Source organism: Pteropus vampyrus, unplaced genomic scaffold, assembly GCF_000151845.1.
Source record: "Pteropus vampyrus isolate Shadow unplaced genomic scaffold, Pvam_2.0 Scaffold57, whole genome shotgun sequence".
Taxonomy (NCBI): Eukaryota; Metazoa; Chordata; class Mammalia; order Chiroptera; family Pteropodidae; genus Pteropus; species Pteropus vampyrus.
In genome coordinates this window covers 6,596,758-6,732,715 of record NW_011888838.1, presented here as the reverse complement: position 1 = coordinate 6,732,715, position 135,958 = coordinate 6,596,758, and the positions used below count along the sequence as shown (strand labels likewise).

At 33.3% G+C, this 135,958-nt stretch overlaps 3 protein-coding genes, 1 non-coding gene and 2 pseudogenes across 8 annotated transcripts in view; 4 read left to right on the top strand and 2 right to left on the bottom strand.

Moving 5' to 3' along the window:
• Positions 1–6,233, top strand: part of GNRHR (gonadotropin releasing hormone receptor) — a 17,733-nt gene extending 11,500 nt beyond the window's left edge. Inside the window, exons 2-3 of one of the 2 annotated variants that reach the window (XM_011360654.1) lie at positions 4,699–4,918; positions 5,858–6,233. In XM_011360654.1, the coding sequence (XP_011358956.1) occupies positions 4,699–4,918; positions 5,858–6,102 (465 nt within the window). In that variant the 3' untranslated portion in view covers positions 6,103–6,233. The remainder of the gene's footprint in view (positions 1–4,698; positions 4,919–5,857) is intronic. The other variant, XM_011360655.1, reaches the window with a different exon arrangement.
• An 8,171-nt stretch (positions 6,234–14,404) lies between these two features.
• On the top strand, positions 14,405–91,546 carry UBA6 (ubiquitin like modifier activating enzyme 6). Of its 4 annotated transcripts, none has more exons than XM_023530917.1 (33): positions 14,405–14,560; positions 17,846–17,908; positions 32,142–32,150; positions 32,730–32,758; positions 35,808–35,902; positions 36,426–36,537; positions 41,100–41,180; positions 44,248–44,370; positions 46,220–46,343; positions 49,389–49,492; positions 51,253–51,315; positions 52,069–52,145; positions 52,673–52,739; positions 61,916–62,059; positions 63,887–63,954; positions 64,433–64,511; positions 65,383–65,463; positions 70,741–70,818; positions 72,178–72,359; positions 73,598–73,703; positions 75,086–75,175; positions 75,283–75,363; positions 76,094–76,222; positions 78,037–78,088; positions 78,177–78,240; positions 79,218–79,287; positions 80,597–80,668; positions 83,182–83,299; positions 84,423–84,616; positions 85,387–85,514; positions 86,411–86,498; positions 86,680–86,774; positions 89,211–91,546. In XM_023530917.1, the coding sequence occupies exons 2-33, from the start codon at positions 17,893–17,895 to the stop codon at positions 89,344–89,346; spliced, it is 2,955 nt and encodes a 984-aa protein (XP_023386685.1). In that variant the 5' UTR covers positions 14,405–14,560; positions 17,846–17,892; the 3' UTR covers positions 89,347–91,546. The 4 variants fall into 4 exon arrangements, with proteins under 4 accessions (XP_023386685.1, XP_011358953.1, XP_023386686.1 ...); XM_011360651.2 differs by having other exon boundaries at positions 14,444–14,560; positions 32,142–32,236; XM_011360653.2 differs by lacking the exons at positions 14,405–14,560; positions 17,846–17,908 and adding an exon at positions 28,165–28,282 and having other exon boundaries at positions 32,142–32,236.
• Positions 35,283–35,401, bottom strand: LOC111740071 (annotated as a pseudogene).
• An 8,813-nt stretch (positions 91,547–100,359) lies between the features above and the next one.
• LOC111740067 lies at positions 100,360–100,460 on the top strand. The gene has a single exon (XR_002780455.1). It is a non-coding gene; the product is annotated as a small nucleolar RNA U13 (small nucleolar RNA).
• Positions 100,461–102,062: 1,602 nt separating this feature from the next.
• On the bottom strand, positions 102,063–129,987 carry STAP1 (signal transducing adaptor family member 1). The gene is made up of 9 exons (XM_011360650.2): positions 129,782–129,987; positions 122,796–122,867; positions 118,306–118,416; positions 116,204–116,260; positions 113,427–113,599; positions 111,908–112,036; positions 106,081–106,150; positions 104,115–104,211; positions 102,063–102,615 (listed from the first exon to the last, which is right to left on the bottom strand). Exons 1-8 carry the CDS (start codon positions 129,899–129,901, stop codon positions 104,122–104,124), a joined length of 822 nt encoding a protein of 273 aa, XP_011358952.1. The 5' UTR covers positions 129,902–129,987; the 3' UTR covers positions 102,063–102,615; positions 104,115–104,121.
• A 2,645-nt stretch (positions 129,988–132,632) lies between these two features.
• On the top strand, positions 132,633–132,751 carry LOC111740073 (annotated as a pseudogene).
• The last annotated feature ends 3,207 nt before the right edge of the window (positions 132,752–135,958 follow it).

Sequence of the window (135,958 nt, the reverse complement as noted above, 5' to 3'; positions counted from 1 at the left end):
GAGAGAGAGAGAGAGAGAGAGAGAGAGAGAGAAACAGAAACATAGCCTTGTTGTCTCTTCCCAGGGCACTCAGTTTCCCTCTTTTTCTTACCCATATGGTGTTTCCAGAACTGTCATAGCATTAGGTACAGGATGGGACCTGCAGTATTTGCAATGCAGATGAGATTATAACGATATTATAATTAGTCAAAGATCATGCCCTAACCAAAGATGGCATTTAGACTGGAAAAATCAGTTTTGGTTTATCACCCCTGCTGAGGCTAAAACAAGGGGAGTTCTGAAAAAAGGAAAAATTTCCAAAGTCAAATCTTGGGTGTGTGTAGGAGGGGCGGGAGGTAGGGGTTCCCTGCACTATCTGTCCTGCCTCAGTAACATGCTGTATAGGTTTGTAGCCAAGGAGCTTAATTTTCCTCCAAAATATATCATTTTGGCATAAGGATTATTTTAGGCTGATTAACTTTGAAAAACAGAAGATATGGGAGAAGCTCTGAAAAAAAAAAAAGTAGAAGTTACCCTTTATAAAAAACATTTACATTTGTAAGAAAAATCTCCATTTGTAAGGATGTCTCCCTCTGTGTAGAGGTGATGACCTTGTCTATAGAAACTCTTATCAGTGTAATAGACATTAAATCTACATAACAATCTTACCCTTGTCCACTGTGCTTTTCCTGGTTACTTTCTAAAAGTGCCTCTCCCCACCCCCAATACCTTCTTTCCTCTTCAGCTGAAGATGGCATTTAAGGTGGTGGCTTCTGCCATTTTGGCAAGTTATTCTGTTTTCATGGGTGTCTGCCACACAGACATGAAGTATACATGTTATTAAACTTTTGTTTGTCTTCCTCTTAATCTGTTGTTCATTACTTAGGGTCTCAGCTAAGAAGCCAGAAGGATAGAGGGAAAATTATTCTTCCTCCCCTCCAGAGCAATAAGCTATACTATCCAGGTTTGTGTAAATAGACTCTATGATGTGCGCACAATGACAAAACAATGCATTTCTCAGGCCAGATCCCCATTGTTAAGTGGCACATGCCAGTATACAAAAACTCTTCAACTCAATAGCAAAAAAATAAAAATAAAAATAAAATTCAATTAAGACATGGGCAGAGGATCTAAATAGACATTTTTCCAAAGAGGACAAATGATCAACAGGTATATGAAAAGGTGCTCGACATCACTAATGATCAAATAAATGCAAATGAAAGCCACAATGAGATATGACCTCACAAGTGTTAGATGGCTATTATCAAAAAGATATGAAATAACAAGTGTTGGTGAGGATGTGGGAAAAAGGACACCCTAGTGCACTGTTAGTAGGAATGTAAATTGGTACAACCACTATAGAAAATAGTATGAAGATTCTCGAAGAAGTTAAAAATAGAAGTACCTTATGATCCTGCAAGTCCGCTTCAGAATATTTATGCAAAGGAAACAAAATCACTGTCTTGGAAAGATATCAGCATCCCCATGTTTACTGCAGTATTATTTACATTAGCCAAGGCATGGAAAAAACCTAAGTGTCCACTGATGGATGGATGGATAAAGAAAATGTGAAATATGAACACACACACATATGAATATTATTCAGTCATAAAAAAAGAAGGAAATCTTGCCATTTGCAACACCATGGATGGACCATGAGGACATTATGTGAAGTAAAACAAGTCATACAGAGAAAACCAAATATTGTATGATATCACTTATATGTAAAATATTTTTTAAAAAAAAAACAGAAAAAGACAGACAGGACAGGGAAGGAAGGAAGGAAGGAAGGAAGGAAGGAAGGAAGGAAGGAAGGAAGGAAGGAAGGAAGGAAGGAAGGAAGGAAGGAAGGAAGGAAGGAAGGAAGGAAACAAGCTCATAGATACAGAGAACAGATTGGTGGTTGCCAGAGATGGTGAGGGGTGGGGAGAGAACGGGTGAAGGGAATCAAACCATATAAACTTCCAGTTATAAATATCATGGGGATGTAATATATAGCATGGAGACTATTCTGTATTTAAAACATTGCTAAGAAAGTTGCTGAGAGTTCTCACAAGAAAAAGAAAATTTGTAACTATATATGGTGACAGATATTAACTAGACTTATTGTGGTGATCATTTCCCAATATATATATTTTTGTATACATATATCATTTTGTATATTTTTTTGAATCATTGTGTTGTACACCCGAAACTAATATAGTGTTATATGTCAATTATACCTCAATTTTTAAAAAAGAAGAAATAAAAGTATACAGGGAGAAGAAAGAAATTCTATAATATTTTTGTTCAAATTCACTTGCTATTAGTTTTAAAATGCGTGGACATTCTTATCTTTTCATTTTAATAATGTTCCATAGTAAAATGAAGTTTCTCAATGGAAAAGTTTGGAAATAACTAGGTAAGGAATGTTTGATGAATGGAGAAAGAATAAACGTTCACTGGAACTTGTTTTTGAAAACTACTTGCAAAATTTCCTTGATTTGATTTGTGCTTTTTTAAAAAAACATAATTTCATATCTAAGAGAAAGTTTACAAGAATGATATGATACAAAGATTTCTGGAATACACTTCCCTCAGATTCCCCAAATATTAATATTTTATTACATTTGCTTATTTGCTTTAATCTCTCTCATATACATTTTTTTCTGAATTGTTTAAAAGTTTAGTCATGATGTCCCTGTCAGCACCTCAATACTTCGCACATAACCACAGTACAAGTATCAGAATCAGAAAATTAGTACAGATACAATTCTATTATTTAATCTATATGCCTTATCCAATTGCCCCAATAATGTCCCTTTTAACAAAAGAAAATCCAAGAGTATGTGGTGAACTCAGTTTGCTATCTCTTTGTCTCCTTTAAATTACAACCTTCCCTCAGTCTTTTTTTGTTTCATGGCATTGACATTTTAAGGGTGTAGGCCAATTATGTAGAACGCCACTCAATTTGAGTTTGGAGTTTTTTCATGGTTGGATTCAGGTTATATAACTTTAGCAGAAATACAAAAGAAGTGATGCTGAGTTCTCAATATATTACATAAGGAAGCAGAAGCTATCAATTGGACCCATTATCGGCACTATCAACTTTAATTATTTGGCTATTTCCCTATTGTAAAGTTATTTTACTCTTTATAATGAATACATAATGAATATACTGCAGGTAGATGTTTTAAGATAATGTAAATCACTGTTCTCCACAAGCTTTCACCAATATTTTTTATAATCCATTGATGATTCGTACCTGAATCACTTATTATTGCAGTTATACAACTATTTCCATTATTCCCTTTACATTTATTAGTTGGCTTCCTACAGTAACAAAGAGCTTTCCCCCCTCTCCATTTGTTTGTTATTGTTTTGTAATTTATATCAGCATGAAATCATGGATTCTTACTTTATTCAATAGTTTATCATTTTTTATCAGTTTTTAAGTTTATTTTCATCCTTAAACTCTCCTGGATTTTGCCAATGAGAGTGCTTTCAAGGTGGCTCCTGAGCTCTTTTGACATGCTCCATCATTCTCTGAGCACTTCTTGACTTTTTGGCACAAGGTGTTCTAAGCACGTATTGTATTTTGCTTGCCCGGCCTTGGCATCATCCACTTCTCTAATGAGCTCTGGTTCCTTCAGTAACAAATGGCAGTTAGAAACCAAGATTTGGGCATTAAAGTATCATTGTTCCTAAGGTCTCTCAACAGACAGAACTGGAAAATAAATATATGTATGCATGCACATGCACACATATATTATATATATCCATATACATAGAAATTTTCCTTACTTTTTTTTTAGAGACATATAGTGCTCCATTATTTGGTCCACAAGTTTATTAAGTTACTGTTCTGTGAATTGGTACTTGGATTGTTTTAAATGATTTTCAATTACAAACAATGCATCAATGAATAACCTTGTGCATGTGTATTTTCATATAACGGAGGCAGGGGTGTGTCCTCAGAGTAAATTCCTGGATCAAAGGTAGATGCGTATGTAGTTATGATAGTTACTGCCAAATATCCCTCAATAATGGTTGTACCAATTTGCATTCTCACTAGCAATGTATGAGAGTTCTTGTTTCCCCACGGCCTTGCCATGAGAGTGTGTTGCTCTTCTTTTTAAGTTTTGCCAATCTTGATAGTGAGGAATAGCATTTCAATGTACCCTTAATTGGCATTTCTCTTTTCATGAATGGGGGTGAACATCTCTTCATAAGCTAAGGGCCACGTCGTATCTTTTTTTTTTTTTTTTGAACTGTCTGTTCATGTCTTTTGACAACTTTACTGAGGGTTTCTGTCTCAAAAATGAAATTTAAATGTGTATTTTGGGGGCACATTCAAAATGCTAGACACAGTTTTAGGTAGTGCAGATAGAATGGTGAACAAAACTATCTGCAATATGTTTATTCAGCAGAATTGAACCTGAAATTAGAACATATACAAGGTTTAAATCCTTGTTTGAGGGTTGCTCTGCAAGGTTGAAATGATTCCCAAAACTTCACAATCTTATAGATCCATTCTCATTCTCCAAACTTATTTTATGTAAAGATGCACTTATAACTTTTTGTAGAAATGCCAAAAGGATAATATCGAGGAATTCAGCAATTGCTTTGGGCAACATCACATTAGATGGTCAACAGAATACAGAAAACTTTCAAGAAAACATGCAGATACTGTTTGAAAAAAAGTAACATGACTTTTAATTTTTTAATTTTTTTATACAGTTATATATCTTCAGAATGATTCATTTAGCAGATGATTCTGGACAGACAGGAGGTTTCTCTCAATGTGTAACACACTGCAGTTTTCCACAATGGTGGCATCAAGCCTTTTATAACTTTTTCACCTTTAGCTGCCTCTTCACCATCCCTCTTCTTATCATGTTGATCTGCAATGCAAAAATCATCTTCGCACTGACGCGAGTCCTTCATCAGGATCCCCACCGTATGTATTCCTTAGATTTGGTGTTAATTGTGGGTAACCAGTTTTAAAACAGCAATACTCAAAGCAGAGAGGCACTTACTATGTGCCTGTTACTGTTCTAAGCAGTTTATATATATTTATTCATTTCACATTCACTCTATCACCCCAGGCGGTAGTAGTATGATCATCTCCAATTTACAGATGTAATTTTATGTCTCCTCATGTTCTAAATTTGCACCATAGAATTAAAGATGAAATGACAATCACCCCTTTTATCCAGTATAAGCATTGGGAAATTGTTCTTGCTGGGCCATCACAGCAATAATCAAACACCCGATTTCTAGAATATAGTAAAGTACAACTCATTAAATGATAGCCAATATACTTGCTAAAGTTAAGCTGTTCTGTTTCACATCAAATCTCCTACATCCACACAACACAACTATACACATTTGTGTGTGTGTCTGTGTTGGATGTGCAAAATATTATTATGTAATTGACTATTTCATCTGAAATTTCACAAATGTGGTTGTGCCTTTTTCTTTTTGCTTCAGTAACCTGGTGCATTCTCAAAAACTAAAATTTATAAATTTATAAACATGGTTATGTTGGCATGACAACCAAGATGCAGAGAATTCAACTCAGCTCAACCTCAGTCTACTCTTTTAAATTTATATTTCAAGAATTTGAGAACCCCCATATTTTAGATTAGTTTGGTGGAAACTTAATTTTTAAGAGCACTATCCTTTTATCTTTAATATTTTCTATTATGTGACACAGTGGAAAACTTGAAATACGATCATTGTTTTCAAAAAAAAATTATCATTATTAGAAACATTGGAAATTTGCTTCCATTATTTTCCTTAAGTTAAATTAGTGATTCTCTCTTCCTTTTTTTGTTCATTTTGGTTATGTAATAAAACCGGTCTTTAAACATCTACTCTTTTCTCTTACCAATAGAACTACAACTGAATCAATCCAAGAACAATATACCAAGAGCTCGGCTGAGGACCCTAAGGATGACGGTTGCATTTGCCACTTCATTTACTGTCTGCTGGACTCCCTACTATGTACTAGGGATTTGGTATTGGTTTGATCCTGAAATGTTAAACAGGGTTTCAGATCCAGTAAATCACTTCTTTTTTCTCTTTGCTTTCTTAAATCCATGCTTCGATCCACTTATATACGGCTATTTCTCTCTGTAATTTTTAGACTACATAGAAAGTCTTGCAAAGAAGAGCAAGGTAATGAATTTCCCCATTTCAGAATAGTAAACACAAAAGTCACAGTGTATTTACTTATAAACAAAAGGTTAAGGTTATGTTATTATTCTTATTCTTTTTTTAATCACATGGACAGAGACTCAATTACAAGGAAAAAAACTCAAGAAAAATAGTGAATTATTTCCCCTTAATCACAAACTCTTGAATCAGGATCTCTCTGCCCTGAGCTCCTGTAACACATTATAGAAGTTTCTTATCACCTTCTTCTTTAATAAAAATGTATAAGTATCGAAAACAGCCATGGCCTAAGGCAAAGAGATGCCAAAAAGCAAGGATGAGAAACCACAACAGACTTAATCTCAGCTAACCTTGAGGGCTTTTCTTTTTTTCTCCAAAAGGGCTTAGCAGCAATTACAATCTTATACCACTATAGTACATAGAGCATAACAAAAATATTTCCCCTGCCCATAAAATCAGTGTTACCTCCTCTGGTTTAAAAAAAAAAAAAAAAAATGCAATGAATCTAATTTTTTTCTTTGGCCTCAAAAGCATTTTAATGTGTGGGAGGTATTTAGCAATCACTCACCATCTTTTCCATCAACCTGACAAGACTTATAAGTAGTTCTTCATCCCATTTTTATATGGTACAGGTTGTAAAGTGCTTCTATATAAAGGGAAATTTTAGAGGGGTTCAGATTTGGAAAGTAGTTAGAACATTTCTCTAGGTTGTACAGTCTATGGAATTTGTGGTTATTAAGTATAGTAATAATAACATTGTTCTAAAATACAATCAAGGAAAGACCTATACTGATTGTTTTATACATAATATACCCTGTGTTTTAATATGAGAGGTTTTTCTCTATCTTCTGATCTTACGAAATTCATAAACCATAAAGCCCTGAAAAAGTAAATAAGAAATCAAGCAAAAAGATAGATATTAGATATGTAAAAGAAATTCTGAAAATGAGTTTTAATATATACAGATCAAAAAGACAATAGAGAATTGTAAAAAGCAAAAAAAAAAAAAAAACCCCTGTAAATATGTAATATCTACTGATATTCACATTAAGTGGTATGGTTTCCAAAATAAGTCAACACAATACTGCTTTTAATTCAGGCCTGTTTTTACCCATTCCATGAAAAAGGGGACAGAATGAAAATAATGGGACTATAATATTCATTAAGTGAAAAAATCATACAAGACTTAAAAGAAATTCAACTATTTTTTAACTTCTTTAAAAAAAAAAATAAGTAAAATACCATTATATTCATCTGAGCTATGCAGTGCCACACAAAAGATGGACTGTAATTTCCAAATACTCCAGGGCATGTGGAATTGTGGAAAGTAAATTGTTAGTTAGACTAATGGTAGATCTTTCCTTATTTTTCTCTTATACTTCAGTTTTTCAGAGTTGTAGTGTGTGTGGTGTTTTTTTCCTACATCCTACTTATTTTCCAATTCTGTCTCCATTCATCCTATTTCTATCACCATTTAGCTCCTTCCTTCTACTCTGTTATATCTTCTTTTTTACTAAACACATACCTTTAATTAACCAATCCATGCTCCAACTCTATGGTTGAATTGGGCAAGGCTTATAATTTGAATGTACTAAAATGCTCAAAATTAACTTTAAAGACATATATATCGCTACCAAGATTGTATAGTTCTGCTAGATGACACAGAAATATAGATAAGTCACAACAAAACCAATCTTCTCCAAGTCTCTTTATCATATGCTTATTCCTAAACTGATAACAATTCTCACTTCCGAATTTAAAGGCAAAAAAATCATATACAAGATACAGTCTAAGGGCTTTATTAAAATATGTTTAATAAACATACGTCAATTTGGCTTTTTTTGTTCAAAAAACTGATTTACTTAGATATGTTCTCAGGCATTTTTTGATACATTAAGTAAAGGGCTATTCAAAATCTTGATGCAGGGGTCTTTTACCTATGGTCCATGCACATTACTATATTTCAATGCAACTGCTTTTCTTTCATTCCTATTTGTATTATTTTTTGCATTTAAAAACATTATCCTGAGAGGAGTTTGTAGGCCAAATCAGACTGCCAAAGGATTCCCATATCACACACAAAAAAGGTTAGGAATTCCTGATTTCTGTATACTTATAAGGAAGTTTATTACAATAAAAATGTATCAGAATGCATTCGTTTGTTTATATACATGCATAATAATGTTAATATTGAAATTATTGTTTCAATTTGATTACTCACCATTTGAAACTTAGGAAAATCTCTTAAGGCTCAATATGTAACAAAAAACTTTGCAGAAATAACTGTTATATGAATATTATGGTCCATAATTTATAATATGGATATGGATATAAACTAAAATTTATGACCCAAAAGGGAAATATGGCTTTTAAATTAAAGATATGTTAGGTATGTCAGGCATGAGTGACAGGAGTGACGATCGAGCTCTGTAACCATAGAAATCTCCTTTGAAGACCTTCCTTAAGGACCTCCCAGAAACACCTTCTTTTTAGGGTTATAAATTACCCCAAACCCTAGAGCACAAAAACCATAAAAGCTGCTGGCCACAGAAGCCTGTACGGAAAGTACTGCTCTAATCTGCTCACAATCTAATGTTCATTATACTGTCATTGAATACTATGTTTGTGCCCGGAAGTCCATGACTCTAATTATAAAAGACAATTCTGGTAAGAGCATGTGTGGTAGGCAAAGGGTTATATAGCAGCTAACTGTCAGTCAAGGTAACCTCATACACGGATCATTTAAGACCTCCCATCACAGCCCAAATATAAATACCTTTTCATTTCTCTGTGATTATAGCTCTCTTTGCTGAAAACCCGCTCCTACCCTTGGGGCATACTGTTATCTCTTTGCCTCCCAAATTCCACAGGGCTGCAGCCTTCCCTGGCATGGCCTATCTCCTTCTAAAATGTACTTTCAATAAATCTCACTTTCAAAATCTTGCCAACTTGTAATTCTTTGCTGTGTTGGTGGGGAAGAACTGAGGGACAACACACACCACCACTGTCCTCCTTCCCTATCCCGCTGGGGCTACGTGGATTTCACATCATCCCAGCAATAACAGATATACCACTCAACATAGAGTAATATTTGATATGACAGTCATTTACTCTATTTCTAATCATAATTAAAGATGAGGATTCCTCGTAAAAAAGAATATATTCTGCAGAGTGAATTCTAATATATCAGAAAATTAACATTCTATTTTTGTTATCTCTTCATTTAGCATATAAAACTGTTTTAAAATCAGATTTCTTCCTGCGACTCAATCAAATAAATAAATTAAATGGACCAATGGCAATGAATTGAACAAAGATTGTCTTAATTCAGTTTCAGCCTAAGAAACATATAATAGCCTTAACAAACACACTGTGGTAGAGTACTGCAACCCACACAAGTTGGTTTGGGCCAGATAATAGCATTGTGACTTACTTGCTTTTTCTACTCCCTATCTTTGTATGCTTCCTTCTTTAATCATTAAGCCTTAGGACATCAGATTTATTGAGCCTCAGGTCTGTAATCTTGGGGACAATAAGTTTCTGGTTACACTAAGGATGACAGCCTTAGATGTGTTTCAGCTCCAGGCCCACTGAGGCAGAACAACCCCACAAGCCATGAGACCTGAGGGGATGGCTCCAAACTGATTCCAGAATTGAACACAATGATGAATTACCCCAACTCCCTTAGTTTCCATGACTACTAATTTTTCCCTATGTAATTTGTATTCCCAAGACACCTGGGATCCAGGTTGTTGAGAGCATTAGCTTGCCTGAGTCTCCAGGACTTGCAACTCTGCAAACCTGCCCTTATCTCTTCTGATTCCAAGCTGGTAAACTGACTCCTTTTATTTCAGTAACAGTACCATAAACATTATCTTTCAGGGAGCATACATCAGTGTAAGTTAGAAATTTCTTTAAAGTGACCAGGTCTCAGAATTTATTTGGTAGTCACTCATCTATTTTACCTTTAGCCTACTTTCAAAACCCAACTCATTGAGCTTGTCTATAAGAAACTAAATGAAATAAGATTCAGTTCATTTTTAATTAAGGTTCATTTAAATGTTCAATTTAATTCTTATGGTTAAGTTTTTAAAAATCAAGTTTAAAGTAGTCTAATTTTAAAAGTTATGTAATATATAATGTGCATGCATAGGAATAATACACTATGCAAAAAAGTGTTGATAGTTCTCTCTGAATAATTTAAAAAAAATTTTTCTTGTGAATTCCTATAATTCCAAATTTCTAATGAACATATATTGCTTTTGTAATGAGAAAAAAATACAATAAATGTCACATGTTGGTGTTTGTATGACTTTTATTTTATGCATCACTGTTTCTGTTAAAATGTTTTCTGCTGTAATAGAAATGCCAGACTAGAAGTGGCATTTTTTCATTTCATGTTACAGGAAATCCAGAAGTAAGTAGGTAGAGTTGTTTAATTCAGAGCTTTTGCTTCCACTAAGCTTTCCTTCAATGACTAGAAGTTAGTTGTCTTCAACTGGAAGTCAAAGGCAGAAGGAAAGGGTGGCTTCTCATTGCGCATCTCTCTCAGAACTTCAGTACTTCCTCAATTGGCTAGAATTGGAACACATGATCACTCTGAGCACATGACCAACCCTAAATTAATAACTAGCAGAGGAGAAAGGGATTATGCTAAACACCTTAAGGGTATGCTTTATTTTGTAGAGGTAGCATTCAATTTCCCTAAACATTTAGCTACTCGATAACTGAAAAAAAAATTGTAATTCTTTTTTGTTATTTTGTGTGTATATGTGTGTGTGTATGCGCACATGCGCGTGCAAACGGGGAAAGTTTGGGGGGTCAGATGCCAGCAGTACTTGCCACAATCACCAATTAACTTCTCAAAATAAATCTAGACTATGTATACCACAAAATTTAAAACAGCACATAATTTTAATACAAAGCATATTAATTGCACAATAAATGTAGCCTTAGGGGGAAAAAAAACAGATTTTATTGTTTTTCATGATCTAAATTCAAACATTTTAAACTCTAGTAGTTGGAATCTTCATTCGATGCATAGAGGGTAGCTTCCACCCAATTATTGACATTTTTGGAAAAGGCTTTGTCCCTTTTGTTCTTTTTTTATGTGTGTCTGTATAATTAGGCCATTGGGTAAGAAGTTTGCATAACTTTTTAAAATTCTGGCTATCTCTTAAGATCCAGAGGATAATTGTCCAATAAACTAATTAAATTTGTGGTAACCTGAAGCAGATTCCCTACGAAACTAACGAAAATTAACTTCAAAGCTCCTCCACTTATTCAGCCCCCTCTGAGGCACTGGAAAAGAAGTTTTCACATGGTCATACGTTTTTATAAAATTCAAAAGAATAAAGTAGTATAATTGCAATTAGTTAAGACTATCTCTTCCCACTTTTACTTCCCCTCTGTTATACTTCAGGTGAGATGGTTTTGGAATGTCCATGGAGATCTTTGGAATCCAGGCAAAAGAAAGTTGAATTAGAGACATATTTATATTGAATCTAGAGGGATATTGTGTAGTTACTTACATGTATAGTTAAGTTACTGCTAGCCATCATAGTAAGGTTCTAGGCATAGTTCTAGATAAAATATTGTTACTCATGCTCTCCACCCGCCAACTGACTTAGGAAAGTACAGGGCCTAGTCATATCCTCAAATGGATATGTCTAGACATATAGCATCAGAACAATGTGTGTAGTGGAGGGAAAGTAGGGTATAAAATGTACAGAAGCTAGTCTATGGAAATTCTTCCACTTGTTAGCATGTACACCCTAAAATGATTCCCAATAAGTCATGCTCTTATATAATCCCCTAAGTGCTGTTTGTTCAAGCCAAAACTCAGGATTCATCCTTAATATCACTCCCTAGTGTCTTACATCTAATCCAACAAGCCCAGTTGATTCAATCTGCAAAATATTTTACAAATTTGTCATCTATTTCCATTGCCATTAATCTAGTATAATCCGTCATTGCCTCTCTCAACCTGATTAGAGCCACAAAAATTTCAGTAAATTTTTCTTGCTCTCCTATTCTCCAGGAAGCAATCACAATGCTCTCTTAAAAATATAATTAAAATGTCACTACTTTGCTTAATCCATAGTGACTCTCCACCACACTAGAAACAAAATCCAAATTTCTTCCTTTGGTCTTCTAAAAGAACCTGGCTTCAGGCTGAGAGGCTTTGGGACATTGCCAATGTAACATTTTTCCTTCTCTTGGGGAAAAAATGAAATTAATATAATATCATCATTGTTCCTAAAGAGTGACACAGCAGGACCTCTACTCCTATTCAAGGAAATATATATACATGTGTGAATACGTGTATAATACATATTTTATGTATTTACAATTTTATATAGTTACTTATATATGCTAAGAGAAATGAAATATGTACAGCCCTATAAAATTCTTTACATCTCTATGTGTAAATAAATAATACTCACAAGTTCTCTACCCAGGGCCTCTCTAGGTTGAAAACAAAGTATCAACTATGTTCTGATCTAGAGCTTCTTCCATGCTCATATAGGTTGTTGACCAAATTTAGTTCCTTGTAGCTGTAGGCCAAAGTCCTTATTTTCTTGTTGGCTGTTAGCTGGAGGTCACTCTCAGCTCCTAGAAGCCATTCCCATTTGTTGCCATGTGGTCCTTTCCTTCTTCAAAACCAGCAAGGGAGAATCTCTCTTACATCAAATTCCCCCTCACACTTCGAATCTTTCTCCAGGAAAAGCCCAGTCTTTTTTATAGGTAGAGTAGCAACATACAAACAAATATACACCAGAAAGTGAAATGCTAAAAAAGAAAATTAAGAAGTTCACACTTGCATTTCCTTGTCTAGACTACTCTTCTGCTAGAATATCTAGCAGGGCTCACATCATTTAGATTTTGACTCGAATGTCACTTCCCAAAGAGGCCGTCCGTGACTATCTAAAATTGTCTCCCTCCTCCTCGCCAAGTCTCTTTCTCTTTACCTTTTTTAAATTTTCTTCATTATATTTACTCTCTGAAATTATATAGTCATTTATTTTCCATTTTTTTTTTGTCTTCCCATAATGAGACTGATGAAATCAGGGACCACTGTACCTCTGTCGCCTGACCATTGTCTAGTGGTTATGTCCTAAAGTTTAATAGGCATTCAATATTTAGGAAGGAAATAAGGGAAACTGGAGGGAAATAGGGAAATTGGCAATATCTGTGGGGTAGGCCAAGATATTTATATATTGACTTTAGAATAAAAGACAGAGGATAAGCCTAATGCTAGAGCAGAACTTTGAAAGAATGGGTCATAGAACAATTTCATTTTAGTGGGTAAGTGGAAAAGGTACACAACTGTATTGAGAAATCTAAATGATGCTATAGATGAACAGCATGAAGTTTCTAGGTATTTGGAGATGGACAATTTTGAAAAGGGAATGGAGAGGCACAAAGGATAAAGCAGTTTTGTCTGGACCCTCTCTCTACATTAGAGAGAAGTTCTAATTAAGAAAAAATATCATACATAGCAAAAGATGATATAATATAAAGCATATGCCGATTTTTAAAATCCTACAGATGTTTCTTCAAGTATATACTGTTATTTAAAATGAAAGACAAATTATGTTATTGCGTCCCACTAATTTTTGTTTTCTAAGAAAGGTGAAAGGGGAGTCAATAGAAAGAATTAGATGAGGGGTCCTTAGACGTGTTCTGGTATCTAACTTGACAGTGACTAGCTCTGTAACCAGTTCTTTGACCCTGACCTAACATTGACTGGAAGTTCCTAACTGGAAGTCGCTAACATTGACTGGAAGTTCCTTTCCCTCATCCATAAAATGAAGTGGGCAAACTGGATAACAGATCATTTATAGCTCTAAAAATCATATAATTCTATTAAACATGTGACAGTGCCTGACATACAGTATATGCCCCAATTTATTTGTTAAACGTGTAACGTCTTAAAAATGGAATTCCAAACTGGAAATCTGGAGCTACCTATTACTAGCCTTCGGTTACTTATTGTGCTATGCAGAATTTTGCTATGCTGCCCCATCATTTTATTGGCCACTGTAATCCTCCGCGCTTGGCTGCAGAGCCAGAGGTGACGCGTAACTTTACCATTTTGGTTCCACTTAACGTCTGCCGGATCCATGTCAAAGCAGTGCCGCTCACTGCTGCCACCTGCTGCTAAGCCCTCCCCACGGCCACACCCAAACCGGAAATCAGGATGGCCCTGGGGTTGACGGGAAAGAGCGGCCGGGCTGCGCGCTTCTCAGGCCCGCCCCCTCCGGTGACGTCACTGCCCGCCCCTTGACCCCCGTGATCCCGCCCCCTTCCCTGCCTCCCTGTAGCCAGCGGCGGCTTCCCTGGACGCAATGGAGGGATCCGAGCCGGTGGTCGCACCTCGAGGGGAAGAGGCGTCCTGCTCTTCCTGGGGAGCCGGCAGGTGCGATGACGAGTGTGGGCGCGAAGAAGCGGGGGGTGACGGGCAGACCTGGGCACTGGCTTTCTGCTTCTCTCGGGCGAGTAGGGAGCGCAGGAGAGGCCGCGGGGTCGGACAGAACCTGTCCTGGGAGGCGGGTTTGGCGGCCTGGGTTCCGACCTCTGCGGCTCCCGGCTTCACTGAGAAAGTATACTTCTCACTCCTTTCGGCGCTTTCTCAGTTCCGGTTGGGGTCTGCCATTCTTCTTCCTCCCAGTCACTGAACGGGAAAGGTGGGAAGGGGAGGGGAGGGCTCTGGCGGAGAGTTCTGGCCGGGGGCCGCTTAGTGTGAGCTTCCCAGACCTCGTCTCTTAACACCTTCTACCCTCATTTCGGTAAAATGAAAGCTAAGAATTTCACTATGCGTGATCTTCCACTGAGATCCTCCTTTGAAAACTATTACCAGAGGGAACTTCGTAATACTGAATCAGTGGCAGGCAGGACACCCTGAGGAGCTCTGTTGACTTTTGTAAAAAAAAAAAAAAAAAAAGGAAAAAAAGCCACAAGTTACCCATTCTTATTTCCCAGTTGGTGTTGAGGCTCTTCACGTTTTTTCCATTCCTGCAAAATTGGGGTGGGGGTGGGGAATGTTTGTGTAGTTCCTGTTTCAGTCATCTCATACTTAGTGAAGTGGATTGTTATATCCTGTCCACTACCTGAATACAGTATTCCAAAGATAGAAGTGATGTATATATGGTTTTGAACTAAAGTGAGACTCATAAACCTGTAGTTTTTTCACCAGCTTCAGACTAAAGGGATGCTTTTGTCACCATGGTATTACCCTGCTGTTGGCAATACTGCTAGAGTCACTTGGGATATTATGCCATACAGAAACTCCCCTTATTTAAAGCATTTTTGATTACCATATAGACTTTATTACAAAAGTAATTTTTGAAACATTCTAGTAAGGCAGAACTTTCTGGAAAAAAATGCTAGTCACATCAAGTGACAGAGCTGATTAGAATGTAGCTTTTCTAATTTTTACTTAGCTTTACCCACTAGACTCTTGCCTTCCATGTAAGAAAGACAGCTAGTGAAAGTATACTAGAGATAAGAAAACTGTAATACGAGATTTTGTTCATTTTCACATTTTCATCTTACAATGCCAAAAAGGTATTATAGTGTATGTGTATGTTTTGTTAGATAGTTGATCTCTTAAACACAGCTATCTTCTGATTTGCTTTTGTAATTACAATCAGGAATATTTCCAGTAGTTATCCATTTAATTAGCTAGAAGCTTATATCATTTGATAGTACTAGTCAGTGTTTGGTAAGATAAATGATAACATTTTTATTAACTATATTTATAAATCCTTTGGCTTATGTATCAATACCAGGCCTAGAAATGGATTCTAAAACTGAATTTCATGCTATCATATTGTTTTTAGAATCCTGTAATTGGTAATTAGAGCTTCTCAGAACCTGGAATGGATTATACTTTTACTCAGATGATATTGATCTTAGCTGTCAGGATGGCTTAGGCCCAAATGCGTCAGGCTGGTTCCCTCTGCCAGGGAACCATCTCTGTTTCTCAGTGTTTATATTATTATCATTTTTCTTTGTATGCCATGCTGTGAAAAAATTGGGACAGGCTGCAGTAAGTGATATATCACTATAGGTATTTCTTGTCACTCAAGTGTATTTAACTTTTTAATTTTTAAAATTCAACAGATATTTTTCGAGTAATTTCATTGTGCCTACTATAAGAGGCAAAAGGCAGTATGGTGGCTGTCAAGAGCTAAATTGCTTAGGTTCAGATTCTGGCTCTCCATTTACCTGCTCGCTCTTTAGGCAGGTTGTTTAAAAGTTAACATATGTCAGCCTCATTTTTTTTCCTCCTTTGTTCAGTGGAGATGGTAATAGCACGTATTTCATGAAGTAGTAAGGGTTAACTGAGTACATCTAAAGCATTCAAAACAATGTGGGCACAGTGTTAACTCATTATTAAATGCTAGGTACTGTTTTAGGTATTTGGGATATAGTGCTGAGCTAATAACAGATCATACATTCTACAGGGGAAAGCAGACAGTAAACAATGGTAAGTGATTTAAAGAAAATACAGCAGGTTAAGGAGTTAGGTGGTGACCTAAGAAGAAGAGGAGCTATTTCATTGATAGGGTGATCAGGAATGGTCTATGTAATATTTGTGAGTGACTTTTAATAGAGGCTTAAGTGATAGGAGTCATCTATTCAGAGATTTGAAGGAAGAACAATCCAAGCAGAAGGAATAGCAAGTATAAAAACTAAAGTGATAGCAAGTTTGGCTTTTTGAGCAACAGCAAGTCGGCCATTGTGGCTGAAGATAGTGAGCAAGGGGGAAAGTGGTGGGAGTTGAGATTGGAGAGGTAATTGAGAGACAGAACACATAGGCCCTTTTAAGCATGGAAAGGTAGTTGAATTTTATTCATAGAACCGAAGGGTAATTCTAAGTCAGAGAGTAACGTCTGACTATATTCTAAAAGATTTAGGCTGTTATATGGAGAATAAACTGAAGGGGAAGGGCAATAATAGAAATGAAGAGGCTACTTAGGAGGCCTTTGAAGTAGTTAAGATGAAAACTGATGGTGGTGTGGCCTTAGATTATACTGATTAAAATAGTGATATGTGATCGGATTTTATATCTCTTTTGAAGGAAGAGCTAACAAGACTCACAGATGGAGAAAATGAGGGAATAAATTAAGAGGATTTCTAGATTTTTTTGGTCTGAGCAAGTAAATGGTAGTGACAGAAACAAAATTGGAAAAGTCTGGGAAAGAATAGATCATGCAGGGGGAATTAAATTCTGTTTTGAGCTTGCTATATTTGTGATACTAATGGTACAGAGGTACTGTGCTGGCAGATGTGTAAAATCTGGAGGTCAGAGGAGAGATCAAACATGGAGTAGTAAGTTTAGATATTATCGGTATATATGGTAAATTCCATAAACTGAAGATTATCTAGGAAGATATAAATCTTCCTAGATAAATGTAGATCCACCAGAATATATGTAGCAATGATAAAACAACACCTAAGAGTAAAACAACCATGGGCTATAATTTTATAGTACACAAAGAGTAGACAATCAGTGGATTTAATTTTGACCTATTTTTAAAATCCAAGCAAAGTGATGGATAATAAAATATATATCTGGTTTGTAAAACTTCTTTTAGTAACTAGTGAATCTGATCCCATGTATAATTGAATGTTCCATTGCAGGATGTGAATATTGAACAATCATACTTACTCTTTAAAATTATGTTTTATTTTTTAGTACAAATACAAATTTGCCCATCATGTCAACAGAGTACGTGGAGATCGATGATGCATTATACAGGTGAGAACCTTATGGAAACTGAAACTTATGTTCTCATTTTTTGTTTTCAAATAATGGTCTAGTCTCTTCGAAGAGATACCATTAGGTCCATGCAGAATTTTGTAAATATATCCTAAAAGTTTCTCTCGAGTTAAAATTAGGGTTTCTGTGTTTTTTAAAAACTGCATGTAGTCTGAAAGCTAAAATGATATTTAAATCTCAGTTGCTTTAGATGATACAACTAAGAATGATTTTGCTATCCACTACAAAATATACTTGGTTTTGGACAGGAGTACATATTTATGTTCTTGGTAGTACAGGGGTCTCATGAAAAACAATTCATTTCACTTTAGTTGTACAGTAGCATCTAGAGAATGTGTTTACTTCAGTGTAACCTCATTAACAACATTGCATGTTTGTACTAGAGAAGTATTGTGTGATAGAGCTGTGATTTGAATGGAATTTAGTAGGACATTGTTTACCATACTTTTTCATGAAATCAAAATACTTTTTTCAAAATTAAAGAAAAATTAAAAACACATATGTTGCTATCACTTCTAAGGAATTTTTTTAAATAGTTATTTGTATGTACAGCAGTATAACCTCAGTTTAAAAGTTGTTAGGTTTCCTTTCATACTTATGGAAAATAGATTTTATGTAGGTTAGAATTTGGAAATATAGGCTCATTATGTATTTTTGGATTCTCTTTATATTTTTTTATTGTGGGATGTAGAATCAATTTTGAGCACTTTGGAAGGAGCTGATAATGTTGATTTCAAATCTGTTTTGTGCCGTACACTTAGGAAAAGTGATAAAAGACTAAGTTAATTTTGCTTATGTGGAAATTATATTACCATATGGTCTCCTGATTATAAATATACTTCAGAAGTCACTTTGAGTTTGGTGTTCTTAATGACTTTTTAATCATATTCTTGGGATAACAAATGGCAACTCCTTGAGATAGTACTGCTAATTTTATTCATTGTTTAATTAAAATCCCTGTGAAACTTTTGTATCCCTCCAACTCTGTAATTGCTGATTAATGAACATTTTCATTAAACTAGAGATTAAATTTTCTATTTGCAATGCTGTAAATAGTCTGCAGTTTGCTTGACTGTAAATTACAGAATATAGCAGATTAGATATGGTATATATGGAAGTTCACATATAATCAGGTATTGTTGGATCATAAGGTAGTTCTGTTTTTAATTTTTTGAAGAGCATCCATATTGGTTTCCATTGCATTTGGACCATTTTACATTACCAGTAGTGCTTAAAGATTCCAATTTATCCAGATCCTCACAAGCACTTGTTATTTTCTGTGGTTTTTTGTTTTATAATGGCCATCTTAAGAGATGTGGTGATATCTCATTGTGGTTTTGTATTTCTCTGACGATTAGTCATGTTGAGCACCTTTTAATATTTCTTTTGGCTGTTTGTATGTCATCTTTAGAGAACTGTCTATTCTAGCCCTTGCTCATTTTTTAATCAGGTTATTTGGTTTTTTTTGGTTTTGGGAGAATTTATTGTTTGATTGTTTTTGCTATTGAATTGTAGTTCCTTATATATTTTGGATATTAACCCCTTATCAGATGTATGGTTTGCATATATTTTCTCCCATTATGTAGATTGCCTTTTTACTTCATCGATTGTTTCTTTTGCCACACAGAAGCTTTTTAGTTTAAAGTAGTCCCACTTGTCTGTTTTGGCTTTTATCGCCTGTGCTTTTGGTGTCATATCCAGGAAATCCTTGCCAAAACCAATATTAAGAAGCTTTCCCCCTATGTTTTCTTCTAGGAGTTTTATAGCTTCAGGTGTTACATTTAAGTCCTTAACCCATTTTGAATTGATTTTATGTGTGGTATAAGATAAAGGTCCCATTTCATCTTTTATTTTGCATGCAGCTATCCAGTTTTCCCACCAACATTTGTTAACCCCAACATACCTCTTCCTTTGAATACACTGGCCATACTAGACTGTTTCCATACCAAACGTAGTTTATACTTTTACACCTCAATTGTCTTGTCCTAGAGCTCCTTTTTGTACCTCAAAAGTACCTTCTACTTTTAAGATTCACTCGAATGTCTACTCTGATATCTCACTTCAGTTACTTCTAATCCTTCTCAGTCTAAAGCACATTATCCTTGTTGCTAGTAAACTACTCATCATGTAGTATTTTTTTATATATATCACTCTGTCAGAGTATGAGTTTCTCAGAGTTCAGGACCATGGCACATTGTCTAGTACTTAGAAGATTCTCATGAAATGATTATTGAATGACTAGAACAAGACAGTGGGTTCAGATTGACTTGTGGTCTTGAACCCTAGGTAGTAGGCAGTTAAGTGAGTTGGCAGGAACCAAAAGAAGAAGAATCAAAAGAGAGGACAGAAAAGTCTGAAAAAGGTGCATATGGTGCTTAAATTCAGAGATATTAATATTAAGGTACTTGCACATTACATCCTGAGGCAAAATCAGTATCAGGGCAAGGTGTAATATTCTCCTCTGCTGGAGTCTGATATGAGGAAATTGTAGTAAGACAGTCTTACATCTGGAAAATTCTGACAACTGGAAGAAGAGGAAAATAGAAAAGTTTCTCTTTTCTCTGGAATTAGAGCATCTTTTTAGCAGACCAGATATACATAAATTTATTTTTACCTGAAAGTTTAAGAGGAAGTGTGAGTTTCTGACATTTTTATATATTGATATTTGTAAAGTCGGTACTTTAAATGTTGTTTATTTCTTAGATACTATAATTGAAATCTGGTTACTATTTATTAGGTATACAGGTTTTTCTCAGATATGAATAACTGAGGTTGTAATTGTAAATAATTAGACTTTCCTACTAAACTAAAACTCTCTAAAATCTGCAAATCTGCATATTAACCAAGTTCTAATTTTTACATATATATTTAAGTAGGAAATATTTTTAGAGCAATTTCAATACCTAGTGGAACAAAGTATCTTTCTGAATGTATTCCACTTTTTCCTTATTACTGCTCAGTCTTAAGTCACCTCAAATTTACTGGTTAATAAATCTGAAATAGTTCTCAGAATCTAAAGATTTTTGTGTGTGAGGGGGCACTTCTAACAGCATTCTGTGCCACATATCTATTTTTATATTTTTATTACCTACAGATTGTTGAATCTGTTATACCTGAGCCATTTCCGTAGATCTGGCCATTTCTTTCTTTGCTTATTGATCCCAATTTTTATCTGAAGAAATGAGTAAATCTCAATTTAGGACTCCACCCTTGATTTTCTAACTCTCCTTTTAACAACTCTCCATTGGAAGTAATTAGGGCTGATTCAGATAATAATAAAATCGTAGTTTGTTATCTCTTTTTATGTATTCCTTGCATATAAGTTCCTGTGTAGACATCATTCTATAAAGAAAGGGAAAATATCAAAGCAGAATCAAAGCATTCTTAGGTCTCTGGATGTAATACAATCATTTTATAAAAACTTGGATTTATTTTAGTGGATACTAGAGGACATGCTTTTGGGATAACAGCCCCTTTTGGATTTGCTTCTGCTTTTTTGACGCTTCCTCCTCAGACTTTTTCTTAGGTTGTTCTTGATTTGCCTGCATAAATGCCAAATTCTAGCTTTAGTATTTTTCTCTTAGTTCAGATCATCCATTTCCATGACTTTAACTATTTCTATATGCTAGTGATACTAGTTTATTCCTTCAGCTTTTTCCTTAAAATCTCAAGACTTGTTTTTAAATGCATACAAGGTACATTTAATCCAGATGAGATGCTCAGTGAATATCTACTTCTTAGAGAAATATTGTAGTACAGTGGAATGAACATAGTCTCTAGAGATAGAGGAGAATGTTCACATCCCAATCCTGACATTTACATAAACTGAAACTAGTTATTAAATTTTTCTGCTCCTCATATTTCTCATGTATAAATGAGAATAATAATATCTGGTACCTTAAGAATACTAGTCTTAAAGATTTTATGAAAAAAAATATAAAATATTTTTTGGCACAAAGTAGCAGTCAGCAACGTTGGATCCTTTTTTCTTCCCATTCCCAAGCTTAATTAAATGCTATCACACCTTCTCAGTAACCTAAGCTAGAAATGTTGGTGTCATCTTAGATTTTTTTTCCGTGTCTGTCATCCTCAAAATTCAGTTAATTTTTTTTAATCCTAGCAGTTCTTTCTAAACAACTCTTAATTCCAACTTCATTTGGCATCTCTCGTTGAGCTAGGATAATATTCTCTTACATGATCACTTTAGGCTACTCTTATCTCTAATCCATATTCCATACTTTATTCAAAGTGTTATTTTTGAAATTTATCTCAGAGCCCATGGCTTCTCAGTTTAAAATTCTTAAATGGCTCCCTATCATCTACATTGGTGAGGCCAAACTATATAATATGCATTTAAACATTCTTTTGAATACAGTATAACATTATGACTCAGCATATAAACTTTGGTATAAATCATCCTTCACCATTTATGAGCGTGATTTAATCAGGTTGCTTAACCTCTTAAGTCTAATCTTTTTTTTATTTTTTTCATACGTTCATTCATTTAAGAAATATTTAATGAGAAAAATGTGAACAGATTGCAAATTAATCATAAAGAACAGTGCCTAAGAGCTTTATAGTTTCTAGGTATTATTTTTCATAAGTTATTGCCATATCTTTCTTTTTAGCCTCCCTGTTACTCCTCATCAGTTTACCATCAACCTCTTATTTTTCAGCCTTGTCAGACTTCACATATTGTCAAAGTTTTGATTTTGCCCTACTTATAAAATAAATGCTAGGCTATTGTTTAGTGGATACTGGCAGAAAAGGTGAGACTTAGGTTCAGAGACAAAGGATTTCATTATTATATAGCAGATGGCATGGGCATCAGCATAATGCTCCTACATCCAATGGGGGCGATGCCCTGGACCAAGATGGATCCTTTTACATAGTAGTTTTACATCACAACTGAGGAACATGGAATTCGGGGGACCTACCATTTATGTCAAGCAGTAATCATGCTTGCTCTTGTCTTGGAAAGAGACTCACCTCATCCTTCAAGATTATGTGGTACAAACACAACCCTGTGAAAAAATCTAGTGAAGAGCAGTCAGGACCTACCTCGCTAGACATATCTAAAGAGACATGTAGGTGTGTGAAAGACCCATGAAGGACTGTCTCCCAACATAAATACATATTTTTTCAATTTTATTGAAGTATAATTGATGTAAACTGTATGTATTTAATGTGTACAGTTGATGTGTTTTGATATATATGTATATATATGTACATACACACACACACACACACACACACACTCACACACTCACACACTCATGATATCATCACCACAATTTAGGTGATGAACATATCCATCACACCCAGACATTTTCTTTGTGCCTCCGATAATCCCTCCCTCCCTTCTCTCTCTAGCTAACATTTCCCCAGGCAACAAACGACTGATATGCTTTTTATCATTGTAGAATAGTTTTAATTTTCTAGAATTTTATATAGATGGAATCATATAGCATGTGCATTTTTGGAGGGATCTGGCTTCTTTCACTCAACATAATGATTTTGAGATTCATCTATGTTGTCATATTAGCAGTTTGTTCTTTTTTATTGGTGAGGTGTATTCTATCATATGGCTGTACTACAATTTATTTAACTGTTAACTGTTGATGGGCATTTGGGTTGTTTCTAGGTTTTAGCTATTACAAATAAGGCTTCCAGAGAATTTATATACATGTTTTAAGGTAGACAGATGCTTTACTTTTGTTTGGATAAATACCTAGACATGAATGCCTGGGTTGTATGATAGGTGTATTTTTAACTTTGTAAGGAATGCTAGTGTTTTTTCAGAGTGGTTGTACTATTTTACATTCCCACTGGTAGTGTATGAGCGTTCTAGAGTCCCATATGTTCACTTCATTATCTGGTATGGTCAGTCATTTTAAGTTTTGGCATTTCTAGTGAGTGTATAGTGGTATTACATTGTTGTTTTAATTTGCATTTCCCTAATGAATAATGATCATAAGCATTTTTTTCTCATGAGCCTATTTGCCATCTACCTTCTTTGGTAAAATATCTCTAGAAATCTTCTGCCTTTCTTTTTTCATTGGGTTGTTTTACTGAATTCTTCATGTACTCTATATACATGTTCTTTGTTATATATGGTTACAGATGTTTTCTCCTAGTTTGTGGCATGTCTTTTCATAACAATGTCTTTTGTAGAGAAAAAATTTTAACTCTGATGAGACATATTTTTTATATATATAATTCATATTTTTTTGTCCTATTTAAAAAAAATATTTGCAAAACTCCAGGACACTAACATTTTCTCTGATGTTATCTTCTTGAAATATCATAAGTATTAACTCTTAACTTAGATCTGTAATCCATTTCAAGTTAATTTTTGTATATGGTGTTCAGTGAAGGCCAAGGTTTATTTTTTTCCATATAGTTCTCCAGTGTTTTAGCACATTTGTTGAAGATTAGCCATCCCCACTGAATTCCTTGAGAGTATCTCTGACAGAATTCAATAGACTCAATATATGTGGCTTTATTTCTGGAAACTTCTATTTCAGTGATCTATCTATGTGTCTCTCTTTACGCTAATACTACACTGTAACTTTACACGAATCTTGGAGTTTGAGAGTATAATTCCTCCAACTCTGGTCTTCTTTTACAAAGGTGATTTAACCCTTTTAGGTCCTTTGAATTTCCACCAACATTTTAGAATCAGCTTGTTGATTCTTTAAAAAAAAAAACTTCCCAAAATTTTGTTTAAGATTGTGTTGAATATATAGTTCAATTTTAGGAGTATTGACATTTTAACAATATTGAATTTTAAGATCCATTAACATGGTGTATGTCTGTCAACTTATTTTTTTACTTTCTACTAGATCTTGCACAACTGTTATAAAATTTATCCCTAAGTAATTCATATTTTATAAATGGTAATTTTAAATTTTTAATTTCCAAGAATTCATTACTTTTAAATTGGAGCATAAGTGATTTTCGCATATTAGCTTCTTATCCTGCACTCTTGCTAAACTCACTTATTAGTTCTAGTAAATTTTTTTGTAAATTTCTTAGGATTTTCTACAAGCATATTGTTTGAAAATAAAGAAGTTTTACTTCCTCTTTTCCTGGATGCTTTTTGTTTCTTGACCTTTCTATACTGGCTGGAACCTCAATACAATATTGAATGGAAGTGGTGAATGTGGACAACCTCAATCACTTCCTCACTTTTAATGGAAAACATTTATTCTTCCATAGTAGGCTTTTCATAGATACCCTTTATTAGGTTGAAGAGGTGTACTTCTGTTACTAGTTTGCTTAAAGTTTTGTTTTGTTGGGTGTTTTTGTTTTTTTTGTTTTTGTTTTTTTTTTTTAATCAAAATGAACATCAGGTTGTCAGATACTTACTCTGCATTCATTGAGGTGATCATGTAGTTTTTCTTTAGTTTTGTAATGTAGTGAATTACAATGCTGGCTTTTAGAGTATTATACCACCCTTGCATTTTATGGGACAGAGTCCATTTGGTCCTGATATATTTTTACATATATATTTATATATAAATTCTGTTAAGAATTTTTGCATCTATGCGAGGCATATTGGTGTGGAGTATTTTTTAATTGATCTTGTCTGGTTTTGGTACTTGATATCGTCTGATTGCACAGAATGACCTGAGAAGTATTTCAGATTTCTAGAAAGTTTGCATAGAATTGGTATTATTTTTCTAAATTTTTGATAGAATTCATAATGACTCTGTTTCTGGAGTTTTCTTTGTTGGAAAGTTTTTTAACTACAAATTCAACATCTAATAGATACAGGGATATTCAGCTAATATATTTCTTCTTGAATGACCTTTGGTAGTTTGTGTCGTTCAAGAATATATTCATTTATTTTAGTGGTTGACTTTAATGGCATAAAGTTGTTTGTAATAGTCTCTGAATATTCTTTTTAATGTCTGTAAGATATAAAATGTTTCCTTGCTTATTCATGATATTGGTAATTTTTCTCTCTTCTTTCCTGATCATTCTGGCTATGGGCTTATCACACTTATTATCTTCTCAAAGAACCAGCTTCTAGTTTAATTGCTGGAAATGTCATTATGCAGCACATGACTATATACTTCTATTTCTCCTATCCCATGATCGGAGTTATTGTTCTTATGTTTTGCTTCCACATGTGTTATAAACCCACAATATATTGTTTTTTGGCTTAAATAGTTATCTTTAAAAGACATTTTTAAATAAAAAAAGCTTTGTATTTATCCATACTTTTGTCAGTTCTGGTATTCCCTATTTCTTTGTGTAAATTAAGATTTCTACCTGGGATCATTTTTCTTTTGCTTCAAGATTTACTTTAATAACATTTCTTATAATGAAAGTCTGCCAGTATGAGTATTTTTCAGCTTTTGTATGTCTAGAGAAGTCTTTACTTTCTTTTTTGAAATTGAATATAGAATTTTAGGTTGATAGTTTTTTCTTACAGTACTTTAAAAATGTGCCACTGTTTTCTGATTTGTACTGCTTCCTGGGGAAAAGTCAACTGTCATTCCTATCTTTCTTCTGTAAGTAATTTGCTCTATTTTCTCTCATTACTTTTAGTATCTTCTTTTCATCTCTAGTTTTAAACAATTGTGTTATGCTTTGGTGTTTCTTTTTTCATATTTTTTGTTCTTGGGTTTCTCTACATTGTGGTCTGTGAAGTTTTTGTATTCTTGGAAAAATTTTAGCCATTAGTTCTTCAAATATATTTTTCTTTCCCCCTTTCTCTAGTCTCTTCAACGGACTGTAATTCCAAGTTGTCTACCAAGTTGTCTCACAGCTCACTTATGCTCTTTTTTTTTCCAGTCTTTTTTTTTTCCATTTGTTTTCATTTTAGAAAGTGTCTATTGCTATATCTTCAAGTTCACTTCTGCAGTGTTGAACCTATTTTTAATTCCATCCAGTATATTTTTCATCTTAGATTTTGTAGTTTTCATCTCTAGGCATTTTGCTGCTCATGCTTTCTTCTACTTTCTTGAGCTTATGGATTATATTTATAATTGTTTTACTGTCTTTATCCAAAAATTCTATCTATCGCTTTTAATTCTGTTCTCTTGTTGATTTTTCTATTAATTATAGAATAATAAAATGAATTTTTGTAGTCATTATAGAATAATAATGAATTTCCTGCTCTTTTGAGTACCTGGTAATTTTTAATGTATGCCAGACATTGTGAATTTTACTTTTTTGGGTGCTGGATAATTTTGAATTTATTCTTGAATTTTGTTCAGAGACTAAATTAAGTTACTTGGAGACTTAAATGTAGGACTAATTTTTCCCCACTATTGATATAATACCTTTTTGAGTGGTATTATTCAGGTGGTTCTTTCCCCAGCTTGAGGTTGTTTCCTGAGTGTATGTGCTGATTTTATTTAACTGATGGATGACTCAAGGAGAACCTTCTCCAGGTCTCTGACACTCTGTGTATTCATCTCTGTGCTCGCAAATTCTAGCTTCCTTGAATTCACAGCCCTATTTTTTTAATTCAGGAGACCACCAGGCTTTCTTTGGGTTTCCCTTCTTGCACTGCAGCCTGGAACCTCTCCAAACAGCAGCTAAGGCAGTCATAAAGCTCACCTTACTTGTTTTTCTTCTCTGAGATTACTGTCCTGAGTTGCCTATTGTCTAGTGTCTGAAGTCTGTTTATGCATTTATATTTTCCAGTTTTCAGTTGCTTAAGGTAGGAGACATATAAACCTGGTCTCTGTTATTTCACCATGGTCAAAGGTGGAAGTCCTATGTATATACTATGTTTCTCTTATATGCCATTCTTTTTCATGCTTTTCTTTTTTCTAGCATAGTGTATTTTTCCTTTTTGGTTATTTTTTAATACCTTTCAAGTCTTCAGAATTTTATTTGGATGAACCTCATTTTTGAAGCTTTCCATGATCTCCACTGACAGAGATAATTATTTCCTCTTCTGTATTTCAGGTTCTCGTAGTTTCTGATTCTTCTGTATGTAGTACTTAATAATGAATTATTTATCTCTCTTTCCAATAACATGTCACAAAGATTCTGCTAAATATTTTATATATTTTATCTTATTTAATTTGAACCTCATGGTATCCACATGAGGTGTTGCTATTGTGATACCCACAGAGTGCTAGTGCCTGGCTTGAAATAGATATTTTAATACATTTATGAATGCATGACAAAGATAATTGAAATACATCCAGAAGAAAGTGATCAGAGTGTTGAGGGGGACTCAAAATGATGTCCTTTTGGAATTGTTTAAGGAACTGGAGATGTTTAGCCTGGAGAAAGAAGACTCTGGAACCTGAATACCATCTTCAAATGTTTGGAGGGCTGTCACATCGAAGAGGGATTAGACGAGTTCCCTCTGGCCCCAAGGAGGTAAAATTAGGACTAGTAGGTGAAAACTATAGGGAGATATTGAACCTTCATAAAAGAGAGCATCTTTAATAAATAGGGCTCTCTAAAAGTAGAGTAGGTGGCCTTGATAATTTTTTTTTTACTGGATACAATCACTGATATGTTGGTGTCCACTTAATAGAGTCAGTTTTAAAATAACATGCTGGACTTGAAGTTATATTTTAGGCTCTTTAATTTCCATCACTACTACTTACTAACAATATGGACTTCATAGGATCTAAGTGTCAGTTGCAGAATACCTGACATACCTAGTACAAAGTAGGCACTTAATTAGTACCCTTCCTCTTGGTGGCCAAATACTGAAAAGGCGTTTTCAATTTTGAAAGGTGATTTAGGTAACAAGAATTTGTCTGAGATTGTATGATTCTTTGGTAAACCTTGGTTCAAATATCTTAATTTTTATTCCTTTGTCTGTATGTTCTTCATTCATAACCACATTTATGCCATGGCTATTCATTATTTGCTTAAGTAATCTTAAAAATATTTCATGAGGACAAGTCTGAGATGAAAAACATATTTTTAAATGTAGTTCTTGTGACTGTGAACCTAGTAAGAATAATTCAGGTCCTCTGCTTAGTAGAGCATAAAAGTATTGTTCTTGTTCTTGTGTGCCAATTTATTTCTTTCATTAATTCAGCAAATTGTTTTTGTGTGTCCATAATATGCCAAGCCCTGTTAATCACTGGGATACAATAGTAAATAAGGCACTGGCCCTGCTGTAAAGAATCTACAGTCTCCTAGGAAAAAAATAGACAAATAGTGAAAATACACTGTAATAAGTGTTAATAGATTGAGTGCAGGGTATTATAGATGCCATAAAAATGATCCAACACTGTTTTGGGAAAGTTTAGGGGTATCAGGGGAAACATCATGGGGAGAAAGTAATTTATAAGCAGAGACCCGAGGACCAGTAGGAATTATTCAGGCATAATGTATTGGGGGAGAGGAATATGCCAGAAAAATATCTACCAGGCGAAGAGAACCTGACACATTTGGAGAACTAAAAACCTTTAGTATACCTGAAACATGGAGTTTAGTGCAGGGGTGACAAAAGGTGAGACTAGAGAACAAAGCAGAGATTAGATTATGAACAGCCTTGTGATTAATGTTAGAATGTAGACTTTATCATAAGGAAAATAGGAAACCATTGGAGTTTTTATAGCAGGAGAATGATTTGACCAGATTTGTACTGCAGAAAGATCATTCATCTTTCTTCGTAGGAAGTTAATAGGTAATATGTAAAGCTTAAAACCAAGAAATAAAAGTATAAACGTTATCTAGAAGTAAGAGAGTAAATAATAGAAGAAATAACTAGAAGAATTGAGAGTGGTTGTCCTTGGGGAGTGGAAATTGGGGTAGAAAAGAGTAAGGTCAGGGAACTGATTTTTTTTTTTTTTTCTTCCTCTGTAAATCAATGTAGAGTGACTTGATTTTCTTAATCTACAGCAGTATAGCATAGTGGTTGAGTATAGATGCTAAGACCAGACTGCCTGGGTTGAATATTGCCTCCACTATTTATGTTACTTTATTTCCCTGTGCTTAAGTTTTTCTCTCTGTAAAAATGGGAATAATGATAGAATTTATCTAATAGAATTTTTATGAGGATTAAATGAGTTAGTACAAGTAAAACACTAAAAGAACATGTGGTGCAAAATAAACATTCAATATGTTATTCTTACATATAAGCACTATTCAGGTAGTTATATACAAGAAGAATAGACAAACTTACAGTTATACTGGGAGATATTTTAAATGCTGCTTTTAGTAATCAGAACAAGCAGACAAAAAAAATCAGAATAGATATAGATCTCATCAACATGATTATTAAAATTAAAGCATATATAAAGAATGTTTTGTCTAAAACTATAGAGAATGCATTCTTTTCAAGAACACATAGAACATTTGTAAAATTGACCCAAAAAATCCTCAAATATGAAAGAGTGGAATCATATAGATTGCGTTGTCTATTCATAATGCATTTAAACTAGAAGTCAACACTAAAGATAACTACAAAATTTCTATACTTCACATTAACCTGTAAGTCAAAAAAGAATCATAATTAAAATCAGAAAATAATGAAGTTCAATATCAAAATTTAGGGTGCGGTTTAAAATCAGTTAAAGTTTTATATGGGTATTTTAGAAAATAAAACCTAAAAAATTAATGAGTTTTTATTTCAGGAAACTAGGAAAAAAGGAAATAGAAGAGTGGAATTTATTAGTATGGAAACATTTCAAAGGCCAAATTCACAGACGCCAGCGAAGGGCTAGCCCTGGAAGCAGGCTAAAGGTCCTGCTATGTTAACTTTTTCTTGCACATTAAGGATGTGAAACTATAAGGACTTTGATACATAGCCAGGATGGGAGAATAAATTGGTACATCCACTTTGGAAAACAGTTTGGCATTATCTAATAAAGTTAACCCTACATTCCCTCTCCTAAATAAATGCACCGTAGAAACTACTACATGTGTAGCAGATGTACATAAGAATGCTCATAGACTCATTATTGGCAACTGTTCAAAACTGTAGAATAGCTAAATTATGGTGTACTGTTACAATAGAGGACACCAGAAATGAAAATTATTGAACAGCTACATGCACTGATAATAATAAATCTCATAAATACAGTTTCATTCAAAAGAAGCAAGACACAGAAGACGTTCAAAATGATCCCCTTATATGAAGTTCCAAAATAGACAAAACTTATATTGCTCAGGGGTACACAAATAAGAGTGGTTATATGCAATTCCATACATACTATTGTAGGTGTTCAATAAATATTTGATATTTGAATAAATGGATAGTTTAATATCTGAAACAAATGGTGAAAATCAATTTAAAAAGAAAAGTTTGGATTTTATTATATTTTGCAGGGAATAGGAAGGAAAGATGGCTCGTGTTTATAAAATAGTTTCTTCTGACTAAACAAGAAACCTTTTCAGGCTTTTTTATTGAATATGAATAGCTAAAATATGGAAATTAAACATCTATATATTAAACAGAAAAATACATTAAACGTGTGTGTGTGTGTGTGTGTGTGTGTGTGTGTGTGTGTGAATTCCGAAAGATATATTTATAGCCCCAGGGGTTCTGGAATTATTTGTTGTTTATACTGAATTCATGTATCAAATGATTTTCATTAGAATCCACTGGAATCTTCGCATTAGCTTCAAAAACTGGTGTAGTATCAAGTGTATCACTGTTCTTTTCGAATGAACTTATTACTAGCTTTATTATTATATCTAACTTTTAAAAATTGCCAACGTGTATTTTTTGAAATTCCAATTCTGATACTACTTTATGGCTATTAGGCTGGAGTACTTAACAAGGTCCTTTAGAGACTTTAACAGGATTTATAGTTAAAATAATGTTTGAAAACTGCTTAATTTTAATTCATCTAAACTCTAAGAAGGGAACCAATTTTTTGCTTCAGATATCCTATTTACAGTGAAAGACTTAAAATAGAAATGGCAAACTCAAATGCTTATAGTGGCTACTGAAGTAATAAACGAGAGAAGCAGGATGTTAACTGTGGCAAGTCTAGAGCACATAGTCCTTCTTATATAATTAGGCAACACCTGCTCAGCTCCATTTATCTAGAGCCATGAGGGAATGTGGACCTTGGTGCCAAATCTTCTAATTTTTTAAAATACATTATATATTTGGCAATTAAGTCAGAAATTTGAAATACTATGCAAATGACCCAAAACAAGTCTTGGGCAGGATCTAGTTGCCAGGCTTTTAGTTTGCAAACAACTTTAAAGGGATATATAATTTTGATGAAATAATTTATTGTTTTTTATTGTGTTTTACATATAGTCGACAGAGGTATGTTCTTGGAGACACAGCAATGCAGAAGATGGCCAAGTCCCATGTTTTCTTAAGTGGTATGGGTGGTCTTGGTTTGGAAATTGGTAAGCAGTATTTTTATTCATAACTTTATAAGACACTGTTGAGCAACATAATTTAAAGATTCAGTTCTTTCCCCATGTAATATTTCTGTAAAATAAATTAGATCTAAAACCTTGAATAGATTTAGTTTTGATTCTTTTGGCAAGACTACTTCATGATACTGTTATATTCCTATAAGGAATCAGTAATAACTTTTTTTGTGATATCAGTAGCCATTAATGTTCATTTTCTGCATCCATTAATTCATTATGATAGAGCACACATACATATTCAAACAACAAATCTGGAAGAATACACTTAAATTTTAAGAATGATTATCTCAATATGGTGTGATTATGGGAAATTTTTATTTTTTCTTTTTTGTTCATCTATATTTTCTAAGGGACTTGTATTTCTTTAGAAAAGAAAGTTAAAATAGAGATGTGACTAAGATCCATGAAGACATATCTAATATACTTTCCTAATATTAAGCTATTCCTTTTTTTTCCTTTATAGCAAAGAATCTTGTTCTTGCAGGAATTAAGGTGAGGAAATGTCTTTGGTAAGAAGAATTTTTTGTTATGAACTCTTTTTTTTCTTTCTTTTGCTCATCAGTTGTGATAATATTGTTTACACTTTGGCCTGATTATTGCTTCTTCATTTAGTAGCAAAATTGTTTTAATGCTCTGCTTGCCTCTTTTTAAAATAGAAATTAATATAGAATTTAATATAGAAAATTTCAAAATTATACAAAGATAGAAGTTTTAACATCATGCAGCTGCAATTATCAACTCATACACACATTCGTTTCATATATCTCTTTCCCATTCCCCACTCCCCACTGCCACCCAACTGCCAAATTATTTTGACATGTCAGACATCCTGTTATATCATCCTTAAATATTTTAGTATATAGCTCTATAAGATAAAGGTGCTTCCCAATGTCACTCAGGAAGTTGTAGACAGGTTTTGGTGGCAAGTTTGTGCCACTTGACATTCCCACTTCAGTTTTTTGCTGGTTGTTGTTCAGAGGTCACCTTTAGTTTCTTAACCATATGGCCCTCTCCATAGGGCAGCTTGCTTCATCAGAATAAGATTGCAAGAAGACAAGAAACGGAATATGTTAGCAAGACAAATCACAGTCTTTTGTAACCTAATATCAGAAATGGCATTTCACCACCTATGCTGTATTCCTTAAAAGCACATCACTAGGTCCATTTTACGCTTAAGGGGAGAGGATTATACAAAGACTGGAATACCAGGAAGTGAGAATCATCAGGGCCATCTTAGAAGCCTGCCTACCACAATCATCAAATATGTAGTTAGAGTTCAAATTTTCCCAGTTATCTCATGTGTTTTTTTTTGTTTATTTTGTTCTAATCAGGATTCAAGTAAAATCCATTCACTAAACTTGGTTTCTTTTAATATATAGATTTCTCTTCTCTGATTTTTTTCTTTGAGATTTACTTATTAAAGAAACCAGGTCATTTATTACATATACCTCTACCTCTGTTTCCTATAAATTGGTAGTTATATACAGAGAATCAGATTCATATTTGATTTTTTTGGCACTACTTCACAGTCTCTCTTTTTGTGGTTATTAATGACTATTAATGATTATAGCTTAGATTCATTATTTTATGCAGGACAGTGATATTCTAATTCTGTCATTTCTTTGTCATTTATTACCCAGAATAATATTTTAGAAAGAAAATTTTCCATTTATTACCTATTTGATTCTACTAAAGTGTAGTTTGTACGTATATGAAGAGCAAGATAAATACTTGATTTAGCCTCCCCTTTATTTTCCAGTTTTCAGAATCAGTCGATTCTTATCATCCCCTAGCAGTAGCCAGTAAACGTGTGTGTGTGTGTGTGTGTGTGTGTGTGTGTGTGTGTGTGTGTGTATCATGATAAAGTCATGCATAGATTTAGATGTATTTGATATGTTTTGATCCATTGTAGCTGCTATTCTCATTGATGCTCAAATTGTTTTATCTTTGCTTGCTGGAATCTTCTGCAAGTTCTTGAGTTCTTTTGACATACCCCAGTAGTCTGTAAAGTTTTGTCAGTTGACAGAGCTAGAACATTCATCATAAGTAAACTGAAATTTCTGAGTCTCAAATTTAGAATTGTAGGGTATTTTTTGATTTTATATTTGTATCTCCTCCCCTACTAGATAAGGTTTAGATCATAATATCATGAACCTAATTATTTGCTTTATCTTATATTCTGTTCTACCTGTCTGGGGCATAGTTTCAGAGTAACAACTCTGCCTTGGATTTTTAGAGATTGCTTTTTAAATTTAGTTTTACTATTATGCGAGACATATAATTCAAAGTCAAATTTATAAAACAATATATTTAGGTAAGTCTAGCATCTCTGTACCCTATTGCCTCATTTATTAGGTCACCCCCTTTTTTCATCTGTTTTTAAATATAAATAAATGCATACGTATAAGCATGCAAATATGTATATGTGTGTGTACACATTTATCCCTACCTGCCTTTCTTAGATAAAGTGCCATACTTTCCTCCACCTTGCTATTTATCATTTAACAGTGTTTCCTGGGATTAACCCCGTATATTCTTTCTTATAGCTGCATTGATATACATTTTGTGATGTAGCGTTCATTATTACATGTAGTTCCTCATTGGTGGATGTTTTGATTATTTCTAGACTTTGCTATTACAAATAGTGCTGCAGTTAATACTCTTGTACATGTGTTTTTCATTTTTCCCAATGTGTCTTTGGGTTAGATTCTTAAAGGTGGGATTGCTGTGTCCACGGATAAATGCACACGTCATTTTGCTAGATAGCCAGATTCCTTTCCACTGAGGTGGTGCTGCTTCATATTCCCACCAGCAATGTATGGGAATGCCTGATTCACCTCATTTTCACCAGTAGAGTATATTTTTAAACTTTTGAATTTATGCCATTCTTGTAAATGAGGAACGTAAATATTTTACAGGGCCAAATGCATTTCTTTTTTGGTATAATCTTTGTTCATATACCTTGCCTGCTTCTTTCTTTCTTTATTTTTCAATTAATTTTTTTTTTTTTTTTTAACACCTATAGCACCTGGTATTCCTTGGTGGTCTGCCATCCAAGTACTAACCAGGCCCAACCCTGCTTAGTTTCCGAGATCAGACGAAGTCAGGCATATTCAGGGTGGCATGGCCGTAGACCCCGCTTCTTTAAATGAGATTTGTAGCCTGTAATATAGTTACAAATTTTTTTTTCCAGTTAATTATATTTCTTACTTGAACATGGAGCATTTGGAAATGTTTATGTGAATTTTTTAAATGTTTGTATGTTGGCTTAATATAACTTACCACTTTCCTAAATTTAAATTCTCTTACTGTTCAAAGTCATTTTTCCATTAATTTTTCTGGGTTTCCAGATGTATATATTCATTTCATCTGTAAATAGATCTAACTTTGCATCTTTTCCAGTTCTTAAGCTTTTAATTACTTTCTGTTGTCTGATTACACAGGATAACACTTTATTGCAATGTAAATAGTATTGGAGATAGTGAACATTTTTGTCTTATTCTTAAAAATGTCTTAACAGATATTTTCCTCTTTTTTAAAGGCACTTACCATTCATGATACAGAAAAATGCCAAGCATGGGACCTGGGAACCAACTTCTTTCTCTGTGAAGATGATGTTGTTAATATGAGAAACAGGTGAAGATAAGATATTTTGATGTATTTTCACAGGATTTTATTGTTGTTGTTCTTGCAATTACTCAGAATTTTATCTATATCCAGAACACTTGTTCAGTCATACTTGTTTAGCTCATCACCATAAAGTTACACTACCATTGATAAATATGTATTGACATATACTTATTTATATTTGTAATATTTTTAATACATTCACATTGCTCCCTGGAATAAAATTTTTAACATTGTTAAAAGAGGTCTTTATTTTTGCTGAGTCATCAAAAGACTTGAGCTTGGAGCTCGGAACTGTAAGGGTGCATTTTGCGATTGCATGTCTTTCTGTGGAATATAACAGTATGCTACATCTCAAGATTGTATAGTTATCTATAAATATTAAATAAATCTTAGTTTCTTTCTTCCTCTACAGTTTATTAAATTTCCATTGAAATTTTGTAGCATTCAGGTTCCTCTGATGTCAAAGTGTCCAAATTTGAGATATTAAGTATATTGAATGCATAGTAAAGGTCATTCTTTATTTTTTTAGGGCTGACGCTGTTCTTCAACATATTGCAGAACTAAATCCATATGTTCATGTCACATCATCTTCTATTCCTTTAAATGAAACCACAGATCTTTCCTTCTTAGATAAATACCAGGTTGGTACTCCATTTTATGTTAGATATTATTGACAGATTCCAAGGCAAATTGTTAAGTACTAACATGATATAACTAATTTAACCTAGTCTTTTGAGCAGACAAAAATTTTCAGATTAAAAGACTTTCTTTGGAATAATGTGTTTCAAATACTTTGTTTTAGAGAAAGGGCCTTCTGTACTTTTGACAAACAATTGTATCAGTCAGCTATTTTCACAGTGATGTGCATAAAAAACTATCCAAAACTCTGGTTTATAGCAACATACATTTTTTTTTTCTTATGCATTTGCTGTTCCAGGCTGAACTTAAATCCCAGATTCTGTGTTTTGCTCCTTATGCCTCTCTTCTAGGACATGGTTTCATGGCAATAGCAGAAATGCAAAGGTGTAAGTCCAACCATCCAAGTACATTTCACACTTCTGTTTTGTATTACTTTCATTAATATTTCATTGGCCAAAACAAGTCACATGGTTAAGCCCAAAGTCAAGGAGCAAAAAAGGATACTCTTCCTAAGGCCATTGGTAAAGGATGATGTATGATTGGATTATAGAAGAGTAAAAATGTGGGTCTACCTTAGGTAGCCTTAAATAACAACAAAAATTCTCAGCATCTGGGCTGTTCCGAAAGTGACTAGGTTGACCCTGATTTTTCCCTGTGATTAAACTATGTTACCCATTGTCTAGGAATATACACTCCTGTGTTTTTCTCCTCGCAATACTTCAGGCATTTGTAGAACCATACGTGTGTGGGTTTTTTTCCCCCACAACAAGTAATTCTCCGACTTCTAGCCACCTGGTTTGGTATCCTACAATTTAATTCAGTTCTGTTAAAAAACAAAATTTAACTGAGTAAATTTAAAGATCTTATTGACTTTATTGATTCATAAATTGGGCTGCACCCCATCTAGCAACTAGAAGAGTGTTCTTAGGGGTTATACAAAATGGAAAATTTTTATAGGAAAAAGCATGGGGCAAGAGAGCCAGGAACAAAAAAAAAAAATTGATTATTTTGGGGCTTGGGCATCTTTTCTTTGGGGGAAGAGAAGGAAGGGATTTTATTGTGCAGATTGCCTCTTTCTGTGGGGAATGGATAAGGTCCACGTGACAGATTATGTTATCGGTGCTTGACCAGAAAATTTCAGACTAGTTGATTAAGATTATGTTTCGGGGAGAAGTTGAAACTGCAGTTAGATCAAGTATTAAACCTAAGTTTGATATCATGGGCTCTTAGCATAATTGATGCCATTTTGGGCCTGTGGTTTTGTCTTTAACAGTTCTGAAACTACCTGGATAGCGTCAGATTCCACAGGTTAAGGATTCAGTCCCACAAGATCATCTTCTTTCTCTACTTTCTGACACCAGCCAAAAATCCAGGTTGTTACTTGTGCTTCTGAGGACAGGCCATGAATCAGAGGTTCCCTCCCTCTACCTGGTTCAATTAATTTGCCAGGGTTGCTCACAGAACTAAGGAAAACAGTTTACTTACTAAAGTACCAGTTCATTATAAAAAGCTGTAACTCAGGAACAGCCAGGTGGAAGAGATGCATAGGGCAAAGTATGGGGTAGGAGGCACAGAGCTTCCATGCCCTCTCCAGGTGTGCCACCTTTCCAGCACCTCAACATGTTCATGAACCCAGAAGCTCCCTGAGGCCTCTATTTCAGGGATTTTTATAGAGGCTTCATTATGTAGGCATGAATGATTAAATCATTGGCCATTAGTGATTAAGTCAATCTCGAGCCCTCCTCTCTCCCTAAAAGTGTGGAAGATAAGACTTAAATTTCTAACCCCCAAATCACAAGGTTATTCCCTGGTAACCAGCCCCCATCCTTAGGGGCTTTCCAAAATTTACCTCATAAAGATAACATAAAATGAATGTGGTAAAAGGGGCTTATTATGAATAATGAAAGACATTCTTTTCACCTTTACCACTCTGGAGTTATTTCAGAAACTGGGACAAACCTAATAACAAAATATGCCTCCAGCTCTTATATAGGAAATTATGAGTTTTAGGAGCTGTATGCCATGACCTTGGATGACCAAAATATGTATTTCTTGTTAAAATCACAATATTTCTTGTTATAATCATAAAATAAGTATTTCTTGTTATAATCACTCATTAAAAATCAGCATAGACTTCCATCCTTGACTGGATAACTTGAAATCTATCCTCTTTGAAGATGCTTAATAAATTTCCTGTAATAGAAGTGCTTAATAAACTTCCTTTTAAATGACTACCTGAGTGCAAAATAATGTAAAGAAAGTACTCAGAGACCAAAAATGAATAGATAGCTAAAAGAAGACCAGTGAATTGTTGGTTGTTGTGCTCACTTTCAGGGACAGGGTTTCCTGTCTCAGTAACCACATTTCTTAGGAATAAATGGTCATGCAGAAACAAAAAATACATAATAGGTCTATATGAGATAGAAAAATGGAATTAAGACCTACCTTCTCTGTGAAACTGGAACCTCAGAGAGCTACACCCTCAGTGAAAGGATGGATGAGAACAGTCTCTGCTCATCAGAACAAGAAACTTGTCTGTTTTCTTTTGAGCTCTGGATGAAAAAGGTCTTCCTGGGAATTCATAACCACAGGCATACCCTCACACAAGTTTAGAGATCAATTTTATAAACTTTTGTAATAAAATTGTCCAAGCTGAGAACTTAACATAAAAAGTAGTACTAAGCTAGTGATACCCTAGAATACCACACAGAAGCCAAAGTAAATATATATAAAGAAAAGTACCCTTGACTAGGCCACAGTTTTTCCAGTTTTTAAAGCCCCTTTGAAGATGAGTTCACAATACAAAATAACAAGGCAGGAGAAAGCTGTTCAGCATGATCAAGAGTCAGTGGATATAACAAACAATAGAATTAAACCTCCAAGAGTTTCAGATAATAGAGTTATTGGATAGGTACTATAAAATACAGATATTCAAGCTAACTGAATCTTTAAAAAAATAATTAAATATACAATATGAAAATAAGGCACTATTGAAGACAATCAGGCAAATGTGATTAAAGAATCAAATAGAACTTTTAGAAATGAAAATAGTCTTAAAAATTAAAACTTGATGAAAAGGTTAAATAGTGGATAGATACAGCTAGAATAGAAATTAATGAATCGAAAGATAGAGCTGAGGAAATTATTGAGACTACCACACCCAGAAATAAAAAAATATATATATATATGAAAGAAAATGTAAAAGGGATGAGAGCTTGAATGAAAAGGTCCATTTCATGAGATTGAATTTCTAGAAGGAGAGCATTAGAAAAGGCAATATTCAAATAAATTATGGCTGAGAATTTTGTAGCATTGATAAAATACAAATTAGATTCAGTATGTACCGGTTCTAGGATTTGATTGTACCCTATTTACAAGCTAAGTTAACCTGTTAGTGTTTGATGAATGCTGACAGAATGCGTGAGATTCCTGGGTTACAGACTTCAGGACTTTACTATTCAGAGCATGGTAAGAAGTATGAGCATATTTGCCTTATTTCCTCTTGCCCAGCCACAAATCCCACTAGTGAAGTGCAGAGGGCACATGTAGACATGTAGTGGGTCCTTTAGAGGAGAGGAACACTGAGCTTGGGGAACCTAATGTTTTACAACAAGCAGTGAACAGACTTGCTCTTTGTCCCATAGGGGGACATCACCTCATTCCTCAAGTTGCATGAGGCAAGTGCAATCCCGAGAAATGGCCCAAGTAAAAAATCGTCAGAGTCTTGCATTCATGACGTACCTAGTGAGGCACATAGAAGTGAGAGACCCATGAAAGAATATCTTCCTACAGAAAGCACACCATATTCTGAGCTAGATAAATAAAACTAAATTCACATCTGGATATTTGTAGTAAAACTGTTATACAAGTCATGGAAACCAGCAGCAGGGAAAGCTCTGGACTGAGAGTCAAGCTCTGCTTTTGCTGCTTGATAGATGACCCTAAGAAAGTATTTGACCATTATTAGTCTAACATACTTATGATAAATCTGATTGTAAAACCACCTCTATTTATCTCACAGGGTAATAATTTAAAAAATAGAATAATCATTGAAAATTATAACTTGCTATTTATTATAGAACTTGGTGGCTTCACTAATGAAACCGTCATTAAGTAAAGGTGGTTATATTGTGAATCTTGAATCTCTGAAGTAAAAGAAAGCTAAAGCGACTAACATATCTCTTTAAAAATGTAATTCTTACCCTTTTAAGCTAGCATTAAATTAATATTCTGATGATTATGTTAGTATTTTCATGGCAGTAACAGACAAAACAAAATCTCCAACCATTTGGAGTATATAAATACATAGAAAATTAAGGGTTGCTTCTAATTGTGAAGTCTATGATGGTACTTGAATTTAATGTGGGTAGGTTTTCCCCTGTTATTTTCACTTTTGTTATTCTGTACCTCCGAAGATAATAACCTCAGAATGGAATACAATAGAATAGTATTTTTTTCCAAGGAAAACAATATATTTTTAGCATAATATAAACTGAAATGCTTCTGATTAGAGGTTGTATATTTCCAAAAATAATTGTATATTCTCTTGTTTTCTCTTCAACAGTGTGTAGTATTGACTGAAATCAAACTTCCACTGCAAAAGAAAATTAATGACTTTTGCCGCTCTCAGTGTCCTCCAATTAAGGTAATAGTATTACTTAATAATAACATGCAATAATAACAAGGGAAGACCACTTTCACTATTAGAATGTCTAGCTTTTCAGGTCGTATAAAAAAGTCTTTTTCTATGAGGACAATCACAATAATATTTTTCTCTTTAATTTTGATATATTTTCTATTTTGAAAACTGACCAAAATTTTTATAGGCAAATTGTCCAAACTAAGAGAGAATGAAGATTAGGAATAGAAAGAATTCATCATCTAACTTTAAATATGGTATGATGATGGTACATTGGTTCTTTTAACAAATATTTATTGAGTGTCTACTATGCACCAGATAGAGTTCTAAGCACTAGGAATACATTAGTGAATAGGATATACAAATTTTTTTACTTATGAAAATTACCTTCCTAGTATAATTTTCCTAGTTGGAAATTTATACACTAAACAAATACATAGTTTCCATTTCTATTAAGAAAAAAGCTAGGTAAACAATAGAGTCTAATTTCTGCATGATGTTGAGGGTGGAGCAGTGCTGGTTCTCTTAGATTGAATGCCAGGAAAGTCTTCTTTGAGGAGATGACATTTGAGCCCTGAATAAGAAGAAAGAGCTAGCTATGTAAATATCTGGGGAAGAGCATTCAAAACAGTGAGAACTACAAGTGTAAAAACGTGCATGTTTAAAAATTCACTTGGTTTGGTTTGAGGAACAGCAAGAAACAAGCAGGACCAGAATAGAAGTTTGGGTAAAGAGGAGAGAGTAGTAGTAGTAAAAGTTACCAGATAAGGTTTGGAGAAGTAGTTAGTAGTAGTTGAGGATATCAGATTTTGAGCCTGTGAGTTTTGATTTATACTTTTAAAAGGTCACTCTGGTTGTGCTGCGTGGAGAATAGATTATAGCACTAGTTTTTAAAGTTTGGTCCAAGGACACTGAAGGTCTCCGAGACCCTTTCTGCAGGTGTCAAGCTGTTTTCATAATATTACTAAAATGTATTTGCCTTTGTCACTCTGATTCTCTTATGTGGTACAATGAAGCTTTCAGAGTGTTTGATGTGTGGTGATATCATTGCTCTGACAGCTAATGTAATGTGTGTGTATTCTTTCGTTTAAAATGTTTCTCGGTTTGTTTGTTTTTTTTTTTTTTTAATTCCCCCACTTTCACCCCTGACCTACAGATGTTTGGGGAGGGGGCGTGGTGTGGTTCGCATGCCCAGGGTACGGGCCTTGGCTCTGCTGGAAATGTTTCTCAGTTTTAATTCTAACACAGTAAATATCAATAGGTAAATATCAATCCACATAAACAACAGTTCTTCGAGTCCTCAATAATTTTTAAGAACATGAAGGGGTCATGAAACCAAAAAGAAAGACAGTTGTTGAATTATAAGAGTAGAGTAGAGGCACTTAGACCAGTAGGGGCTAAGGGAGTGATCCAGGTGAGATGTTCAAGAGAGGTGCTTTATTCAAGAGAGGTACGAATAGGGATTGTGAGAAGTTGTTGCATTTGAGGTATCCTGTAAAAAAGGCTAACAGAAATTGAGAGTAGATGAATATGAGTTGTGAAGGAAAGAATGACCAAGAATAATTCCTGGCTTTTGGTCCAGATTAATTCCGTAAATAGTAGTGACAATGAGAATACTGGAAAGAGAGATGAGAAAATTCATAATTCTTCCCCTGCAATTAAATGGATATTACTAACTTCACCTATTTTGTGGGGTCATTTGTTTCTTTGGCAAAAGCTATTTTTCCCTATGAGATGAGCACTGAGCTGTAATCATACTGTATAAAATAGGTGTGCTGAAAATTTTGGACTGTGGTATTTACATAGCATATTTACACTTTGTGTAGAACATTTGTGCTGTGGTTCACAACTTAAGCAGATTAATAAGACATAGAATGGTCAGTAAACTTGTAACAGGTCACAGAAGTTTTACAAAGTAATTACAGTAGGTTATAAACTAAAATTCTTGTTTATATATTTGATACATATGTTCATGCTTTAAAGTTGTTTTGAAAAGGAAAATATTGTCATCAAGTTCAAGCTTTTAAACTTAAAAAAAAGCTAAATTTCTGTGCAATTTTTATATCTCAAAAAATGCTGTTTTGATAGTAAAGGTGTAGTATATAGTCAAGAGGTAGTCTTCTATTAGCCATTTTACTACTTAATATAATAGGTGGTATAAATTATTTTAATGGCCTATGTTCTTATACCCAAGTATCAAGACTTTAATTTTTGTTAGAAAAATGTCACTTTATATAGAATCATTTATTAGAGTAAGATTTTTTCTTTACTATCAATAACTAAAAATAAATGAACACAAAAACAATTTCTTTACAGATTTAGAATGGAGAGAGTGTATTATAAAATTCAGTAAAACATTTATGATTCTGTTTAAGAATCTGATTTTTACTTTTCTTGATTTTGATATATACTGTCAATTCTTTAGCCTCTTTTCTGTTGACTTCATTCTCAGCTTTTAGCTCTGTTCTGTTTTCCATTAATTCTGCTGCTTTTAGTGAATGGACACTCTATTCTTTTCTAAAATGAAAAGTAAGAATTCACTGCTAGACCATTAAACCAAGATATTTGTTTCTTGCATACTGTGCTTGACTTTTAAGGCAAGGTGGGAATATTTGTTATTTAAAAATCATAGACTACTAGAGGGGAGAGGGGAAAGAGGGAAAGTAGACGGGGTAAAGGGGGTCAAATATGTGGTGACAGAAATCCAACTATGGGAGATGAACACACAGTAAACACATATATGTCTTACTGTTAAAGTGTACAGCTGAAACTTACTGGATCTCATTAGCCACTTATCACCATAAAAAATTTAAAAATTTAAAAATCATAGAGTATATAATAATGATGTATTGATATTGCCTCTAGTTTTGTAACACTAGATGTCTAGTCCCAAATACCAAAATTCTTGATTCCTAAACCAATTTACAGATGAATAATTTATCCGATTCATCATTTACCTTATATCCCAAGTGATATACTCAATTCTAAATGAAATTGTCATAAAGGGCCTAAGATAGTTGAGCTATTTTTTTTCTTTTTACAAATAGATGAACTTGTTTTTATCATTTTACAGTTCATCAGTGCAGATATGCATGGAATTTGGTCACGGTTGTTTTGTGATTTTGGTGATGAATTTGAAATTTCAGATACAACAGGAGAAGAGCCAAAAGAAATCTTTGTTTCAAATATAACGCAAGTACGATTGTATATGTATATTATAGTATATGTATATGATTGATTTAAGTTGATGTGAATACTATATTTTAGGTATTAGCAAAATATTGTATGTGCAATATTTTTCAGTTTTATGAGATTTTAAGTTAATTCATGAGGGAATGTTTTGTTACTTTCTTGATTGCATTTTATTAAAGCCAAATTGAAGTTAGACTATTAAGAGTATTTCGGATTACCTCTAACAATATTTAATAATTGATAGATCAGCATTTTGCTTATGCCATAAATTTAAATTTAAATTTTGCATTATGTCATGTTTCTATGGGACATGAATTGTGTTTCAGTATTTGCTGAATTATTTAGTGCATCAGATCAAAAATGTACTAAGTATAGGTAACCTTGCCCAGCACTGTGACTCTAGGAAGATGCACACCTAAGTTATCAAAGACAAAAGCTTTTCTAATTTGTTATATTTCTAAAACATTATTTGGAAGAGGAAAAAAGTTTAAGCATTAATTAATCTTCAAATTAAATAGTCTGATTTTCTAACCACATTCTTTTGATATCATGTAAGCTTAATTTTTTGTTTCTTAAAATAAATAGAAAAATAATAATGATCGATTTTTACTTTCTTTTTAGCCTAAATTATTAACTTTATTTGTATAATTATTAACTTTATTCTGTATAATCAATTTACATTAAAGCTCAAAAGAAGCCAATATAAGGAAATGATAATACATTTTGACCGAATAATATTTGTGCTTCTCTTTATGCTTTATTTTTAAACCTAATGTAATGTTGCCTTTCTTACTCCTTTTTAAGAAAAAATTCATTAAGAAATTCTGTGTATCTCTCTGCTTACTGAATGGTTTATTATTCAAATTTTTACCCTCTGTAGTTGTTTTTAATTTGTCCCTGAGAATATCATACTGTTAGAATTAGTTCCGAAGGAGAATATGGATCTTTGTATTACACTGGTATTTTCTTTTATTGAATAGTGCAGGAATTATGTAGGTTATCCGTAAAGAATTAGAAAATATCATAAATATTCCCATTTAACTTGTCCACAAGGAATTATTTCTCCTTCTTAATAAAGTCCTATGAATTCTAATTGAAATATTTGCAAACCACATTATATTAATTTTATCACCATGTTTGTGATTATAATTTTATTATTTTTATCATTAAGCATCAAGAGAATTTTTGGAATCAACACAATTATGAAAGAGAATGATAATTTCATTAGTTTTACATAAATTACTATCACAGTCAAGCAGTATATGGGATTATATGCAATTAGGAAATTTCTAGGCTTTTGACCTGTCTCATTCATCCTCTTTGGTGTGATAAGCCAATTAGTTTCTATTTTTATCCTAATAAGCTGGGCTACACAGTATTTCTTTGCTTTGAAGTGTTTGTTAGGCATGCTTTAAACTACTAATTTCCAGGTTTTAAATCTCCATCCTCCTTTCTTACCTTTCTTTAATTTTCAAAGTTAGACTCTCATCTTTTATGCATACAGAATTTCTTATAACATGACTTAAAACTTACACTCGATAACTTTGAGTGTTTTTATAAATTAAAAGAATCTTTGAATCTATGAAATATTTGACGCCTATGTGGAATCTCTTACCTATCTCCCCCAAACAATAGAAATTATATTTTAAGCATTTATAATAAAATAATAAGTTGATCACTATTTTGTGACAATTTTTAAAGGTTTGCTTTTACTAAGGAAGGAAAAGAATAGCTTGGAAATCTATTTGTTTTGAGAATTTTATGATTATATGGTATTTTTTGTGTGAGATTTGAAATTTGGACAAAAAAGGAATACATGAACTTGTTTGTTAGTAGATTACTCTTATTTTTAGGGTAATCCTGGCATTGTCACTTGCCTTGAAAATCATCCTCACAGACTTGAGACAGGACAGTTCCTAACATTTCGAGAAATTAATGGAATGACAGGCTTAAATGGATCTGTACAACAAATAACTGGTAAGTTGATGTGTTTTATTCATTTATATTCATGATTCAGCACCTTTATAGTTCAGACATACTCAGTGTTGAGAACACAACATCAACTCAGACAGACATGATCCAGTTCTTGGCCTCAAAACATTCAATCCAAGCGAAGAGATGGTAATATGAAGCAGTGATGGTATAACAGGAATTCTGGGAATTCTAAATGTAGCAGGGAAACCAACCCAGTTTGGTGCAGCAGCAGTACAGACAAGGTGTCTTGATTAAAATTTGAAGATTGCCTTGGCTTAAGAAGATAGTGTAAAGATTATTCTGTGCAGAGACAAATAGAGGCAAGACAGAATTCAAGGAACTAAAAGATATAACAAGGCCGGCAGTGGGCATTGAGATAGCAAGTGTTAAGACATTTAGGAGGAAACTATGATATATCTCACATGGTAAGTGAGTGAAGATTTGGACATGGACAATTTATGTATTTACTTAGGGAATGCAAGAAAGGGAACAGGTTTTGGAGAAAAGGTGATGAATATAGTTTAGGCTTCTGGAGTGAGGTGGCAATGAGGTATTCAAGTGAAGATGTATGTTTTTGTTACTTAGATAAAAGAAATGGATGGGTGTGACTGCAGGCAAGTTTGTGGGTATATTGGTAAGAAATAGAAGGAATCTGTTTTTTCAGAGGACTAAAATGAGATCATTGCCCAGAGGAGGGAAAAGGTGCCAAGGCCAGACATTTGAGGAGAATAAACATTTAAAAAATAAAAAGTAAAAAGACTATTCAGCATTATTTCTGGCGCATTTGAAGTTGAAGATAATTAATTTATAGCAGTGTTAATCTGCATAGTTGTGATTTTTCCTCCAGCCATGTGTGAGAGTTAAAGACATTGCTAGACATACTCTAACTCAAAGATGGCATGTTTATACCTGTTAAGCTGAGAGTGATTCAGTTTTATCTTTAGGGCATTGGAAAGTATAATTATGTGATTAGTGTATAGACTAGGAAATAGATTACTTTTTTTTTTCTTTCAATGACTACAAAAATGGGTCCTTACGAGAGGAAAAATCAGTTCCTTATACACACTGTAGAAAAATAACTTTGGGTCTGTATTTAAATATCTTTGGGGGAAAACAGTCTACATTTAAATATGTAAAATATAGGTTCAGATCCTTGATATTAAAGAATTTCTATCTGTTTTTGCAAAAAATTACTCATCTAATCATTTAGGCTTATTATTTGTTATTTTGGTGTCCATGCAATGGTGGATTGTGATGATGGATCAGATTTTTGAGAATAAATGTAAAAAGAGGAGTCACTGGATATCAAGGAATGAAAATAAACAAAATCCACATTTTGTCCCAAAAATTCTTTGGGGAGAGAGAGAATATTTAAATAGAGTTGGCTGTTGATGAAACTTTTTTTTTTTTGATCTTTATTATGTGGTACTTATTACTCTTAATTTTCTGTTACTTTAAAAACATTTTCAAGTAGCTAAAATATGTTTATTCAAGATATATATATATGTACATATATATGTTTAAATAGAGTTAAAAATGAGTACTATTTCAGACCTCCTCCCCTCTCCAGAGATAATAGCTAAGTTTGATGTTACTCTGCTGACCTTTTTCTCTCTACTTAATATATAAGATTTGTGGAGAGAAAGGACTTACTGTTTGTTTGTTTTTTTTAAATAAGCAAATGGTTCAAAGACAATAAAGACCAAATATTTATATTGAAAACTTTTCTACCTGTCTGTGGCTCCCACTCAGTTCTCACCATTCAGTGTTCTTAGTTTATTGTATGTCCTTCCAGGCTTTCCTTACACTTTTTTACATACAGTATAGGTAGCATATTATGCATCTACCCTTTGCCTTTTCATTAAGCAAAATATCTGGATAATCTTTTCACATCAGTAATTGGAGAACATTCTTTTTCTTTTTTCCTTTAAATTTTCTTTTATGGCTGCATAGCATTTCACGTATGAATGAATCTTATCACTGTATAATTTTAATTGAGATTAAGTATCTTAAATTTTAAGGTTATTTTTTCTTTAATGCGAATCGTTTATCCCTGGAACTCTTAAAGTATTGGGCATATTTGGCTGGTGAACATAAATTACAAGTGTTTTTTTCTAGTTTGGCATTTGACTTTGCTTATTATTGATATTGTATGTATATAATATCAATTTTTTAACCCTTTCCCGTTTAGAAAAAAAAGCAGCTCGCTGCCAGCATTCATTTAATGTCACACGTAGGAATGCTACGTTTTCTAGGATTTGACATTTTCAGCCATCAAACTACCAAAAACAGAATGCTATAAATAGAATGATGTCGTGTTTCCAAAGGTTATCAATATACTAGAATGATGTGAAAATAATAATAAATGTGAGCTATTTCATGGCAAACTTTGGGGGTAAGGTTAGGACTGTAATCTGCGAGTTATCTTGGGGTAAACACTGCAGCCTCAAGCGCCCCCAGTGAGTATTCTCAAGGCAAATGGGGAAAGGTTAATGTTTTCTTTTTATTTTGAGTCATAATTAGAAAAGCCTTCTTCATTACAAAGTTTTAAAGAATTTTTCTTCCATGCTTTCATCTTATGATATTTTTGGCATCTTTTTTGACATTTAAAACTTTTACCCATTTGGAATAGATTCCTTCCCAGATAGCATTTTCCCCCAAAGATTTATAAAATAATACTATCATTTCCTCACTGGTTTGAGGTGTCACCTTAATTGTATCCCTTGTGAGTCTGTTTCTGAATTCTTTATCTTAATTTATCGTTTGCCTATCTATTCAAGAGCCACACTATATTCAATATCTAATAAGCACCTCTTGTTACTTTTTTGCCCCCTCTAAGTTTTCTTGGCTATTTTTGTTTAAGTCCTTAAGTTCACATTGTAAAAATAATTTGGCTCCACACACTTTCTCCACCCCCCCACATCCCCAAAAAACAGATTTATACTGGGATTTTCTTAATTTCATAAATTAGAGGAAATTAATATCTTTATGATTTTAAATCTTAAATACCTGTATCAGTATATAACCATTTTCTTTTTTTTCTTTTAGTGCTATCACCATTTTCTTTTAGCATTGGTGATACTACAGAACTGGAACCTTATTTACATGGAGGCATAGCTGTCCAAGTTAAGACTCCTAAAACATTTTACTTTGTAAGTATTTTTTTTTTTTTTTTTGCTTAAAAAACATTTCTTTACAGAAGAAGAATGTCAGAAGAGGAAAAAAGTAACCAAATAAGTACTGAGTTAACCAAACAATTAATATAAAGGCTGAACAGAATTTGTTTTTTTAATTTGCACCCCTTTTGAGGAAAAAGGCATCAGTCTAATAAAATACACCAATCGCAACAAAAAAAATCTACAGCTGGAATACCACATGCATATAATGGAGGTATATAAATTACCACAAAGGAACTATACCTTTGCGAATCATCGAAGAGCTGGTCAAAGTTCTTAAAATTACCTCCTAAGACAAAAAAATGAAACTATTATATTTTTGAAAGAGTTAGCAAGCATTGAAATACTGTATGTCTTATTGTTGAATTACTTACATTTTTAAAATAAAAGGAATATTTATTTTATTTTTATACTCATTAATATAGATTTTTAATTTTTTAAATATCAAGAAACTTATTTTGGAAATATTAAATAATTCCTATAAACTGATATTGAAAGGAAAATGTAAGTATTTAAATAGAGTAGAGAGGCTACTTTTATTAGGGAACTATGGAGTCTCTTGCTACTTAAATCATTAGGCCACTTCTTCGTATAATCTCTTTTTTATTGCAAGTGTTCAAGGTTTTAACTTAAGTGTCTTTTCCGGAACCATTATTAGCTGAAGTGCTTTACAAGAGTTTTTGTACAAACCAAAATTAGAACAAAAGAACAGATTACAGTAACTACAGCTAGTCGGATTTGCCCCTGCAGTACTTCCTCTTGCCACTGTCCCCAATTTTTAATTAGTTTATTCTTCAAGTAAATTTCAGATTGAGTGGATGTTTGGAGGTTTTTGTTTCTTGAGGGTTTTGTTTGTTTGATTGGTTGGTTGGTTTTTTTGGCCTTAGTATGTTCTTTGCTCGGCACAGAAAGTTTTAGCTTTGAGTATTCAAGTCTAGTCAGGCATAACAACTCTTAATAACTTGATATCAGACAAATATATTAATGATGCAGGACAGAGTGAATGCTCCCAAGTAGGGACTCGAGTCTTTCTCCGAGAGAGGATCCTTGGCATCAAGCAGGTAAGAATTCACGAACAAGCCAGAATGAAAGACAAAGGAAAGTTTATTAGAGAGGAATAATGCTCCATAGACAGAGTCGTGGTCTCCTCTCAAAGTTACAGAATGAGACCTCAAGCGTCCAAAGAAGCTGGGTTTTTAGTTTCTATGAAAAATTACTGATTATAGGGAGTAAAGAATATACAGTTTAAAGTCTTTATTTTCCTGTTTTTCTTTTGTATGGGTAAGCATTAAAGGTATGAGTTAATAGTTGTTAGTAATCTATATAGGGATCTTCCTTTGTTCTGTAGATTTCTAATAGTTTGATCAGCCAGGTGCCATGTCTAACAGCACATAGCAGGCGCCGAATTCCAAGTTCTCATCCCTACAGCAGTAGCTTTTCATTTAAAACAAAAGATTTTTTATCAAGTATATAGATGTTTTTACCAATTCTTCCCAAATTTATTATTTGGATCAGATTGTCTAATTGCATTTGACATTTAAAAAAATAAAGTATAATATAGTAGTAAGGGATAATAGAGAAAATGGTAGCTGTTTCATAATTCAGTTAAAACTTATTTGCTCAGTCTTATTTATTACAGACCATTGGAAAAGATCCATCGCTTTTAGTGCTCTGTATATTTTGTCAGGTAATCACTTATTTGCACTGGAGTAATTATTTTGTTTGGTTTCTATTAGGAATCATTGAAGAAGCAGATAAAACACCCAAAGTGCCTTATTGTGGATTTTAGTAAACCTGAGGTAAACAAACACTTATAGATTTAAGAGAGGCAGCAGAGTGGGGGATGGGGATTGATAAGAGATTATAAAATTAAAATGGAATAACCATGTATACACGTGTCAGATTTTCTTAATAAAGATTATATTCACATATGTAAAGTTGACTCCCAAGGATTAAAAATGGGAATTTATATCATGGGAAAATGTTAGAATAATAGGAAAAAGTTTTGCTATTATAATGATATGCCAGCTTTGATAGTTAAGACAATTTCAATAATTTATGCAAAGGTGATCTTATTAAAAGATTTTTCTGAACTTTGTAGAGTTTTACATAATAACTTTTTCCCAAAAAACCTTGGAAACATTCTATTTTTTTAATCACTGGATATAATTTTTTAGCAGAGAATGTATTTGTGATAAGGAAAGAGTTATGTTAAGTTTGCAAATTTGTAAATATTGATAAGGAAAAAATTAGGTGATCTTTTACAAATGTTTTATTGCTGTTGTTTAGTTCATTTTACTCTAAGTTTCATATAGATAACCTAGTAAAAACTAGTCATGCCACCTGGAATCGAGACTTACATATATTTCTAAATATTGCTTTATTGCCTTGAAGTCAAGTCAGTCAAATCATTTAACTTCTTTAAGACTCAGCTTCCTCCTCTGTTAAATAGAGATAATTAATTTATTGTAAGGATTATATTAAATGTTTTTAAAGCATTAGCATAGTGCCTGGCATGTATTACATTGGCTAATTTTCAGTGTTTTCCATAGGCACCTTTAGAGATACACACAGCTATGCTTGCTTTGGACCAGTTTCAGGAAAACTATAGTCGCAAGCCAAATATTGGGTAATGTTCTTTGTTCGAGATAATATTTTTCCTTATTATAAAAACAATATTTCAGAAATTGTAAATTAAAAAATTTAAAAAGTAACTAAGCAGCATTGGCGAACACATAGTATATAAACATTTGTTATGTTTAGTCTTTTTTTCTATTAGGAGTAGAGAGATTAATTTATAAAATTGGAATTATATTAAATAAAAATTTTCCCATTTTGAAGTCTTCAAAAGCTATAACTTCTTAAATAAAAAACCTGAGAATTATTGAATTATGAATATACTGTGTAATTTTTCACCTTCTGGCCTAGTAAGTCATAAGTACTGTTGTAAAAGGTTTTTGCCTTATATATTTAAAACTGAATCTGATTTTGAAGTAACATATTATAAGCCACTTATCTTCAAATCATTGAAGCACTTTGTGCTACCTGTTGGCAAAATTCCACATTTTTGTTTTTTAAACTTTAGAATTGAAAATGGCCTACTGTTTATAGCAGTTGAGAAAATTGAAATTGAGGTGTTTTTGTTTTGAATCCTAGATGCCAAAATGATTCAGAAGAACTGTTGAAACTAGCAACATCTATAAGTGAAACCTTGGAAGAGAAGGTAAATATTCAGAGTTACAGCCCTCAAAAAATGTGTAACATATAAATATACTATAAATTAATATTCTCTTATCCTTCAAATCCCAGCTTTTCTATTTATTGACTCTTGACAGTAGGCAATTTACTTGACTTCATTCTCTTTAATTTATAACTCTATAAAATGCGGTTAACCTACCGCGTAGGGATGTTGTGAACATTAAATGATTTAATTTTGTAAAGTGTATAGAACAGTATGTAGCTTATAGTAATTACAATTTGCTGCTGTTGTATTTTTAGTATTAGTATTATCTTCTGATTTACTTGGTTTGTTAACCCACTAAAACTCAGTATAGAAAGTTGTCAGCTTTCCTAAATCATTTCTTTTTTAAATTATATATTCATATCTCTTAATTGCATTTTGCATATCATGTGTGGACATATTACCTAGAAAATAGTTTTTCCATGTTATGGTGCCAGTGCTGGCTGGCCAGTAGTTTTATTTATTTTATTTTATTTTTAAATTTATTTGATTTTATTATTGGGGTAACATTGATCAACAAAGTCCAATAAGTTTCAAGTGTACAATTCAACAGTAAGTCATATATATACTGCATTGTGTGTTCACCACCCACAGTTAGATTTCTTTCTGTCACCACATATCTGACCCCTTTTCCCCCATCTACCTCTCTCCTCCCCTCCTTCCCTCTGGTAACCACTAGTCCACTCTCCATGTATTTGAGTCTCTGTTTGTTATATTTGTTGGTTGCTTTTAGATTTATATCCCATATAAGTGATATCATGTGATTTTCAACTTTTTCTGTCTGGCTTGTTGCGCTTCACATGATTATTTCAAGATCCATCCACACTGTCACAAATGGTAGCATTTCATTTCTTCTTATAGCTGAGTAATATTCCATTGTACATATGTATCGTATCTTCTTTATCCAGTCATCTATTGTAGGACGCTACAGTTGCTTCCATGTCATGGCCACTGTAAATAATGCTGCTATAAACATTGGTGTGCATATATGTTTTTGGGTAAATGTTCTCAAGTTTTTTGATAATTAACCCAGTAGAGCAGGGGTCCCAAAGCCTTGATTTCATGGACCGATAATGGTCCATGGCCTGTTAGGAACCAGGTGGCACAGCAGGAAGTGATCAGTGAGCAAGCAAGCTGTGTTTGCAGCCGATCCCCAGCACTGGTGTCACAGCCTCAGTTCCACCTCAGATCATCAGGCATTAGATTCTCATAGGAGCATAGGTCCCAAGTGACAAAAAGGTTGGGAACCAGTACAGTAGAGGGATTGCTGGATCATATGGTACATCAATTCTTAGTTTTTTGAGAAATCTTCGTAACTGTTTTCCATAGTGGTTGTACCAATTCTCAGTCCCACCAGCAGAGTATAAGGGTTCCCTTTTCTCCAAGTCCTCTCCAACACTTTTTATTACTTGTCCTATTGATAATAGCCATTCTAACGGGTGTGAGTGAGATGGTATCTCATTGAGGTATTGGTCTGTAGTTTTTTGATGTTTTGATATCAGGGTGATATCAGGCCTTGTAAAATGAGTTAAAAAATATTGCCTCTTCGATTTTTTGCAAGAGTTTGAGAAGAATAGGTATTAAATCTTCTTTGAATGGTAGAATTCACTGGTGAAGCCATCTGGTCCTGGACTTTTACTTTTTGGTAGGTTTTTAATGATTGTTTCAGTTTCCGTACTGCTGATCAGTCTCGTTTTTTCTATTGTGTTTTTGTTCTCAGTTTCATTTAATTCTGCTCTATTTTTCATTATTTCTTTCCTTCTGCTGATTTTAGGCTTCTTTTGATCTTCTTTTTCTAGTTTTTTAAGATGAAGTGTTAGCTTATTTATTTGGGCCTGTAATGATATGAACTTTCCTCTTATGACTGCTTTTGCCGTTTCCCAAATGTTTTGATATATTGTACTATCATTCTCATTAGTTTCTGTGTATCTCTTTATCTCTCTTACTTTTTCCTCTGTCCCAGTTGTTCTTCAGTAATAAGTTGTTTAATTTCCATGTATTTGTGGTTCTTCCCTCTTTCTTTTTACAGTTGATCTCCACCTTCAAAGCATTATGATCAGAAATATGGTTGGTATGATTTCAACCCTCTTATATTTGTTGAGGCTATCTCTGTGTCCCAGTATGTGGTCAGTCCTTGAGAATATTCCATGTGCGCTAGAGAAGAATGTATAAGCAACTGTTTTGGGATGAAAGGCTTTGCAAATGTCGATTATGTCCAGTTGATCTAATGTGTAATTTAAGGATATCATTTCCTTATTGATTTTCTGCTTAGACATTTTGTCCTTATCCAACAATAGGTTATATAGGTCCCCTACTATGATAGTGTTTTGGTCAGTTTATCCCTTTAGTTCTGTTAGTAATTGCTTTATATATTTTGGGGCTCCCTGATTGGGAACATAGATATTAAGTGTTAACATCTTCTTGGTGTATGATTCCCTTTGTCATTATGAAGTGTTCCTCAGTATTTCTCTTTACCTTTTTTATCTCAAAGTCAATTTCATCCAATATCAGTACCGCTACTGCTTTTCTCTGAATGTCATTTGCTTGTATCATTTTCCACAATTTCACTTTGAGTCTGTATTTGTCTTTGAAACTAAGATGTGTCTCCCGAAGGCAGCATATGGTTGAATTTTGTTTTTTGATCCATTCTGCAACTCTGTGCCTTTTTATTGGTGAGTTCAGTCCATTTACATTTAGGATGATTATTGAAATATGAGGTTTTCTTATAACCATTTTATCTTTTGTTTTCTAGTACCTTAGAATTTCCATTGTTTCCTTGTCCTTGCATTTCTGTTATTTTAATTTGGTGGGGTTTTGTGGATTTTTCCCTCTGTTCCTTCTTGTTTTACATTATGTATCTCAGTTCTAGATCTTTGGTGTGTGGTTACCATTAAAATTATATAAAGGATAATTATACAGTATACAGTAGTCTATTTTCTTCTACATGAGTCTTATCTCCATTCCCCATGGCAAATTTAGATCTTTGATTCCTCCCCTTTTCTGTTATTGTTGTCTCAAATTGTCCCTATATATGCTAAATGTTCATTACTATCTTGCAATAGCAATTCTCTTCTTACTGTTTAAGCTTATAATATCCTGTTCTTAGTAAGGGTTGCACTTCTCTGCTTCTGTCTGCCTGTTAGACGCCTGACTCATAGTTACGCATTCTTTTTGTCATTTCGTTTCAGGTAAGCTGACCCCTTTTAGTATTTTCTGTAATGCAGGCCTCATAGTGGAGAATTCCTTCAGTTTTTGTATGTCTGAAAAGGTCTTTATTTCTCCTTCATATCTAAAGGAGAGCTTTGCTGGATACATTATTCTTGACTGGAAATTCCTTTCACTTAATAGTTTGAATATTTGATTCCATTCCTTCTTTACTCCTAAGGTTTGTGCTGAGAAGTCCAAAGATAGTTGAAAAGGTTTTCCATTATAGGTTACTGTCTTCTTTCCCTGAATGCCTTGAGAATTCTTTCTTTGTTTTTAATTTTTGACAATTTTAATATACCGTGTCTTGAAGACAGCCTTTTTGGGTTGAGGTATATGGGTGTTCTGTTAGCTTCTTGGATTTGAAGCTCCAGCTCATTTCTTAGATTTGGGAAATTCTTGTCAACTCTTTATCTGAATATGCTCTCTGATTTCTTCTCCCTCTCTTCTCCTTCTGGAATACGCATTATTCTTATGTTGCTTTTCCTGATGGCGTCAGCTAGTTCTTATATTTCTCTTTCATTATTTTTCACTTTTCGATTTCTCTCTTCTTCCTTCTGATTTATTTCTAGATTTCTGTCTTCGCTATCACTGATTCTTTCCTCCAACTGGTCAGCTATATTTCCTCAGCTTGCTATTTTATTTTTCATCAATTTTAGTGTGTTCTTCATCTCCAGAAGTTCTGTTTGTGTCTTTTTTTAGCATTTTAGCCTCCTTGTTAATAAACTTATTTTTCTGGTCTGTTTTTTTCTAAGTTCTTAGAATTATTGATTTGAATTATTCTGCATCTCACTGAGTTTTTTCAGAAATGAAGTCCTGAATTCTCTTATTTAAGTCACATATTTCTATGTCTTTAAGCTTATTTTCTGGAGATTTTTCTCTTTCTTTCTGGGCAGCCTTGTCACTCTGGCTGTTCATGGTGTTTGATGGACTATTTCCCCGCCTGGACATTAATGTGATTGTGTGCTGCTTTTTTCAGAAATAAGATTTATTATATTGAGGTCTCTCTTTAGCCTGTTGATAAGAAGGCGTTTTTCTTTTGATTTCCAGTAGGTGGCGTCCAAGCCTCTTGGATCCCTGCTTTGAGACTTAATAATGTTTTTTTCTTGTAACTATTCAGTCACAGTCTCTACCCTCAGTCTCAGTCAGTGTTAGCAGTAATTTTGATAGTGTTTGCTCAATTCCCTTGGGGCTCCGCAGTACTAGTTCTGGAAAGATGTGGTGGGTTGGAGGGAGAGTGGGATCTGGGTTGGTGGGTAAAGGTTGCTGCTAGACTCAGTGTCTCAGCCTCCTGTTTTGCAACTGCAACTGTTGCTCCTCCGCACTTAGTTCCCACTCTCCTTTCTGTCCTCATCCCTGGGCTCCGCTGGGTGGTACTTGCTGATCCTTCTGGCAGGGCTGTTTGAGGAACCCACCACAATCACTCCCCTTCCCCTCCTTCTGCTTGATGCTCCCGCTGTGTGAGGCAGCTTCTTTGACCTCCCAGTCTACCACCAGACTACTGCGGTTCCAACCTCTGAAAGTTCTTATGAGCAGATCACTCATTCAGACCTGCTTGTGTACAGGTTGGGTGTTATTTGTTGAGCTTTAGATGTTCAGCTCGTTATTCCAAGGGGAGAGATCTGGGGAGATCCCTCACTCCACCATGTTTCTGATGTCACTCCAGCAGTTTAATTTTAGCGATAGAAACATAGCAGTTTGTGCAGTTATTTGAAAATTGTATTGTTTTTGTCCTTATTTTATAAAAGTGAAGGAGAAGTGAAAGTCTTAACATTACTAGTAACAATAACATGAGCTCATATTTCATGAAATAAAAACGAAGAAAATAAGTGTACTGAAAACAATTACTAGTTATAAGCGAAAGACCTCTTATTGTATATTTAGTGGTTAGAAAAATGTATGAGAGGTCAAGAATCATATGATATCACCCATGTGGGTTATAAAACAAAAAGCAACAAATGAATAAACAAACGCTTAAACACAAAAACAGACTCATAGATAGACAACAGAATGATGGTTACCAGAAGGTACGGGATTGGCGGAAAAGAGGGTAATGCGGGTCAAATACAAGGTGACGGAAGGAGACTAGACTTTGGGTGGGGAGCATACAATGTAGTATTCAGATGTCGTATTATAAAGTTGTATACCTGAAATTTACATGTTGTTAACCGATGTCCTCCAATACATTTAATTTAAAAATACATTAAAAATAGCCAAAAAACTATAAAGTTTAAAAAAAAAGTGTGGAAAGCTAGAAATAGATTGTTGAAATCTTTGCTTAAAAGGAAGGATGTTATTAGGGATTTATCAGATATATTGAGATAACTTAAATTTCATCCTTTTTAGATGTAGAGTTATACAAAATTCTTTATACAATTAATTCAACTGTACATAATGAATTCAAAATGTCTAGTCATGTATCTACCACCACAATCAAGATATAAAACATTTCCATACTGCCGAAAGTTCCTTCCTCTTTATGATAATCATCTCCATCTACCGTAACCAAGCCATGGCACTCTATAGTTTTGCCTTTTCCAGAATATCATATAAACAATCATGCAATATGTAGCTTTTTAAGTCTGGCTTTTTTATTGAATAAAATAAATTTGAGTTTCATCCATGTTGTTACATGTTCATTCCATTTTATTGCTGAGTAGTATTTCATTGTGTAGATGTACCATGGTTTGTTTGTTCCTGTATCATTGGTAGACACTTGGGTTGTTTTCAGTTTGGGCAGTTATGAATAAAGCTGCTGTAATTATATGCATACAGATTTTGGTGTGGATATACATTTTTATTTCTCATGTGTAGACACCTAATAGTGTATTACAGAGTCATGTGATAGATATATGTTTAATTTATAAGAAACTACCAAATTGTTTTACAGAGAAACTATTTTGCATTTCCACCAGAAATATATGTTTGAGTTGTTCTGCATTCTTTTCATAACTATACTATCTGTTTGATTTTAGCCATTTTAAAATGTGTGCTTTTTTTTTTCCATTTTATTAATGGCTATGAATTTGAGTATCTTTTCATATGCTTATTTGTCATTCATATCTCTTCTTTGAGATACTTTAAATCTTTTCCTATTTTTAAATTAGATTGTTTTCTTTCGATTGAGATAGTTCTTTATTTATTCTGGATATCAGTCCTTTATCAGATACATGTTTTACAAATATTCTCTTTCAGCCTGTGGGTTCTCTTTTCATTTTATTATAGTGTTTTTTGAAAAGCAGAAGTTTAAAATTTTAACAAAGTTAAATTTATCAATTTTTCTTTCTGTGGTTTGTGGGTGGTTCTTTGTATTATTTTGTTTTTGCTAAGTGGTTTGTGTTTTTTTAACCTAAGGTCACATAGGTTAACCTAAGCTTTTCTCCTATGTTTTCTTCTAAAAGTTTTATAGCTTAGTGAATTCCTTTTTGTATGCCATGCAAAATATAGATTAGGTGTACATGACTATATATTTTGAATTCATTATGTACAATTTTGTACTTTTGTGAGTTCATTTTTTTGTACCTTGCAAAGTATAAATCAAGGTTAATTTTGTGTGTGTATATGAATATCCAGTAATCTACCAATAGTTGAAAAGACAGTGCCTCTCTCATTCTTTTTTTGGGGGGAGTGTCTTTGTCAACAATTTATTGACCCTGTATATATGTGTAGGGTGATTTCTGAACTCACTATTGTCTTCCATTGGTTTTTATTCTTTTGCTAGTATCATCCTATTTTGATTACTCTAGCTTTATAGTTAGTCTTGAAATCAGTTTTGACAAGAGCTCAGAATTACAATATTCCGAGTTCTTCCATGTTTTGAATTTTTTCCGTAGCCTTCATACTCGAAGCTGGGATGGATATAAAATTCTAGGCTCTTACTTTCTTCAGTGATCTCTTACTTTGTATCTTATTGTTGAGAAATATGCCAGCTTAATTTTCTTACTCTTATAAGCAGTCTAGTCTTTTTGCCTTGAAGCCCTATATATTTTTTCTGCTGTATATTTTTTTATTTGTAAAATCTAATAGTTTTACAAAGTTATGTCTCAGGGTTGATAGTCAATTTTCCCAGGTACACCATGAGCCCACTTTGATACATAGATTCAGATTTTCTTCTATTTATTTATTCCCTTCTTTGGAAGAGGGGGAGAGGAATTCTTAGATATTAAATTTCTAATTCAAGGTGGAGTTTTTTGTATTTGTTTTTCCACATTGCCATGTATTTGTTAAGGATATACAATTCACTCAAATTTCCTTTGCCTTATGATTAGTTTGGGGGAGAAATTTTCAATAGCTGAAATGTTTTGCTTCTAATTTTCTGTTTTCCTTCTTACATTGGTTTTGTATGGTAAACCAATTTTTCTGCTTTATTTTTTGGACAGGGCAAGGGTTTGGGATGCTTTTTAGATTTCTACTTCTAGAATGCCTCTTTGGATACTAAAAAGGATTTTCTTTAATGGGTAATTTTGGGTTTTTTTGCGGGGGAGGATATATGTGTTGGGGTGTCTTGTGGATCTCTGATTTCTGCCAAACCCTTAACTTTCCTCACTTGCTTCCTTTAGCCTTCTCTGCCAAACAATGTTTCCCCTTTCTATTTATATCATTCTCTCCTAGAGAAGTTCTTTCACCATAGCCATTCCTGGGATCTGCTATATTTCATACATGTTCAGTAATTTTTCACTTAGTGTGAGACCTTCTGTTTCTTGAGATGATTTTGACTGTGGTTTGTTGCCATTAAGCCTATCTTTTGTCATACACTTCCTGCTCTATGCAGGTTTACAGCAATATGAAGTCCAGAAATAGTTCTGTTGAAGTTTGGTATTTATTTTTCTATTTACAGGTAATTTTAAGTTCATAATATTCTCAGCTTCCTAGTAATACTGAAAACCTGCCACTGGTTTATTTTTCTTCTGGGTATGTGTCCTCTCAAGATTATGTGGGGAAGTTCAGATTTAGGCCATTGTCATTGTCCTGGGGCTTCTGTTAACATTCTCATTGTTTTTAATATTATCATTACCACCAATATCTGCATTTGAAAGGGTACAGCTTAAATGAAATCATAATCTGAATTGAGTTTAGTGCTAAATAGTTGAAAAATGAGATATAGAAAATTGAAATGGAGTGAGTGGAATAGTGAGTAGATAGTAAACTCTTTTTGTATCACTGATGTCTTTGAGAATGTAATAAAAGCCTTTCCTCTTCTCCCCCTAAATGCACAAGTACTGTTATTTTACATAAGATATCAAAAGATTAATTGAACGGTACTTGACTCTTAAGGTTAAGATGAAGGTTACTAATGTTGAAAGAACAGGAAGAGAAAGAGAAGACAGATCTTATGAAGAGATCTCTGTCACAAATAAGAAAATGTTCTAAAACAATAGCTCTAAAATCCAGTTCTTCGATATTTCCTTAAAAATACTAATAAACTTTATTTTAAGAAACATTTCAGTTTTTAAATGTCATAAGAACTTTGTGGTGATTAGCTCTTACATTAGATTAGTAAGTGAAAGTGCTATTATGTGCTTAATTTTTTTTCTAAACTTCCTTTTTTAACTATATTGCTTCATTACTTTTCACATTTTTACTTTTTATTTACCACTTTGAGCACAGTTTGTTTCCATTTATCTAGGTTCAAGATTTTTCCAGTTTTCATCAATTTTTTTTTTTTATTCTTGTAAATATTGACATTTATCACAACTGTTTTTAACAAAAATTATAAAGTGGTGCCTTAGTGTAACATAAACAGTCAAAAAGTAAAAACGATAGGTTCTGGTAAAAACATATTGCTTAGGGTCTTTTATTGTGAGATTGGAGCTTTTTTAGGACTTAAAAAATATTTAGTAGGGTAATTGAGTAACTTTTTTGAATTAAACTATAATTCTCACATTAAAGCATTGAAATTTTGAGTATACTAAGTAAATATCGTTAATGTTATTGTCTCCTGGCTTACATTTCAGCCTGAAGTCAATGCTGACATTGTGCATTGGCTCTCTTGGACTGCTCAAGGCTTTTTACCCCCACTCGCTGCAGCAGTAGGAGGTGTCGCCAGCCAAGAAGTATTGAAAGCTGTGACAGAAAAGTTTTCACCTTTGTGCCAGTGGGTTAGTTCTGTATTTTAATATGTTTTATACTTAAGGTTGAATTATCCCCTCATACCATAAATGTCAGTTATGAATTGTAATATCAATATAAAAGCAACCTTAAAATATTTTTTTGATGTATGAGAGAGATGTGATATGCCACCAAATCTTAATTCTGTAATTGAAACTGATATGTTGAGGCTATTGGACTGTAACCCAAAGTTTGATTCTAGGATGTATCATTCTAGGATGTTTCCTTCATTCGTGAGTGTAAGGGAATGGATTTTTTTTTTTCTTTATACTTAGTCTCCTATATTGTTAGTTTAGCATTTATTACCTCTCAGGACTCTTGAACTTGTTCCATGGAATCTCTGGCATCATGAATATTCAGAGCCCCTTCCTAGGTATAAACTTCCGAAGGTAGAAAGCATGGAAATAGTAGATTTGAGAACCAAATTGAGCAAAAACATCACAAGATGGAAAAAAACCCTCATTTCTGATACCAGATGGAATAATTGGCAAAAGATATCCAAAGACACTCTCAGGCCTTTTCTTTTTTTGAACTTTAAACTTTGTAATGTAACGTTTACCTTTTTGTGTGTTTTAAGATGTACTGACATAATGCTATTTTGCTGCTGAGTATTTCGGTTTATTTTAACACAGAGTACAAATTCATCTTGAAAAGTGTGAATTAGATACAGCTGTTAACAGCATGGGAAATAACAAATTATGTCATTAATATAGATTCTCTATTAAATAATAATAACCATTTGGTCATGTTCAAGAAGCTTAAATGAAAATGGGAGACATAGTTCTTTTTCTCATTAACTTAAATTAATTGTTTGGTATTTTTAAAAATGCTGAAATTATGGCTTCCTAGATCATTTCCTATGTAGTATATGTAATTAAAGTGACATGTAGTATATCCAAGCTGGAAAATTAATATGGACTAGGTACTCTTATCAAAGAGTAACCAAATTACTGTGGGAGTGCAAAAAACAAAAAGTAATTTTTCCCACCTTCTAAGTTGTTCTAGCTGGTCAAATAGATTAACAGGAGAAAATGTCCAAAATTTATTATGAAAGTACACATGGGGGTGCCGTAAGAATATGAGACCCTGAGGAAACATTGGACAGTTGAGTCTTGTATGCCATCTGGACAAAGGAGAGAGACACATGGGTCTGGGATTTCTAAGAGAAAGCATGCAGTTTACAGATAGATGATAAAGTGAACATGTGGTAAACAGATTCTTGCTAGGCCACCCAGAAACAATTGGACACAGAGGGAAGTTCACCAAACAGGCTTTGCTGTATTTCTTCCTATCTGCATCATTTAGTTTATATTATAATGCTTAAGGTCATGATCTCTTCCTTTAAGCATGTTTTCATATCTGAATCCTCCAAGGAGGTAAGGGGAAAGGATCAAAGGTTCTTCCTGAGTCTTGCTTAATATCAATATCTCAAAAGACAAAATTTGGTTCCCTTCATTATATATTCAAGTGTAGCTAAAATTGAATGGGACTTCCAGAGTTTTTATGTAGTTATAAAAAATAGATTTGGAGGTGAAATTTCCTTTTGTTTGTTAAGAGTATGTCATCTTTAAGATGGGTAAGTGACATGAATAAAATTATATCTTATAACAAATCCTTAAGGTTTAACAATTGTTTTAACGAAAGAATACAGGAATGTATATTGTGTAAAAAATAGGTGTGTTTTTTTTAATCTGTTATTTTACTCTGAAATGGTATTTTTACCATTTTTTTAAATTATTAAATAACTGCAAATAGAACTCGTTTTTCTAACAATTTAAGTTTCATACATAAGTTATTTTTTTATCTTCTACTTTAAGTTATACATTGAAGCAGCGGATATTGTCGAATCCTTAGGCAAACCTGAACGTGAAGAATTTCTCCCACGGTAATACTGAAATTTCTATTACATTTTTCTTATTTGTATGTTTATAAAAAGCAACTGGATTAAAATTTTTTGTTTAATCATGCATTTGTTTTAAATGTCTTTTCTCCTAACTCATTTACTTCTTATTTCTTCTCTAGAGGTTACATGTCATAATGCCATGCCTTTTTGCCACTTTATAAATAATCAATATAAAGTTTAAATTGTACATTTTCATGAGAATATTTATCATTCAAAATACCATTCTGATGTTAAATGAAAATAGTTGCTATCTCCCACTTTTATATCTGTGTTTTACCTTTTTGAGCCACAAATCTCTTTGAGAATCTGATAAAAGCTTATGGATTAATTCTTCCCAAAATATACACCACCCAAAGTTCTGCCTTCAATTTAAAAAACATTAAATTTGTGTAAATAATGAAACTAATCTTAATAATCTTTATAATGCCTCTGTTTTCATGGTACGTGTTATTTTCTTCAGTGGAGATAGATATGATGCCTTACGAGCCTGCATTGGAGACACCTTGTGTCAGAAGCTACAAAATTTGAATATCTTCTTAGTAAGTGTGAATAATGATGAGAATAAATAGAACATTCAAACTGTTGTTGTGTATAATGAATTTATTAAAGCAAATTTGAGTCTAAGTGAGTACAGTTCCTAACATAGTAGACATTTAGTAAATGTGTAAAACAGGAGTTTGCAAACTTTGGCCTACAGACCAAATCCATTTTGGTGCTAGTTTTTGTAAAGTTTTTTTGGAACACAACCAAGCCCATTTATTTATGTATTGTCAATGGCTTCTTTTATGCTCTATCAGTGGATTGAGTGGTTCTTTTATGCTATAAAAGTGGATTAAGTGGTTGTGACAAAGACCATATGGCCTGCAAAACTGAAAATATTAACTGGTCTTTTACAGAAAAAGTTTGCCAACTCCTGATCTAAAGAATTAATACATTTAATATGGTAGTTTTGAACATTAAAACATTAAAAAATTTTCTAGCAATACATTAGAAATTGGTAGGTTTTTTTAACTTATTTTTTTCTCATCAAATAAAGGAATATGTAGGTGGAATCTGTCTTTCTTAAATATTCAAGGAATCTTTGTCATTAAAATGTTGCACTGATGTTTTGTACTGTTTCTAAAAAAATGAACTCAGTGCTTGGCTTTTGTTTGGAATTTTAAAATGTCTTCTGTTTGAAGGAAATATAAATATTGAGCTTTTTAAAATTTGGTTTATACGTTCTTTAACTGAGACACTTAAAATGTCATCATAAACCAGTTAAATAAATAAATTGCAAATGTTCAAAGTATTTTAAAAAGTATATATTTACATTTGCAACATAGCATTTAACAAAAATTGAGATGAAATTGCTGTAAATAAGTAGAAGTTCTGATTTTATTTAATCTGATATATTTTTCTCCCCCATAGGTAGGATGTGGAGCCATAGGCTGTGAAATGTTAAAAAATTTTGCTTTACTTGGTGTTGGCACAAGCAAAGAGAAGGGAGTGGTAAGATATGAATCTTTTAAAGTTAAAAGTTTGAATTTCCTCTGCTTTCCATTTTTGAACTGTATTTTACTGCATAGATTTGAAATACTGCTTTCGAGGATAGATCATTAAGCTAGAAATTGGAAGATTCTGATTCTATTCTGACCACTTCTTTTTTTTACCAGCTGATTCAAACATGTTTATTGAGCTAATCACCTTATGGCAAATTACTTCTCTGCTCCTAAATTTCTTTCTCTGATACTGCAAAACCGCTGTCTTTACTACCAACCTCATACTGTTGTTAAGATTAAATGTGAAAGGGCTTTGCAAACTATAAAACACATTAATAGTGTTTTGTTAGATACTAATATTTTGTTAGATACTAGTATTAACTTAAATCTTTAAGATGGGAGAAGCTACCATTAGAAAGTTGAAGAATACTCAGATAAGCAGAACATGGGATTAGGGAGGAGGGAGATAGATGGGGTAAAAGGGGTCAAATATGTGGTGACAGAAAGAAATCTAACTATGGGAGAGGATCACACAATGCAATATACATATATGCTTTACTGTTAAATCGTACACCCAAAACTTACTGGATTTTGTTCACCAATGTCACCAAAATAAATTAATTAAATTGATCAAAAATAAATAAATAAAAAGAATACTCAGATTAAAAAAAGGAATAATATAAACTTGGGTGTACAATTTACATTCTTAAGACTATAAATGTGAGTTAATTGGGAGGCCATGTCACATATTTAAATAAAAATATATTTAAGATGTAAACTAGCTGTAAGACCCAAAACCATCAAAGTTCTAGGAAAAAAACAAACTTAGGCTGGAAACTCAGATATTGCTCTTTGTAATTTCTTTTGTGATATATCTCCTGGGACAAGAGAAACGAAAGAAAAAAACAAATGGGACTACATCAAACTAAAAAGGTTTTGCACAGCAAAGCAAATGATTAACAAAACAAAAAGACAGTCTACTGAATGGAGAAGATATTTGCCTATGATACATCAGATAAGGGGTTAAAATTTATAAAGAGCTCATAAAACTCAACAAAACAAAACAATCCAACTAAAACATGGGCAGAAGACCTGAATAGATATTTCTCCAAAGAGGAAGTACAATATACATATGAAAAGATGCTCAAGGTCACTAATCATTAGAGAAATGCAAATTAAAACCACAATTAGGTATCACTGCACACCTGTCAGAGTGGCTATCATCAGTAAATCAAAAACAAATGTTGGTGAGGATGTGGAGAAAAGAGAACCCTCATATACTATTAGTGGGATTGCAAAATGGTATAGCCATTATGGAAAACAGTCTGGAGGTTCCTCAAGAAATTAAAAATGGAACTACCTTTTGACCTAGGAATTGCACTTCTGGGTATTTATCCAAAGTAAACCAAAACACTAATTCGTAAAGGTCTGTGCACCTCTATGTTCATGGCAGCCTTACTCACAATAGCCAATATATGGAAGCAACCTAAATGCCCATCAGCAGACAATTGGTTAAAGAAGTTACGGATATATATACAATGAAATATTAGCCATAAAAAATGAAATCCTGTCATTTTCAGCGACATAGATGGACCTAGAGGTTATTATGCTTAGTCAAATAAGTCAAAGAAAGATAAATACCATATGATTTCACTTATCTAAAGAACAAAAGGAACAAACTAAATGTAATAAATTCACAGATACAGAGGACAGTCTGGTAACTGCTAGAGGGGAGGTACAATCTGGTAACTGCCAGAGGGGAGAGAGTTTCAGAGATTGAGAGAAAAAGGTGAAAGGATAAAGCACAGATTAGTAATTACAAAATAGCCATGGAGATGGTAGAGTACAACATAGGGAATATACTCAATAGTGTTGTAATGACTGTATGTAGAGCCAGTTGGGTGATAGAGTAATCGGAAGATCACTTCGTAAACTATATAAATGTCTAACGAACATACTGTATACTTGAAACTAATAAATAATAATAACAATAATATGTTAATAACTGTATAGTGACAGGTGCGTACTAGACTAGTCTGGGGAATCACTTCATAAGTTATATAAATGTCTAACCACTGCTCTCCATACCAGAAAACAATATAAAATAATATTGAATGTCAGCTGTAACTGAAAAATCAAAAAAGGTGGCAGAGAAAGAGTGAAAGGAAATAAGAGGTTCAAACTTGCAGGTATAAAACAAATAAGTCATGAGAATGTGGTATATATCATAGAGAATGTAGTTAGTAATATCGTGATAGCATTGTATGGTGTCAGATGGTTGCTGGACTTGTCATGGTGATCACTTCTTTAGGTATATAAATGTTGAGTAACTATGGTGTACACCTGAAACTGATATAATATTATATGTTAGCTATATTTTAATAAAAAGTTTTTTAAAAGGATGTAAACTAGCTTCCTAGAGTAATGATTTCATAGATGTATCGTGGTGACTATAAATAATTAAATGACAAACTTACATGATAGTTCACATTTTATAGTTAATTAAATTGACTTATATTACATAAAGTGCATATTAATTACTATCAAATTATGAGCAGGTGTTCTACATTTATATTATTCCTACTCAGCACTTCTTAATTGTGTCCCACAAACTGCTATTAATTCTGGTGATTTTAAAAGATATTTCTTAGAAAAAAATTGTGAGTTACATAAGTTTAGGAATTACCTGAACACTTTAATTTCTTGGAAATTCACAACACATATTAGCATATAAAGACCAGGAAAAGAACTATAGTAAACAACTACTTGCCTTCAGATAACAAAACAAGGTAAGTTAATGTGGACAGATTTTTATCCTATTGCAAACACATACATTTGCTATGTTAAGTTTTTTAAGTGTTTACATATATAGCGAAACTAACTGCAAAGAAGAGAAGAGAAATCCCCAGGTTCCAGAAACCGAAAGATAAATTAATTCCTGAGTTAAAAGCCATGGCGACTCATAAGCACTTGTATCTTGAATATATGCCTAAAACATTAAATAGAAAGAGAAGCCACTTGTGAGGAATTAAAACTCAGAGCATGCACCACACTGGTGTACGGGGTCCAAAATTATATAAAAATTTCAAGCATAGAAATGAATATAGCAAATTTAGAACCATTGAAACCTCCAGAGCTCTGACTAAAACAAATATAAAACTGCCTAAGGGTATACACCCAGAGTACACAGGACTGTGCAGAAAATTAACATCCATTCAAGACAAATTCACAATAAAAAACGATGATCCACTAGAAAAAAATAATGCCAAGGAAAAATGAAAAAGAATCAGCCAAGGAAAATTGAAGTTTGCTCTCTAAGAACTATAGATAATAGGAGTGCTACAGATAATAGAATAAACTAACTTTAAAGTTAGAAATGGCCATAGAGATGGAAAGAGAAATAGAGACATGAGGGGGAAAGGTACTGAAATTTTTTTAAAAAACCACATAAGAACTTATGTTTAGTGAGTGAGCTTAAAATTCAGATATAGCTGAAGTGAAAATTTATGAATAGAAGATAAATATCAGTATCCAGAATGTATATATAGGAAGATATATTTTTAATGAAAGATGAATTTACATGATCCAATGTATGTGTAGTAGAATTACCAGGGAGAATAAAGATAATGGAGAGGAAGCAAAACATTCCAGAGATAACGACAAGTTTACAGAGTCAAAGCAATAAAAGTGTTTAGGTTGAAAAGGCAAAGATTAGAAGAGAGATTACCTAATAGACTCTGAGCAATAAGAAATGCACACCTGAATATAGCAAAGCAAATCTTCATAGTGTAAAGCCAATAATATATCAACCCAGATTTCAATACTCAGCTAAATTATCTTTCAAGACAAAGATATCTGACAAGTAAATGATGAAAGGTTACCACTTATTAGTTCTCAATGAAAGAACTATTAGGTAACATGACCGATGAATGCAAGCAAGAGTGAGTAGAGGCATTTGCCAACATTCTTAGACTGATTTTTAAAACCTTTAATTAAAATACTGTCTGATTTGGGAGTGAATTGCCTAAAAATAAGAAAAATGTTCCTTGATAACATGGAAAATAGAAAGGAAAGTTCAGATATCCTCTAATTGTTCAGAAGGAAAATACTTCAATTAATTTTAGATCTTAAGCACATTCTCGTGTTAAAATTTTGAATATAATCACTTAAAAATAGATGTTTAATTTCCAAACCAGTTCAGGTGAGTGTGGGTGGGGAGGGGCAGGGGGTTGGGGGTGGGGGTGGTGGGGAATTAGAATAAAAAAAACTTGATCAATCCAGTAGTAGACTAAAAAGAATATGGTGGGGGGTGGAGATAAAAAGTCGGGTTGGGGTAGGTGGGAAAAAAAACCTTATATTAGTAATCACAATAATTATATATTTTTTGTTAAATGATATTTTCTGTTGGGCTTTTTTCTATTTAGAAAAGACATTCTCTAGGGTAAGAGAGGGAAAAAAGACATCCTCTAGCACATAATTACATAGAAAGAAAACAGAAGAAACAGTTATATGAGGGAAATACCAGCTAAAAGAAAGGGAAAGTGTGTATGAGCACCAATCAACATCTAACAACTGGAACACACTGAGATATACCGCATCTAGTCACATCTTATATACAAATACTAGTTTAAGTAACAAATGTATTATGAATACTTTTCACATTATCTTCTGTTTACTGTTATCTTGTATCATTTAGAATGATGTCTAAGAACTTTTCCTTAAAGGACCAGATTGCAAGAATTTTAATCTTGGAGTCCATAAATCTGTCACAACTACTCAGCTCTGCCATTGTGACATGAAAGCAGCCATAGATAGTACTTTAAAAACTAGTGTGACAGTGTTTCAGTAAAATTTTGTTTACAGAAACAGCCTGCCTGCACTGTAGTTTGTAGACTTCTGCTTTAGCAAGAGTTCATTTCACATGGAAACATGCGAGCCTTCTTTCCAAATAGTTGAAATTGGGAATAAATATAAGTAAAGGAAGAAGAGCTAACTCCTCTACAGCTAGTCTGTTACATGTTTCTAAAATGTGATAGTAATGTTTTAGCCTCTATTTGTTATAAATAGAAAAAAAGTTTTAAGCAGGAATTGCAGTTGGTTTCAACTGTTTCGTTTAACATGTTCCTATGTTAAACATTAATTATAATTAAGTATAAAAAGAATAGTATTGGTAATCATTTTGGAATATTTTAATTCACATAACTTTTATCAGTCAAAATAATTTAGAATAAATTGCAGAAGTTGTTTTAGTCATCCTGAGAAAACCATTTTCTTTTCTTGATATTAGGTTACAGTTACAGATCCTGACTTGATCGAAAAATCCAACTTGAATAGACAGTTCTTATTTCGTCCTCATCATATACAGGTGTGTTGTTCTGTTTCAAATTTAAATCATCTGTTGTATTATATAAAACAGTTTCCTTTTTATAAATAGAAAATGATGCTTGAAAAGCATAATATACTTATTTAATAGAATTTCTCAATTATCGAATAATGGGAATGATAGGGGAAATAGTAATTATTTTTAATGTACGATATGGTTTTTGCACAATTTTTGGATGTTAAAAATAATTTTATGCTCTTTTGATCTTGTTTGACTATTAACTTCCCTTTTTATTGTAAAATAATGCTTGCTTTCGGTCTTTTTTATAGAGATCAAAATAATTCAGAAAAAGAAGTAGTTTGGTCAGTCAAGCAAATTTGCTTTTACTTTTGTTTTTTCACTTTATTTTTCAACAGCTCTTACATAATCATAGTTAAGCTTAAGAATGTCGTGAGCAGAAAAGTAATTAAAGCAGGTGGCATAGTTAACCTAATATCCTCACCTTTCCAAATATAAAGAACTAAGTAATGGGGTTTCTTATGAACTAAAATATATGTCACAAAATGTACTTACTTTGTTCCTTTTACTTATAGAAGAAGTATAAGATCTGTTTATTCTTATTTTACTGAGGTTCTAACAAAGTTTCTGCTTTGTATGTACACTAACAGCACTGAGAACTAAAAATGTGCCAGCTTAACAATGTGAGAAAATACAGAAATACCATTAAGAGGCGATGCATGTGTTCAAACAGAATGGTCTATAGATATTAAGCATCTGAGCCAGTACTCTCAAATGAACCCTGATGACACTTGAACTGACACTAATGAGTATAATTTATTCTTCTAAGAAAAGAAAGGATGAATTATAGTTAGGGTACTCTTTTTTATATATATAAAACTGAAACATATATAATAATTTAAAAAAACATGTACAATAATTTTCATCCAGAAATAGTAATGTTTTTTAAAGATTTTTTTCCCATATTAGATTTTCATACCTGCGAGAGCTCATTTTCTGTGGAGTTTGAATTTCTAATATTTTACTGAATGTGTTCTTGTCTTTTTCTAGGCACATACCCAGTTCAAACCTCACAACTAGGGGAAAAAATGTACTTTTAATTAGACTTTTAACTGATATTTTAAGAACTCTAAAGCACTTAGCTATAAAAGAGGTTTTTAAAGATTTTTATTAATTTGTAAATTATTTAGACTAATATGCATACTAAATGTAGTATGAATGTAATTTCCACAAACCAAAAATAAAAATTGGTCTCATTACTGTCATCTCATATATATATATATATATATATATATATTTCAGAGTAATAAGAAGATGTCAGTTCAATAATAGCCTATATTTTCTGTTTAACACTTATTTCTTCTGTTTTTGTTATTTGTTTAGAAACCTAAAAGCTATACTGCTGCTGATGCAACCCTGAAAATAAATCCTCAAATAAAGATAGATGCACACTTGAACAAAGTATGTCCAGCCACTGAGGCTATTTACAATGATGAGTTCTTTACTAAACAAGATATGATTATTACAGCATTAGATAATGTGGAAGCCAGGAGATACGTAGACAGGTATGTTCTTGAAATTCAGGTTCATAGAGAATTGTCTATCTTTTGTTTTCATTTTTATTTTCCATACCTATTTGTTGAACAGTTATTATTCTTTATGTTCCTATTGTAATACTCCTCAAACTCTATGATGATTTCCCATTATACCTAGGATAAAATTCAAAATCTCTAAAATGTCCTAAATGTCTTACATAGAGTCTCTACCCCTTTTCTACCACTCCAGCTTAAAACTTACCTATTTCTTTCTGGCTCCCCTTATTCCAGCTACACGTTTCTTTTTTCAGTTCTTACAGGGTATTCAGCATTTTTTTACCGGTGACTTGCGTATACTCTCCTTCAGCCCCAGGAAATTATGTTTATCTTGTTTTAAAACTCCTGACCTCAGATACTCTTCACCTACTTTAATTTTTTTTCCTCATCCTTTAGTTGCATCCTAAATGTCTTTCTTTGAACAGGCTTTCTTTAACCCCTAAATTCTAAATTAGAATCTCTTATGGTAATCTTTTACAGCATCTAAGAATTTTCCTTCATAGCACTTATTTTTTATTAATATACATATTTATTTATATAATGTTTGTTTCCTCATAAAATCATTACTTAAGGACTATTTATTTTCCCATCGCACTGCCCAACACATGATGTAATTCGGTAAATATTTGTTAAATAAGTAGATGAATCAATGACTATAATGTATACACCTTACATAATTTTTCTTAAGTCTTTATTTATTTCTAAAGTTAGTATGCTAGAGCAGATATGTTAACAGGGAAAGATTGACCAGTTGAGAGTGTAGTGGAAAGTTCGTAATCTTGAGCAGAGGAAGGAAAAAAAATTAACCAAGAAGTTAAAGTATGTATAACATAGGTATTTAAGTATTGAGAAAGTATATTGTTTGAGATAAAGAAAACATTGAGAAGATATAGTGGGATGGAACTTGTAACCAGAAAATAACTGAAGAAGAATAGGAGGCAAGAGAAGGAGAACATAATTGAGAGTTAACCTAGCGGAAAACAAGTTGAGGCCCCAAATTTGGTCATTATAGTAGAAGGTAGAGACACAAATTACTAGATTAAACAACAGAGTTTGTTAGGGGAAGGAGGCAGAAATAAATGTATTGTTTGATGGTAATTTATCTAAAATATTACAATCAAGATGTGATGAAATGGTTAATAGAAAGTGATAGGATTTCCTCTGCTTGCATTGTTATTGCTCACTTTTATGTGTATTAATTATTCAAATAGCCGTTGTTTAGCAAATCTACGGCCCCTCCTGGATTCTGGAACAATGGGCACTAAGGGACACACTGAAGTTATTGTACCTCATTTGACTGAATCCTATAATAGTCATGTAAGTGAACCAGTATTTTGAAGTACATGTCTCTCTTCTGTCTCATAATTTTTTTGTCTTCATTGGTCAACAGATTTAATTTAGCTTCTCTAATCTTTGTTTTAGTGTTATTCTTATGTTTACTGTTTTTTCTCAGAGCTGTTTGATTAATTTTCTAACAACCTCTCAACTGATGACTCATCCCAAAGCTTACTAAAGAATCAATTTCTCCATAGGAGGGATCAAGCCACCTATATACTACTGTATATAAAAGATACAGATATAACCTTTTTTAACCCCCACAAGTACTTTTGAGGTACTGCCAAGGTTGAAACCACTAAACTATGAAATAATTATAGGCTTTAGAATTTAGAAAAAGAGCCACCCAAGTTGTAAAATTGAAAGTAGTATATATTTTTTTACAAATGTTAATATCCCTTTATTTCTGGAAATTTGTTGTTTAGGAAAATTTCAAAATTTTTATAAAATTTGTTTTCTCATTTACTCATGCAGTCACAAGTTTATGTAATAAAAAAATTATAGTAGACAAAATTGGTGAGTTTAATTTGGAGTTAATTAGATGAAATCATGATATTCATGACATACTGGGTGTCATATTGGAAAATTTTCGAAGCAAGGATTGTTATCACATTCCAAAAGTTCCCTTGATTCTCTCATTCTACATCTTTCCCAAACCTTTTCTTATATTCTCTGACTTTATACTTAAAAAACAGAATTTAATATCCTTCTGGCTTTTCTCTTTGGCTTTTATTTTGTGGTACTTCTTAGATAACAAACTAACACATATATAAATAAAAAGAGGTAAAAATGAGTCATTTTAGATAGGTTAAAATAATAAGCCTAAGCCAGATATACCCCACAACATATATAGATTTCTTCATGGTACTTTTTTACATGAGACAATACAGGCATTTGCCATTTATTTAATACACACTTTCTACAAAAAAAAAAAAATCAAGCATCAAGGACATACTCATGTTCCCCAATTTTTTTCTCTATGGAGAAACTCCTGGTATGCTGAGCACTATATTGGGGATTCTTAAATTACTTTTCAAAGTAGAAAGTGTTATGAAGTTTTAAATGTAACCTTGATACTTGGAGGAAAAGAAATGAATTATATATATGGTGGTCTGCCTTGAGTACTCATATGCCAAATGAATGTACAGATAAGTAGTAATAGAATTCATGTTTGTTGTTACTATTAACATATATGTTAAACATCAAAAGAATCAATTTTTCCTCTTAGGCCCTAGGAGAGAGAAGATATAAAAATGTTCTGATTTATTTTATTTTTGAATCTTATTTTTAATGGTCTTAAAACACTCAAGTAAATTCAGTAAATAAAAATCTCTTAACTGTCTCTGTCATATATTATAAATTAGCGGGATCCCCCAGAAGAGGAAATACCATTTTGTACTCTAAAATCCTTTCCAGCTGCTATTGAACATACTATACAGTGGGCAAGAGATAAGGTAATAAAGATCTTTTTTCAAGACATTTTTTGTAGTAGGAAAGAAAATACTTCTAACTTTTAAAAACACTTTGATTTGTAACTTTTTCCCTTCTTTTTCCTTTACAGTTTGAAAGTTCTTTTTCCCACAAGCCTTCATTGTTTAACAAATTTTGGCAAACCTATTCATCTGCAGAAGAAGTCTTACAGGTAGAAATCAATACGTTTTAATACAAACTTAACACTGTAATTTTATTTTCAAGTTGCCTACGAATGGTTTGTTTTACCTCCTCAAAAAGGTATTATAACATTATTTTTCATAGTACATACATGAGTAATTCTGAAATTAATAGCTCACAAACGACCCCTTTTTTTTTTAGTTTGATTGAATGACATGGAATTGTCATTATTTGACCACGCTTGACCCACAAAACAGCAATTCGTATGGTTCAACCTAATAAGGATGTTATAATGATAGGAGAGCTATGAATAATAAAACTGCTTGTTAAGCTGAGTTCTAGTAAAATGTTCATGAGTGGGCAGTAATATCTCAAACTTATTATTCTCATGGTGAGGGCACTTCAAAGATGTTTTCTCACTTTCCTTTAATCCTGTACTAAAAATGCCAACTTTTTTGTATAAAATATTATTCTTAGTACTTCTTTTAGAAAGTACATATATAATAATAATGTATAGCCAGCAAGACAAAAGGATAACTTGCGAGACAAGAAACTTTAAAGTTTTATGTGGTATCTTTTCCCATTTTCCCTTGAAAAAGAAACAGGGAAAGGAGAAAGGCAGGGACAAGGAGCTTGAAGTGAAAAAAATAAAATAATACACATGATATGGCATTTCAAACTTTGGCTGATACTTCCTGGGAAGATGTATGTGTGCATTTAATTGGAAATTTGTTTTTTTGTGTGTTTTTCTCTCATTATAGAAAATACAAACTGGACACAGTTTAGAAGGCTGTTTTCAAGTTATTAAGTTACTTAGCAGAAGACCTAGAAATTGGTCCCAGTGTGTAGAATTAGCAAGATTAAAGTTTGAAAAATATTTTAACCATAAGGTAAGTTTGCATTATAAAGCATTAAGAAAAGGTCTGACCTTGGCTCATTTAATTACTACCAGATTAATTTCATTGACCTGAAATGTCTACTCTTTCTTTTGGGAAGCTTTTTAGAAATAAGTAGTAAATTAAGTGAGAACAAGTGCCGGGCACATAAGTAATTTCTCTTTGAATGTTACTGATTCAAGAATGCATTTAAACTTTACCCATTGGCTTGATAATTGTGCATTTAACTGATCCTTGTCTTTCTGTGTGCAAAATTGGGTTTTACGTAGAGGTTCCTTCCAGAGAATAATACTTTTCATCAGTAGTCTAAAAATAGTTTGTTTTTCAGAGTAAAGCAAGAGACTGAGAAAGTAGAGATATTCAGTCAGATTTTGTTGGAATTTTGCCTTCCCCACCCACATCTGGTAATCACACTTTCTTCATTTGTAAAATGGGTATAATAAACTGGTACCTAATTCAGAAGATGGTGATGAAGATCAAATGAGTTAATATATGTAAAGCCTTTAGAACAGAACCTGGCCCATAAATGCTCACTAAATATAGCTGTTATTCTTACCTCCAGTTACTAGAATGTGTCCTGCACTCTCTTTTTAGTCTCTCCCTCTCTTTAGGCTTTTACTAAAACTATTTGAATATAAAATAAGTTTATCTTTTTAAAAACATTTTTTGATTACACTTATCCCTGCTTTTCACTTCATTCTTGGCTCTGCTTGAAAAAATGGTCTGTGCTCTCACCTATGCCAATTCCTCACCCAGTAAATGTGTCTTGGTTTTCTACTGCTCTTCAAATTATTCTTACTGTAATTATCATTGACCTCTGGTTTCAAAATCTTAATTCTTTTTAATCCTTATCTTCTGTAGATTTTTTAAAACTTTTTATTATGGAAAGAATTCAACAAAAGAAATGTAGAGAAAATAATATAATGAAACCCCATGTAATCCTCATGTATCTATCACTCAAGTTTAACAGTTATCAACTTGTGGATATCTTGTTTTCATCTATATACTCTTCCCCTGTTGGTTTTGAAGCAAATTTCAAACATTTTAAAATATAATATGTATTTTTATTGGTTTAATTTTTGTTTTAAGGATTGGCTCTTTGAAGAGTATAGAATGATATGTAAAATATGTCATTTCTGTAAAAAGGGATGAAATAATCTATATTCGTATTTGCTGCAGATGTTGTTAACCTAAAAATAAAAGGCCAAAATGAGAAGCAACATTTGAGATCCAAAAGAACAGCTAGTTAGGAAACACTGATTCAGGCAGAAACCTGAATAGTGTTCCAATCAGAAGGTGACGGCAAAGGGGTATTTATGAGAAAAGGAAGGGAATAATTACATGAATAGAAGGAAGAAATTTTTATGGGTGTTAAAAAGGTAAGGAAGGAATTTCTGTAAATGCAGATACTAACATATTGCTAATTCTAAGGAATGTCTTGAAATTTCAGTCTGGTAGTCATAATGTGTGCTTCCCTTTTAGCTTTGCAAATTGTGTTTTGGAATACAGTTCTGCTTTAGGCCCAAGCCAAGAGTTATTTTGTCCAGTTTTAACATTGCAAAGGTTTGAGGAATTAAGACCTGCAAGGCATTTCCTCTGGGATGGCAGATTCCATTTTGAAGCATTTCCATTTATAGTATTTTTTGCAATGACAAACTATAAATGTTGATTTAAAAATAACAATAGAGGTTATTCCAGGTATGGGGAGCACTGACAGAATGAACAGATGGAATACAAGAGTCCCTAGGAGACTTCACTGTATATCTTTTTATGCGTTTTAATTTTTTTTAACCATTTTTTTTCTTTAGGCTCTTCAGCTTCTTCACTGTTTCCCTCTAGATACTCGATTAAAAGACGGCAGTAAGTAAAACCAAGTGTTGAGAAGAAAGTTTAATGCAATTTATAACTGGCTGCCTACATTTAAAATAATATTTGTATCATTTTTTAGGTTTGTTTTGGCAATCACCGAAGAGGCCCCCCTCTCCAATAAAATTTGATTTCAATGAACCTTTGTAAGTATTTATACTCAGTTTTATATGCATTCTTTATTGTTGTAAATCTTTTAACTCTGTATAGATTTACATTACTGGGTGAAAATCTCAGACTCTTTAATGTTAAGTTTTTATATCCTTGTTAATCTAAGAGCTAACATAGTCTGACCAACCAAGCCAGTCACAACCCTCTTTCCACAGAATCTATTTATTTATTCTCTATGGTAAATAACATCATTATTTTTATCTTTTTGAAAGTGAAACTAAAGTGTCACCTCTTGATTTTATCCATAAAAAGTAAAATGACAACAGTCATTTTTCTATTTAATAAAGCTGGTATGTAAGAAACTTCAGTTATATGGGGGTAAAAATGATTACTGCTAAATATCTCCCTAAATAATCTCAAATTAATTTTCAAAAGACTTAATCTTTGAGTGGATACCTGTATAACTATCCATATTAGATATACACATCATTTATACACACACAGATACTTATATGTGTGTATTTTTATTAAACACTTAGCTTGTTAACCTTTCTTTATCCTTAGTTTTTTTATCTGGGACTTATTTTAAGCTACCTTATCCTGACTGCATTACATAGCAAACTTAGCCTTTCTTTGTTTTTAAACAAACTCATTTGCTTACTTTAAACATGATAGACACTTCTTAAAAACAAATGTGTAATATTATCTTATGAATTAAAATAAATTTTCTTTCACTAGTCTAATTTTTGTTCATCTGGCCACTCATATCCCCAAAGTAATCATGATTAGTACCTAATCATGCTTATGAGGATAAACATCTGATGTTTTTCTCTTTCATAGCTTCTGCAATGCTTTGGTCAAGACCAGAATTTCACTGCCTAACTTAAAAAAAAAATACTGCAACAAAAATACTGTGGTTATTTTTCTTTAACATTTTAAAGGCTGTTGTTTCTGATGAATTAAACATCTTTGAAACTATACATTCACTCTGTTTTATTTTTAATTTCAAAAGGCACTTCAGTTTCCTTCTGAATGCTGCAAAATTATATGCTACTGTCTATTGCATTCCATTTACAGAAGAGGTAAGATATTCTGGCTTAGAAAGTGATACAAAGCCAGGCTAAAATTAGATGAGTTACCGGCTGATTTTATCATCAAACTGTTTATATGTTATCAGAATTGTTCTTGGATATAAGCTTTTGATTTTGCTATATTGTTGCTCATTCTTACATAGCAGAAGCTAAAATTTTGTTGCAGCATTACTAAATAGAAGAAAGTCAAATTTTTATTTGTAAGTGAAACATTTATAAAAGCAATCATACTTTAAAACATTTATAACCATTAACTTCAGTTATTATAATTACTCTGAAAACCCAGAGGGAACTATTGTGTAGCACTTTGAAAATATCCCTTAAAGTCTGTCTTTGTTAACATTTGTTTGGCTTATTTTGTGATATGATTTTCAGAAAATTTGAAAATACTATCCCGTATTGACATTGCTTAACCCTTTATCATCATACCCATTCTCTTAAACATCATTTTCATTGACTAACATCTGAAGACTGCAATATAGTTTTATTTCAGAGGCAGATTTGCATTGGTGAACTTTTCTTCACAAATGCATATTAGAGCAAAATATATTGTTATACTTTTAAGTAGGCCAAATAGAGAAATATGAATCAGATCTATGATAAACTCTAGCGATTTTTGGGTTCAGATCCAAATAGATCTAGCTGTTTTGAATCCAGATAAAAATGCCTGTTGTAGAATAATCCTTTTTGGACTTAATGCACAGTAAAATATACCTTAAATATCTGGTAAAAATAGTGGCATACAGTCTGATATTCTTTTTTTGTAAAAAGAGTGGTAATTTTGTGATAAGTGTTACAGGAGACCTCGAATGCAGTATGTCTCAGTTTTCCCTAAGCAGCTTCTTAATAGCGAATGTGTATCTGATAGCCTTAAATTCATCCAAGTTCATCTTGAACCATTTAAATATTGTCCTGCTTTCAAAGGTATGAATTCTGTTTACTTATTTTATTTATTGAGTATAACTTTGTAAAACAATGAAGAGAGAGTCCTTGATCTCAAGGCACTCAGTCTAATATTCAGACCAACCCTAAAACTACCTTTATAAAAATTTCTGGAAGGAACTAAAATTTCAGGTTTGTTAACAATAAGTACTTTTTCACACATACCACCCCCACTCCTAGCCTTTATGGTTGATATTTCTATAGAAGTAAAGATAAATGTCGTAAGTGGATGTAGTCTAAATAGTCACATGATTATTCAAGTATTTTAGGGTGATAAAGGACTTTTTATAGGATGTTTTTAGCTTTAAAATTCAGAATTAAAAGAATAAGTTTGTTGATAAAGTTAATTTTTTAACAGGATTTATCAGCAGATGCCCTCTTGAATATTCTTTCTGAAGTAAAGATTCAGGAATTCAAACCTTCCAACAAGGTATGTTTGGAAGTTCTTTTAATCAGCAAATAGTTATTGAACTTCTCTGTGTATCAAGTCTTTCTAAACCTGGAGAATCCTGGAAAATGAACAAAGCAAAATCCTTGCTCTTATGAAAGTTATATTCTAGTAGACCAGAGGTGGTCTATAAAAAAAAATGTCAGTAATTACATAATGTTGCAAATGAGTGTAAGTGCTAAGAAGAAAAAAAGAAAAAAGAAAAGGGAAAAGAAAGAAATGGTGATGGAGCTGGTGTCATTTCATATAGGTTAAAAGGGGAAAGACTCTCTGATAAGGTACTTTTTGAGCTAAAGCCTTAAGGGAGTGAGCTGTGCTGTTACCTGGTGAAAGGACACGCAGTGCAGACAGTAGTATGAACAAGTACACAGAAAGAAAGGTCTGGAAAGACTTTTGAGTGCCAGGATTTTTCGGAGAAGAATATGTAGGAGGAGACTGCTAGACTGTGAGATTGGAGACAGGTAGTTGGAATTTTGGTAAGTACTTACTTAATGTTTTATTATAAGATAAGAAGCCAGTAGAGGATTTTAAACAGAGAACAGTCTGAGTTATGTTTTGAAAGGATGACTCTGACTGTTAAGAACAATGACATGAGACAAAAGACAGGAAGCAAGAAAAGCTGTTAAGTTAAAGGCATGAAATGATGATGATTTGAATGCAGTAATAGGTAACAGGGAAATTGTGATAAGGGGTAGGATTCCGTGTCTTATTTTGTAGTAACCCTGCCAGGATTTATAAGGGATTTGAATTGGAGTGTGAGAGAAAGAAGATTGTTACTTTCTTATTTGAAATAAGAAGTAAACTTAATAGCTCTGAGAGGAAAAGAAGATAAAGGAAGTTTGAGCAGAGAAAAGAACATGTGAAATAATTGCCCAGGGGAGTGTGAAAGTCACTTAAATGGAATGTATTATAATTGTGAGAGCACTGAAGATCTACTTCATGTTAATTCCACTAAATGTGGCTGGAGAAAAGGCACTTAGCTGCTTGGGTGCTACTATAAAAGAGATGGAAATTGAATATGACAAGGGTTGGGATTTTGCCAGGCAAATATGTTAAAAAGAGATAAGGAATAATAATGAAATTTAAACAGGATATATAGGAAATTTTCAAAAATTTTTTTTTCTTCACATATTCATTATATACCTTTTTGTATGGACTCTCAAAATCATCCATAAAACAACCTTCTGTTCTCCTTATTCTGTAGCTGTACTTGAAAATGTGGAGTAATGCCTACCTCCTTGCAAAATTAAAGAAAGAAGTGGTGTGTGCAATCTTCCACTCTGCATTTTTATTTTAGGGAAAAGAACTTGCAGGCAATAGATTTCATACAAGTAGATGGGTTTACTGAATGGAATGTTCATGACTTATAACTTATTAAGAATAAAAGTATAGAAAGGATAAACAGCATTTCTGTATAAATAAGGTTCCTAGCCCATGTTTCTAATAGGCAAAAGTGTTAGACGGAAGCCAAGGAAACATGCATCAGTAACTTTACTAGTCGTTGCTCTTCAGTATGTTTTCTGGCCTGAGTTACTTCTTTGTCTATCAAAGTTTTGGGGTAATAAATTATCTGAGCAGTTTAGCTTAACATGGGTTAATAAGCTTTTGACAGCTCTCTGAAACAACTCACACTGGAGCTTCAGAGTCTGGCACTTCTAGTTAACAGGTGTTACATCCAAAAATATCAACTAGACATTTTAGCAAACAAAGTTTTTGCTTTGACTTCTTAATATTTCTTAAATACTTATAATAATATTTAATCTGTAAAAACATGAGCTAGATGTGTTTTTTAATAAGATAGTATTTTAATTATTGACAATGTAGGAAGTTTTTTAGTTTGAGCAAATTGACTTCACTCCCCTTGTAGAATGTCTAATAAGTAATTTCTTAAGGATAAATTACATATATGTGTAGCCCTGCATCTGTATGAAGAAAGATATATTGTCTAGGAAAGAACTACCTGTTAGCCATCAATAAATACTTGAAGGATGCTCATATTATATTTGTTATAGATCTCTTCAATTTAGAGACAGAAAATAGCTATGTATTAGTTACAGCAATGCAGTTTGGTTTAAAGTAGATTTGTCAGAATCACAAACTGTTGATGATTATTAACTTTATTTTAGTGTGGCATTTTAAAAGAGATCCACATGAACTCAGATCTCACAAACTTTTCAGTAAATATTTTTATTACCCACTATGAGCAAGTTTGTTTTAGATATATCGAGGTGTTCTCAGTGAACAAGACAAAGATCCCTGAGAAAAAGATTATCATAGAGTGTCACTGTTAGGAGATAGATAACAGAGAAAACAAATATATAAATATAATACTACCTACTAATGGAAGGTGTAAAATACATTGGATCATGATGATTAATAATCTGATTAAACTAGATAGAGGAAATGTTTTCTGTGTCTTATTTGATAAAACAGATATGGTAATCAAACTTAGATGCAGGTTGCGATAAAATTAACATGTATTCATATATTTAAAGGTTGTTCAAACAGATGAAACAGCGAGGAAACCAGACCATGTTCCTATCAGCAATGAAGATGAGAGGAATGCTGTTTTCCAACTAGAAAAGGCTATTTCATCTAATGAGGCTACCAAAAGTAAGGGAAAATCTTTATGAAAATGTTTTGAACTGTAGAGATTGTTATTTTTACTAAGTTCTATACCAGAAACTTGTGGGATTAAATAATAACAGCAATAATAATAATATTTGATTTCATGATCATAATGAAAGGCACAGTTCATCTTTAACTGTGATTAAATTCATAATTTTCTCCACCATTGCCCTACCCTCAAATGTAAGTCTGCTGTGTTGTTCTGATCATTTTAGTCCTTGAAATTTTATTGTGCAGTTTCTTTTTAATTTATGGTTAGCATAATGAACAAAGAATGGAGTTCTTGTGGAGACTAACCCTTAGACAAACCCAGTTAAGTTATTTTAGGATCAAAAAGCGTAGACAGATATTTTTCTTGGCTTCTTAGTCTCCGTAATTGCACACAGAGAATACAAACTGACCTGCATACATCCTTGGTGTTAAATGCAGGGAGACTGAGCTTTTACTTCCTTAAAAACAGCTATTAGCTCATGTTTTGGGACCTGCTCACCACTTTTGTATTACATAAATCAACAGTTTCCAAATTGGATTTTATGTATGGATCAGTAAAATTTGGGAAGTACAGCCTGGATTAGCCAACTATTTATTTTTCAAGTAAAAGATAGTGTGTTAGTTTAATAATTATAGTTCTGGAAAAAACATACTGTCATTTCTTACCTTCTCATTTCATCCATCACAGATCAAACTACACCTGTCTACAGAATAATTTTGTGAACCATATGTCTTTGACCTACTAACTCAATTCTTAGTTATCAGAGGTGAAAAATTTCAGAGTAGTATTTTTGGAATTAATTTGTGACCAATATTCAGTGTTGCCTTTTTATTGTAAACCACTTAATAGCAGATATAATACATGGATTTATTATTTTTCTATTTTTTAGAAAGGTTTTTTTAAAACATAGAAACTTCTCTGATTTAGTACTAGTAAAGCTATTATTTTCATGTCCTTCAATAACTGCAGTTCTCTGGATTTTTCTTGTACTTCTCAGTCATTTAAAAACATAAAAAATAACTGAAATGTTTAAGAGTAGTGAACCCACATTGCGTTTTACCTAGTAAAACTTTTACTACTTACTAAAATATTTTTTTTTCTCGTTATTATTACTAGGTGACCTTCAGATGGCAGTGCTTTCATTTGAAAAAGATGATGATCATAATGGACACATAGATTTCATCACAGCTGCATCAAATCTTCGTGCCAAAATGTATAGCCTTGAACCAGCTGACCGTTTCAAAACAAAGCGCATAGCTGGTAAAATTATACCTGCTATAGCAACATCCACTGCTGCCGTCTCTGGCTTGGTGAGTTTATTATTTTTTGAATTTCCCCATTATTCTACCTCCAGCCAATCACTCAGAGATAATAGAGAGAGATACATACTGATCTTTAAAATAAAATTTCAAGATATTTCTTAAAATAATCTGCATTTTGAAGATTACAGATATATAAATGTTTTAACATAAAAATAAGCTCTGTCAAGATAGTCTGATTTTTTTTTTATAGGCAATAATCCTGTTAATCATCTTTGTGTTCTCCATACAAAGCAGATGCCCTATTTTTCTTGAATAAAATGAATTGCCCTAATTTTTGCTGTTCGATTATATTTTATTTTAGTTCTTTGCCTTAAAAAAATGTAATTCCTATTTGTGATTTGAATTTCTTACAATTTCATCTTTCCTTTATGATTCAGAATCTTTAGGATAGCCCTTGTTATTATACTGTACTAAAGTGTTATTCTTAGAAGCTATATAATTAACTGCTTCTATTTTAAATGATTTTAGACTATTGTATTTCTTGAGTTCTGATGTCTGCTTTCTGAGAAGATTACATGGCCAAATTAATATTTTTTTAATAACTTGGTTCACATATAGAACAGGTGGAGAGTTTGAAAGTAAAAAATATGCTAAAAGTGGAGAGACTCATAAAAACTTTATATTACTCTAGTCCAGTAGTTGTTTTTATTCTTTACAGAGAAATGCTTGAGAAGAATTTAGGAAAATTAATTAGATGCAGTTCAAGTCATGAATAGTTTTAAGCTGTTTATATAATCAAATCACTCTTTTTTATGTAGGTTGCATTGGAGATGATCAAAGTAGCTGGTGGCTATCCCTTTGAAGCTTACAAAAATTGTTTCCTTAACTTAGCCATTCCAGTTATAGTGTTTACAGAGACATCTGAAGTAAGAAAAACTGAAATCAGGTATGTTTGAAGCTCTGTTTCTCTTGCATAATGAGAATGAAATAAAATTTTAACTTTTTAAAATGTAAAAATACTAGCTTCACATATCCTTTTCTTCTATGTATAAATCCTTGCCATCACTTCAAGACCAGATCAAAACCCCATTTTTATGAAGTATTTCTGAGTAAACTAGCCATGGAATTCTCATAACATTTAATCTGCCACACTACTTAGCATTGTATTTTCTGTCTAACTCAGAGGAATTTAAAAGCACTCAAGTGTCTGACTGATAGATAATATACTTTAGACTCTAGTTTCGAAAGCTGTGTGACAAAGCAAAACAATCCTCTTGGACGTCCATTTTTCACTTTTCAGATTGGCAACAACCAAATATTTGAAAATACCTATCTTGGCAAGAGTGTGAGAAAGCATTCTCAAATATTTACTAATGAGAATATAAATAGTATAACCCATAATAAGGAGACTATAGCACTGCATTTTAAATTTGCAGGTACTTTTACATTTATCTCAAATGATATATGTACAAGATATTCATTCTGGTGCTATTTATCATAGCCAAAGATTAGAGCAACCCAGCTGTCCAGTAATAGGGCACTGGAACATCCATTCATATAGTGAAACCCATGCAGCTGTTTAAAAAGAGAGAGAGGGCGAGAACTCTCTCACTAAGACATACTGATTTATAATGAGACACTGGAAGGATCAACAAAGAACTGATAAAAGTCGTTACCTGTATAGTGTTGTGGGGAAATAAGATTACGGAATATTTTAGAAGTTGTATTTTCCTTTCTTCCCCTACTTTAATATCTAGCTAAATTACAAATAATGGGAGGTTTCTGTTATTACTAAAGGCAAAAAATTAAAATGTTTTTGTTCTGAATGTTTTTCTGCAACAGAAATGGAATATCATTTACAATTTGGGATAGATGGACTATACATGGAAAAGAAGATTTCACCCTCTTGGATTTCATAAATGCAGTCAAAGTGAGACATTTATTCACTTAGTTGTTTTGAGTCTATTACTTTTTATACATAATTTCATTGAAGGTTTTTATAAATATTATTTAGCAAGAGTTCTCTTTTTACTGATTGTAAAACATTGTCACCCAACATTTTATATTTGGATGGAGCTTTGATTGTTTCTCTTTTGGATATTCATTTTTAGGAGAAGTATGGAATTGAGCCAACAATGGTGGTACAAGGCGTCAAAATGCTTTATGTTCCTGTAATGCCTGGTCATGCAAAAAGATTGAAGTTAACGTAAGTATCAAACATATGCAGAAGATTCACAAGAAAGTATATAAGCTGGGTGCACACTGTAAAATTAACTATAGAGGTTATCGAAATTCAGATAAAAGTATTTGATTTACTCCTAATGGCAATAACAAAGACAGTGAATCTACCAAACTCAGTAGGCTGCCTCTCAAGAAAGATTCATGGGATTACAATACCATTGTGAAATTATTCTAGTTCAGAGTTAACTTTTTAGCCACTAGGCTTAGAAACCTGATTTAGTCACTCTACCAAGTGAAAATAGATCACCTCATGTGGAAACATATATGACCAGGATTATGAGACTGAAATATAAAACAAAAATACCAAATTGTTATTTTCATTTATTCAAGAGTGTCTGCTTAGTGCCACATAATTTTCATAAGCCTTAGGGACATAGCATTGAGCAAAGCAAAATCCCTGACCTACTTGAGTTTGCATAACAAGTAGACAGATATGTCAGATGTTATTAAGTGCTGTGGATTAAATAAAGCAGAATAAGGGGGTAAGTTGCTGTATTATATTTAGTAGTCTGGATATTCCCTGAGCCTGTCACAGGGAATACCTGATAAGGTGGCATTTGAGCAGAGACCTAAAGGAAAAAAAGGAGTAAAAAAAGACAGCCCTTATAGTGGTCTGCAAGGGCCTAAATGATCTGGTTCCCAGTTACCCCGCTGAGTTCCTTTTATACTTCTCTCCCTTTGCACATAAAATTCGAACTGTCCTGACCTTCTTTTTCCTTGAGCACTCCAGGCATTCTCCGATTGTTTTCTCTGCTTGTAATTCTTTTTCTTTCAGACCCCTAAGTGTCTTTTGGATAAATTATGAGTAGTATTTAGATTTTCTTTACTATCTACTACATAGATGAGATTGGAATGTGTGGTCCTGAAGTATATTGATTAGTGGAATTTAAAATTTGCTGAGGATAATTCACAAAAATGTTTTATAGCGTTGGCCAGTATTTGAAACTTTCAGCATGATATGTTTTGTGAATGATATTTCTCATTATGTTGTTTATTTAGAGATATTTACTGAGTACCTATGAAGTGACTAGACAAACTTGGCTTTAGAAAGACCTGGGTTCACATCCTTGCTCGGCTACTTACTTGTTTTGTCACATCAAGTAGCTTGAAGTTTTTGAAACTTAGTTTCCTATCCACAAATAGGGATGATTATACATGTCCATAACTGTTGAGCACTAAAATAATAGTAAGGGTTAGCAGTATAATGACAATTAAGAAGTATTCCATGAATGTTACTCCTGTTAACATTTTGTCATCATACATCTTTATGAAATATCCCATGCCCTCAAGGTGTTCCAAGTGTTCTAAGGAAAAGTCATATGTTAATAATTAAAATGTAATTGAAAAAAATATTATAATAAAGGTTTTTACAGAGTACTTTGGGCACTACTAACTCAAACTTTCAGCTTAGAGTAGATTTCTTTTGAGCTTCCTTTGAAAATGGATTATATCAGGCTAAAACAATAGGTAGTGCAAAGACATGTAGCTAATATTAAGGAGCATACATGATGTATTTGGGAAATCGGTTATTTTGGAATGAATGACTTAAGGATAAGGTGGTGAGAATAAATGGTGGAAAGAATGAAAAGTTATATATAGGACAAAATATCTTTGAAAAATGGAAAAACCTGCTATTGAGGATTAAAGATTTTATGGTTCAGAGCCTGGCATGAAATAGGTACATAATATATGATAGATAATGTTATTAGGCAGGAGAATAACATCAAATTTACATTTTAAGAGAATTCTGGCAGCAAAGTAGATTGGAGGTAGCAGAGAGACTGGAGACAGCTGGCTAGAAGTTAATACAATAATTGGATATATCAATGATGATTTAATACAGTAGCGGTGACAATGGCAAAAACTAAGTGGTTTTTTTAGTAAGGTAAGCGTAGGATATAAGGAAAAGGTGAAACTTAATGTTTTTTACTGTGACATTTCTAGCTTGTATTGGAAGATTTAAATCTTGCTTGCTTTTTACTGTTTACAGAAACATGCTTGAAAAGAATTTATGATGCCTCCAAAATATATTGAGAGTATAAGAGAATTCGTTTTTTGAAAGCATTGCTTTAAAAAATCATTTTGGGTTTTTTTGTGTGATTTTTGTGAGTTAGGGTTTGTCTTACTTTTTGTTTGTCTTTTAATACATGGTTTGTATTCTTTATCACCACCAGCAGTAGTCCAGTTTAATTCACTGTTAGGTAAATGAGTGTCTTGAGTTTAGAACTTTTAGTAAAAAAAAGAAAGAGAGAGAAAATATATGAAAGCAAATGAATTATTAGATTTAAAAATGAAATTAAAGTCTAGATATAAGTCCAGATTCTCTGGGCAACAGTAGACAGCATATTACTTTTACTTCACAGAATTTACCAAATCATTTGTCTTTGGTTATTTTTCTTAGAATGCATAAACTTGTGAAACCTTCTTCTGAAAAGAAATATGTGGATCTTACTGTGTCATTTGCCCCAGACACTGATGGAGATGAAGATTTGCCTGGACCTCCAGTAAGATACTACTTCAGTCACGATACTGATTAACAGAAGTTGTCTTAAAGTTACCCTGGGACTACTTCATTTTGGGAAAAAATGCACTTAATTCAGAAGCTAAAAAAATCAGCTCATGATATGATGGATTTCTCTTCAAGGAAGCCTTAATTTAAGGGAAACACCAGTAGGAAACTACACTGGAGAACTGCAAAACATTTTGGAGCATAGTATACTCTTGTCTAGTGCTTCATATGTGGATATGATCACAATCAACTTTGAACTTGAATGCCAACTTTTGAACTGTATAATGCGTACAACAAATTTGTGTATTAACTTCTGTCTGAATAGAAGGAAAAAATATCTATATATCACCAGAAGAGATAAAAGATCAGGAATTTGAAAATAACAAATGCTATCCAAAAAGTTTAATCCCATTTTATAAATTTCTTATTTGTTTAGTATTTGAGGTTCATTTTTTTATACAAGTAGTGTAGGGCACCCTGTACTTCTCATGATTAGGTTTTGAATTTAACAATGGTGGGAAGCAGAGGGATGGTAGCAGTGGATGAAGAATAGACATATTAAGTTGTACAGTTACAGTTTACTATCCTGTTACCTCTACTAGATTAACCAGTTTGTTATATCACTGTCTCCCCAAAATCAGGATCTTTGCTGATAGCATCATTGTTGTAAGCCATGAGCAATAGGTCAGATGACACGTGTTAACTTGGACTAAGTGTTAAAACAGTATTATTTGGACTCTGACAACCCTCTTAGAGAATCCATGAATGTGAACAGATAAATGTGGCTAATCATTTGTTTTTCAATATGCCTTCTAATGCGGCTGTTTTATTTATTTGGAACTTTAAACTTGATTGTCATAGTACGTAAGACTAAAAGGTTTTGTGAAGGGACTGTTTTTTAGAAGTAGATGAAAACCAAAAATTTAAAAATCACTAGTCGAGTCTGGATCTTTTTCTTTCATCAACTTTAATAGACAGAAAAAAAAAAGTAATTTAATGTATTATTTTATTCTGCATTCCCAGAAAGGGAGTTGACAAAGATAAAAAATTTATTTTTTTAGGTCTTTATTAATAGAAACTTTCTGTTTTCTGATGAGCTGTTGCAGATGTTCATATAAGTGCTTTGATGAAAATGATGTAAAAATATTCAACACTGTAAACTCAGTGAAAACAGCAAGTGTTTCTTTTATTCTAAGACTATCATGTATTCTTAAAGAATTGGCATGTTGTAACCACAGAAAGTCATTTCTCTCCAGCTGCTTTTCTTCTCCTCTCCTGTTCAGACCATTAATAGGTACTTTGATAAGTTAAAAATTAAATTCACATCAACGATATTACTCCAGGTTGGCATCTTTTTCATACCCTCTACTTTTTCTTTTATTTCATTTACAAATAGTTTAAATTACTTTGTCAACCAGCTGTATTGTTTTATTCTTTTGTAAAACTATCACCCAATTGGGAAAATATATTTATTTGGGACCAGAGGGTAAATTTATATGATTAAAGGATAATCTGTGCATTGGGAGGTGGGGAAAAGTGAACAGGATGAGTTTGAAGGAAACGGCTACCTTTGAAATAAGCAATTAATTATGGGTTCACTATATCCTACCCTCTCCCATTGTGCATATTGCAATTTTAATGTTTAAAATTAGTATTACTCAAAATTTAATCCAAGAATATCAGGGTTCTGTGGCTTGGAACTTTATAGGCTAGGAATAATAAAAGGACTTTTCTATAAGAATTCTTTTCCCCACTTTCACTTTGTTTTGTACTCTATGACAGTAACTGATACTTTCCAGGTAGCCATTCAGTAATACGCAACTATGATCTAATAGCTTGCATATCATTTGATCTAAATCTCACATCTCTGAGAGTAAATTTAGAATTATTATATCAGTTCTTATTTATAGCGATCAGTGCTTTAGCAGATACAAACAAAATCAACAAGCATTAAGTTCATTTTGTGATTACACTTGAAACCATTTTACCATTGCTTTTTTTTTTTTCTGTAAGTAATGGTTACTGCCATTAATTTCTTCTGTTTAGTTCTACTAAGCTGGGAAGCCAAGGTGGAGTTAATAATATTTTTCATTATCTGTTTTGTTTATTTCTGTACCATGAAATTACTGTTGATGATTGAAATACCAGGTGCAGAAATTAATGATTGATTTTGTACGGTACCACTGAGTAGTTTTTTACTTATTAAAAATAAGAAATTTGACAATGTATTTGTAAAGCCTGTTCCATAGTTGACTCCAGAGATTCCAATTTTACTATTCATTTTGTGGGTAATGTCACTTTGGTGTCTTCTTAATTTTCAAGTCTTACAGTCATGGAAATAGAACAGTCACAGTGCGAGGGCCATTACTTCAAAGTGCTTTTGACTCCTAGACATCATATCAAAACAATTGGGGGGTAATTGTGACTGTGTAAAACCCATATGATCTGGTAATCCCAGACCGTTGGTTACAGATTTCTAAAGTCCATTTACTTGAGAGTTCAAAGCAGTCTTGTTTACTTATCTGTAAGTTCCTCTAAATTATCCTAAAGGTGGAACTTGGAAATAGATATCTACCTTTAAGTTCACTTACTTTATAATTAGTAAAATGAAGACAGAAAGATAGTTATTTCTTAAGATTTTGAGGAAAAATCTCTTGACCTAATTTAACCATAATGGATATTATCAAAAACTCTTTGTAATTGTAAATATATAATTATTGGTATACAATTACTAGGTATGGGTTTGACTCTTTAACAAATTCAAAAACAAGAAATTGAAATCTCAGGGATTGTAGTAAGTAATGCGGTCATTTCTGTTCATTTTCTCTTGCCATGTCCTAGCTTTGTTTTTTTTTAATTGAGAAACAAATACTTAAAAAATATATATTCAAAAGAGTACATAAAACATAAATACACAGTTTAAGGAATCATTTACTATAGTGTTACCACTTCTGTAAGTACTCTTGCTTTTTGATGGTTTTTTAATAACTTTATGTAAATGGAATTGTACTGTATTTTGTTGCTGCTTTTATCGAACAAAGGATTCATTTATTTGTTGCCTATAGCTATACTTCATTCATCATCATTGTCGTGTAATTTACCTTTACATTAACATATCACAATTTATTCATTATATTGACTGTAGACAGTCATATTTAGTTTGGGGCAGTCACAGTTTCACAATGAACATTATTGTGTGTATCTCCTACTGCAAATAAGTTATACCTAGGAATGGAATTGCTTGATCATAGGGCATTCATTCATATCTTAAATCTTATTAGATGATAAATAAAGTTTTTGCTAAGCAGTAGAGATACCCTGTTTCTCCACATCTTGCTCAACACTGGAGTTTACAGATTTTGTAAAATTTTGCCAATCTGGTGAATGTGTGGGTTGTATCTCATTGAAGTTTTACTCTGCATTTCCCTAATTACCAGTGAAATTGAGGACCTTTTCATAAATTTGTTGGTTTTTTCTTTTTTGTAAAATGTTTTCTCAAGTCTTGTCCATTTTTTTGTTAGCAGTCTTTTTTTCTTTATAAATCTTGTTCTTTGTTAGCTATATAGTTAAAAATATCTTCTCCCACTGTGGCTTGCCTTTCTCTTTCTTTTTGATGTTCTTTGATAAAAAGAATTTGTTAATAGCTACTGAGAAGTATCAATCTTTAAGGTTAAGAGTTTTTCGTAAGTTGTATAAAAAAAAATGTTCTTTACCCAAAGGTCATAAAGATACTCCTTTATATTGTCTTCTGAAAGCTTTAGTTTTGCTTTTCACACTTAAATTTTTAATTCATGAGGAATTAATTTTGTGTATTCTGAGAAGTGCCTCATTACCATCTACTGAAGTCCATTCTTCTCTACAGTGTCACTTTTCTGCACTGCCACCGAAGTCATATATCCATATATGTGCACATCTCTTTTTGAATTGTTTCTTCCTTCTCTTCTATACTTGTGATTGCATACTATCCTCATCACTGTAGCTGATATATTGATTTTGCTACTTGGCAGAACTAGTCCACCCAACTTATTGTTCTGTAAGAATGTCTTGGTTATTCTTAGCCCTTTGTATTTTCAGTTCTCAAATTTCTACTAGCAAATATGGAAATATGCCACTTGCAGTTTCCAGTTATCTTGCTGAAAATTTCAATCTTTTATCTACCTGAACATGAAAAGAATTATTATTTTAGAGTCTGTGTTTAATAATTCCCAAATCTAAAATTATCCTGTGGGTCTGTTTTTAATTTTCTTTTGTTTCTGCTAATCCTCATTCTTAATATTTTGTGTGTGTCTTATTATCTTTAATTGTATGCCAATATTACATTTGAAAAATTGTAGAAATAATTTGATGCCTAGTATGGTATTTTCATCCTTTACAGAGTTTTTTTTATGTGCTCTACCACTTGAGCACTGGTAATTTAGGATCAGTTTGGCTCAGTGTAAGAGACTGAGATTTTCTCAGTCATCCATTTGACTCAGAGATGAGCTGTAGTCTGTACTATGCTCTTCTTGTTAACCCTCACTCCTCAGCCCTTCAGGGTTGTAGTGTGGGTTCAGGTTTCCAGGGCCCTCACCTCTTGGCTGCCACTAGACTCTGTGTTTGAATCCCTTGTTCCTTAGTTCTGCTAAGCTTCTCAGTGGCCTCTTAAAAATCTGCAAAAGCTCCCAGGGCACAAATGGTCCCAAATGAAGGTTTCACCTTGATGAAATTCTATTTTCTCCCAGATATTAGCTGATAATTAGCTCTCTGATTCCATCCAACATTTTTTATTATATATTGTACAGCTTTTCTAAATGTTCTCAAGTGAGAACGTTAAACCAAATTACCTAGCCCACTTTATTTCCTATTGATTATGTGTAAAATATAATTGATTTCTTTGTATTGCTTCTGTATCTGGGAATTTACTAAACACTAATGATTCTTGCAAATTATTTGCAGATTATTTTGGATATCTTATATAATCTTCAAATAGGGACAGTGTTTAGTCTTTTTTAAGATCCAGATTTTGTTTTTGTTAATCTCTATTGTATATTTGTTTTCTATTCCTTTAATTTCTACTCTTATCAATATTATTTACTTTTTTCTATTTCTTTTGGGATTTTTTACTGTTCTCATTTCTAACTTCTTGAGATGGATGCTTGCTTCATTCATTTTCAGCCTGTTTTCCAACATATGCATTTAAAAGTTTAAAGATGTCTATATTACTGTAATATAACAGTTATATTACATTATAGTCGAATCACTGTTGTTGTCATATTACGTAAGTTTTGAGATATATTAATATTTAGTTAAAATATTTTCTTATTTTTCATTAAAAGTTCCTCTTCAACTCTTGGCCTTTTTAGGGCAATGTTTCTTTATTTCCAGCACAGAGTTTGGATTTGGGGGCTTTTAAAGTCTAGTTTGATAATCTTTGTCTTTTAACAGGAACACTTAGGCCATTTACATTTAATTTAATTACTGATGTGTTTAGATTTATTTCTGCCATTTTATTTTATGGATTTTCTTTTTTTGATCTCGCCTGTTCTATGATTATTTTTCTCTAATTTCTTGCCTTGTTAAATTTGTATTTACCTAATTTCTTTATTCCATTTATGCCAATTATTAACTGTTGTCTCTCAAAGCCAGATACTCTTCTGTATTCTGGAGCTTTTCAGACCTCATTTCTCCTTTGCCATTTGGCTTCTTCTTGGTTTCACATATAGCAGGCACTAGAAGGAGATTGGAATTATGGACAAAAGAAGAGACTTTTACCCTTGCCATTTGCTTCCCAATTTTGTCAGCATCACTTCAGCAATGGCTTTTTTTTTTTTTTCTCCGAGTAGTTGTTGTTGGTTTCTAGGCACTAGCATTTCTCTGGCACTCTGCAGGGTATCTCTTCTAGGCTTCAGGTTTTAATAATCTTTCCCTCTTCTCTTTAATAGTTGATTCTCTTGCTGACATTTTCAGTTCTCCTTAAACCTGTTTAACCAATTCCTTAGGTTAAATTCTTAGTGTAAATGATATGGTTTCTCTTTTCTTGAGATATCCCTTTTTTTTCTCTCTACCAGTTTAGTGGCTTTATTTTTTTAATTTTTAAAATTATAGTTTTCATACAATATTATATTAGTTTCATATGTACAACTGAGTGATTAGACATTTATATAACTTATGAAGTGATTACCTCAATAAATCCAATACCCATCTGACACCATACATAATTATTACAATACTACTGACTATATTCCCCATGCTATACATCTCCATGACTTTTGTAACTACCAGTTTGTACCTCTTAACGCCCCCCCTTTACCCATGCCAACCTCTCCCACTCACAAATCTGGCAACCATCAAAATGCTCTCTATCCATGAGCATGTTTCTGTTCTGTTTGTTTATCCTGTTCTCTAGATTCCACATAAAAGTAAAATCATATATTTGTCTTTGACTTATTCGCCTCAGCATAATACCCTCTAGGTCCATTCACGTTGTTGCAGATGGCAAGATTTTATTCTTTCTGGCTGAGTATTATTGCATTGTATATTTACCACCTCTTTATCCATTCACCCACCGGTGGACACCCAGGTTGCCTCTTTTGATGATTACTCTATTTTACAGCATGCATATTCAGACTAAAGTTAATCATATTTACCTTTATTTTTCCCAAAAATGGCCACGACAATATTACTAATCTCACTCTTCTAGAAGTTTGCCACACATCCTGAACCCTATCAAGAGACAGAATTTGATTAAACACCCATTGAACCAAAACAAAAATTTATTACTGCCTCGACTAATGTAACAGAATGTAGTATATGTAATTGTATGACTTCCGAGGTTAGGTCATAAAAGACTATGGCTTTTGCTTGGCCCTCTCTTGCTTGCCATCTCCCTCTTGGAAAGCTCACTCTTGAAATTCTGACATCGTGCTGTAAGGGAGCCTAAACTAGCCCACATGGAGAGAAACTGAGCCCCTAACCTACAGCCAGCATCAGATGTCAGTCATGTGAGGAAATAAGCTTTCAGATTTCAGGCCCCAAACTTACTGGAGCAGAGACAAGCCATCCCTGCCACACCCTGCCAAATTCCTGAGCCACAGAATCCATGAACATGAATTGTTTGCGCAACAAAGTTTGGAGATTATTTAATATGCAGACATAATAACTAAAACAATTCTCTAATTCCCAACTTGCATACTATGGTTATATATTTTATTTCTGTTATGTATTTTAATTCTGTCGTCATTTGCTTTAATGCATTTAATTCCACAAAGCTTTATTATTTTGTTTATATAGTCAATATTTGTATTTACCCACACATATCACTTACTTTGCTCTTTATTCTGTTTACAATCTCAGGCTTACCATCTGAGATAAATTTCTTGCTACCTGAAATATTTTCTTTAAAATTTCATTTTGTTAGAATCCACTGGTATCATACTTGCTAATGTTTTTTTGTATGAAAATATCTTTGTTTTGCCCTTATTCTGCAAAAATATTTTTGCTGAATGTAAAGTTCTAATTTGGTCTTTATTATCTTCTAGCACATTGGGGATAATTTTCTATCTTATAACTGTTGCTGTTGAGTCAGTTATCAGGCTAAATATTGCATCTTTAAAAGAAATCTCTTTATCTGCTTTCATTTCATGCAGTTTAATTATTATGTGTCTAGGTATAGATTTCTTTTGTTAACTTTTTTGTGATTAGTTCAGCTCTTTGTATCTGGTATTTTGTATTTTGTTGGTTCTGTGAGTCTCAGATAATACTCCTTCATGTATTGCCTCTTCCTCCGTTCTTTTCTCTTCTGTGGGACTTCTTAGTAAGCATGGTAGATTTACTCCGCCTTTCATGTTTATCATCTTGTCTTTTATATTTTCCAGTTGTTTTTGTCTTGTCATGTTTTGTTCTGTATTTCTGCTGACCGATATTCTAGTTTACTTCTCCTTGTCTGTTTCATATGCACTTACTATTTCATCCATGTATTTTTAAATTTTGGTTGTAGAAGTTGTTTGATTCTCTTTTTAAAAACTGCTAGATTACTTTTTATATTGCTGCAGATATTTTCTAATATCTATTTAAATTATAAAGGCCATTTTATGGTCTTTCTCTGCCAATTTCAATTTCTGCAATTTTTTGTGCCTCCTTTTCTGTTGTTTCTCCCAGCTAAATGTGTTGGTGGTCTTCTGTTATACTCTCCACTTTGGTCCAGACCTGGGCTTTGATTTCTATCTCCCTTATCTATTCCTTTTCACTTTGTTAACAGTCAACCTCATTGCCTCACTATCTTCAGGAGTCCATTTTTTTAAGTGTTCTGTATTAAGCACTGTATTTTCTTATGAAATGCAAGAATTTACTCAACATTTGAGATGGTAACACATTGGAATTCTTTAGTCTCTTGTTTCTTATCTATATTCAGATTAAATCGTAAGGTTCTTGGGAATAAGATATAGATTAGATAAATGATAGATGATTGATCTTTTGTAACCTTTGCACAATTAAAACTTGACATCTCAGATTTTAAAGAAGTAGGTTGTAAACTTTATTGTGGTGTGTGATAAAAAGGCAGATTTCTGGACAACCCTCAGAAATTAATAAGTGAGGGAGGCTTAGGATACTGCTTATGTTCAGACATTTCAAATAACTCATTGAATTAGTTTGCTGGGGCTGCCATAACAAATGTTACAGACTGAGTGGCTCAAACAATAGAAATTTATTTTCTCACAATTCTGGAAGCTAAAAGTGCAATCAAGGTGTCAGCGGAGTTGATTTTTTCTGAGGTCCCTCTCATTTGTAGGTAGTTGTCCTTTCCCTCTGTCTCACATGGTTTTTCCTCTGTGTCCTAATCTCTTCTTATAAAGACACATCTTTATAAGATGATGGAGCTAAGCAGACCTTAGGAATTCATTCTAATTCTTTCATTTTTTCAGGTGAGGAAACCAAAGAAGCCAAACATTCAAATGATTAGAACCAGGAGTAGAATATAAGCCATATCTTTGGATTCTTGGTTGATTGCACAAGTGATTTCCAAATTGAATCAAAATCTATGGAAACTTTTCAGGAAAAAAATTTATGAAAAAATACCCCAAGATTTTGATTCAGAAGATTTGGTGTGGAGATGAGGAATTGGTACTTTTAAGAAATTCTGATTATAATCAGTTTCATACCATGTTCTACTGTGAAATGGGTGCTTATATATAGCCTTTTACCATCCTTATAGATTACTGTTTTTACAAAAGGAGATACGGATTGGTTTTGAGCTAGCAAAAAGAACATCAGGGGAAAACATGGAAATGAGTAAAATTTATTTATTTTCAATTAAAAATGTATATTTCCATTGGAAAAAAGGCTTCTAGTACATTTCATGTCTCTGGTCTCCAGTTAGATAATCAGGGTGACTGATAATTGATAAATTGGTCGAATCAGATTTCAACAAAACCTACTGAGGCGTTTTTTGGAATTGCTAGAATTTAGGAGAAATAGAGAATCTTCTATGGAAACTATATATAGAGAAATATACTTAATCGAAGCCTAGGAAAATAAAAATTTCATTTAGAAAGGACCGTGTTTTCAACTTACACCAGTGTATAGAAAGTGTATACCTGTGAGTTACCCTCACAGCCATATTCCATGGTATCCCCGTATATTGGTTTTATTCTGATAAGATAATGAATTGTATGCTACAATGTTTAATTCTGGTGTCCAGGTAAGTGACTTAGTAATCAGGATCAGAAAAATAGAGGTGATTTTCTTTAAAAGATCTTCTTTTTGAAAATTATAAATTACCAAATATGTGAAGGTAGTGTTCCATTTTATATCATGCAATATGTAAATTTTTTCTTCAACCTCTCTCTTCTCCCTTCTGGCCTAGAAATTGTGGGTGGAAAAGCTTGGTTAAAGATCCAATATCAAGGAACAGGGCAGTTCTTGACTTTCAACATGAAGTGATTTTCCTGCTTGTATTTGGAACATTGGTGGCATGTTTAAGAAATGTTAATCAAACACTAAATATTCGGATGCTTTTTTAATTTTTAATTTATCCTTGACTTATAACTTGATTCATAACAAGTTTTTCTCTAGGAAGCATTTTTTCTTCCTGGTTAGCTTAATATCAGTTACCTAACCTATCGTATTTTAAAGTTGCCTTCAGTTTATACTGTTAATTTGTGAAGTTGGGAAAAATGAAGAAATATCTTTAACCATTCTGGTTCTATCGTTGCTTTTGTCTTCTGGTGTCAGAGACAAACCTGAATGCAGATATTAGTTAATAAGGATCAAAGAAAATCTCATTTTCTTTTTGATAGTATTTTATTGGGAAAAACCTTAACTTTCTCCAAGTCTCAGATTTTAGTCCTTAGGTGCTTTACAAATGCCATTTCCCTGCTTAAGGTAACTTTAAAAAAAGGGCTCTAGCATTCCCACTGTGCCCAGTCAGCTATGAGTCTGAACTCCTTAAACAATTGTAGGGTTCCCCAGTGTCCTTAAAACTTCAGCACTACTTGTCAAGATGAGTTTCGACCTTTTTGTAGCTTTTCTTAGTCTAGTTTCCACTCTCATTCACTCTTTCAATTTACTCTTCCACCATCTCTCTGCTTTTGAAAGAAAATAGGTTACAGAAGATAGTCTGATTATTTGAAGTCTCTCTCCATGTTTCTCTTTAATTCCATCTGTTCATATGTCATCCCTAATCCTTATAGCTACAGAATCTGAAATGCTGGGAGGTTGAGTAATTTGTTCCTGATCACAAAGCAAACTGAGCAAACTCTCATCTACCAGAGCAATAGTAATCTGGCCATCTGTTTCTAAAAGTATTGACCTGTTATATGAACAGCCCTTTGGTTCTTTCCATTTTTTCTTTTTTCTCTTCTGGCCCTACTCTGAGGATGGCCCTTAGTCAAGGTGCTGTACTGTGGCAGTGTTAACATGGCACTTAAAACCCTGAGAGAGAACTCATCCTTCATTCAGTTTTCCCTGATTCAGCAAAATCTCCAGATTCAGCAAAACCAAATCAAAACCAAGGAAGATTTTTTTGTAGATGATATTAAGTTCATTCTAAAACGTATACTGAGCGATCCTTTTGTAGTTCATAAGCATGATGATTGAGTGTTCATGCTGTTGTGTGAGATGTGGCTCCCTCAAACCTTGTTACATCGGCACATCACCCATTTGACGCAAATAAATAAATAATAAATAAATAAATAAATAAATAAATAAATAAATAAATAAAACTTATACAGAAAGGCAAAGAAACCAGACTACAAACAATTTTGAAAAGAACATTGTTGGACTCATACCTCCTAATTTCAAGAATTACTCTAAGGACAGAGTTACTGCAAGATAGCAAAATACTGACAAAAGGGTAGGAACATATGTAAATGGAAACTGCCCCACAAAAATATGGTCAGTTGATTTTTTATAAAGGTGCAAATGCGATTAAAGGTTGATCTTTTTTTAACAAATGAACGATTACATACCTAAATGCCAATAAAATTAACCTTGACCCATCCCTCATACCATAAACAAAAATTGATCCCAAATGGATTATACACCTAAATGTGAAACAGAACTATAATACTGCTAGAAGAAAACAGGAAAAAGAATCTCTGTTGTCTTGAGTTAGGCAGAGTTCTCAGATACAATACCAAAAATACAGTCCACAGAAGCAAAAACTGATAATTTGTACTTCATCAGTATGTAAAACTTCTACAAAAGGCAGTTGAAAGAATTAAAAAAAAAAATTGCTAATCACATATCTGATAAAGGACCTATATTTAGAATATGCACTGTCAAAACCATAAGAAAACAAGCCAATAAAAATATGGGCAAAAAATTTAAACAGGTATTTTACCAAATTAGATATATGAATGGCAAATAGATACATGAAAAGATGCTCAACATCATCAATTATTAGATAAATGCATATTAAAACCGCAGAGAGAGACCACACTTATCAGAATTTTTTTTAATGACAATATCAAGTGCTGGTGAAAATGCAACTGGAACTCAGACATTGATGGCAGAAGTACAAAAAAGGTAAGGACCATTTGTGCAAAAAATGTTGGGCAGTTTCTTAAAAAGTTAGACATATAATTACCATATGACCCAGTAATGTCATTCTTAGATAATTACCCAGTGAAACAAAGACACTTAAGTTCACACAACAATCTGTATAAGAATATTTTTATAGCTTAATTGATAATTACCCCAAACTGGAGATATCCCTAATACATTTAAATTGGTGGGTGGATAAACAAACTGGGACCTCCATACAGTGAAATACTATTCAGCCTTAAAAAAGAACAAGCTAGTAACACAACACTAATAACAATCCAGACGTTATAATGAGTGAAAGAAATCAGCCTCAAAAGGTTTCATACTGATTCCATTTATATGGAAAATGCAAAACTATAGGAATGGAAAACAGATCTGTGGTTACCAGAGATTGTCAGTGAGAAGAGCTGACGACAAAGGAAGAACATGAGGGCATCTTTTGAGGTAATGAAACTTTCTGTACCTTTATTGTGGTGGTTTTCAAAAATTATAGGACCGTACACCAAAAAGAATGAATTTTATTGTTTGTAAATTAAATAATTTTTAAGTGAAATATAGCTGCTGTACAATAAAACATTTCACATTTGGAATTATTCAATTCACAGCTTCTTCTGTACTGAAAACTCCAAAAGGACAGGTCCTCAGATAACATCGTTTAATAGCATTTTGTACTAACATTGATGAGATGCTGTAGGAACTTAACTCTTGTTGATATCAATTAGCCTATGATAAAATTGGTTTCATTAGACATCATTTTGCTTAAAGTCTCAGAACCTGTCAACAACGTTAAATGAGAACTTTCTGTACTTTATTTCAACACTAAGAATTTCTAGCCCAAGGACATGCAGCTACCCTTCTCTCCTTAATTGCTCTGAGATCTCATGTAAGCCAGAGCTGACTTCCTCAAGGATTAGAAGCCACATGAAGAGAGTGGTTCAGCCAGCCCCAGCTGACCACCAGCACCAGACGTGTGGATGAGGCCAGTAGGACCATCCAGCCGCAGTCAAACCACCAGCTGGTTACAGATGTGTAAGTGACACCAAGTGAGACTAGCAAAACTGCCCACTGAATCCAATCCAAATTGCTGATACACAGAGGGAGTCATGAGCAAATAAAAAGTTTGCTGATTTAACCACCATGTTTTTGGGTGGTTTGTTAAGACAGCGTTGGATAACTGATTCGATATCATCCATGTAGGAGGGAAATTATATTGGGCTCACCCCTCCCCGCTAAATTTTTCTCTGTTGTAGAGATGTTACAGGAAATCCTTTGGTTTCTGAAAGAAAAAAACAAAAAATAAAAAAACATACTAATAGCTCATTCCCAGAGGTTTCTATTAGGTGGTATTTTCCTGCCTGAAGCCCAAGTAATGTATTATGTTGGTCATATATACAGTAATGTGTTCATCCCTTGTAGTTACGTTTTAAGAGAAATGTTCAGAAATTAGTGCACAGAGAACATCAAAGATGAAAGTGAGAGGGCTGGAGTAACCAATATTTCATAGGTGACAGAGAGACTAAATGGGGTCATTGCGGCTGTTTTTAAATATCTGATGGGCTTTTTAAAACCCTGTGTTGTTTCAAAGCCAGAAATTGGATTAATATGTAGATGTTGAAGGAAGAAATATTTCAGACTCAATATTAAGAAAGAATTCTCTCATGAGAGCTGATCAAAAATGAGCTGTGCTGCCTCAAAAATCAGTGGGGTGACTATCATTAGGAATGTACAAACAAGCTGAATGGTTACATCTTAGAGATATTTTCTGTACTGAGTGTGCAGGTGATTCCTATACAGAGTAAGACACTACTGGATAATTTTTAATTTCCTTCAAACTCTGAATTTTTAAAATTATTTGGCGTCACAAGATTCATAGCCATGTTTTAAAACTTGGACTTTTTAAACTTGCTGTCCTTTTAACTGAGATTTTCCAGATAACGCCCTGATGCAGGTAGCCGAACAGTTGTTTTCTCTCATAATCTGTAGGATTGGGAATTTATTTTGATAACTGAATCCAAACAAGCTGGAAATATTTTCTCTCTCCTGTTTACAGCTTGTGAAGTGACCATGCACCAGAGATTGTTTCAAAGTATGGAGATAAACAAGTCACATCCAGTCTGCCCTGCTCTGGCAAACAATTTCGTGGTATGTGACTGTGCAGTTGCACAGGGTTTCATACTTAGTTTATTGATCTGCTATCACCGTTTTAAAATTCTTAATGATTTATGAAGAAGGGCCCCACAAATTCTGTAGTCAGTCCTGACTACTACAGTCTTTATCTGTAGTTCCTTACCACTCACTCACTCCTTGTTATCTTGCACTTTTGACTTTTGCCTTTACTGTGGAATAAGATCTCTCAAGTCATCTACTGACTAATGGCCGATCCCCTTAAGCCTCATCCATTTTAATCTACCTAAAGCATCTGACATTGTGGACAGACCATACCTTTACTTCCCTATTTGGTTTCTATGATTTTAGGTGAGTACAGTTTTCTTCTTAACTCCTGAACTTGTTCGATAAAGCCAAGTAGAATAAGGAAATGAAGTAAATAGTCCTAACACATGCCTCAGGTGTTTTCTTTCTCTAGAAAGGGTCCATACTCTATCCACCAGGATATATTAGTACTCTCTTATTTTCGCAGGGTTAGTGTCAAAATGATTTCCAAATTAATAAGGCTGAACTACAGTCCTACTGGTTGGTTTTACAAATCATATATAGAGTTTTCTGTTGTTGTTTTGTTTTGCTTTTCTTAATACAACAATGAAGTGAAGAACATACCCAGGGGTTAATCAGTTGAATATATAAATGGTCGTAAATTTCCTCCAGTCTCCTTCACAAAATAATCAATGACGCTAAAAAGGTTTGGGAGTGTTACCTGTATAAAGAGAGGGTGAGAGAAAGCTCAGTGTCATCTGTGTAAAGATAGAAGTAGAGCTCAACTGAAATTTAATGGAGATTACTGACCTCTAGAAAATTGTATCAATACCTCACTTCAATGGCTTACTGAATGGTTTTACCTATCCTTGCACTTTTTTCCTCCTTTCTAACCATATTCATTTCCTGTTGAGAAATTACCCATTTCCCATTTTATACCTTTTGGTGGACCATAATCAGGCACTCTACTTTTCCGTAATTATTGCATGAGGATATGACTCAAGTTAGGCTAGGAAATGCTCCCTTCCTGAAACTGATCTTGAGTAGAGGAGCAAAGAAGAATAGCAGATTTCTAATCAGGGGGTTTTTACTATAACTACTGCTTTCTCATCCCTAAAGGTTTTCTAGCCTTTCAGTCACGCTATGTGTTTCCTATGTTCTTAAATTTATTTTTGCTTAAGTTAGCTATAGTTGGTTTCTTCTGTTTGAAACTAATAGAGAAATAAGCATTTTAATATTTCATCATAATAGTATAATTTGCTTATCTAGGAGTAACTGAAATACATTGCTACTCCAATATTTTTATACAAGTAAAATAAGGTTAAAACTGAATATCCCTGGTAACCTTGAAGAGGGGAAAAAATTCACAAAATGACAAGCCGGTTGAAGGGTAGGGTTGGGGAGTGTGAAAGGTGAAATAATAATCCAGGCTGTTATAGCTTTCCTTACACTGGGGCCGTTTGTGCTAATGACAGATATATGAGCCACAGTTCACCATTTACAGAGGCACATTTTTCTTCCCTGACCATTGTTTCCAGTCATTTAGTTATTTGGGTTACCCTTCGGCAATCTAGTTCTCTGTTTTCTTCATTAGAAATTTTGGAAAATCCCAGTCAGGCGTGGATATGAGAGTGGAGATGCTCTGGGAGGCAATTTATGGTGAAGGTTTAAGTGGAGTATATGAATCAGCAGCTGCCCTGCTCTTAGCAAAGGTCACTACCAAACTCTAAAGGCTATGGTCGAAACATTAAAAATTCCACCATACTGACTCTTTCTCTATTTGATCAACACAGTTTTCCTGAACAGGCGGAAGAAGTAGGAGCTCAATTTAGAAAAGATCATATCAATATCTTCAAGACCCAGAGGTTTCATTTAAGTGATATTACTTTCCCAGCCCAGTCTTCTAACCACTGCAGCCAAAGATCACAGGGCTGTCCTCCCTTTTTCCAGCATCCTGGACCATAGGCCACATTACTACACTTCCATTGGTTGAGACCAGTGTAAATACCAGTCTTCCCACCTGTTTAACAGGCATTACTTCAAGACAATAATAAAGATTAAATTAGATGGTGTATCTAAAGTACCAACTCTGTGCCTAACACAATATTTAGTGGTTATAATATTATATCGTCAGCCTCATGATAAGTTGGTTGGGATGGGAGAGGGGTTGCAGACAAGGATGAAATCTTTTCTTCACTATTACGTTGCTAATAAAAGGAGGGATTTCTGAACTTCTGCATGGCTTATATTAGAGAACTAAGCATTCACAGATTTTTTTTTCCCCATTAGAAATCAGCACACTGAAATACTTAGCTTGGGGGATATAAAACAACTACTTAACAAAGATAGTCTTCTCTCCCTGAAACAACTATATTGATAAAGATTTACAGAGAAAGGAAAGTGTAAAGAATTATTACCAGATTATCTTCTACTCTGCCTCCTCCACGGGTTCTTGCATCTCACTTCTCGCCCTGGATACCTACACTATGTTCACAGGCAAGGAGTCTGGGAACTACCTTTCTTTGTATTCTGTAAGGCAGGTTTGGAAGGAAGCAAAAGAAAATTTATCAACAAGGAAATAGCCACTTACAGGTTTTTCCAGTTCAATAGTGTAGTTTTTTCCTATGCTCATCACTTTGTAGTGCTTGATTCTTGGCATGCTAAAATGAAAAAAAAAAGAAAGAAAGAAAGAAAAAAAGATTAATCTCCATTTGAGTATACTATTGGGTCAAATCAAACTAAAGCGAGTATAAAATATCACCCATATAGTAAAATCTGTGTTTCAATGACTGTGGCTTGGGGAGATAAAAAGATTTTTGCATTTTTCTATTTAACTGGTTCTGTTTCTTTATAGGAGGTTATACACTGTGTAGGAAACCTGGGTTGTTGAGTGGGTCAATGAGGGATAAATAAAGATATCAAGAACTGAAAATCCTTCAGGCAGAAATGTTTTTAAATGCTGGTAATTTACAAAGTAGACAACATTATAAAACCCTAGGTGGGCATATACAGATCAAAAAGTAGAGAGAATTACTGGAAGCATATTACTTTCTATTGCACCTCATCACTCCAGTCAGAAAGTCCTCAGTGGTTGTTCTTCCTGCTGGCTTATACACCACCTGGGATATCTGCTAACTTCAGGGTTGACTTAGAGATCTGGAAAATGCTAGGTGTTAGGTACTGTATGAACACTTAGGTGGGAATGTAAGTTCAGTAGATGAATCTTAATATCTTCTTCTATAGTCACATAGCACTCTAAATTAATATTACCCTAAACTTGTGATATTTATTTAACTATCAACTGCTTAAGAACAAGAAGCACATTCTATTCACCTTTGTATTCTAGCATCGGGCACACAATAAATGTTTATGAAACTGAATTTTAAAACTTTAGGAGTCTATCTCATAGTGCTAGTTGCTAGAACTAATTTATACCGAGAGTGTAAGTCAGTGTCCCTGCCAGTTAGTTCTGAAAAGCATATTTGCCTTGCATTCCCTTGATTTATATGACAGTAGGGCCAGAACCAAGACTTTTTCTAAAGTTGAAAAGTTAATAGTATTTATTACACTGCCATTTGCTTGAAAAGACAAACTAATTTAACATCTGTCCCATTTACAGAAGCTGGCTAAAGCAAAATTGTCTATCAGGTTAAACTTGTCTACAGGGCCTCCCACCTTCTTTTTCATTGCTCCTCTCTTCATTTCCAGGTCACATTTCTCTAGGACTGAACTACACTTTTGTTCAAGGGACTCTCTCCTCATCTACTGTTATAGCCAAATCTTCTCTCAATTGGATATAATGTTGGAAAACAGCTAGTAATGTTATTCCAATGACTTATTCTAGAGCTTACTTTCAACACATGGATAAACACTGACCTCTCTCACCTCTCCTAAAAAAAAAAAGAAAAAAGAAAAAGAAATAGAAAGTATTTCTTAATGCTAAACTTTCAGGAATAACTTACAGACTGGTGATGGAAATGCATTTTTGGACAGAGGGGATCTTTGGGGTGGTTGGCTATGGCTTTATCTTATCCCTCAATGAAAACACCTTTATAATTATTGTTATTTCTGAAAACTCTCACCTATTCCAACTAGAATTCCTATATTCTTATGAAATAACTGGCTGTTATTCCTTGAAAGACTGATAGAAAGCTTGAAGGGCATGGCCTTTTTAATAAGAAAGATCTAGGTTCATATTCTGGTTCTGTATTGTAGGTTCTCTGTACCTTTATCTCTTCATTTATAAAATGGAAATGATAATGCCTTTCCTCCCAAGACAGTTGTGAATTATGTTTGAAAAGTCCTTAGCACAGTGTCCGACACATTTAGACACTCAGTAAATTATAACTATTTTTTACTACTTTAAAATTCATTGTTTTAACTTAGTAGTTTCTGTAAGTCTCAGCTTCTTTATCTGTAAAACATGAAAAATACTATGTCAGTTTTTATTGTGCCTGAAAGAAATATTTGCCAAGCACTCAATACAGCACACACATAGTGCGCTATGAGCGGGGACAATCATTGTTGTTGTTAGTAGCCATCATATCATCAATATCAATATTATCATTCATAGCAAAGCTGTGGGAGGAAGAGTAGCAAAGGTTAACACGATCTCTTGGAACTTTTGACTAATAGGACCAACTTCTGAACAGAAAGTAAGCTAGAAAAAAATTCCACTGAAGTCACAGGCTTTGACTCTCATTTTGGACCTTTGTTTTTCTTTCATATTTTTTTTATTTGTTTTTCCAAAGGAATAACAAGAGGGGTAGTGGGGGCGGGGGTAGAGTAAGATTGACAAAATTTGCTTTGTTGAGGGTTCCTGATTTTGTCCTGAAAAAAGAAGAAACTTGTCTTTTAAAAAGAATGTGTGGCCTTAAATGTGGTTATAAGTACTTGTTCTTAGGTTTTGACCCCAATTTTTGCAAAGGAATGAACTTGGGGTAAATATTTTCTACTGCTTCCTTGGCTACTGGCTTTCTAAAGTGTTTACACTGCTAACTTATCACATAGTCAATAATTTTAAGAAAACCAAAGCATAAAGTTTGTTGTAAGAATAGCTCTGTCTTATGAATTCACACACCACTGGGCTGGGTAAAGGCGGATGATCCTTAACATCAAGAGAGGAATCACCTGATTATTTGGCATTGAATGACTTTTTCTTCTTCCTGGGAACTATAATCTTTCCTCCCACAGCTGATTTATTAACAGATGGAGATAATTTTACTTTCATGCTATTTTGTAAACTAACTTGTCCTTTCAGCTAGTGTTTTACCAGACACACTGATCTAAATGTGAATGGCTGAACATTTCTCCCACAGCCTGTAAGAGAATGAATTGGTTTTGGGGGTGACACAGGTGCTTCCTAGATTTCTGCCAAGTCTTTACATTAAGCTCTGCAGGCTAACAAGCTAAATTTCTACTACTCTCTATAATTGCTGACCTTTAAAATTAAGTGATCTGTTAAATAGAAGATATTAAATCCAGGCATTCTAAAGGACTTGTTTTGAGGCCTTAGAGAACACATGTAACTATACTTAACATTATAGTTATATCTGGCTTTTTATAAGGAAAATTTGTACAATAACAGCTAAAAATTTTTAGACCAGTTTCATGTTATAAACTACGCCCCCAGATCTATATAAGCTACATAAGCTTATAATGACTGCAGTGTTAGAATGCTCGAGTTTGATCTTTCCGCCTTGCCTCTTGCCTTCTCCATAAAAGCTTGGAGGCCGGGGGATGATTAGTTTTGTAAAATGTTATAGTTTTGTGACCATCTGCTGTACAAAGTATGAGCTTCTATATGAATTCAAATTGGCAATGAGTATACCAAAATTAGAATTGCATAACTTTGAAATGAACTTCTTTGCCAGACTCTTTCTTCCGAATTTAAATACAAAACAAATATAACCAAAAACTATGACATTTAACTCATATCCTAAGTATAGAAACTGCTTGTGTTTAGTCAAAAACCACATCTACAGCAGAGAACACTGTTATTTCTCATAGCTTGCTTATACAGAAAACACAATGCAAAAGCTGAGCTCATTTAGACTCAAAAGAAATCTGGCTGCTGTTGTGCAGGAAATACACAGTCTTTAAAGAGCCATTAGGTCTCAGGGTTTTGTTTCAAGCAGAATAGTAACATAGAGTTCATATGCAAATAGATCAAACACTCAATCCAACCAAGAAAAACATAATGTGTAACAAAAAATTAATCATTCTCTTGTGTGATCTAGTTTACATTTCAAGCAGTTAGATGATTTCTTTTTAAAAAATTGGCAAGATAAATTTTAATTCATTTTTATATATTCTTATTTTTTTCCAGTAGAAGTAAACAGTTAAAGACATTCTATATTTATGTGATAATAAATTTCTTAAATTTAGAAAAAGGACAATCTCCTTGCTCAAGATATGCTAAGCAGAAAAATCCACTTTTCTCCCAGGAATTCTATGTTCACCGATATTTAATGGTCATCATAATTTTTATTTATGTTGGATTTGTTTCAAGATAGCAAATTAAATTATAAATCAAATAAATTATAACTGAATAATCTATGATATTCTACCATGTTAGTTGAAAATTATTAACTCCTATAATAAACAGAAAAAATAATGAAACCAAAAGGTTAAGTTGACATAGATATTCATTGTGAAAACATACATACACACAGATTCTCTTACTTCACACACAAAATCAGGATCTGATTTACCATCTAACATTCTTGCCATCTATTCAGTGTACATGGCTAGTGTATAAAGACATTCATACAGAATAATTGGTGAGTGAATCAAGCTAATTAGAACCAAGGCTCATACTAGCAATGCAGCCATTATGCCATAATTTTAATTTTTCCTGTAAGTGATTTTTCTTACTGTCTTATTCATTATCAATGTCTTCAAATTTAATCTATTTAGAAGCATTGACGTTTATGGTGGATTGGTAGATTCACTGAGAAATGTTATCATTAAAAATTTAATAAAATATTATCCTCAGAAAAAATAGATTCAAGAATCAATTTCTATTTATGCTTTTATAGAAAAAATAATCATCTATTGGATATTTTCATATGGGACAAAAACCTCTACATGTTAATTATATTATCAGTTGTGAAAATGTTAACTATGCCAGAGCCCCTATTGAAATGCAAGTTTTCATAGATTCTGAGAGCTGAAGTGAATCTTAAAAGATCCAACCACCCTAGTTACACAGAAAAATCAACATTTGCATGTAAATGTTACTGACTATACCAAACATAAACCATTTTACCAGAAAGACATTATTAACTTTGACAAGAGGTTCTTAAATGGTCCTTTCTATAGATATATCAGATTATGCCACTTCTTTACTCATCACAGTCCAGTGGCCCCCATGGTATTTCGAGTAAAACTCTTGTCCCAGAACAACATGTAGGGTCAAGAGCAGGTGTCCCCAACCCCCAAGGCTGCGCATGGATACCGGTGTGTGGCCTGTTAGGAACAGGCTGCACAGCAGAAAGTGAGCAGCAGGCAAGCCAGCGAACCTTCATCTGTATTTGCAGCCACTCCCCAGTGCTAGCTAGCATCACCGCCTCAGCTCCACCTCAGATCATCAGGCACTAGATTCTCACAGGAACAGCTATCCCTGGTGCCAAAAGATGGGGACTGCTGGTTAGAGGGATCAGTCGAGATGCTCACCTCTGGAATCTTATCTCTTACCACTTTCTCTTAGCTCACTCTATTGCAGTCACAGAGGCCTCTCTTTGTTTCTTGAACAAATCAGGCCTTCCTCTGCCTCTGGGCATATGGCCTTGCACCTGGAATGCTCTTGTCCCAGGTATTGGCATTGTTTGTTCCCTCGCTTCCTTCAGGTTTCTGCTTAAATGTCTGTTAATAAAGTAGGCCTTCCCTGAGGACTCTATATTAAAACAACCACAGCAACCCCCACCAAAAAAAGTTCTCTATTTATTACCTCTGAAAGTTCCTATCTCTCTCATCTTTCTTTATTTTATTTCCATAGACCTTATCGTATGTCATATCGTATATATGACATTTTTCATTATGTATTTATTTAGAGTCTGTGTCTCCTTATAAGTATGTAAATGTCCTTAAACCAGGGATGTTGTTTTGTTCACTGCTGTATCCTCAGTACCTAGAACCACAATAGTTGCTCAATAAATATTTGTTAGAATGAATGAATGAACAAATAGAACTATATCCAGGACCAAAGTAATTTGTTCATTCTTCTTCCCTACTTCAGGTATTAGCCTTGGCTCAGTCTTTACTATTGCTTATATAACATTCCCTCCCTGTTCTTGTATTTATACTGTTAGTCCCAATAAAACACATAGCAGATGCTGATACAAACTTGTATGACATTGCTTTATGAAGTGATATCATGCTTTTAACAATCCCGTATGTTCTTTAATTAAACGTACTCTATCTCCTGCCGGATCGTGATGGAGAAGTTTCTACTGTCACTACCAGGCCTCAGGATCATATTTCCCGAGGAAGGATTCTTCTCAAGCATCTCAGTTGCTTCTTTCCGGGACACTGTATAAAAACATCTACAGAGGTGAGATAAAAAAAAAATTCTTTTCTTAACTGATGGGGCTCATTACTTGAAAAAATGCTGCTAAAATTACTTCAAGAACTGCAGTTATTAAATTTCTTAAAATTCCTAGCTTTATTATTATAATTACAATGATAAAATTATAACTACTATTATTATAAGCCTGCACCACTACGACTATGCTTATGCTTAAGGCCCTCCTGCCCCCACCTCTCCAAAGCCTCCTTCTTTAACCAAAGAGGACCTGAAAAGTTATCTACTGATCAGTATATAATCACCATAACCATTTAAAAATCTAAGACAAGAATTAATAGTGTATAGTTTATAATAGGCTCTTAGATAAATAATATTTGTCTAAAGATACACGCTTCTTTTGTATCTTTTCTCTTTTAAATAACTCATATTTAAGAGTATGCCTGAATTCAATCCTTTTGGTATAATACGACTTTCGTAAGAAAGTGCTTTTCTCAGTTTTTTAGTAAATATTGTAATCAGTGAAATATATAATCACAGAAAAATATGTGGCAGGATATGCAATACACCAAAATATTAACAGCAAATATCTCTGAGTTGTGGGACAAGGAATGATTTTAGTCTTCTTTTAATTTATCCATAATAAACATATGTTACTGGTTTTATTGAGCAAAAAAGAAGCAGTCTATGACTTTTAACTTATCAGTTCATCAGTCGTCACTGGTTTCAGCTAAGAGTTATGGTTGGCAGTTTTCAGTGATTATAGAACAGATAGAATACGTATCAGAACCTGATGTCACAGATGGTACCAGGACAAGTTTCACTGATGAGAACTTTACCAAGATTCTAAGAAGAAAGGGTTCATAGCTTTAAGTCACACTTTTGAGTAAAAACAGATGCAGGGTGTTACTGAATTCAGTATGTTCTATGCCTTTTCATTTTTCCAATACCTTACACACTTTTCACAAGGCCTTCCTCAAACTACAAACTCAATAACTACTCATTGATTGACTGAACAACAGGATAGAGCATTTAGTCATTTTTAATTCTTTGGTATAATTTTCTGATAGAAAATCAGTCAATCAGAGAGTTGCACGGTGAAAAAATATCGTTTCCTTCCTTCCTCATAGCAGTTTTTATTTAGGTTTGAGCTTTGGAAAGACTATCTGTTTGGTGTAAAGGTGCGAGTGGAAGGGGATTTCCTGTGTGGTAAGAGGGTTGGTTCAATTTTGCATTTTGTATTTTGTTGATTATGACATACAAGAGGAAATGTGGCATCTCAGAGATATGCTGCTTATCCACAAGAGAGCTTATGGCCTCTGTCTTAACAAAGTCAATGACTAACTCTCCTTAATCATTAGAAAATAATATTAACAATCTAATAAATAAACTGGAGTTCATGGTGCACTTACGCTGGCATAGGGTTTAGTACATCCACATAATCTTCGATTGGTTCTGTTTCTTTTTCCAGAGATGTACTTGGTAGTCGCTCTGTCTCAATCCTCCTTTTCTTTTCTCTCTCTAAGACTTCATGCAGTCTAATTACTTGCCCAGGAAGGAGTGACACATGTTGGGGAACCGACAGCTAAAACCAATTAAAATAGTAGGCAAAATACTAATTAATTTTAGCAACGATGAGTCTGTTCTGGTCCTAAGGAACTTTGGTTACCTAACAGAGATAGATGGGTAGAATCACGAGTAGAGGATCTTGGTATCGGGTAGGTGTCCTAGAACAGCCTCTGAACCAAACTACAGCCTGCACAGGATGCCCAATCTTCTTTCAAGAAGTTTCTTTTGGTCTGGCCTCAAAGCAAAATACACCCATCTTGCACTACTGACTAATTCAAGTAACAACAGACTTCTCATTTTTTTCATCCTGAGTTTACTAGTTCACTGCCGGGGAAGTCTCAGAGCACCTGCAAGGTGCCAAGTTCTTCCTCAAGTAACCTAGAATTAGCTCCACCAACCATATGGTAACATGGTGTTGAGATGGCACTATTTATTAAAAGACTGAGAATCAGCAATCGGAGGTTTATATTTTGGTGTGTTTGTGTGTATGTTTCAAAGTTTTATTCATACATTAGGATTATGATACTGCTCTACTTACTACAGTTTTTTTTTTTTAACCTTTTCTAGAGATATGTTTTGGATTGAGTAATCTATACCCTCCTAGTCTATACATATACTCCTGATTTAGACCTCATTATGACCAGCGATGTCTTCTTGGAAGGTGTAATCTGAACAATAGAATTTTTTTTTTATGTCACACTACCTGGCCTGCATTTTGTGGCAGCTATGTCTGATTAACATCTTGATCTCCAGAGTAGGGTGCATGCTTTTCATGGGGTATATAAGAAAATCCACTGAAGTATGGGAAGAAAACACTAGAACTTCATTTTCTATTTACTTATTATCTAATTAATTTATATTATTGTTTATATTTTAAAACACATGTGTGTACATGTATATAAAATTTGAAATAAAAAATTACTACTAAGGGCACAAAATCAAAAAGGTTTAGAGACTATTCTTCTGGATAATTAAGCTAACTAATAATCAGTAAGGCCATTTTCTTATATACCAGTCCAGAAAAAAAAATAATAAAATGAGGAAAAAATATTTATTAATTGCCTACTATGTCCTAACCATTGTGTTGTTGCAAATCCTCACAACAATGCTACAAGATAGGTAATATCTCTGCTTTACAAAGAAAAAAAAAAAGGCTCAAAAAGATTAAATAACTAGTCCAGGGTCACATGGCTAGTAAGTTGTGAAACCAAGACTCAAACTCCATTTTCTTTCATTCAAAAACAATGTTCCAGCTCTTTCAACTATAGTCTATGTTTCTCAAATTTCTACTAAATTTCTCCTAACAGTGGCATGATGTAAATGTATACACAGAGCGATCTGGGATCCTTGTGCAAAAACTTTTATGGAAGCACAAAATTTAAGGCAACTTGTCTTCTCTTGGAAATTCACGTAAATTTTATTTTATATTCTGTAACATGCCAATGTATATTTTAATTTTAAAATAATTTTTTTTTATCCTTTCCTCAAGGAAAAAGCTGAAAACAAAATTTGGGGGCCAGAACATCAGGTATAATTAGTGTACCAGAAAAATGCACCCTGAGGTCTTTCCAGTGCTTTTAGTGTACTCCTTGACACCGGCTCCAATACCATTGGGACATTTGTGTAATGCCGTGGCACACAACGCTGCCTTTCCACAATAGAGGAGGAGAACACAATTCCTCTAAGAGTTTCTCCCTTTCTCCAAGTCAGCATGTCTTTCACATCTTTAACTAGCCCACTTTTTAAGCCACCTCTGACTTATCCACACGATAGTTGAACCTTCAACTTTTACATGTTATTGACTGAGATAACCAGAATCCATCACTCAGTAAGGTGCAGTGCTTACTTCATGTGAATGCAAAGACTACTTACGAACTAGTTTTGGTAGATAGAGTCTGAATTTAACTGACTCTAATAAACCTAGAAAGTTTTCTTATCTTCTCAAAGTGTTAGAGAACCTGGTGCTATTTTAGGGGCTAGTTATCAAAGTACCTCATGTTTCTAAGACAGTCGCTACAGTGGTTTTATTTTAAATAATAGTAGTTATCTTGTTATAACAGTTAACCATAAGCAGTAGATCTTATTATAGATTTCTGATAAGATGCCACAGAGTTGAACAGATAAGCATCCCTTTGTCTTAAGACTCACTAAACAATCATTTAAAGGAGAGTTTTAATTTGATGATCCTTCCCTGAAATATTATTTATGTCATTCATAAAATCCATCTCCATTTTATAAATGTATGTTGAATATATAAGAATGAAATTGGAAGTATTTTAGAGGATGCTATGTAAGTTACAAATACCAGAATATACAAAGGATGACTGTGTCACAAGTAGATCTCCCTGACCACTTGTTATTTGGTAGCTAGCTAGCACATTGCCCTGTTTATTTTCTTTATAACAATTATCACAATTTTAAATTACATTGTTTACTTATTTATTTTATTTTTCCTCTCCATCCCCTGATAAAAATATAAATTTCATGAGTAAGTATGAAGATTTGTGTCTCTTTTTCAATTGCTATATCTTCAACCCCTTTCACTCTGCATGGTTCATAGTAAGTGTTCAGTAAATATTTGTTGAATGAATGAATCAATCAAAAGTAATGTCCTTCTTACCTCTGTTACTGTTAGAATGAAGCCTCTCCATTCTTCTCCACTTTCTGTGTTCTCTGTCTAAAGATGAAGAAAAAAAACAAAGACAAAGAAGAAAAGACATGAATGACTATGAACATTAATATTTTTATTAACTTCAAATAACTTCAGAATTTTATGATTATTTTATAATATTCAAAATATGTAAGCCATCAAAAACCAGCAAGATGGACAAAATGTATATTCTTCTACTGAAGCACATTGTTTCAAAAAGTCAATAGTAATTTTTTAAATCATTTAGAATCAGTTGAAAGGAAGAAACAATTCATTTTTCTTTTTGCTTAGAACTATTAATGTATTTGTTATGAAATATTTTAATACTGTTCTCTGTTGTCAGAAGACAGAAATATATAATTTTAATCTGCTTACTAAACAAGTAAAATCATACAAATTTACTTAACTCAAAAAACTCAAATGTTAGCACACTTATTTCTGCAATATGTCAACTCATGGTCCCTCCATTGGTATTTAACACTGACTGGCTTTAAGTTTGGGACAATCAGGTAGAACCAACGTAGTCAGTCCTTAGAAATTTTCAGTTCTTAGCTCCAAAAACTACTAATACTGCTAACATTTGTTAAATGCTTATAAGTGACAGCTACTATTTAAGCACTTCACTTGTATTAACTGATTTAATTTTCATGGCAACTCTGCAAACGGTAATTTTATTTTTTTATTTTACAGATTTATTGATTTAACAGATATTTATTGATTGCCTTTTAGTGCTAGACACTATTCTAGGTACTGATTTACACTGGAGAACAAAACAAAAATACTTATTTTCATGGAGTTTAAGGTCTAGCAAGAAATAAACAACAAACATAATAGTAAATTTTATAGTGTCAGAAGGAAATAAATGGGAAAATAAAATGTAGAGCAGAGTAAGAGATTGAGAATGCCATTAGGGGTTAGTAGAGGGGAAAAGGGTTACAATTTTAATGAAGTAGTCCAGGAAGATCTCAGTAAGAGGGTTATATCTGACAAGACTTACATTCAGGCAAAGAAACCAAAGCACGGAAATGTTAAGTAACTTGTCTACAATGACACAGCTAACAAATAAAACAGCCAGAATTCAACCTAGGCATCTGACTCCAATCTTGTGCTCTTAACCACCACACCAAATCATCTGAGGGCCTTGCTTATACATAGATTCTGGGGCTCAGGTTTATGGGGTGGGGCCTGGATTTCTAAGTACAAATGATTCCTAGTACACTAAAGCTTCGTGACCAGTGTTTTCAAGGTCAGCTCCAACTATATCTTACTCAATTGCAAATCGCTCTCTTTGTTATTGCTGTAGTTGTTGGTTGACTTTAATTGGCTCACTTTGAATTCTGGGTGTTAACGTGGTGAGTTTTAACAAACAGATACCTGCGTGTGTCGAGTTTAATGCAATTAATAACATATTTTGCAAGTTGTGTATGTCTAAAAAACAGTTCTTGTTCAAATTTTTCTAATTGTCTCAATAATGTTCATTAGAGCTTTGGGGTTTGTTTTGTTTATTGGTTCGTTTTTTTTTTTTTTTCCTTTTCTGACTCAGGATCCAATCCGTATCACACATTGCATTTAGTTGTCATGACTCCATATTCTCCATAACTGGAATAAGCGTCCAGTCTTTGGCTTTTTTTACACTGCTATTTTTTAAGAGTATAGGCCAATTGCCTGGCAGAATGTCTCTCAATTTGTGAAATATGGGTTTCTCTAATTCAGTGGTTTCAAACATGTATCATGTTGGACATGTCTCAGAATCATCTGGGAACTTGGTCAATGCCAAGTTCTTGAATACCAATTCAAAGACAGCTTTTAAAAAACACCAGGTGGGATCTCTGACTTTGTCAGAGGGCAGAAGTACATGGTTTTAATGTGCTTGTATACTAAACAAGTGAAAATGTCCTTTTTAATCCCTCTTTAGAAAACCACAGTTCTTGCCAAAAAGTAAGAAATATCAACAAAGTATAGAACTTGACACTTCTATAATTCCTCTTTACTTCAGCCACTGAGCTATGAAAAGAGGTGAATGCTATTTATAACCACAACTTGTTTCAGACTAATTGCCTGTCCTCACTCACCTTCAGTTGCACTTCTTCTTTTGGCAAAACAATGGTGAATTTTGCACAATTCATTTCAGTTGAATTCTCCATAAGGCATGTGAGGTCTATTATGTCTAACTTGTCAACATACTGCAAAGATAAAAGGAAATCCCATTAAATTATTTCATGGGTAAATACATCAGTTTTAGTAGGAAGGAAAGTAAGTAATATTTTACTTTCAATTGATTTGTACTTTGCATGATATCCTGGTTTTCAGCGTGTCATCCCTTCTCAACCCAGAGGGCATTTGGAAGCGTATAATGTGGTGGTGTGCTAGAGCTGGCTCAAACAGGTTTGCAAAAAGTTGATTTGTTAAATTTTCAGGAATTTGCTAGCCAGTTGTTAAACACAGCTATTACTAAAAGTTAAATTATATAAACACATAAGTAAATAACATATTAAAAAACAAAGATAAAGTTCTAAATTCATAATTTTCTAATTATATTACTACATAGTATTCTCTATGGTTTTAAGGCTTTTTACATCTTCGTTTCTGTGTGGTGGAAATACTATATAATGGTATATACATAATGGTACTATACAGCATTGTACCTTTCTTCTCACCTCCATTTTTAGTGAGTTCACATTGATAGGGTGAAATCAGTCTTGGCAGGAGTATTTCCACAGAAAACGGCAAACTTTACAAATTAGAGCTTGATTTATTGTTTTGCTAATTGTTCCAGAGGCCAAAAATTTTTTTATGTAAAGGCAAAATAGTAAATGTTTTAGGCTTTGTGGACCACATATAATCTCTGCTGCAAATTCTTCTTCTTTTTATTTATTTATTTTTAGTTTACAACACTTTATAAGCGTAAATAGATTTCTAGTTCGGAAACTGCAAAATCGGGACACAGGCTAGATTTGGCTCAAGGGCAATAGTTTGCTGGCTTTTGGTCTAGACTTAAGAAAATGAAGGAGAAAATGTTAACAATGCAGATGAAACTTGAAAGTTTGTTGTGTCTGAAGCTTTTTCATTTTGAAAAGATCAAAAAATTGACAAAATATTCTTTTATAATTCAAAAACTGCTATCTTAATCAGCAAAGAAATTGCTCATGTCATTAACAGCTAGGTGAAGTTCTCACATACATAATTGTTGTTTTACTTTCCTCTTATACATTAATGTAAACAAAAGCATTAGCCAATACTCATGTCAAATATCATATTTAATGACAATAAATTTATTAGGGAAACTACAGATTGAAAAACAACTCCCTTAGTCATATGATTAAATTGCAATCATAGTTGGCTATGGATACATGTTCAGAAAAATCAATAACAGCATTCTATGATAATCAATTACTTATATGAAAATTACAATAAAAAGTATTATGTATTTTATTTTTAACTGCGTGCCACACATTCATGTAAATATTTATAATAAATTTATACACATATATTCATATATACATTTTTTCCAGAAAGCTATTATTCAACATTTACCACATATAACTGGTTATGAGGATCCTATTAAGAAATTTCTATCTTATCCCAGTACAATAAATTTTTTTTTTTTTTGAGTAATTAGTCTATGTATATCGGTCTGTATACAACTGGCTAGACTTGCTCTCTAGTATTAGAAAGATTAAGACCACCTCTAGTAAAAGCATAGTAGGGTTTTATGACATAATTTTTTGTTAAACTAACCTCATTCTCGACTACTTTTTACCTCTTCTTTTTTCTTCTCTGTCATGCCCAGTAAATCTTATTTAACTGTGTTCTTGTAGGTTTCCTTATTTTATTTTTCTGAATAAAGTAAGACATAAAAATAATAAATAAAATTTTTCCCAGAACTATTCCCATATTGATGAAGTTGAGGGTGAGTTTGGGTTGATCTACTTATTTTCAATGAATAAAGAGCAATTAAACATAGAAAGAGAGGTATAAGGGAAAGAGGACAGAATTTAAAATTAGACTAGAATCTTTTTCTGTTGGATTGTCTAGATCAAGCTCAGTGAATTTTGCCGAGACAAAAGAGGAAGCAATGGAGGAAGAAGTGGCCCAGTTAGATAGAGGGCCTGTAAACTGTACTATTGATTAGAAAAAAGGAAGTTATATCTTTTTGGTTTTAACTGTAGAATTGAAAGAGCCTTGAAATTCACCTGTCTAATCTAGCTGCCATCTGATGCTTGAATTTTCTTTAGGCTAACCTTCCATGTGGTCATCCAGCCTGCTTGAACATCTTAAATGGCATGGAACTCAAGCCTCCTATGAAGCTTTGCCTACTAGCAAGTTTATTCTTGTACTAAGCCACAGTTTTTCTCCAGACAATTTCCATCCATTGGTCCTAGTCCCTTTTCTCTGGAATAAGACTTAACAAATTCAGTGACTCTTTCACATGACTTCCTGACAACCTTTCAAATATTTAAAGCCAGTTTTAAATTCTTCCCTACTATAGGCTAAATGTTTACAGTTCTCACCTTCTCTGTCCTTGTACTTTCTTTTGAGACAATCACCCCAAAAATTTATTTCTCCAAAAGTCTGCATCTACTTTTAACAAAATTGGTAGATGGGCAATTCTGTAGCATTTCAGTATAACAATCTCTTCTTAGCATAGCTGTTAAGAATGCTGGCTCAGAAACAAGACCTGCATTGTAACCCATTCATTAACTCTCAGATCTTGTACAATTTCTTAATCTTTAAACTTGACTGTTCTTATCTAAAAGTAGGGATTAAAATAGTACCCACTCTGCAGAGTTGTTGTGAAAGTTAAATGAGATAATGTATGTAAAATACATGAATATTTTCTATGTACTTTACCTTTACTATCTCATTTAATCCTTTAGATAACCTTATGAGATGGGTGACTGTTTTCATCCTAATTTTAGAGATTTGAAACTGAGTGTGTGATATCTTTCATTTGCATCTCTAGATTCAGTTTTATCCCTTCACCACCCAAAACTATGCACCAGGGGATGGACCAAATGGACAACATTGTGGGCACCCTTACCCTCTGATTTTCTGGGGGTTGGACTGCTGGTGATCAGAAGAGTTAGAAGAGTAAAGTCAGGTATTTATTACCCTATGCAGTTGCTTCTTCAATCAAAAATCATTCTCTTCTCAAAGCAATCATCTTCACACAACTCTCCCCACTATTCTCTCACTCTTTCCTTTACTCAGAGGTATGGTAATGGGGCATTGTTACTAGCCTCAGTTTCTGTACTATCCTTTGTGGTTTTCCAACATCCTGCCCACTGCTTTGAGTGTTGCATCTTTATTAAACTCTCTTTAAATGGCCCAATTTGAGATGTCATCTGTTTTCTACCAATTCCCTGTCCAATACACTGAGATACAGAGAGATTAGGTTGATAGCCCAAGATCCCAAGCTAGCACAGTGGACAGTGGGAGGGCTAAGATAAAAACCCAGGTAGTCTACCTGAAGACTAGGCTTTCAGTCACTAAGCTGTACTGCCTCTTGTCATGTAGTAAGTGAGCAATAACCATTAACTCTCTCACTTACATGTTCATATGAAGTTTAGACCAGGGGCTTTAATTTTTTCCTGACATTAGTGGGAAGTGGGAAGGCACAACAGAGGAATTACTTTTATTAAAATTAATTATGGTATTTGAAAACACTTTTATATAAATCTTGTCTATTCAGAACTCTGATGAAAGACGACCACTTTGTTTATTTTTTAAAATGGCTTTTGGTTAGTTTACCACTAATGGTGCTGAGATGCTTGCGGATGAAATACATTACATGGGCTCTTTTTCCATTTCTTCCATTAGATCTGGACATGTAATAATGATGTTGTAAGGAGTGTGGGCTGCTACATCCATGGGCCAAAATATTTTTATTTAAACAAGTTACTGGATCATAAAATCTCTTAAAAGTATAACATTCCAAGGTGGGCAAACATTTACTACTAAAATACTACATTTTATTTGTGGAAAAAATAAAATCCACAATCACTTTTCAATTTTTTTGTGTGGAAAAATTAAAATACAAGTCAATTATTTGAAATTAATACAAACAAATAAATCTCAGAATCTCTTTATTGTTATTTCCATGCTTGAGCTCTTAGAAGTCCTGCTTGGTGGGGTGTGTTTTTGTCTTTCTGGAAAAATTAAATTGTGACATATTGTATGTTATAAGGCTTTAAGGAATCCTTTAGTTCCTTTCAGATTATAAGTGCATGTGATAGCAGGATAAAAAGTGGGGGAAAGTAAGGCTATCACTTGGTGTTAGGTAATTTGTATCCAGATGTATAGCTAAAGATTTTATTATCAGGATAAGTAAGAAAAATGCAAAGTTAAAAATATGAGTTAATACCTTCTTCTGAGTTGCCTAGAAAATTTTATTATGGGCTTTATCATTGATAGCCTTCACAGATATAAGTGTTCTTATTTGAATTAGTTTTACTAGAACATCTTTACTCTTGGAAAACAGAAAATCCCAAATGAATAATGAAGTATATGACAAATGTATATTGGAAAAAAGTTAATGGGATGAACGTGTTTAACTACTTACTATTGTACTCTTTTTGTCGTTATAAAAGAAAAGTGTAGTTCCTCTCAACTCTGTCCAATAGTATTTATACTCCTGTGGGAAAGAAATCATACGCATCAGTGTATATTCGGCTATTTTCATATTGGTCGTTTCCTTTGTAACTTCCCGAATTGCTGTGTGACATAAGATTCTTTATCCTGAGATTAATTGCTTAGTTTTTATGGCTTAATTTTATACTTCATTCTTGATTAAATCCTTTACAAATTTATTTTAGTGAAAGGTGTGAGGTAAGGAAGTAATTTGATTTGTTTTCAAATAGATTGTTTTCCAAAACGTTCCTCATTGATTGAAGACATTTAATTTTTATGCAGTTTCAGTGAAAGCTTGTACCCATAAAAGAGGGGCCATTTAAGGAGCCAGGATAGGACATAGGACAAGCATTTATTAACTACCTTCCAGGACAGTTGAAAGGATTGAATAAATTAATACATATAAAACACATAGCGTAATACATGACTCATACTTTGGGTTCAACAAATGGTATATATTTATATAGATCAAGGAAATTGAGAATGATAAAAATAACACCATCAAAACTGAGCTTTGAAGTTCAAATTTCATTCATGTGGTGAATATTTCATTGTTAATACATTCACATTACTATGGTTTCTATAAAAATACAACTTTTTAAGTTTAAAAAATTTAAATAACCTAATCAGACTCTTATTTTACTTAAGTGAAAATTTATTTAAATAAAGAAAAAATTGTATTACAAAAGAATGGCAAGGGCATTTACAAAACAAAATCCTTTTACATCTAAAGACTTACCTACATACCCAGCTCTTCCTCAAAGTATATTAAAAAAAAATCCCAGTCAGTTTCATGGTCATGTTAATCATTCCTTCCCTTAGAGTTTAATAAGCTGAATTTTTGTAACATATTGAATTATCTGGACTTATATTGAGGATTAATGCAAGAAAATCACAAGAAAACATTTTTTCTTTTGCTTATAAATGTGAAGATACTTTTATATATTATGGTATTTTGTGTCTCTTTAATACTGAGATATCATTTATTCCTTTTTGCCCAGTAAAACGTTTGTTACCTCTTCAGAATTTATATACTTATTTTCTCAAATAAGGAGAACTCTATAATCCATTGCTTTTATTTGCCTTGGCTACTAGGAAGCTCAAGATTAAAATCATTCTGAATTACAACACCTGTTTTTCTCATATTCTAAGTAGAACTGTTTTCTCCCTTTGTAGTCATGGCTGATAAGGTGCTATATTAGCTAGCTTTTGCTGTGTAACAAGCCACCCTAAAACTTAATGGACTAAAAACAGCAAATATTTTCTATTTTTGACATTCTATGTTGGTGGATGATTTTTTTGGATCTGGGTAATACTTGTCTGTGGCTGAATGGTCCAGTGTGGCCTCATTCACTTGCCTGGGGTCTTAGCTTGGGATGCAGAATGACTAGGAATGGTATAGTAAGAAATATGTTTGGTCTTTGTCCCCAGTTCCTGGCATAGAGATCCTAAACTCTGAGTGTTAGGAGTGCTTTTGTTACCCATAATAAGTCCCTTTATATCACATCTGTGTTTATAGTAATGAGGCAACTTAGAATTGGACCCATGAAGGGCTTCAGGATGGGTCTGGTCCCCAAAAGAACAAATGATTATAGGGTTGGAACTTTCAGTCCTACCCACTGACCCCCAGAAAGGAGTAGAGGTGGGGCTGAAGATTAAACTCTCGACCAGTGACATGTGATGAGCTTTCTAATTAGTGGACACATCCACATGGTGAGAGGGTGATGTGCCCCACCTCCACAGGAACAGAAGCACTTGTGCTTGGGAATTTTCCAGACCTTGCCTTATGTATCCCTTCACCTGGCTGTTCATTCGTATTCCTTACCAATACATGTAAGTAAAGTGTCTTCCTGAGTTTTATGAGCCATTTTAGTAAATTGTTGAATCTTAGGAGGGGGTCATGAGAACCCTTGATTTATAGCCAGTAGGTCAGAAGAGACACTAGGGACTTGCAACTGGTGACCAAAGTGGGAGGGGCAGTCTTGTCATACTAAGCCCTTAATTAAGTTATAGGGTCGGCACTGAATCTGGGTAAGTCAGTAGTTTTAGAATTAAACTGAATTGTTCAACAATCAGTTAAACCAGAGAATCAGAGAACTGGCTATTGATATTGGAAAACACCCCATTGAAACAATTGGAGTCTCCCTCCACATGGTCTCATTCTCCAGCTAGCCCAGACTTGTTCACATGCTGGCAGAAAGATTTCCAGGAGCAAGAGAAGACAAAACCCATTGTGCGAGTACTTTTACATGCTCTGCTTTTGTCAATTTACCAAAGCATGACCCAGTCCATATTCAGTCGCTAGAAAACTAGACTCAACCTCTTTATGGAAGAAGCAGAAAAGTTCCCTTTCAAAGGAGAATGTGAGGTTTGAAAATGTTGGTAGTATTACTGCAGCAATTTACCTCAGAGGCACAGTTGGAAATTGGGGCAAGGTTTCTTTGCCCAAGACTTGTTGTTTTTCCATTCCATCCTACCTCCTCATTGAGAGCTGGCTATAATATAATGTAATGAACCTGCTGATACCTCCTGACCAAGAATGAATTACCACAGAAAAGAACAATTCAGAAGGGCATAGGATTGAAGGAACAGCCAATAAATGGTTGTGTAGTTTTACTGATGTATAACATCTAAGTTCAAGTTGAAATTCGAGACTCTAATTCTTGGAGGAGAGGAAAGCAAGAGAAAACACTGAAGTCAAAGTCTACTGCTCTGTTCATCTTTGTGGTTAGCCTCATTAGTATCAAGTTGTCATCAGGTAGAAAACCTAAAATCACTAATAGCCAGTGAAGACTAATAGAGTTCCTTTTGTATGTACATACAGACATCCATCTGTGCTCCTGAGAAAAATTACAGGTGTTTAGTCATGACAAAATATGAATTGAATAAGGTTAACCAGGGAACAATGAGAGTTTTACTGATAAAAAAAAAAAAAAACAAACATAAAGATCCATGAGGAAAAAAAAGATTCATGAAAAGAATTATGGAGGGTTTATTAAATGAGGAAGAAACAAGAACAAAGGCACTGAGTTGAAAGTAAAGGCGGCTTGGAGGAAAAATAAGATTACAAATAGCAATAGGCCCTATGAACTCCGACCACAGCCAAAAACCTAAGAACAGATCAAGCTTATATTCAGTATGTAGAGACATGTGGGTCACAGTCTTGATTTAGTTTCTGATAAGCGCTCATGAATATCAGTATAATTTGAGTCATCTATAAATATCCCTCTCAAAAATCAACAAGTAGGTGTATATTTATATCTACAGAAGTATGTAAATATTTTAAATGAAGTCCTTTTTGAATGAAATACATTTAGCATAAAGTTTTTTTTATTTTTTAGCAATCATTTATGTTGAATCACTGATGTAAGAAAGGGACTTATATGGGACTTTTGGATTTATTGCTAGCTTTATAATCACTAGATGACCTTGTATTTAGAGTTTAAGGTCAATATCTCATTTTCATTCAATTAAACAAATATTTTGCAAGTCTACTGAGCTCAGTGTGATAAAGAATCTAGTGAGCAGACATCCCCAAACTTTGGAATTCCACAACTCCCAAATGGAATCAGAATTTTAGTTTAAAATTAATTACGATGTCAAGTGCTTTGCAATAAAATTCAAGGTGCACTCCTTAATGGATGAGGAATATTGACCAGAACCTCTGTGACCATATCATCTGTGAGAGGATAAAATAATTACTGTAGGGATCAGAGTGACAGGACATTTAGAACCTAGTGTGATATCTGCCATATCACACCTCAAGTAAATACACCCATTATTATATAGTCCATTTGATCATCACAGCAATTAATTTAGTTATGCCAGAGAGTAATTATTCATTTTACAAAAGAGAAAACAGATTAAAATATTTAAAGGTCCATAGTTGGACTGATATTTGTATCTCTTGGCTCCCTAGTGCTCTTTCTCATAGATGTAAGTAGTAAAAATGGGTTACAATGCAAAATCCAGTTAAGTGTCTTCTTATCCTTTGTTACCAATAAAAAGCTCCCATTCTTTTTTCTTGTGAGCACGTAAGGTACTTTTGCTTAAGGAAGGATGTTGTATAGTGATCTCCAAAGTGGAGCACATAAATCCAGAGGTGTGCAAGATAATTCCACTGGGAAAGAAACTTTAAAAATATCTAATTATATTTTATTTGTGTCATCTTTCTTGGTTTCTTTTTTGCATATATTTCATAATTTGCTTGGAGTATTAGTACAGAAATACACATGTATTTTCTAAATAAATTAATATTCTTGCATCAGAGATTTGTGTTCAAAAATGTTTTCTTGAAAGGATTGTTATTTTTTTAACATTAGAGATTATGAGCATAGAAAACTATGTTTGAAAGCACAACTGAGCCCTGAAATTTTTCTAAATAAATTAGTGGCAATTAGAGGACTAATCAGAGAAATATTATTTTGATGCTGTTATGATGACTACATTCTTATGCTTGAACTAATAAGAAGACATACACATTGTTTTTGAAGTTTATTACACACAGATTGGAGAAACTGTGAGATGTTGCCTAAACTCAGGTTTCAAACAGTTCCAAAAAAATGAGAATTTCCCCATTTATAAGAACTGTGTTGCTATTCGTAACTCATTGTGACATTTAATAGCTCTCATTATCAAATAAGTCTTCCTGATTCATACAAAATTCTAATGCTGTGGTTTAAGTAAATTTTCCTACATTATCTTTTCCATGAAGAATATATACTTTTAATAGGTTCTTTATTTGAGATCTACTGACCTTCTGGAATTGCATTGTAAATGATGTATGTTGGCACACTTTCCTAGGGGGCAAAGCCCCTTAAGTTTTAAATGTGTTCTGCCACAAAAACAGCTAAGAAACACCTGTTAACCAGTAATCTCCTTATAGACCAGGTTACTCCTCAGTTATACATTCTCTAGCTTAAATGTTCTGAATTCCTTCAGTAGAGACTTCACTTAATGTTCTGCAGAGCCTCCCAACTTTCTCCAGCCCATTAGCTCCAAAGATGACCTGCTACATACTCTTGGCTCACCTTCCTCTCAAAAGTTCCCTGGCCTGGCACTTGGCGGCTGCTTGTCTAGAAATCACATTTTCTTTAGCTTTTTATCATAGCTTCTATTTTCAAGTACTTTATTACCGTGTCTCTCCTTTGAGCCACAATACTGTGGACTCAAAACTGATTTTAGTATGTTAATAATAATATGATAAATAATGAAATGGGAAGAGAATGAATCCAACCTTTGGTGTGAGTCAGGTGTTTTACATATGTTATCCCTTATAACCACCCTATTAGACATTACTGTCATCCTCTTGCTCTTTTCTCCCTGACATACAGGTAAAAGATACTTTGCTATGAATTCAAGTTGGAACACAAGTTAATTTCATCAGAAATATTTATGCCTATAGTTTATTCTTTCTATTTCAAAGCATGCTTTCTATAAAAAGATACAATAGTAATCTGGTAAGGGAATCATCATTCCTTACTAAATTTAGCCTTTTGAAGGGAGTCTTTGTGTTTTATTTATATTCTCTAGAACTGAGTATGTTGTACTTAGTGTAAAGGAGTCATACAATAGAGGTTGCTTAAATGAATAAATTGATTAAGCTTCTACTGTATATTAGGCATTGTACCTTGAGAGGCAGGTCATATGCTCTTCATCTTACAGTTGAGGAAATTAAGTCTCAAGGAGGTTGAGTAACTTGTTTAAGATCACAAGCTGTAAATAGCAAAACCATCAGGTAAAGTCATGTTTTACTGACACTCTAAAATCCTTGTTTTTTCTGCTAACCATACCAACGGAATTCCTTCTTTAATCATTAAAAGGAACTTGATATCAGCAAGTTATTATAAATACTTTGGAAAACTTTTAAGGAATAATCAAATTGAAATTACTAATTAGAAATTTATTTTTCTCAACTCTTCTTTCCTGGCAAAGTGTAACAATGTGGCTAACTGATGGTAACAAAACTAAGTTAACTTTTAAAGCATATGGGATTGGGAAGGGAAAAAAATAAAGCATATAGAATATACCAAAAAATATTACAATGTAGCTGATAAATATTACTAACACATGTTTAACATCCATTACAGAATACAAATTACGGTGTCTTTACTCTTGAGTAGTAAATGATCTGATTATGTATGCAAGAAATATGTATATTATAGATATTTTCACATACACGATTTTTTTCTAAATATTGATAAACCCTCAGAAAATACATTTTTATTATCGCTATTAAACATTTCTTATGGCATTTATCAGAACACTTAATTTTTTTCTAATTTCAGTTAATTTTAAAATTTCATAAAATTTGACCTAAATCAATGATGTTTTTCTTTAGTAACAGGTACTTCATGTTTATTTCTTTCACTAGTTTTAAATAATTCACAATTTTAACGAAAAGTTTTTATTTTTGCGTTTAAAAAATATGGAATGTTTTATGAATTTTCTTAGAGTGAATGCATTTGTCTCATAGTGTACATACTACCCACAGAATATCCTATATATTTTAAAGTATCTTGAACAGTGTTTTTAGAACATAATATTAAACAATATCAATTTTGTCATTTTCATAATTTCTTATAAGTTTATCACTTAAAAAAATTTGATCATTATTTATAAACTTCAAACGAGAGTAGAAGCAGAAGGTTTAATTTTAATCATTTTATCTTATCGAATTGTTTACATTACTGACAACATTAGAACCTTATGTTATTATATATAATACATATGTGTCTACACATATGTTTAAGCTACACATTGTGTTTAAATTATGTGAAATTAGATAATATTTCTGAGCTCAAGGAAGAGAGTTTAATCCCAACAGAAACAAGGAGGCACTTGTCTCATCACATTACCATGAAATAAACTATATTAAGACAGAAACTTCTAGTTTAATATTATTATCTTTGGACTTACCTGGTATTCTGACCGCTTAACTAATAAAAATCCTTCAAAGTATAAGGGTAGAGCAGTAATCTTTAACCTTTCTTGAAAGATCCTGCGAGGGGCTGGTTTTGGGGGCTTCATAGCCATCATAACCTCTCACTGGCGTGTGGTTTGGTTTCAACTGTATCCAGTCTCAAACAAAATGAGATCTCTCTCATGTGAGAAGAAAAGGCAACCAAAGAGGAAGTCCCAACTTGCTTTTAAACCACCAACAGGACATGCACACATACACACACACACATTTTTTTCCTTTACTTTTTATGAGGTAAGAAAAAACAGGCATAGACCAACTTTCAGAAAGCTATCTCTGAGTAAACTACACGTAATTAGAATTACAATAGCAAAATAAACAGAAGATTAATATCACCAGAGGATGAAAGGAACCCCTGTGGAAATCATGGGCTTTAAAAGAGACATCAACATCAAGGCTACATTTGTTTTCTTTCTTTCCTTTTTTTTTTTTTTTTTTTTTTGCTGTCTAGTTTTATCCTCAGAAGACAGGACTTGAATTATCTCCAATTTGCTAAAAATAGCTTAATAGAATAAGTTATTAGGACTATTTCTGTTGTAATTCAGGATCAAACTTTGTTTAAATTTTTAGAAAAATGGAGCTCTTTATGCCCATTCTGATGGTCCACTAAGTTATAAGAATATGGGATTTTCCACTTTTTTGTCAGTATTCTGAGTTCATGGGTTACCATTCGATGTTTGACAAAATATACAGAGGAAGCTATTAAATTTTCAAAATTTATTTTGTTTTTTTATGATTTTTTGAGCTGTGGATTACTGATGCTGTGATGAATAGATGGGGTCTCTACAGTTATCTTGTGAGATTTATAGAGCTACAATGGGGCAAAATGCATTTAATAGTTGCATATGGGAAATAGTCCCTGAGAGACTGGATTTGGCTCAACACTGTGAAAGGAATGATGGTAGAAGGGAACATCAGGAGGAATTCTAGTTTGTTTTGCAGGGGTCCTGATAAGTTCCATCATTTCCTATTTTTCCCTCAATATTTAGAAAAACTCTGGATTTATTATAACCTGGGCCTGAGCATTCTCTCCAGTTAGGCCAGCCTATTGTCGGAAATCAAAGCAAGCCAGGAACCTCCAGTCTGATCCTCTTTTCCTAATGGAGAGACCACATGGTTTTCTCCACCAGTATGGATTCCATTGGCTCTACAGCAGCAAATATGAGAAGCCAAATTGTCCACAAAGTGAGGTACAACAATACAGACTGATTATCAGTAAACTAGAGAGGAGTGTTCAGGTGTATTATCAAAATAAAAACAGCTTGAAACAGAAATTGGGAATTTAAGATTCAAAATTACTGCCTTGCTTTTATATTAGGTTGAGACCTGCTTCCTATTACTCACATCTTCAAGTGAAAAAATCTAAGTCCAGCTTAATTTTGTTGAGACACAACTGTACTGTTTTTTTTTAGTTTTAATGTAATAAGAAAATGAATTGACTAACACAGGTAAACCTTTTGATTTGCTTGGTGACCTAATCCACATTCTTGGCAGCTGGTAGCTGGTGTGACACAGAGAGATAGTGAAAAGAGGAATGAGAACTGAGAAATGAGAAGAAGCAGCCAGAAGGAGGTAGGATGCAGGAATTATAAGTGGTTGTAATATGAGAAAAGTAGTTACTGGCTTTATGGCCAAAAAGTTGCATGGGAGAAAAGAAGGCTTCTTTAGAAATATTTTGAGAAATAATGATCTAATTAATTAATGAATAATGATGATCTAATAATGATCTAATTAATAATGATCTAAATAATGATCTAATTAATTATATCTTTTTTACTTTTAAAGAAATAAGCAAAGAAAAACCAGTTCATCAGCCTCTGTAAGTTGCTTTAGTTTGCTGATTTGCAAGTCAAATTAATCCCTAATATACCAAAGTTCAAAAACTGTCTCCCTAACAACCAAAAACAAAAAACAAAAAACAAAACAAAACAAAACAAAAAAAGTACAGAAAAGCATACAAAAACCCGCCATAAACTATAAATGCAAAAATCTTGCTGAAACATTATTAACCAATTAGACCTTTCAGCAATTTCCATCATTGTACCATTGCACCATTACAATGGGAATCCTCTTACAGATATACCGAGTTTTAGGTGTTGAATAATTAATGTGTAGGTAAAGAAATGTAGTAGAAAAAGTATATGGGCATAGAGAGAAAAGCCAATTTTGCCACTAACCAGCTCTGAAATCTTGAACAAACCACTTAAGGTCTCTGGGATCACAGCTTCCTCAACTATGAAATGAGCAGTTGGACTAAGTGACTTCTTGGTTGAAGAGTTTCAGTAGGCTTCTAAGCAGTCTACTTTCCACTCTTTTTCTTCTTTGATTCATTTAAAAGCATTAAAACATTTTAATGGATTCTCATTGCTTTTGAGATTCATTTTTTCATTCAACACTAAATATTTATTGAGTACCAGCAATGTACTCAAGCATGACACATGGATCCTTCATAATAGGACCCTTTTAAGTTGAAACTTCTTTAAAAATACTCTTTTCTAGTAACTTTGGTTACTCTACCATGTTTTTTTATGACAAAAGAAAGAGGAGGAATCACTGCTATTGAAGTGATATACTTCCTGGATGCCACATAGATACAGGACACATACAAATTTCTATATGCAATGAACAGTAGAATAATGGCAGTTATCATAGAAACTGGAAATTCCAGATAGGGAGATAGTTTAAGGAGTAGAACAATAATGAATTCAGTTTTAACTACTTCAAACTCAGTGTATACAAAGATTATGTCTACAGTGTTCTTCCCTTTCACTTCATTTAAGATCCATTAGTGTCTATAGCCATGTCACCCTGAACATGCTCGATCTCGTCTGATCTTGGAAGCTAAGCAGAGTTGGGCCTGGTTAGTACTTGGATGGGACACCTCCTAGGAATACCGGATGCTGTAGGCTTAAAAAAAAAATCCATTAGTGCTTCTTTAGGAGATAAAGTAGATTGGTGCTTAACATCCATTCCAACCCCTTTTGGTGTGCCATTCTTTACTGCAGAGGCTGACTGCTAATCTACAGTCCTTGTCCATGACTCTGTTTGTTTGTCATGTTTGTTTGTTGCTTTTGGTTTTATATCCCACATAAAAGTGAAATCATATGGTTTTCAACTTTTCTGTCTGACTTTTTTCGCTTAGCATGATGGATCTCAAGATCCATCCACGTTGTCACAAATGGCAGTATTTAATCTTTCTTGTGGCTGAGTAATATTCCATTGTATATATGTACCACATCTTCTTTATTCAATCATTTATTGTAGGACACTTCGATTGCTTCCATGTTTTGACCACTGCGAATAATGCTGCTATAAACATCAGGGTGCATATACCTGCGAATAAATGTTTTCAGGTTTTTTGGGTAAATACCCAGAAGAGAGATTGCTGGATCATGTGATAATTCAAGTCTTAGGTTTTTGAGGAATCTCCATACTATTTTCCATAGTGGCTGTACCAATTTGCTCTCCCACCAGCAGCATATGAGGGGGCCTTTTTGCCCACCATACACCAAAATTAACTCAAAATGGATTAAGGACCTGAAATAATAAATTGCATAGAAGAAAACATAGGTACTAAACTCATGGACCTTAGATTTAGAGAGAATTTTATGAATTTGACCTCAAAGGCAAGGGAAGTAAAAACAAAAATAAATGAATGGGACTATATCATATTAAAAAGCTTCTGCATAGCCAAAGAAACCATCAACAAGGCAAAGAGGGAACCATCCAAATGGGAGAATTTATTCTTATGCTGCCTTTGGTTTTTCTGGAAGCAAGCATGGTCTGCAGATATCTGATTTTTTTCTGTGGCAATGTTATCATAAATCCCAGTGTGTGCTTCTGGAGCCAGAAGCAATAAGGAAGCTTCCTGCTCACGGAGGCTTTTTATTTGTGGTGGCTTCCTTGATATGGCAGGTTTTTAATTGTGATGGCTTCCAGATTGTTCAATGTCAGTATGATTCTGGAGATTCCAGCGCTAGCATTAACTTCTCAATTTTTCAATTTGCTTCCAGACTGTACATGTAGCAGCTAACTCTTGGTGATTAGTTTTGCAGTGTATTTCGAGAATCATTCCTGAAAGCCCAAAATACATTATTTCTTCATCCCTCCCAACAGTTCTGTAAGCTGATAAGTGCTAATGAGTAGATCCCTCTTTCCCTAAATTAGCTATCGTGAAATCTAACCTAGGTAATTGACCCCTCATCAATATAGTTCCCCACTCTCTATAGGAATAAGTGAAAAGTTATCTTAACATTGAAGATGCTCCATAATCTTCATTTTGCAAACATGAACGCTTTGCAATACCTGACAATTATTTTCTCTGTCACCAGTAAATCAATTCTGCCTCATGTCTTGGCTTGCAGTTTATCTTCCTATTTCTTTTACCTCATAAATCTCTTACCATTAGCTATTGCCTACAAGCTACAATTTTGGCATTTTATTGTTTACAATTTATTTTGGCATTTGAATTTACAAACATATATCATGTCTGATACATAATTAAATTAAAAATTATTTTTATCAAAGATGGAAAGCTTACTTATACAAATTTTAGACAAAACAGAAAAACATAAAGAAGAAAATGAAAATCACATGCTACTCTACCATCTGCCATTTGCACTGTACAGATGGGTACCATCACTTTTTGGCACTTTTTCTTTATTTGTGTATATTTATGCAATTGGATTAATACTATACGTACTATTTCCTAAATTGCATTTTTTTCATATAATATATCTAGAGCATATTTCCATGTCAATAAATATAAATGTACATTATTTAATTTTTTGCCTAATACTATCAACGTAATTTAAGTCTTTGCAAAGGTAAAACTACAATGTAGAACTATATTATAAAGCTTTTGAAAATCTAAATGTGTTTTAAATGACACAACCTTTCACGAGGTAAGAATTGCATTGATTAGAAATAAACTGTGAGTACAGAATGGAGACTCAGAGACTAGTGTATTTGTTGTGTTCTTGTTAAGAGAAATAATGTACATATACTATAATTGCAACTAAGAATCAAATGGTAGGCACAGAGGTAACTTAAGAAAGGTAAGTTCAGTCAGTTTATACAGCACTTTAAAATTAAGGATTCAAGGCAGACTTTTAAGACCCATTGCATTTGGGGAACGTTGCTGCCACCTATCTGCATATTGCTAGCACACTTTACAGTCCAGTAGAGGCTTTCTATCTGGGGATAATTTTGTAAGAAAGGGCTTCTTAAAATAAATGTACTTAACAAATTAACCAACATTTGGCAGTATAAAATAAAAAAAATTAAAAATTTTATATGAAAATGTAATACTTAAAATTATACAAATAAGTTTATTTCACTTTAGCAAATTTTAAGATATAATTATAACTATGTTATAATTTCTAGAGCAAATCGATTTTTGGAGTGTAATTTTCCTGACAAAATTCTCTGATAGTAATGTGCTAACATTTTCACTTTTGATTTTGTAGAATAATAATTTTTTTTGCAAAAAAATTTGAGAACTTCAGCTATTTTATTAACGCCACTTTGTGAAACTGTGGGTCCTGATTTAAAGTATGATTTTCATTTAACATGTAGTCCCAGCACTCAATTCAGTTTCTTCACCGCATGCACTATAAGCCTTGGCCCTTTCTCTTACATTTATTAATCAAGGAAGAAGCAATGGCCAGGCCATGACTAATGGTCACATGTTATGGGTTTCATTAGACTGAAGATAACATCTTGCCCTAAGTAGTGTTTCAACTTCTGAGCCCCACCTGAGCACATCCCCATGAAACCAGACTGAGGAATGGGGAAGCTGACCGCAAGACCTGAAATAATGATATACTGCTCTTACCTCACTCTTGACCAATCATCAAGACCCGTGATCCCAAACCCCTTACTCGTGATGACTTGAAATTTTTGCCCTATAAAAAACCCCTGGTCTGTAAACCACTGGGGAATTCGGTTTTTCCATCACAAGCTGTTCTCCACTGTACAGCGCTATACAATAAACTCCACTTTCTTTCACTGCACCCTGGAGTCAGAGTAATTGGCTATCTGCAGTGCCCGGTGGTCGAACTCTTTGCTTGGTTGCATTTGCTCCATTATTTTACTATGAAAAATTTCAAATATAC

Bases quoted from the DNA above. Each gene is read 5' to 3' on its own strand.
- UBA6 (XM_011360651.2), top strand. From the start codon at position 14,490: ATGGAGGGATCCGAGCCGGTGGTCGCACCTCGAGGGGAAGAGGCGTCC. The intron at 49,493-51,252 runs GTAAGTATTTTT...GGTTTCTATTAG, and splicing joins CTCCTAAAACATTTTACTTT to GAATCATTGAAGAAGCAGAT. The intron at 63,955-64,432 runs GTAATACTGAAA...TATTTTCTTCAG, and splicing joins CGTGAAGAATTTCTCCCACG to TGGAGATAGATATGATGCCT.
- STAP1 (XM_011360650.2), bottom strand. From the start codon at position 129,901: ATGATGGCTATGAAGCCCCCAAAACCAGCCCCTCGCAGGATCTTTCAA. The intron at 122,868-129,781 runs GTAAGTCCAAAG...TCTTTCCCACAG, and splicing joins TTAAGCGGTCAGAATACCAG to GAGTATAAATACTATTGGAC. The intron at 112,037-113,426 runs GTAAGTGCACCA...TCACCTCTGTAG, and splicing joins GTACTAAACCCTATGCCAGC to ATGTTTTTATACAGTGTCCC.